General features: G+C 41.7%; 1 protein-coding gene across 1 annotated transcript; it reads left to right on the top strand.

Annotated features, from left to right (window-relative positions):
* The first annotated feature begins 60,957 nt into the window (after positions 1 to 60,957).
* Positions 60,958 to 121,924, top strand: SLC7A11 (solute carrier family 7 member 11). The gene is made up of 12 exons (XM_054392455.1): positions 60,958 to 61,234; positions 64,204 to 64,330; positions 69,401 to 69,516; positions 76,813 to 76,938; positions 78,883 to 78,982; positions 82,423 to 82,467; positions 108,377 to 108,500; positions 109,674 to 109,777; positions 110,277 to 110,373; positions 113,444 to 113,593; positions 115,181 to 115,358; positions 121,857 to 121,924. The coding sequence occupies exons 1-12, from the start codon at positions 60,958 to 60,960 to the stop codon at positions 121,922 to 121,924; spliced, it is 1,512 nt and encodes a 503-aa protein (XP_054248430.1).
* Positions 121,925 to 144,179: the final 22,255 nt, after the last annotated feature.

Raw genomic sequence — 144,179 nt, 5'->3', positions numbered from 1 at the left:
TGAAGTAGTGATACTCACCAGGAGACCATTGTATGTCAGGAGCTGGTGACCCACGTAACTGCTGCCTTCAGGCTGTGCAGGGTCACCTCAGCCTGCTTGTGACACCAGAGTGGTCTGTGGGCAGCCTCCTGTCCAGCCTTGCCTTTATCTAATTGTGCAGGAACCAATTCCCAAGCCAACATCCTTTTCTTTTTGACAGCTGAAATGATGAAGAGCCTTGTTTCCTTCTAAGAAACAATACAGTAGCTCAAATGACCAACAAGGAGGAATGTCTCCTCATGGATGGCATCTGTGCTATGAGAAAACCCACCCAGGGTCTTTCTGATGCCACACCAACACAGTTCCCAGCATCTGAAGGCTCAGAAGGTATACTTGTTATCTGTGTTGCTCTCTTTGTTCAGTCTTATGAAACCAGCTATTTTATGAAGGCATTTCTTGCCAGGCTTTCTTGCTAAGATCCAGAAGGAGCTGTGCACTCCTTCTCTCCCTCCTCACCCCCAGTGCAGAAGTCCTGGGCAGCGTAGTTTGAGCTCATGACACTGTGGAAGTGTGAGTGTTGTGGGATTAAGCTTCAACATGCACAAAAAAGAGCTTATAGCTGAAGCATGGGGCCAGAGTATTGTTTCCAAACACCTACACCTTGACTGTGTTCTCCTCCCTGTGCCATGGTTTCCTTGGGTATGAAACATGGGCCAGGGGGTGGGCGGAGTCCTGGCACACTCCAGTTGCTCCAGTGACCAGCAGAGCAGGACTGCAGAGCCTGCTGCGGATGTCATGTGGTACAGAGCACAGACAAGCAGCTATGACTGTGCCAAGGTTTTGGTGACAGTCAACTGCGGGCTTGTGGCTTTTAATGAGATAATATTGCTGGTGAAAGAAGAAAAAGGAGTTTTGCTGGCTTGCTCTGAAGTCATGAGTGTTCACGTATAAATCGCTGGTGATAAAACCTGGGTTATGGCAACAAAGCTTCACAAACTTAGTGAGGGCTGAAATGTTCTAAAGGGGTATGCTGTGACCTTTATCAATCATAACAATGAATCATTTTTTAAGTGCCATCCACTGAAGGGCTTGGTCTGCTTTTCCATGGGTGTTGATGAAGTGCACACAGCCATTTTTTTGGTTCTATTTCCAGCTATTAGTAGGATAAAAAATTGGCGAAGTGCTGTTATCCTAATGGGCTCTTATTTCATCTTCTTTCACACCCCATCTATTCACATAAATATTTCCTGGTTTGTAAAACACATGGAGGAAACAGCTATTTTTAGATCCCTGCCTGCAACAAGGAGGTGAGGTTAGTGTAGTGTTTGTAGTGCTCCACAAAGTCACTGTGATGTTACCTATAGAGACACCGGGAGGTTTTATCCCCTTTGTGTTATTGCTTTGGGTTCAAACTTCACAACAAACACAAAATGTCCAAACTAAATGGAGAAAATGTCTTTTGAAGGCTGTGTTGCCTCATCTTGGTGTGATTTTCGCACCCAAATAATTATCCACTTAAATTATAGAATAAACAGCTTTATAAGGGCTGGTTATAAAGTAGATACTTTTTGGGTGTGGGATTCTGCTGCTTATCCTTCTAGGTACTCTTGGAAAGAGATCCAATTTTACTCCAAGGAATAATGCCAACCAAGACTCCAAATTTAGAATTTTGTTTATATTTACTTGGATTTCACTGAGGTTGTCTCAGCTCTGTTGAGATCACAGTTCTGCTGAGAAGACAGAGAGATAACTGTGGCTGGGGTTTAGATAACTTTTTCTCAGCTGTATTTTTTGCTTTTCCCATCTGGGGCCCCTTACATCTTGTGCTCAAATGCAATAGTTTGAGACCAGCTGTGGACATCCAGACCAGAAAACTGTACAAGCACCAAGAAAATGATGTCAAAAAGGCTTAGAGTAAGGATTGAGGTTATTGTGTGGTCCACTGAAGAGTTTTGAGGCGTGGCAAAACTGAAGGAGGAGCTTGGCATAGGAGACAAGCAGCAGGAGTGCAGATTAGGGGTCAGGATCTCTTTGGAGCCTATGTTGCTGCCAGGGAAGCAAAACTGCATCCTGATGGTTCCATGAATGCTGTTGTATATTTTTATGGTGTGGAATGTTGTCCTGACAAAATTATCAGGGAAATCTGTTGTGGAAATTGTTCTCTGTGTTTCACACAGGGAATAGAGGACAACAGTAGTTTTTGTCATTACGTTTCTTGTGGGATTTTCGAGGCTTCAAACCCAATCTCACAAGTAGGGGATGAAAGTGAGGCTTGGGAAGATTTAATTCTCTGTTCTCAGCTGTTGTAGGGGACTGTCCAAGTGAAATCCATCCTCTTGGGACGCACAGAATTTATGCATGTCACACAGGCTGGGAGACTGAGCCAAGGTGGTACCACCAGTGTCACTAGTTTGTATTTCAGTATTGTATTGAATTTCAGTACCTCCAGAATGCCAAATACATGTCTGGAAACAGTAAAGAAATGACATCCTATATGTATGGGAAGGATGCATGTCCCCTGACAAAAGAACTACCTTAGGAAGAAGACAATATGGGGACAAAGATCAGATGGAGCTGTCTTGAAGGAGATTTGCCTTTTCCCTCTGTTCCAATTAAAATCTTGTTGCTGTAACCCGGCTGCAAGATGTGTCAGGATATGTTGTTTTTCATTTAGAAGGGCAAAGCTAAGGAAACATAACCACAGTCACTAGCACCTGCACTGCTCTCCTCTTCAGGCCCAGTTAAATGAGGTGTTCCTAGGGCTGCAGAAAAGCTGCTGTGGAAGTAGTTTCTTCCAAGTTGCCCAATATCTGTGGGAAGGAAGGTCAAGAAAGCTTTGAAAAGTGATGGGTTTTATTATTTTCTGTAATTTATACAAGACCATATCAAGGTATATATCACTAAGACTGCCACGTGTTTCCAAGGTCTGAAATGACTTATCCATCTTCTTACCAGCTACCATTTTAACATGAGGGGTAATTAGTTGCTTTCACTTAGCAAGTTGTATTTTTTTTTTTTTTTTGGTCTAGGAGTTATAACAGCAATAATATCATTGCCCATTTGTTTTATGATAGAATCATTGAACATTCAGTGCCTGAGTTATGAGGCTGGAGAAGAAGTAGTTTATCATGAGTGAATTGGACTACTGCTTTGCAGAACACAGGGGCAATGATGTTATCACTTAATTATGTACTTCTAAGGCAATCTTCTGAGCCTTTCTTAGGTAGTCTTCTGAGGCACAGGGCCAAATGTGACCTTGGGATCTGTCACTTGAGAGCGCCACTGACTTCTGTAATGCACTTCCAGCTCCCTGAGCTTTGTTTTGCTTTCCAGAAAGGCAGCTGATCCATAGCAAATAAATGTCACTTATTTTCATACTTTCATTGCTAGGAGAACAAAAAGAAATGCTGTATGCTCCCCAAATTCTTATTCAACAGGAAAAAGAGTAAAAGTAAAATTCAGAAACATTTAAGATCTTTACAGTATTTTGAATGGGAATGATACTGAAAATTTGCTTCACTCACATTCAGAGTTAATGAGGGAAGAAAGCATGCCCTAAAAAAGAGCATAATTTTTCCTGGACTATTAACATTGTCATTTTTTAATGAAGAATGATGAACATACACACACACACACAAGCACAGACAACCCCACCCCTCCATGTAAATGAATAGGCAAATGATTATTAAAGCTAACAGCCATGGCCAGGGGTATGCAGTCACTTTCCTTTTTGGTGTCTTCCCAGAAGTTTAACTGATTTTTCCCAAGATTTCCCCCCTCTCCTGCTAATATTTGAAACGTTTTTTGTCATCTTGAAGACAAGGGTTGTTTGTTCCAGAATAAATATTTGCAGACTATAATGATGTAGATCTGAGCCTTAGAAGCCAACCCCAAATGATTCTGAGATGTGCTTATGGTGTTGGGCAGAGGCAGACTGCAGATGAGAGTGCTGGGTGGTGTGGGATGAAGATGAACCTTCCTCCAAGGAGAATCCCACTTCAATGTGCTGGGTGCTGAGAGACACAGCCCAACCTTTCTCCAGCACCTGAATGTGCTTGGAGACTGTGGCTTGCTCAGTTTCAGGCTGTGAAAATTAGGCTACTGAAAGACAACATGAAATGATATTTGCTGTTATCAAAACTAGCAAAGAAGCTTCAGTACATTACAGTCTCTCCTATGCTCCTTGTGATAATTGTGTGAGTTTTCTAACTTCTGAGAACAATTATGGTTTTTATCATCTATATCAAGATGCTAGTGCTGTCTTACAAGAACCTCTCTTTTCCTTGTTTTTAATTAGGATGAAAAACAATTCCAGTGAACAATTAGTTATTCACTAATTTAGCAGCAAAGTATTCTTTCTAGTGCTTGTTCTTAGAAGCTAGAGAGCTCGAACAGCTGAAGATGGCCATTAATATCTTCTGCTGTTTTTTTGTATTTCCCCCTCTTTCTCCTGTCTCTTTCCCACCTCCTACCCCAACTTGATCTTTTCTGTAGAACTGGATGATGATGTTTTCATGTGTTACTTTTTGGGGCGGCTGGAGTGCTGATGTTGTTCTTTGAGACTTAGCAAATAGATGTGTCGTGCTGACTGCAGCACTTCAGATCACATCCCTTCGTTTCTATGGAAAAATGTGTTTTGTGGGGGAAGATATTTTGTCTAATGCTTCCAAGGCCTCAGTCCCTTTACTGTACTGTTTAGCTATTGCTTAGTTTTTGGTGTGTGTTTGGAATCACTCATCAAAAGGATCATTGCAGGTACTAAATGGACATTTGAAAGAAGGTGAAGTGGTGGATTGTGAGTTGGGTTGTTGACTGTTTGCTTTTTCCTTAGTATTCACATTGACAAAGCTTCACATCCAGAGCCTATACTCCTCTCTGGCATCCCCTCCACGGAAGGAATGCCCTTGAATGGGTTGGTGTGACTTATCTAGTATAAACTATACTAGTCAGCTTTCTCAAAGTGAAGCAAAATGTTTATGGCAGCCTGCTGAGAGGACACTTTCAAATCCTGTTAAGATCTGATGGCACAGTATTGCTGGCCACCTAAATACAAAAGTGACAGACCAGCTCAGTTTATTATTTTCTGGGGATTATTATTGCATCCCTGGTGGTTTAATGTAAGTGATAAAGGCACTTGTGGTATTTAGAGGTGGTTGAGCTCAGCCTTTGCAAGGCTAGAATGACGTTGGTGTTATAGCTGGAGATGCTCTGATCATCAGGAGAATTTCAGGGTGGTAATTCGTGCTGTCCTAAGTTTCCCCAGCTAAACTTTCTAGTCTACACACCTGCTTTTCAACTTTTCTGTGTATTGCTTCTCTTCTGGTTTTGATAAGCTCCCCACTCTGGGTGTTGAAGAGACAAGTCAGGGATCGGAAATGGGATGAAAAAATGCATGTGGACACTTTTAGTATCAGGGGCAGATATTCGTAAAGATGGGGGATAGAGAAAAGGGTTGTTAAGATGTTACTGATTACAGGTCAGAGACAGCCAGAGCTGTGATCCTGACAAAGTGCAGCTCCAGCCTATCAGGGCTGGATCCCTGGAGGTCGCACAGTTTATGACCACACTGATTTCCCAGCTGGCTACAATCTGTGCATGTACCTAAAAGCGTTTTATTCATGTTGCTTTTTGGCAGCTTGTGTCTAATTCCTGTCTCCTTGAGAATATTGGATCTGTTTAGTTTGCTCTCTTAGGCAGATCAGACACATCAGTGAATACCCAAACCTGATAGCCTTGGATATTTTCTCCGCAGCTAAGGTGGCAGTGGGAATGCTGCCTCACCCTAGCCATGGGGGGTTAACAGTTGAAGTAATTACTGAAGATGTGGGAGAGCTGCTGGAGATGGGCTAACACTTAGTCCTTAGCACAAATTCTTACTGTGATAAAGTTAGGAAATTAGAAGGAACCTTTTGAGTATTTGACTTGGGAAAACTGTTCCAGCCATATTTTCACTAGAGAGATGAGCACAAGCAAGAGTAGGAAAAAACCTGTCACACTGCTAGCAGACCCTCCTGAGGGTCAGTGGATACCCTCAGGACTAGGTTGTACCTGTAATAAAAGTCTTAGCTGTAAGGCTAATATTCTTCCTTTCCTGCTGAGCTGCTTTGTGGTTTTGTTCTTACTCACAGACATAGGGTAGGGATGTGTAGCATGCATGTTTCCTAGAGTTCATCACTCACCTAAATGTGTTCAGGATAAGATGTCTTCATCATTCTTTCACTTGGGTGTACTCTCTATCTTTTGTGTGGAGAACCTCATTTGGTATGGAGATAAAACCTTATGAATACAACTCTGACTGCCATCAACTCATGGTGGTGGCGACTGGCATTTAGATCAGGTCACTACGATACCTGTTTGTGCCTTTCCAAATGCATTGTAAGCAAACCCTCCTTGATTAGAGCTAACCCTGCTGCTGCAGAAAAGCTATTTAGAGGTGAAAGAATGATTTGTCCTTACTCCTTGGACAGTACTGTGTACAGTCTCCCAGTTGGGCAAGGCATGTTCTGGTTGTGTGAGGTCGTTTTGCACCACTAGAGCCTTTGCCTTCTCACATTTCAACTGTGGACAGGCAAGATATTTGGCATAGTAGCTGTTATCAGTATGAAACTAACTAGCATTTAGGTTTCTTCGTTATGAAAGGCATTATACAAACCAGATTGCTGCTATTAACACCAGACGTGATCTACCTCTGGCACGTTTCAGAGAGTTGGCTCACCTAATCCATTATGTTGCATACTTCTGCATTATTCCCCAAGTGGAAGAATAAAGTGCAAGATGCACTTTGTACTATGTTTGCTTAAATGCAATGATCTTGACTGCAGTTTATCTATATAAAAATACATAGTGGGAGATACATATATAGAGGAATATATACCAAAATACAGTGGGATGCCCCAATCACTTCTATTTGCACAGCAGAGCCTCTAACAAAGATTAGGAAGTCACTCTTCTAGGTGTTGTACAAATGCAATGTGAGATTCTCCTATTCCAAGGAACTTTCCAGGAGAGTACTCTGAATGTGGGCAGTAGGGCAGTGTGCAGAGAAGGTGAATTCAGTGGTGAATTCAAAGCACTTTGCACTCTCAGAGGGAGCTGCTGGATGATTTGTGATTGTTACAAGTTGCAGTGTTCCAGTGTGTGCCAGTTTTAAAATCCCATTTCAGTTTCCCTGCTCTTCTTTATAACCCAGGACTTGATTTTTTTGCTAATGAGTAGTGTAAGTACATGTTAGATTTGATATATACTATGATTAACCATACAACCATAAGAGCTGCACTAGATTGTGTAGTTATATGGTCCTGCTCTGGCAGGGGGGTTGGACTCAGTGATCCTGCAGAGGTCCCCTCCAACCCCTAACTTCCTGTGATCCTGTGATTCTCTGGAGGAGCAGAGAAGAGGAAGAACCTTTATTGGAGCAGCTTTACTGTGTATGTTTCAAATAAAAGAGATTTTTCTAAAGAAGTGCTGTGACCAGGGCAGATCTATTTTCCTTTGGGTAAAGCTAATTATCTTGTTTAGTGGAAATGAGAGCATAACAGAACTGATTCCCCATACACTCACATATACTTTGAAGACCTTTGCTGTGCTTGCTCTTTACAAGGGTCAAAGCTCTGGAAGGAAATAGGTGATCTTAGCAAGATGAACTTGTAAGGGCAGACTTTATAGTGCTGATAAGGTGCCCCCCTGCATTTCTTCTGGTCCGTCTTGTGATGATTTCCAGAATGTTTTGGATAGGTTGAGGGAGGAAACTATTTTTGTTTTCAGCTGAAAATCTTAAGCAGACTGTTTTGTCTTAGAATAAAACATTGTCCTTTCAAACAGTATTCAAAGATAGGAATGCTTTATTTATAACTGGGACACAATTTAGGGACAAAAGGGACCATTATGATCATCTTATCTAACCTCATTAATAATTATTTGCTATTGTGGAATGAAAAGAAAAAGAAAAAAAAGAAAGAAAAATGTAAGCTGTAGTTTTTCTCTGAAAGAAGAGTGTAATCCAAACACATTATTTAAGGATGCTGAATGCTGTGTGAAATATTTCTCACAAAGCTGAAAACATGAACGGCCTCTGTCCTGGGCTTCATTATAAAAATTATTTCAGGTGAGTCTTGACTTTTTTATTTTTTTTTGAGATTTCATTAGTACTCTGTATAAGAGAATCAAAGAAAAAGTGGGAAGGCAGGAGAAGGCATTTTCAGCTCCTTTTTGCTGGTAATATTTTAGGCTTTTTGAAATATCAGGCACCATAAAAATGTAAGGATTCTGTACTCATTTGGGCCAGAAAGGGAGGAATGTGAGGTTTGTGTGATATGAACTTAAAACTGTAAGCCTGACTCAAAGCTTCTTTTAAAAGGTGTGGGTCAACAGGCTTGGGATGTGTATCCTGGAAGTGTCAGTTCAAAAACCTCGTAGTTTGGCTTACCTCCTAATTGTGAATCAATTTTAAAGCAGAGTTGTGTGTCTAGGTTTATTTACCCCAAATACAATCCATTACAATTCATACAGATACGAGGTTAAAGGATGTGACAAAACCCAAATGAAATCCAAGGTTGAAACACACTGTAAATGGATTCACACAGCCTTAATCTTGCTCTTTGGTGGCAACAGAAATAGCCACAAGGTGCTTCTTGTACAGCACCTTGTGATCCTCTACAGAACTTGCAAGCAAAGGTGCATCCTGTAATCCCTCTGCATGGGGTCTCTGTGGAGAGAGGATGACTCTGTTCACCCAAACAGCATCACCTGCCAGCATTCAGGACAATCAGCATGAACTGCTATACACAGCCCTGAGCATGTTTAAAATCTCCACACATTAAATACTGAATAGTTTTGCATATCCTGTTACCTGTGCCTCCATCTTTTTCTGTTCTCCACCTTGAAATTATTTTTCTTTTCAATACCATCACGGAGTTTATTTTGTAGCTACAAATATTTGTGTATGTGGGCACACAGTTTCAGAAAGCATTTTCCCCACTGGAAATCAGATTGTTGAATGCTTTCAAAGTGTATAGGCTAGGGTCTGCAAAGCAGAGTGACTTGGTTTCACTTATTGATTAGAGAAACTGATAAGGTGCAGCTTAAGCAGGGTTTTTATTACTGAAATCTGAACAAAGTACAACTCCTTGCACTTGAGTTCTGCATCCAGGTGTTAACTAGAATTGAAATGCCTTTTTTTTTTTTTTTTTGACATTACTGGGGGGCAGAGGGAATGGACTATTTATTTATTTATTTATTAAATCTGTTTTTCCTAAGGAGGTCTACCCAGAGGCTTTCTGACAGGCTTCACTTGTAGCAGCAATATTCTGAGGCCTTGCCATAGTATCTGAAAATATGCCTTGGTCTAAGAAATGAGTTAATATTAACTCATTGGCATCAAGTTGGTCTGGAACTAAGCTGCAAGGTACTGAGAAGCTTTAGCATCCTTGGCACATGTATTTCTAATGGCTAAAGTGTTGTAGACCAAAGAGTAAAGGAAACAGAGCAGGGTAAAAGTGGAGGAAGGAATGGAGTGGAGAGCATGGTGCACTGCCTCTACTTTCTTTGGAAAATGATTTGCATCAGGTGCAAAAGAGTTTGGTTAGATGGGAAACTAAACAGATAACAGAGATCTATACAGCAGTGAAATTCACTCATCTTGCCTAGAAAGATTGGAAACACAGGAAGAAAAAGCATCTCAAAGACCATCGAGTAAAGTTCCCTGTCATCACAGGATCTGTCACTTAATCTTTTCTAATCCCATAATTAGTTTTCTTTTGTATTTAGAGGTTTCTTTTTTTTTTTTTTTTCACTAATTTGCTTAATTCATTGTCTGTCTCCCTGCCCCTAATGCATTTATTACCAGTTTTTAAATATCCTAGAGACATTTTGGCTGTAACTGGTGCTGGGCTGCTGGGGTTTGTCTTCAAAGATGTACAGTGATTGTTTTTTTAGTTCATTTCTTTTATTTCTGTAGCATAGCAGTCATTTTAAAGAAGTATATAGAGAACTCTGGTGTCAGATGGAAAAACTGATTCAAATGGGAGGTTTTTTGTGCTTTGTAAGTTGTACGTATTGTGAAGTAATTCTGTTTATGATACCTACCTTGTAATATGCTGAATTGCTTTAGGAAAGAAGAAATTCAAATATTTTCTCTTGATACTTAGAGCTTCTATATTATGAGTTATTGCTTCATCACCATCAGAAACCTGAGTGTACTTTCCAAACCCTTTTATTCTGTTGTTTGTCATTTTAAGGCCACTTAACCACACAGCTCTAATATGTAAGACTGTATCTAGGAACTCTTCTGCTTTTCTGCTTAGCAGAAATAATTGGCTCTTGATAACAAGTGCTGCAGTCCCACCCACAGCAGCACAGGAAGGGAAGCTGCCTGCAGCAGAAAAGGAAGAAAAGCTCTCAGTTTATCCTTTTGTCATGGGTCAGGGGTGCTGCCAAGACTGGAATCACAGACACAGTTTTCCCTGCAGTAACGTCTCTGTTCCCATTACCGAGCCACTGTTGAGCAAAATTTGTGACACCATTTCCACTTCTGGTTCCTATGTGGTGAGCAAGGACAAATTTCCAGGTTTTTTTTGGTACTTGAAACCTAAAACTGCTTTCTGGCCTTGCACCAATTTTAATACTATAGCAATTTCAGAGTATGAGCAGAAAAATATCCCTGTCAAAAGCTCTTTTATCTTTCCTTTTCCTTTTTTTTTTTTCCCCCCAGTTTTCTGTTCCTCAGTCAGTGAGCAGAGAGGCACTAATTACTTGATGATAGCTGATGACTGGTAGAATGATTTTCCAAAGGAACAGAATATCACAGGAATAAGAAAAGAGAGGAAAGAAACAAACAGTGAGGCTGATGCAGGGTTCAGAAGGGTAAACCATAATCTGAACTGGCTGAGGCAAGGTCAGATGTCTCTGCTTAGCGATGTCCTAACTAGTAAAGAAATAGTGCCACTCTGATGTTAATCACATGAACCTACCTCACTTAACTGGTTTGTGTTTTGCCACTTTGCAAATCCTAATTATACAAAGAGGCTATTTAACAGCAAACATTAACTCTACAAAAGTTTTTTTTTCCCCCTCTCTGTCATCATGTTCCTTGTTAAAATAAGTCTCTCCAGAAGTATGCTTCTGTTCAAGTTAGATGGCTTAAATGACAATGGCTATTGTGATTTTTTTTTTGTAATGATTCAAGATTAAACAAAAATAATCAATATTCACTAGAAAAATCTGACCAATGGACTGTTTCTACAATGTCTAAAGATGTGAGATGTGAATGGAAGGATGTTGTCGCAACAGAAACACCAAAGCAGAGTGAAGTTACTGATTGCAAAGCAGGGAGAGCTCAATTGTATTGCACTGGTTGTAAGATGCTCTTCATTTCTGTTAGTTTGAATGAATAATATAGATTTATCCATTTGGTGATGGGGGGAGTGTGTGCAGAAGTGATTATTGCACCATTTGTATTTTCTTGGAACTGTGAAATAGATTGATTTAGATTTGTAAAGGTAGAGGACCTGAGACTTGCCATTTCCATTATGTTATGCAGTAAATTAGGCTACCTCCTCCATAAGGCTGTATTAAGGAATATATTATCTTATCTCCTTAGGTTGTATGTCTTCATGGCATTCAAAGAATGTTTAATGGACACTGCCTCTTCTGGGTTCCTGAGTTAGCTTTCTCTCTTGCTTTTGCTTTTTTTTCCCTTCTGTGTATCTTGACTTCTAGATTCTGGTCATCTCTTAGGTGACAACCAGCCCAAGGACAGGATGTGTTCTTTTCTTCCTAACGAATAAAGCAATCTTGGTGGGAGGGGGAGGTATTTCCAGTGCCTGCTGTATAGAGATTACCTTTCCTAACAGCCAACATGAAATCTCATCTTCCAGATGACTGCAATTCAAATACTCTGCCTGGTTGTTGCTTCCTGCAGGGTGGCTGAGTTGGAGCTGTCCTTTCCAACTTCTGTTTCTTTTAAAATTTTTATTTGTTCATGCTGAGAATGTTTGGTCCTAAATGTTTGTGTCTGTAGGGTGGGTTGATTAAAAGACATTTGTCTTGGAGGTGACTACCTCACGCAGTGCACCAGTGAGCAGAGTTCTCTCAAATAACGATCCCTAATGCCGAACCAGAACTAGTTTAGCTCAGCAGTGAGGAGCTCATATGATTTTAAGGAAACTTCTGTACAGCTCTTGCTGTGTCATTTGATGCACCAAGGGCTTTGGCACTTGCCTGGATGTCTGTAATGGAATAGAGTGTGAACTTGCCCCAGAGAGACAGGTTTCATTCATTTGATACCTGTTTATGTCCGGATGGAAACTGTGTTTATTCCCACAAAAAGCAAATGCCTTTTGTTTTCTTTTCCAGAAAAAAAATGAAGATGACAGCTGTCACAAACAGCAGCTCTGATAGGCTGCTGCTGTTCTCAGTACTATCCAAATCTATTTTTTTTTCATACACAAACCCCAGAATTCCTCTCTCAGATCTACAAAGAGGACTTCAGTGGATTGTGAATATTTATAAAAGGGAACCAGCAACAGTCAGAAGGCAAAGAACCACAAAATGATTTCTGTTTCATTCCTGTCTGGTCAACACACTCAGTTTCCCTCTCCCTCCTCCTCCTCCTCTCCCTCCTCCTCCTCCTCTCCCTCCTCCTCCTCCTCTCCCTCCTCCTCCTCCTCTCCCTCCTCCTCCTCCTCTCCCTCCTCCTCCTCCTCTCCCTCCTCCTCCTCCTCTCCCTCCTCCTCCTCCCCTCCCTCCTCCTCCTCCTCTCCCTCCTCCTCCTCCTCTCCCTCCTCCTCCTCCTCTCCCTCCTCCTCCTCCTCTCCCTCCTCTCTTCTTTTTTCTTTTTTACAAAAAAAAAAAAAAATTATATGAGATCAAAAGTTTCCCTTTTATTTGAAACCAAAATTGTTAAAAAATAATCTGAGGGTTTTCCCAGAGGAAGTATTAGAAGAGTTCTACATAAAACCCACTAAATTAATAAAAGGAGCAAGTAAGCAAAAAAAAAAAATAAAATCAAGATTTCCTCCATCTTCTTTATTAATTGTTTAGCTTCACTCTTTCATCATTTCTGAAGAAGGCTAAAAAGTTTTACTTGTCCATGTGGTTCTTTTTCCATAGAAAGAGTGGCACTACATACACCTGCCTGCTGTGGTCTTGGGTTCCTCTTTGGTCCTTGCTCACTGAGCTGCTTGTAATGGAATTGCTCATCCTTTTATTGCTGGAGATCTAGACACATATCTAACTGTACTCTCCAAGTACCTTAGGCTAAACCAAACCTGTAAGTAATCTAGGATTTAGCCCTTTTTCCTTATCCCCAAAGTAAGCAGTTTCTTGACAGTGATAAATAATTTATGGGCAGAGAAGGGATGTAGCTGTAGGTAACGTTTTTGCCTGGATAGTGCAAAAAAGGATAACCTCTGCATTAAGAGAAATGGGCACCCAGGTAATAGAAATAACCAATACCTCAGGAAGTGATGCAAATAGACCAGATGCCACATACTGAGCATAGGAATAGGTAGCTCAAAATTGTGGAACAGCAATAAGTATGACCCTTACCCTAGCAGGCACCTGGATGCAGGTATAACTTAACTCTTGTGAACATGGATGTGCAGAAGTACTTGCCTGGGCAGGGTCTGGGTTGACAGTGCCCTCAGGGTGAAGGAGCTGTTCTTTGTATGGCTCTTTGTGATCTTGTGTGGTGATGTCGAGGAACCACAGCCAGAGCCATGGGCTCTCTGTGGGTGGAGTAGTAAAGTAGCAGCTGTAGAAGACAGTCCGAGCTTGGAGTGCTTTGTTGTGAAGTTTTCATCTCTTAATTGAATTAGCTAAATCGTGTTGGTTTATGGAAGTGTGAAAAAGGGTTGTGAGGCACCCAGGGTCAGTTGAGTAGGGGTGGGGACAGAGCCCACAGTAGCAAACAAGAGCCACAGACAATGGCATGAAATAACAGAAACATTTATTTGGTATTATCTAAACAGAAGCACAGCTGCCTCCTAACCTTGAATGCTTCCTTCAGTTCCAGTTTCATTACAGCAGCAGGACATGGTAGAAATAGAGATGAGATTCAGAGGGCAGTGGAAATTATTAAAGGCAAAGGGGCTACCAAGCAAGAGAGATATTTATAAGGCTTGCCTGACCTAGTTAAGAAAGGAGGATGCAGTAAAAGATGTTAGTGGTGTATGAAATATGAAGTGGTATGGAAGAAGCTCAATCAAATGCTTGGCTTTTACTCATTCTCATAATAAAAGAACAAAGGAATATTGAAATTAAAAAGCAACAAATGTAAAGCAGATAAAGAGAAGTATATTTTCATGCAACGTTTATTTAATCTATAGAAATTGCTGAGGCAGGATGATGCTGTTGGCAATAGCTCAGTTAGGTAATAAAACCGATGAGACACACATGAAAAGGGGTTCAGTTACACAAGCCAGGAAGAAAGTGATGTTATATGAGCAATTAATCAGGCTTCAAGGGAAAAATAATGATCAGCTGCTGGGTGCAGGAAGAAATATCTGAGCCTTGAGTTCTTAAAGAGGCAAAACTTCTTAAATTCAGTAGGATTTGGTCTAATTAAGACCTGTGTGATTGGTGTCATCATTCTTCCCTCTCCACATGATTGTACAATTCTGAAATAGTGTATTTAAATAAATACCACTTGGTGCCTAAACACAGGATTTATAGTCCTAAAATCTCTCTCTCTAACTTCCACCCTTTGGGAAATTGTTCTGGTGGAAAAGTCAGGTAACAGTCAGCTTGATGTACCACAGTTATCCTGCTCTGTGATGTTAAAGCCAGTTGATGCTGATTGCTTTGATGGGGCCATGCTTTTAGAGAACAGTTTTGGGTAAGGATCCAGGCATCAGGTCCTGTGTAGAGTCATGTTAGTAGATGAGGCTATGCAGGAATGCAAAGCCACAGGGGTTGTATGGTAAGAGGAGAATAGTTATTAGAATATTTTTGCTCCCGGGCTGCACAAGCTCAGTCATGTTGTTACGATACCAACATTTTAGTCAGAAAATTCCAGAATGGAGGCTTTTAGCAGTTATATACTGTGGTATTAATCTTTTGTTAATATAAAAATATTGTGATGGTTTGAAACTGCATTTACAATTACCTACCCATGATGGGAAATCCAGTGAAGTTGCATTGGACAAATTTAGACCTTCCTGCCTGTGTGTTATTAACAGCCAGTATTAAAACAACTTTTAAAGGAAAGCCACATTATTCTAGCTTCTCACAATATACTTGGAATAAACCATTAAGCCAAAAAGACACCATCTCTTACTAAGAGATATGATCTCCTTTGTATTACTCTGCCTAAAATTTTTGTAAAATATAATTGCTTCATAAGGTAAGCATTTTTATAAAGCTAATCTCACATCTGTAAATCACCTTTAACCTTTTAAAGTATTTTTCTCATCAAGATATCATGCTGGCTGTTTTGTATGCAATGATGGTCAGCAGCAATTCATCTTTCTTCTTCTAAAAAGAGTTTTGGGGATGTCATTTTGCATATACTTGGAAGACGAATGGATATGAAAGTCGACTGCTTGTGTGTGATCATATCTCAAAGACAAAACAGTCAGCAGTGGATTTTCTGTTTTTAAAACAAGAGATCTCACATTTGACAGGCTGCTGCCTTGCATCTGATAGCTGAGGGTTCCTTCCCACAGCTCAGTCGTGTCCCAAAGCCTTTATTATCTTGTTATTGTCTTGTGGGTCAGAGGCTACAGAACAGATTATTGTGATAAATGTCAATAGTTAATTTAACTCCCATTAAAATTTTCTGTGTCGTAAACCTTAAATTAAAGACTAATGGCATCTCTTTTATTATTCCCCAGGGCAGTAAAACCAGTATTGCATCTGGCTTTGCCTTGCAGGGAAAAAGATGAAGCGACTTGAAAAACCTCCTGCAAAAATACAGGGACAGAGGAGCGGTGGCCTGCTGCTTTCTGTGATTGCCTGGCACCGCCCAGTGCTCTCCGTAAGAAGGCAACTGATCTGCTCAGCTGGATCCCAGCTCTGCCTGGTGACCTTGCAGCACAGCTGGTCTCCTTCGGCACAGGGACCGGTGCGAGCAGTCAGACCTCTCAGAGCTGTTTGAAGTTCGTGAAGGTGTCACTGCAAGTTGTGGTCAGCTCTAGTGAGCCCCGCGTGAAGTTTTGTCCCCCGTTGCCACACGGAGAAGGAGAAGAGAGCTGCATTTATTTATTCAACTTCAAGCGACATGCACAGGCAGAATGCATGTCCCTTTTTACGGATAACAAAAAATCCATCGATTTGTAGAAGGGTTTGGGTGGGAAGGGACCTTTGAGATTTGATTCCAACTCCCCTGGTAATGGCAGTGCGTCAGTGTGAGCTGAAATCCCCCCACACCGACAATAACAACAGGTCAAGGGAGGTGATTCTCCCCCTCTACTCAGCTCTGGTGAGACCACACCTGCAGTACTGCGTCCAGTTCTGGAGCCCTTATTACAAGAGGGATCTGGACATGCTGGAAGGTGTCCAGACAAGGGCCACCAGAATGATCAGACGGCTGGAGCACCTCTCCTATTAGGAGAGACTGAAAGAGTTGGGGCTGTTCAGTCTGGAGAGGAGAAGGCTCCCAGGTGACCTTATTGTGGCCTTTCAGTATCTGAAGGGGGCCTGCAAGAAAGCTGGGGAGGGACTTTTTAGGCTATCAGGTAGTTACAGGACTAGGGGGAATGGAATAAAGCTGGAAGTGGGGAGATTCAGGCTGGATGTGAGGAAGAAGTTCTTCCCCATGAGAGTGGTGAGAGCCTGGAATGGGTTGCCCAGGGAGGTGGTTGAGGCCCCATCCCTGGAGGTGTTTAAGGCCAGGCTGGATGAGGCTCTGGCCAGCCTGATGTAGTGTGAGGTGTCCCTGCCCATGGCAGGGGGGTTGGAACTGGATGATCCTTGTGGTCCCTTCCAACCCTGACTGATTCTATGATTCTATTCTATAACCAGGCTAGCTCAGTCTGGAAGCGAATGAAAGCTGTATTTACAAGCAGATCTACAATCTATGATGAAATGCAACGAATATGTACAAATACACAAAAATCACAACATCTATGACTATATACAATCAACAGAAAAGCACAACCAAGTTCCCTTTGCTTCCCCTTAAAGGGGACCTCTCTCCCAGGGGCCTCCCCCCCAGACCCCCTGGCAGAAAGCAGTGTTAGCTAAAGCAGAAAGCTGTTAACTTAGCTCGCCAAGGTCAGTGTTATCTTCAGCCAGAAGAGAAGAAGAAACAGCAACCAGACACCCCAGCAACTGCCCCCACTGCAGACTCCCCACTTTGTTTTGAGTAGTAGTTCTTAAACATTTCTATCTACCCAATGGAAGTGTTTAGAACAATCATTATGTTGCTTTCTTATACCCAATAGTGACTTATTTACACTCTTTTGCTTTCTCTGCTTGAACTTTGCAAGGAAAAGTTAAAGAGACAGTTTCAAACCATCACAGGCAGGGATACCTTTCGCTAGCCCAGGTTGCTCAAGGCCTCGTCCAGCCTGGCCTTGAACACTTCCAGGGAGGAGGCAGCCATGACCTCCCTGGGCAACTTGTTCCAGTGTCTCACCACCCTCACTGGAAAGAATATCTTTCTAATATCCAATCTAAATCTACTCTCCTCAAGCTTCAATCCATTCCCTCTCATCCCTTGTAAAACGTCCCTTCGTGGTTTCTCGTAGGCCCCTTTCAGCTACAGGAGGCTGCTAAAAAGCTGTCCCTGAAGCCTTCTTTTCAAAAGCTCAAATTCATGCTGGAATTACTGAATTCCTTGTGAAATGCTTATTCCATTCACTAAAGCCAGGCTGGAATTTGTGCTTAAAATCTTTCTTGGCCATTGCATTTGTGCAGTATCTGCCTCTGTTTTGAATTAAGTGTATTTTGAAGCTCTTTCCTTCTTACAAGGAAATTTGCTCTTAAGGAATGATCCCCAAACCCTGTGTAGAATATGGGCTAGAATGCTTGTGTGGTGAGAAGCAACCTAGGGGATTGGGAAAAGTGCTGAAATTTAGGAGAAAATGGACAGGGAACCCATTTTCCTTTTGGCACCTCTCACCCATTGGTCTGGCATTGGAACTGACTGCCTGAGGAGGTGGTGGAGTCACCGTCCCTGGAGGTGCTCAAAAAGCATTTAGACAGGGCTCTGTGAGACATGGTTTAATGGCTGTGGTCAATGGCTGTGCTTGATGATCTTAGAAACAAATCCATGATTTTATTATCTCCCTGTAACTATAGCAAATCAGGAGTTTCCGACAGAATGGCAGGGGCTTTTCTCAGTTTAGTAGGTAATGTTTTAAACCTTAATGTTAGGGTCTGTCTGGTTTTGTTGTTGATCACTTAGAAAATATTAAGTCTAAGTGTGTGAGCAAGATGTTGTCTAATAACATTTGGGTTTTTTTTGTTTGTTTCACAAACAGGTTCACCTACAGGAAGTACTGTGGCAGAGTCAGGAGTTCGTGATTCAGACTGAAGTCATGAGGTATGATCACAGATTTCTTTCATTGATTAGAAAAGTGCTATATGCTACTGGGAATGCAAACATATAGCATTGGATGTTTGCATGCATAAAGTTTGTGGGAGGGCAGGTCAAATAGGCTGACAGTGCAGTTAGCAACTACAGTCAGGTCTTAATGTTCTCAATCAGAAACATGTGAAAAAACAGCCAAGAAAAGCGCCAAAAAATAAAATAATGAAAATTAAATATTTGTGAAAAAGCAGCATGGACATTCCCTTTCTTTGCAGATTACAAAACTCTGACCTGGCATTAGCAATGGGATTGTGCTACATGTCCCTATGTAGCCTTGCACTTGTGCTGTTCAAGTATCTTCTGTTACATGAGTAGTCCACAAAATAAACCACAATATGTGTATTTCTCTTCCACACTGGAGAAATAAATATTTGGCATAGCTGAAATCATCTTGAGCTTTCTGTGGTTAATGTCAGGCATTACTAAAAATTCTGAGGATACTTTATTGATTATTTTTTTTCAGAGTATAATAATTAAAAAACAAACACTAGAAAACTAAGCAATGTTCTGCGTTTACCCCTCTGTCATATTAGCCTTTAAAGTGAGTTTTAGTTTTTCACCAGGAAGATAATTTTGGTAGAACTGCCACTCTGTACTAATAGTCTGTGAACAGTTCTTACAAAGTCTGATTATCTCCTGGAGGAAATTATAAATATTTGATGTTGCTAGGTTTAACCCAATGCATACAATCTTGAATTTTCTTCTCTGTGGAGACAGCACATGAGTTCAGAGATAAGGTTAAGCAAAAAGGAAGGAATACTGTTGTGAATGTTTTTAATGCCCCAACTCTGACTTCATGCCGTTTTCCAAATATTTCTGCAAGTGCTGTTTGATGATGCAAGGCTTCCTTTTTCTGTTCTCCAAGCCCCCACACTGTGGTGGTGTTTTTTTTTTTTTTTTTTTGTCTTAATGCACCACATTTGTGAAATGAGGATGAAGATCTCAGTGGAGTGTTGGAGTAAATTTGTTTTGTGAGTCTGAAGGATCTGTAAGAGAGAAGCTTTATTTGTCTGCCTCCAATGTGTCTCTACTGAGTTGCCAGCAGGTCCTCAGTCAGTGTTTTTCCATGTCTTTTTCCACCTTCAGTCTGTTCAGAGGTTCAGGGTAACCAGAGTGCTCTACTTGTGTAATTGATTCATTGTAGAGTCCAGGAAGAGCTGGGGAAAATACGAGCAAATATCCTTCCAAGAAAAATAATTACAGGATTTGGAGGAGACAGGTAGGGGACCTTGATTCCTGTATGTGTTGCATCCCTTTAACACCTCTGCTCTCTGTATTTTCCCAGCTCTGAGTGGAGGACCTCATCAGCTGAGGCTCTTTAACCTTTTGGAAAGTTTGAGTTCTCCAGTGTGTTATCTGTGTAGCCCCTGTGTCATATAGCAGAACAGATCTCAAACTAGTAACCCAGTCAGCTGTCTATGGTTTGGATTTACTTTTTTTTCATTTTTTTTTTTATGAGCATACAGGAAAAATTCTCACAAGGTGGGAAAAAAAATCAGTGTATTTAATAACTTTTTTATCTTTTTTTTTTTTAGTTTGTTTTCTTGTTTTAAAATTCAGTGTTAAGGTGGTATTAAATTTTCAGGGTGCTTTGGATATTTGATCTGAAAATGAGAAAACCTCATAGGCTTTGGAATGAAAGTAACTAATACTGTAAGGGGATGAAAAAAATACATACTGCAGAAATTTAGAAAAATATTTTATTCTTGTGGATGAAGTATTTTTGTACAGAACAAGTAGGAGTTAGGGTTCTCTTGGAGTTTGAACCTTTCATTTCTGATGTATCAATTCTTCCTTCTTTTGAAATATACAGGGAAAATGCTAAGGTAGCTGCCTTACTCCACAATCTATTATTTGAAACCAGGCAATTAGGAGAGCAAATAATTTAATATTAGTTGACAGATCATTAGCCTTTAATACCAAAAGTAAGAAAGGGCAGGAGCCTCAGGATGCAGTAGCTATATTTGGAGTTGAGGGAGGAAAAAAGATCTTAATAGCGAAGCACAGTAATAGCTAGAGGATAGGTACAAGAAAGCAGAAAATTGCTGGTACACAAAAATTTGGGACAGTCTCGCCACTGAAGCTGAGTCAGCTTGAATCTGAACACTAATTGGCACTCCTAGGCTGCTCTCTGTACTTCTCCTTCGTGACCTGGACATGTCTCAGGTGATGGTTTGTGCTGAGTTACCTGAGTAAATGACAGCTGTGATGGGCAAACTTTCCTGAGGGCTGGGTCTTCATTAGGAAAAGTCTATTTTGAATGACTGGAAATAGAGTCAAGTCCTGGTGAAGATAAAATAGCTGTAAGATTTCATGTGCTAAGATTAGGTTTATAGGTCTTCTCATTTCAGGAAGGAGAAAATGGGAGGATGTGTTGTTGTGAAGGGGGGACAGCCTGGAGCAGGAGAGTGAAACAGCAATTTCATGAGATTGAAATAGGAAGCTGGACAGTCCCATGAGTAGCTTTTAAAAATAGATATATTCTTTTGCAGTGTGATTTAGGGCCACCCCAAACCTATAGTCAAACTTTTTGGCTTTCTAGATTGTGTATTTTGTACTATGGGAACAAACCTTATGGCAGATAGCAGAGGTGTGGGAAGTACCTACCCTACACATCAACCTGCTGCCAGACCTGTGTGCAAGGTACCAGCAGTACCACCAGTCTGGAAGCCGTTCCAGTAGGTACCAGCAACAGGAGGTGAATTCTCTAAGACAAGAGAGAGCTCATTCAGCAGGAAAAAAAAAAGGTATATATTTTTCTTTCAGGACTTGATAATGAGATCACAGCAAACACTGGGCTGGCACTGACAACTAATCTTTCATAATGCATTCTATTGTTAATTTTATGTTAATTTTGTGTGATACATTTCCACCACCTAAAATGCAGTTTGCTATAATACCACATTGTGACTTTTGAATGGCTTTTAATTATGCTTCAATGAATTTAATTTAAGGAATTTAGTTATTAATGCTAATTGTAAATGCCATTTCCAATGATACTCTTGTGTCAAAATAAGCTCCACCACTGATTTCTTTCTACCATGTTAGAGAAGCACATGAGCTGTTGACAGACACCAAGCATCAGAGACCTCTGCAATTATCTTTGGTAGGGGGAAACCTAATTTTGTCTTAGAAACGGAGAAGAATGTGTTTCAAATCTCTTGGCTCAGCTGTTTTGCAGGGAAAAGTCTGAAAATATGACCTTAATTCCTTCTCAGTGTCCAGACACCAGAAGACAAAGAAGATCCATCATGAGAAAGATATTTTTAAAAGGCATTTGAGGAAGGGGATTGTTCCAGGAGGGGTAAAGGCTGACTAATGAATTTATAATGCCAAGAATTGGCAAGGCTGGCTGTGTTCTGAAACTGAATTCAGCCTGTGCAACTGGAGTCACAGAAATTATTTCTCCCTTTTATCTTGTGTGTGACAGCTAACAATTTAATCTACTCTGTTTGTTGTGCAGGTTGGATGCTCTTCCTGGTTAGTGGATTAGAGGAACAAAAAACTGCCTGTGCTTGTGAAACAATTACTCTGATCCCCAGATTGTTTGTGTGTTATAAAGCAAGATAATCATTCAGATATTAAACAGATGCATTCAGCCTCTGAATAATTTGACACTCAGCAGTGTGCTGGGTGTTCTGATCAGCTAGTTGTGGGCCCACATGTCATTAGAGGTCACCTTAACTAAGGGAGGTGTCATGAACAATAACTCGCCGTGCCTCTTTGATCGGTCGCTTATGTAAAGTTATTTCTCTTTCGAAGAGAATTCTTGCTGAGGGACAAGAGGTGAAGTTTGCAGGAGTCTTGGCTGACTCAGGCTTGCCTACTGTGCCAAACAGTGTTGGGCATGCCCACAACCTATTCTGTTCCTTACATCTCTCATACCAGTTAGCTACTTTTAGTGAACAACATTCATATTCCCATTAAGTCTTCATTTCAGTAGCCTGCAATCAGGAGTGGCTGAAACACAAGACTGAGATCAGAATTTAGGATATTATGAAACCCAAACTTGTATCTCCCTCCCTGATGCAGAGCTCACAAGGGAAGGATACCATGCTAAGGCTGTTTTTCCTACCTACCTCAGCAAAAGCAGTTCTGAAATAATTTCTGTTGTCTTGCAAGTGAAGACAGTGATTGAAAACCTCTTTGCAAACATATTTTGTTGAGCTGGCAAAAGACAACACAAGGACACTCTAAAAATGCTTTACATTTTGCCATTGGTAGGAGATGGGGTTGTTTAGGAATAAAGATTACTCAACAGGCAACTAACTTACATGCTGTCTCTACTCACTACAATTGCATACTCTGCCACATACACCATCTTGTCCAGAACAACTGTCTGCATACAAATAAACTGCAAACCCATTTCCAAAGCTATTGTGAGAAAGGAAAACAATGCCCACGTTTAATGTTGTAATTCCTTCCTATCAATCACTGGCTTGCACCTCATGTTTATTATTCCTAGAAGCGGTCATAGGATGGACCATCTTTCCTCTTTTATGCAGGACAGGTTAGTTTTCTGGTCACAGGTTATGGCAATGACAGGTTTTTGTTTATAAACCCATTATGTAAACTCTTTGTAGTTTGAGGACAGCAAGATTCTCTTCCCATTTACATAAAGCTTAGACTGTTGTAACACAGCAAGTCATTTAAGTCATTCCTGGTTTGCAGTGCTGTAAGAGAAGAGCCAGTATATATCTATCATTAAGAAAACAGAGCAGGTTTGCAGCTCATTTATAACCTGACATTATGGTTTCCTGGAACCTTAAAATTGTGTCCTGGAAGAAGGCATTTTCTTCTCAAAGTGCTGTTTATGGAGTTGGGTGTTTTTTTGGTGTGGGTGTTGTTTTTTTTTTTTTTTTGGGTTGTTTTTTTTTTTTTCATTTGGAAATCAGGGAACTCCACTATTCACATGGTAAGCTGCCAAGCCCCTGCCACGTTGGATTTGAGTTGTACTGATGTCTGGAGAAGGGTGCATTTATATTTTCATCCTGTGTTGCCTGCATTTGGAGATGTTGGTTTTCCATTACCAAGGTTTACACCCCAGTGTTTGTAGATGCCTGGGTGGCTATATCCAAATTAGATGCAAAATTATTAAGTGCCAGTACTGCTTATAAGAATGCTGCTGTGAAATTGTATGTGTTTTGTACAGGACTCAGTTCTTAATAGGTCTAGAAATGGCAGAATATGGAATCTTAGCTATTTCTGAAGTGGGCTTGGTTAGTGGCCATTAGCTTCCAAAAGAAAACTGTCATGAATCTTTTCTTGCAATGTCAGTATCTATTAGACTAAAGACTCAGCTGGTGTGTAGGTGGGCGATCTATTAGGGATGAGTGCATGGGGGACAGGTGACATCATCTGACTGACCTGCTGCTACTTGTGTATTTGCTGCCACACACAGGGACACCTCTACTCCAGATCTGCCTGAAGGGCACCATTCATGTACTCCTTTTCCTTTTTATTTTTCTTGAGTTGTTTTTTGTGACTGTTCAAGTCAGAGGTCCTCAAGTAAAGCCACCTAGAAAGATCATCAAAGCAGTGACTTAAGCTAATAGCAAAGCAAGTACTTTAATAAGCCTGTATTTTCCACCTCTGAAGAAAATACATAGGGAGCAGAAGTTACTGAATGCTTGCATGGATGTTTAGCAGACCACATTGCATCCTCTTCAGAAAATCACTTCTCTGACTAGTGTCTAGTCATTTCCTGCATGACCCCCATATCCTACTGGTCATTTTGGTATGTTTTTCCTACATTACTTGTTCACACAGTGATCTTTTGTTGCATTATTGATGGTAACCTTTTCCCTGCCTGCTGTCTTGTTAGTCAGCCATTGTTTTGACCTCCTGGCCTGTGTTATCCAGGAGGAAAATGTCAGTGGACAAACTCGTAGCTTGTTCGGTGCCCCTTCAAGAATGCTGCTGTTGTTTTGTGAGGGTTTTTTTCCTACCTGCGGTAATTTATAGCAACTGCCACCCTGGAAAGTGCAGAGCACAAAGGTGAGCTTATAATTACGGCTAAAGGCAGAGCCCTGAAATGTTGAGCTTTGCCTTAGTGTTGTGGTTTGCATCAGAATTTCAAATGAGGAGAGTATGGGATCTAGGAGAAAAAAACCAAACAGCTGCAGGAGCCCATAACTAACTAACTAACCCACCTTCCTGACCCAACACATGCTCAGAGAAATGAAAAGATGAAAGCTTTCTCTGGAGGAATGTTTGTGGAGGGATGGCACTTAGCATTTGTCTTGTTCCATCATATCTAAACGCAGATGTTTGATTGAGGTTTGCTTTTTTTTTTTCCCATAGTGAGTGTGTGATTGCCTGATGCTCACCAGTGTTCCTTGTGAAGCAGCTGTCAATCTGCTAGGAATTCCAGATCAGAATAATAATTGCAAGATTAGCCTAGCTCTGCTGGATGATGTTACTTTCCTAATGCTTCCCTTGAGCTTTCTTTGAAGGCTTTTTTGTGAGTACTTTTCTTAGATAAGGAAATGTAAACAAATACTTGTTTTGCTCTTCTAGCAATCCTTGAATAGGAGAAGGGCTAGAAATATTAAATTTTCTATCTGGATGTATTTCCACTCATTTACAGTTGCCATTTTCCAATAAGCACTTTATTGTAATGAATATTGCCAAAGGCTCTGGTGCATGATCACTAGAATTGGCAGTAAATATTTGGAGCTGGTCTAACTGTGCTTCTGGTTGACTCCAGTAATTCTGGATCATGCTCAAAGTGCTCTCTCAAGTCTTTCAGTGTCTGCTCCTCTTTCCAATGAAATCTGATCTTGGTGTAAGTGAGATGCTGAGGGCTGTTTGAAGAGTGAGGATAAAAGGAGGAACTGAGTTATTTGACAGTAGATCTGATAGAGAAGGAAGAGAATAATATTGTAGGAAAGAAGATGTAATCTTAAATATTTACTGCTCTGTCATCGATGTCTCTGGACTGATTTAATATGGCATTATAAAAAAAAATAGTAAATTGTACCCAACACACTTTCATTTTATATGAAAAAATAAATTTAGCTGCAATCCAGTAAATGTTTAGGAAAGTAACAGATATTGTCTTGTATAAAGAACCTGAGATCAATATCACTAACTTTTTAAAAGGACCTAAAGTTGTGCTTTTATTGTATGTTATAAATAATATTGTCCTTAGGATTGTGTCCTCAGGCAAACAGATCAGGAACTCTTTAAGGAGCAGTATTTGAGTTCAGTGTGTTCAGGATTTTGCAGCCTGTGCCTGAGCTCCACATACTTCCATAGCCTGATTGTGTCTGGGGTTTATTTCCTAAAAAGAATTACCTCCTTTTTTTGGGGTGAGAGGGTGATGTCTTTTCTAAGATTACTTCTTTGATCCTGGTTCAGAGAAAAATAGTTAAAGAATAAAAGAATACTGCCTTCAGAATATTCCTTTTCGAGCTAATCAGGGATATAGTGCCTGGGGTAGCCTCAGAGCTGTAGTTTTCCCATTGTTTTGGTGGAAGAACAAAGTGTACAGCACCACTTGTGATTTTGTGTGCAAATGACATTTTGTGAGTGAAGTCACTTGGAAGCCAGAGCTTTCCTGCTAAGCACAGAGAGATTGGTGTGAATGGGTAGGTTGTAGTTTCTGTACTGCTCGTGTGCATTTTGAAAGCACGTCTGTGTGCCAGCACGCTCTGTAACTCGGTACAAGATTTGTATGGAGGCAGAAATGAGTCCTGAGTGATTTTATAGCCACCATGCCCAGTGTTTTTCTTCTGTAAGCAAGTGGTGAGAAACCTACAGCTCTTACCACCTTCTTGGACCTGGGATCAGAAATTCCAGGCAGAGGGTACCAGCATGGGCAGTTTTCAGGCAGGGCAGAAGTGAAGAAGTTGTGATTTGTTCCCATGTAAGCCCTGTTTCAGGTGTAGCAATGTTTCAGCAGGCAGTGATCAGCCTAAGCCAGGGTAGTGTCCCAAGAGCTACCATTGTTAAAAGACTGAGAAAAAGTGGCAAAACCCAGCTTGGATAACTTCCAGAGATGAAGCACAGCTTCTCATTAGCTGTTTTCTGTTATCTGTTTGGTATATGCTGACATTGGTGTAAGGACCTGTTTGGGATTAGTGTGGACACTTTTGCATCCACGTTCCCCAAATCTTTGTTTTTGTGTTTTTAGTTTGTCAATTAGATTCACATACAAAATGCCCAGATCCCATTTGGTTACTGACTATATTTTCAGCAGTGTCCTGTCTCTAACTGTCCAGGCTGGCTTCTGAAGGGAACTAATTAGAAACATAGCTCTAGGGGCAAGGATTAGAGAGAAAAGACTCTGAATTGAAGGGTCTGTGCTGAAGCAGGAGATAGTGGTCAGTAAAGGAAAAATCAAAGTAATATATTTTCCCCTGACTTTTGTTTCTGTTGTCTTCCAAGGAGTATTACCATGGAAAATTGGTCCAAACTTTTGTTTATCTAAGATATCATGTGTACATAAATGCAAATGCAAAGTGAAAAAAACCCAGAACCCTACTGAATGGTTATTATAAAGATGTTATTTATTTATTTTAAACCCTAATAATAATTTAAATGACCTGGAAACTTATAGTGGAAATATATAAATATATGCATCTCTAGAAGATGTTTATGTGTCCTCAGTCATTGTGTGGATACAGATCAGTGAGCATTAGATTCATTATTTCTGGTTAGTCTTAGAAATCCACCAAACCCATGAATTATAGCATGAAAAGACCCAAGCCTAGGGTTTAGTTTGTGCTTAAAGCAAGGGCTCAGCATCTGTGTAGGGCTTAAATTTTCCTGCCTCTATGAATACTTCCCCAAATTGCTGTCTTTTTTGAAGCCTGGAGCAGATTTGCTGATAAGGCCCAAGTCAGTACTTTGGCAGAGAGAGCTGAACCACCTGTCTCTGCTGGAGCTTGCTTCTAGGAGGGACCACCACCATCCTGGTCCTCCAGCACAATTGGCTGCTCAGGAATGCAGCAGTGAATTATATTTCACATAATCAGAATCATTCAGGTTGAAAAAGACCCTTGAGATCATCAGGTTCAACCATTAACCCTACTCTGCCAAGTTCACCACTAAACCGTATCCCTAAGTGCCACATCTAACCAACCTTTAAATGCATCCAGGGATGGTGACTCAACCACCTCCCTGGCCAGCCTGTTTCAGTGCTTGACCACTCTTTCAGTAAACATTTTTTCCTAATGTCTAGCCTAAATCTCCTCTGGTGCAGCTCGAGGCTGTGCCCTCTTGTTCTATCACTAATCACTCATGGGAAGAGACCTACCACTCTATATTGTCCTCTCAGGTAGTGGTAGAGGACAACAAGGTCTCCCCTCAGCCTTCTCTTCCTCAAACTAAACTGATTTGCTCATCTTCATGAATACGTATGTGAGAGATATACATGTGCTTACAGTGTATATACATGTGTCCAGACTTGTATATAAGCACATTTATGTATCTATGCTTTAAAAAGTCTAGTGCTCATGTACTTCCACAGCAATGTGTATGTACCTAAGAAATGGTGCTGCCAGAAAACTGCCCAATACATTGTCTTTTGAATTCTTCAGATTCTAAAAACCATTTGTGCCCAGTAAACCTGTTACCTAGCTTCCTCCAACAGAGCCAAGAGGGAATTCAGGCCTTATCCTTCACCTCTGTCACTTGTGAGGCCTTTATGTTGAATGGGAGGTGAATCACTCCATCTGTGACAGACACGTGGGAGAAAGCACCAGGGGACTGAAGGTGTTGCTGCCCATAGCTGTCTGCTCCACCCCAGTGGTGGTAAACAGGCTTTGATGTCAGGTTATCTTAAAATGTAGTGCTGAAAAGTGGGGTGGAGTTTAGGAGTTGATTCATGAGTGGATCAGACATCCCTGCCTCGGGGGCAGCAACATCTACTAGGCAGGTGGGGAGGAAGGCAGGGAGTGGTAGCAGCCTCAGCTGTCCAATTTTCATCCGCTGCTGCATGTCTATCAGTGCCCTGTGGTCACAGGTTGCCTTTGATTTTAGTGTCCTTCCCAGGCTGAGTGTTGCTGCTTGTTGTTCTCATGGGGACAGAGGCTTACAGGATCAAAGTTCTGGCTTTGCTCAGCATACAGCCACAGGCCTATTGGAAAAGCAAACTCTTCCTACTACTGGGCTGTGTGATGCCTTCTGCAGCCCTCAGCACAAGGAGAGGGAAGACTGCAATTTGAAACTCCAACAGCTGCCTTTTCTTCTGCTTTTGCTGGTTTGCTGGCATCATCTTCACCTCACTGGATGTGTCAATATCCACACTTAACTTTACAAAGTCCACTCTTTTTCTCTGCTTTCATTGCACTGTGGTTTTCTAATGTGATTCAGGAAACCTTTTCCCTGTTCAGACCTGCAAGGTGGTGCTCCTTCAGCTGCAGGCAGCAGTTGGCCATCCAAACAACACAGGTAGCCTGGTCGACAGTGCACTTTCTTCTGGGATATCCCAGTTGTGAATCAAAGAACTTCATATGTCACGGACAAAAATCCATGGGCAGCCTCTCAAATTCAAGTAAGGAAGAAGTTGATTTGCCTGATGAAATTTCCTCTTCCTTTTGCAGACCCCCTGAATGAATGTGGGATTGTTTGGTTTTGGTTAAACAAAACTATTAACTAGATTGTTTCATCATCCTAAATTTATTGAATCACCATGCAGTGCAAGAAAGATTTGATCATGCATAGCTCAGGACAGTATCTGTTTAATGTGGGAGCTGGCATAGGTTTGTGCCAATGTTATTTTGGATTTAATTAGGTTTGTTTTGGTGTTTTGTTTTTTTTTTAGTACAAAAGGCAAGATATGAATAAAGGTCATCAGATATTTAATCTGTTTCTCTATCTCTCTGAAGTAAATGTTAGCATTGTATTAGTCAGATACAGTGGTGGGTGTGTTCTTACTTGATCTATGGCTTTCCTTACTCATTCCCTTCCAATCAGGGTCTCTCTTTTATTCTTCATCAGATTAGTAGATGAAGGTAACTAAAACAGATCATAGAATCATAGAATTGTCAGGGTCGGAAGGGACCTCAAGCATCACCCAGTTGCAAGCCCCTGCCATGGGGGGGAACATCTAATGTGAGGGACACCTCACATTAGATCAGGTTGCTCAGAGCCCCATCCAGCCTGGCCTTTAAAAGCCTCCAGGGATGGGGCTTCTACCACCACCTTGGGCAACCTGTTCCAGTGTCTCATCACCCTGGTGAAGAACTTCTTCCTAACATCCAAGATGGTATCTCCTGTGTGCTTGCATGCAGTTTAGGGTGGAGAAGGCTCCACAGCCATGGACAGACTTACACTAGACCCCTAGTAGACTCCCCTGAACCTCTTTTCCACTTGGACCTAGCTACACAGCATGTCCCAGCATACTGTAGTGTGGATCCACAACTATTATCTGTCTTGGAAGGAGAATGGGGAAGAACAAAATCATTGCCAGTCCCATGTCCCTGGATTTCTGACTTGTTTCTTCCTAGCTGGTCTTCCCTGGCTGCTGTTTTCATATGTTGAGCTTTATTTTTTTTCAGCTTCTGCTGTAAGAAGTGTTACTGAGGGGATGTAAGTGAAATTGTCAACCAAATGTTTTCATTTCATCACTTTTGAAGCTTCACTATTTCTTATGTGCCATTGTTTTCTCTCTCTCTTTTTTTTTTTTTTTTTTTCATTTGGATCTGTTATTCTGAGCTTGTGCCTCAGGGAGGTGTTGACTTCTGGAATTCCCATCTCTCTTCTTTCTCTAATGAGCACATACACAAGTTTGATAGCCAGGCAGGGTGGATGGAGCTGTCAGACTGTTGGCTGTAGATCTGAGTTCCCCTCTTTGACTTTTAACCATATCTGTTGGAGACTGTGCTTGGATTCTGCCTTGCTGCTGCCCAGAGTACAGGCAGTGCTGGATGGCTGCCCCCCACACCACAGCCTCACCTCCAGTCTTGGGCTGTTTTTCCATCATGTTCTCAATTTCCTTGCTAATAATTCCTGGTTTCAAACAGTCTCTCTATCTTGTGATGCTAAGCCAACACTTTCTCCAGTGACTTCAGGATTTCCAACTAGTACTACCTAGTTCAGAGTCACAACAGTGCAGGTGTTCAGGGTGACTGTTTCCATGTGTATCAAGGGGGAATTGCCCACGAGGCACTTAGTTAGCAACAGGTTTATAATATGCTAACATGCAGCTCTCTTGCAATCCTTTGTAACTAACTCAGGTTTGATTCACCTGAATGGTTTTCTCACAGACAGTGTTTGGCACTTCACTGTCTTCTCAAATAACTGATTTAATGCAGACACCAGGGATGCAGAAGTTAACTGGAAATTCATGTTTAATTGAGGACAGAATGTAAAATGTTGATCTCAAAAAAAGGGCCATAAAAATGAGCAGAGGGCTGGAGCACCTCTCCCATGAAGAAGGGCTGAGTGTTGGGGTTGTTCAGCCTGGAGAAGGCTCCAGGGAGATCTTATTGTGGCCTTTCAATATTTAAAGGGAAAGAGAGATGGGAACAATCTTTTAGCAGAGCCTGTTGCAACAGAGCAAGAATGATGGTTTTAAATTAAAAGGAGGAATGCTCAGACTAGAGATAAGGAAGAAGTTTTTAAGAATGAGGGTGGTGAAACACTGGCACAAGTTGCCCAGAGAGGTGGTATATGCCTCAACCCTGGAAACATTCAAGGTCAGATGGGTTGATGGGGCTCAGAGCAACCTGCACTAGTTGAAGATGTCCCTGCAGACTGTAGAGTAGTTAAAGTAGATGACCTTTAAAGGTGCCTTCCAACCCAAACCATTGTATGACTGTAAGCTACATAAGCAGGAGGAATATGGATTATGTTTATCTTTTATTCTTCAGGAAGGTAGTGGTGGAGTAGATTTTTCAAAAATTATGAAGGAGCACAATGCTATCCCATGCAGGCAGAAAAATATACATCCTGTGGATGGTTCAGGCTTTGTTGTGGTGCCTTGGAAATAGTATGGGTATTTCTGCTAAGCTCTCTCTGTCATTAAATACCGTAAGCTCTTTGCATTATTAATTGTTCTCACATTCTGTGAGGCAGGAAAACAGCCAGAGGTGCATAATCTTAATTCCCAGGCCCCTTATATAATTTAACTAGTGTTCAGTGACCTTTAACTGGGGAATGATTTTTCAAAAGCCTTTTCAAAATCTATTTTTTTTATATGATATCCATACTTTCAGTTATGCCAAGCTTAGGGGAAGGTCAAAGCATTATATGGAACAGATCACCTTGCTTCTAGCCACACTCAGAGAAATAAAATAGATCAATAAAGAATGTCAAAGCCATTACAATCCAGATTTTGGAAATTCTTATTGTAGGTATTAACAGAAAATGTTTTCTTGAGCATGAGTGGCTGCAACAGCTGCTGTCACACAGTGCCTGAGAGCTTTCGCTGCTTGCTGATATCATGCTTAGTTCAAAAATGTGTGGTGCAGGTGGAAGTCTTAATATGTGTCTTCTTATGGTCAGTTTGGTAAAAGGAGAAGTGAGTCTAAACTCTGATCACCTTTCAATCTCAGCTAACCATTTTTGGGATGCTTAGTAATTTTTCACTGAGATGTATTCCTGTAGTCCTGAGTGGACAATCACCTCTTCCCTGCCCTGCTTCTGTTAATGTAAAATGTCAAATTATATAAACTCTGTTAGTTTGAAGATACCAGTGGACAAATAGCAGATAGCATAAATAACCACAAAATCATTAAACTTGCTAAAATGTCATCACTGATCCAAGGATCAGAATTCATTGCTCTTTTTAGACAAAAGCAACACCAAATCTTTTGTGTATTCCAGAGTAAGACATTCCCCAGGGAAAAAAAGAGAATTCAGACAGTGCTTAATGCTTGACTTATTGTGGCATATTTCCTATTATAATAATGAAAATTTCCTACTGTCACCTGTTGTATTTTCTAGCTATTCACCTTTTATCTACATAATTCTTCAAGGATAAGTTCAGGAAATCAAGATGGAACAAAAAAGGAACAATCTTTTCTGCCTTTTTATGAAAATTAAGTTTACTTGGTTTGAGTGGAGCCTGTTATAAAATGTGGGCCATATGCCATACATTTTGAACTACTTCCTAGACTGATCATATGTCCAAGAAATTGAGAGGAGAACAGAAATGTGGGCAAGTGTGGTTGATTAAAGTTTAGAAAAACTATTCCATCCTACCTTGTTCATGTAAGAAAGAAAATCAGCAGCGTGAAATATTTGCAACATAGTGAAACTTACCTACTTCCCCCCTCCCCCAGTTTTTAAATGAATTGAATTTTTCTACAGATGATATTCTTCCAGTTCCTCTCCTTGAGATACTCATAGCACTTTTGGAGGTCCCTTCCAAGCCAGACCTTTCTATGATTCTATGAAATGTAGGCAAGTCTGAATTACTGTCCTGAGAAGACCAGGACTGAGCAAAACAAATTACTAATATCTGAATGACTCTAAAATAGCTGAGATAAAGCTGCTATAGGGCTGTGTGTTTGTTTATGGTGTTCCTAGCCTAAAGTGTTTTGCTGAGCACTGACATGTTGGCTGTCTTGTGTTGTAGGTCATGTGCTAGTTTCCTACAGCTCTAGTAATTAAAAGTGCAAGAGGTCGGTAAAGCAGTGAGGTTACTCCTGACAGGTGAGGATTGCTTTCCAGGGCAGTTGCTACAGTTAGTTATGGTATTTAATATCTTAAGATTTCAAGCTTCCAAAGAGTATGTGAGTCTGTAACTATTGTCTACCCCAACTTCTTTGTGAGAGCACAAGAAACTCAACAAAATGGAAAAGTCAAGCAGGCCCCTTGAGCATGTGGGCTGCGTGCAGGAAGTTTAATGCATTTTCCTGTTCTCCATTTCATCCCATTAATCTCAGTCTTATTTCTCATTACTTCTTGACATTTAGTCCTTACCCATACAAGTATTTAATCCTAATGGGTGCCCAAAGGGTGAAGCATTATATGCCAACGTAGTGGTGTCAGACCTTGAGGGTATAAAAAGGGAGCATGGTTCTGTCCTGCCTCAGCAGACAAAGAGCACATGCAGTCTTTGTGTGTGTGTGTGTGTGTGTTGTGCTGGGAACAAAACCCACCACTTTTATATTTGAGTTTTAATGCCCCCAGGCTAAACTTGCAGTACTGACAGTTGCTATAGATGTAGTACTGTTTGTGATCTGACTTGTTCTGGGACCTGCTGACACGGATCTCTAGCTGAAGTTTCTGAAGTTAATTTTCTGAGTAAATTCTTGCCATAGCTGCTAGAGCCATACTGTAACTTCCACAGAGGTTTGAACTTGCAATCAATTGGTCACATTTTGGTGACATTCCTTAAATAAATGCCATCTAGATTTTACATGATGTCACATTCAAATCAGATCCCTGAACTAGATCCCTTCAACTAGAGGAAACAAATACAGAGAAATGACTTGTTCACCAGTTAGTAATAAATTGAACTGCAAAACTTGAGTACTTTTGAAAAAAAGAAGACCCCCTTTTCTTTTCATTATTGCTGCTCCACTGAAAATCTTCAAGTAAGTCCTTCTTAATAACTCTTGTTTCCACCCTTATTAGCACCTACAGCAGACAGAAATGAAGCTGTTAGGTGCTGGAAAGAGAAAATCAACAAAACCTTTTCTGTTGAAGTCACCACTTAGAGAATGTTTCCCTTTTAAAACACATCCAAGCATAACTGCAGTCTCTTTCTCAACAGATTAAGTAATCTTTTTTTTAAATTTTTGTTTTAATTTTAAAGACTCCATTTAATTGTGTGCTATTAGAGGGTGATTTGCTGTTTTCCAGTGTTTAGAGGGACTTTTACTGCGGTAAAAGTTTGTAGTGGTGTTTGTTTTGGTTTCATCCAGAAATCTTTAAATGTGAGGTCTTGTAAACTAACCTGCGTTTTTATAAAGTGAGATGTAGCATTGCAGGCCTCTGTCTTAGAAGTGAGGTATAATGATCTCTAATCTGTGAAGTCAAGCTGCCAAGCATTAGGCATTAAAAAAAAAAAGAAACTTGTTTAACCATAACTACTGCAGGCTTTGCACTAACTGTTTAAAAGGCTACTTCCACAGTACAGGGTGCATTTATTTATATTTTCTTGAGTATTCTTTAATATTATAAATAATCTCATTTTCCCCCCAAACATCTAAAATACAGCTGAACCTCTGACATGTGCCTGAAAGCATAGTGTATTAGTGGGTCTCACTTGAAGCTGAATAGTGCTTGATGGTTTGTGTTCAACAACCAGGAGTAATATACTATTTCCTGATACTGAGGAGGTCTCCTTGTGAAGGCATCTTTGCAGGTAGAGCTGTCTGGAGAGCAGAACTTGCTGTCCTGGATGAAGTGCTCTGCCACTCCTGGTCCCAGACTGATTTTGCTGTGTGTCTATATACCAACTGGTTAGTGGGAGTTTGCCTTTTTGCCTCTTTGGCTGGGATTCATTTGCCCAAATGTAGACCTCTCTGATGTGTCTCCACCTGAGGAAACTGCTAGACTCTGTTTGCAGATGATGAAAAAAGATAAAGGATGAACATCAAGGGCACAACTGATCTCATTCTGAAAGTAGGTATGTGAAAAAAGTCAGGTGACCATGGCCCTAAATGTTTCTTGTTCTCAGCTGCCTATTAACAGAGCCTATGGTGCAACCTACAGTTGAATGTTATAAAGCCTACCTTACATTACCTGCCAGAGCTTAATGACCTAAAACTAAATGTTGCAATTAAAAATATATTTTGATGACATTCAGAATGGTTGCAACCTCAGAAGTAGTAACCTGAGAAGCAGAAAGGTATGAATATGAATATTCATTTAGTTCAAGTCAAGACTTGCTTGAAAACTTTGGTCTTTCTCACTTTACTATTTTGTAAAGTAGAATAATATTGCTTGTTTGTCACAAAAGGTCTTGTGCTCTCCACGAGGTAAACCAGGCCTACAGACAAAGTCACATAAGCAGTAAACCATCAAGGTATGGCAAGTCTTACTCTCTTTGCACTGGCCATGAAGGATAACTTGACACCTGACATATTAATTCTGTTTTTCATGGGTGTCACTATTTATACCTACAGGAAAATAAGATATTAATTAGTGCAGTAGCTTTTTCTGAATGTACCCTTTTTCTGTCAAAAGAATATTTGGTGCTTCTTCCCCGTCCTTTTCTCTGAAAGTGTGTGTATGGAACTGGGCATAAATAGCTCCACCTAAAGAAAAAGGCTGAGGAGTACTCACTGTTTCAGGATGTCTGTAGAGCAAGATCTGCATCTCTGTTATTTTTGTTGCAATGCAGCTTTTACATGTTGACTTTTTGACTCTGGGCAATGTTAAAAAGCTGAATTGTGCAAAAGTGCTGAAAGGTGCAAAACAGCAGCAGTGTCTCAAACAGAAGCCAAAAACGTATCACTGATAAACAATCGAGTGCTCTCTGTTAACAGAAGCAGTCTGAAACCCTTCATCCAATTTAAGTGATACCTGTAATAGAAGTTCTCAGTGTGGCCATTGGAGTCTGAATCACACAGGATGAGAGTGCCTTAAAATGGTGAACTAATAGAGCTGCTTGGGACTGCAAGAAGGAAAAATTAATAAGAGACCATGGGATCAAGGCTGGCTAGCTGTGATTGAAAATTAAGAGTGTTGAGCACTGTGTGATTTCTCTTCTGTAAATGGAATGAAAGCAATTTTGAAAGCTTAACAAGTCTGTCTCCCTGTTGCTCTTTGTAATTCAAAGCAAGTGTCTTTGCTGGTAATTTCTGCTGGAGTCTCCTGAAACCCCAATAGTTAGAGAGAATAATTCTTTTTGTTTTCTAAATGAGAATATTTCTTTCTTATTATTCCTTCTTAACGTGGGAGTCAGGGTTAATTTTAGAGAGGAAATGCAATTTGAATGGTATAAGCAGTGGCATCTAGGTAACCTGGCATCTAGAAACTCTGCAGAATGCCTTGGAGGTCTCCTTTTGAGATGCCTGGGGGAACATGGCACAGTTTCTGACTAGTCTGTGTACTGGATTTCCTTTTGGTGGAGTTGGGATGCAGTTGGCGAATGGGCATGGAACGTGCAATTGAATTCTTCAAATTATGCCTTGTTCTGAAGTGCATTGCAATGTGCTCTGCCACTTACCTGTGTGATACATAAATTTGAGAAGTAAGTATCTCAGGGGTGGCCTAACTTCTGTCTTCTTGAATGCTGCATGCCTTTTTGGTCTGTTGCATTCTACAAGAGCAAGAAGAGGAAACCTAACCTTTTCCCAAGATGATATATTGCATGTCCTAGTGCCAAAGGCCTGAAGGATGGTGTAGTATCAGAAGTAGTACTGCTATGAGGCAGGTTTTCACAAACTTACAGTTTGCAGGCATTGAAAGACAGGCAAAAGAGAAGTGATTCAGGTACTTAACTGCTGTATCTGCTGGTACAACCTCTATATGGTTGATAGATGTGATACAGCATCTATGTGATACCCATGGCCAGCTGGAACATCAGCTGAGAGAGAAAGATACCTGAAAGCATTGAAAGCAGACCAGACCCCAGTGTCTAGGTGCATGAATTCCTCTTAAAGTGGTGAGAACTTGACAGTGACCTCCTGACCCTTTTGCTTTGCTAAGCTCCTTACAATGACAGGTTCTGCTCTACTCTTCCCTTACTGGTAGCATTGTCTGCTAGTACTTGTTTTAAAAAAGTCATCAAGGCCAAAGCTGGGGGTAATATTTTACTTATCACCAGGGAAGGATATCTAGGCTGACCCATTTTTAACATATGCATAATTCATACTCAGAACTCTAATTTCTGTAACAGAAGATTTTCATGATGCATTGGTTTACAGGTCACAAAGAGGAGCTATACACTCTATAAATTATCCTGTTGCTTTTCTGAACATGAGTGTAAGTGAACAAATAGGAAAACACCAGGCTGGCAACAGTAAGGTTGCCAGAAGTTGTTGAAACTAATGCCTTTTTGGTTCCATGGTATGTAAAATCTACCTTAGAAAATGACAGCTACTACAGCTGATAAAAATGTAAAAATTATGGTACAGAAAAAAGGTCTTAAGTTACCTTAGTACTTATGCAGTAGTTACCTACTGGCCAAGAACCCCTGGCTGCCACAAAGGGGTAGTAGATTTTGAGTGCATGGACAACCAGTAATTTACACTTTTGTGTAGCCAAAGCAAATCATCCCATTTTATTTTCAAAGAAAACCTCTATAAATGGATGCCTATTATCAAATTAATGATTTTATACTGAAATAAACCCAGCAAATATATTGCTTCACTAGACACAATAGCATTTACCTCCTTATGTCAAGATGAATGTACAGCAGTGAATGGGAGATGTGAGCTGCTAATGCATCACTTCGTTTCCAGCAGTGCCTTAAGTGATAAGGACTTAGTCTTGCAAGACTCAGTGAAAATGGAGGAAAGGCATTTTAGCTGTGACAAAAAATAATTCCTGGGTTTGGACAAACTCTTATTGTAAGGACTCCTGTAAGGCACAATAGGCACAATGCAGCCTAAAGTCATCATGCAGGAAATTTAGATATGCCAGGGCCCCAATAAAATTCAGACAGAAGCTTACTTCCAGACCTAGGTGAGGCTGAACTACTCAGATAAGAGAACACTACTTGGAATAGTACCTCAATAATTCTGCTTGTTGATTAGGTGTGCATTTATAGGCAATTGTTGGTGTTCTGCTTCCTCCAAATTCCTCTCCCCTGAACCTTCTCTGTACTTTGAAGTTTTTCTTTTTAATTAGTTCTCTTCTTTGGTTCTAACATGTAGGAGAATTAAACAAGGCTCTCCAGGCTGCTAGTAAGATCAAAATCTGTAAAATGAAATGGAGGATGGTAATGAAACTTTGTTTGAACACTAAACAAAGAAAAATAATTATGATGAAGATCATAATAATGAGTCTTCAATTACCACAGCAATCTGGCCACAAAACTATAAAAAGGGGGAAAAAAATTAAAAAATCCACCCTACCATTTCTCAATTTAATGATTTTAATTAAACTGTGTCATTTTTAAGTGCTGCCATAAATTTTACCACTAGGTTTATAAATCCTCACTTTGGACCTAAATCTCATTTCATATCAGGAGATGCTATGTCCACACAGGTTTCTGTGGATTTACTTCAGAATACCTTTGATGTAGGAAAGGTCTTTTGCCTCTTGTGTAGTCCAAAACAAATATAATACAAAGAAAGCAGCTGCAAAACAACAGAGTTATCAGTGAGCCTGGATTTTAGGTGCTACAATTAAACTTTTCCACTTTCTGTACCTTTCCTTAGTGTGTCTGTGGTGATTGTTTGAAGTGTGTAGACATTAGTAATGTGTGAAGCTCAATGGAACTGGGTTGTGTTAGAAGCTCCTGAATTCTGCCTGGAATCCAGGAAGAGTTATTTGCAAAACAAAATAAACAATATTAAGAAAAAACAGAGTAACCTTTGATGCAAGTTATCCTGCTGGGATTTTTTATTTCTTATTGGAAAGTTTTGAATTCAGGAAGAGAAAAGTTGTCCTCAGGACAGCCATGAAGATGATAAACTCATTCCTTTAAGTCTTTATTGTGTGTTTTAAGACAAAGGTCACATGTTGGTTTGCTTGTTTTCACTTATTGAGTGTCCACAGCATATAGAAAGACCAAGCTGTACCAAGTTAACTTTGACCAGCCCTGAACAGTCATCTCTTCAGAGTGTGTGACTGTAGTGACAGGTTTCACAAAGGAAATGGAAGAGGCAGGAAGAGAGGGAAGCAGAAGGCTCACAGGAGCTGCTGGTCATTGAACCACAATTACCTGTGTAGAAATTTAATTAGGGTGCTGTCACTGCCACAGTTGATTGTGTAAAGTTGCTACCCAATCTTTATTGATCGAACCTGACTCTGGACTTGCTGGTCCTTGGAAGACCAGCTGTGTTATGCAATGCTTGAGATGTGCTTTCTGGGGTAATCCTAAGTGGTAACTTTGGGGTGGGGAAATGCTCTTAATGCATACAATGGTCTTGAATCATTTGTATGGACAATAGGACATCCTTAGTTTTCTCTTTTAATAAGACACTGTCCCTTCTCTTATTTTCATGGTAGAAAACTGCTTCTGTGGTAGTGAGGAGATGCTGTTGGTAGCTCTACAACAAGTTGGAGGAGCGCAGGAAGGTTCTCTTTTGGCTCACCACATCTCTCAGCTATGCAGGCAGTAGTTTCTCAAAAAATTGCTCCTGTGCTGCAATCAGTGTTTGTGACCTTGCAAAATGAAAGAGGGCATGCATGCTTGTTCATCTTCAGCAGGCTTTCATTTCTGTGGTAGGAACAGCAGTCTTGCTGGCTCCAAATTGCCATCTCTGGGCACCATGAAAACTCTAGGGGATTCGCTTGTTAAATCAACCCTTCAATGAATATAAATGGAGGATGCCTGCCTTTTTTTAAACTATTATTTATTTATTTACTTATTTCTGCAGGGATGAGACTAGCATATCCGTTTAGACAAGGGAAACTTCTGGTTTAGGAAAATTCTTATTCTCTGCAGGGGGTTTTGTTATACTTGTGTAATATTTTTTTTTCTCTCACATAAAGCTGCATTTAATTTTATGCCTCTTATTTTTATCTTGTCTTACAAGCTTGCTAATGGAAACTTCAGACCTACACAGCCTCCTCTATCTATTTTTGTGCATTTTGGAATAACTGGAACTTTTCCATCTTTCTCTGTAGGAGTTTAAAAGTGACACCATCTTTCCCTTGCATCAGTGCTGAAGAAGCACGTTCTGACTGAGGTGCAACTGCAGACTTGAGTAATGACTTAATACCCACCCTCATCTCCTGTTGTATTACCAGAAGAATAATGTAATTGAACTATAACATCATTTTGGAAACTTATCAGTGGGATTAAAGGGAGACCAGACACATTTTGGCTGGTGTGTGACTTTCAGAGATACTTCACACATTGCAGAAAGTTATTAACAGGTTAGAGCAGCTATGGAATGTATTTTAAAGGAAAGCTAACTGTATAATTATTTGGCTTTGAAGCTGCTGCTGGTGTCAACCGTGTAGCATTAATCTCAACATTGCATTGAAGCAGAATGTAGGTGGCTTTACAGTCTTCCTTTGTCCTACAGCTAGAAGTACTGATGCCAGTATTGTGTGATAACACACACATACACACACAAAAATCTCTGCCTGCCATAGGAAAAATAATAATTAGGGAAAAAAAAAAAAAGAAAAGGCACAGCCAAGCTTATGAGAGAATTCATTGTCAAAAGATATCCACAGGAAAGGAGATTAGAAGTACTTACTGCCGTGTCCTCATCACAAAGGTTGTGCTTTAACACTTCCCTATTCAGCAAAAAAACCCAGCACTGGCATCCTATGCAATAGCAGCAAGGTGACCACACAGCTTAGCCTTTTGCTCTGGTCATTCGTATTTGGCTACAGTTCCCTTGCATGATAGATATTTCCATATCTTTTCTTACTGTAATTACTACAATTTTAGAGTTGCTGAATGTTTTGACCTCAGTTGCAATGAAGTTAATCCTCTTTCTTTTTGTTCTATACTGATATAATTTCCCTCCTCTTTTGGCATGCTGCTGGGTTTGGAGAGACAATCTCAAGCACCAAATAATCAAGAGCTGGGAATGTGATCACAACAACTAAATGTTCTTCCTGCTATGCCATAAATTATGGAAGAGGATTCTACAAAGAAGAAAATATTAATCATAACATGAAGTGGAGGTAAAACTAAAAGAAACCCAACATGTACAGCATTGCATGATTGCCTATAAAGATAATGAATAATTCTGTAACCTCTTCAATTTGATTTTAAGTATGCTTCAATCTGTGATGGACAAAGAGCTGCTAACAGCAAAGTCAAAACAGGTGGAAATGCTTCCTCGTGGACCTCAAACTTTTTTGACCTGACATTGGTGATGTGCAGTTTACAGAAAGAAGACTTGAGTGTCAGGCACCTATCAGTGGATGGTGAGGAATGCAGGCATGTTTTGTGTTATGCTTATATTGTTATATGGGCCCCATAGAATGTCAGTCTCCCACTCTTAATCACATAGAGAAGCAGTTCAGAAGCTATACATTGATTAGTACACTTGAAATGGAAAACATTGTCCACTGGCCTGCTTCATATGTTGTTGTTAAAGCAGGCTTAGGGAGAACCAAGCAAAAGATCAGTTCTGCAAAATAATGTTGGAAGATACTAGGTTTTAGAGCTGACCTGTTCTAGTGTCTCACCACCCTCACTTTAAAGAATTTCTTCCTAATATCCAGTCTAATCTATGCACTGTTGTGAAACTCATTAGAAAGCTGGACTAGTTTTCAAGCCTAGCTACTGCTTGGCTTGGCTGAGAGGCATGAAGCAATAAATTGTTTCTTCTGAAATTCCTCATATGTTCCCAGGGTCTTCTAGTCTCGAGTATGAGCAACTTGTACCTAACCATGTTTGTATGGATAATGACTGATATTTTTATTATTTTTTTTGCCATCCAAGGGAAGCTTCTTGAGCTCTTCTTCCTTAAACAAGATTTTCTGTCAAATTCTGTCCATCACTATGTCATAATAATAAATAGTGTAAATTTTCTGTAGCTAGAGAGAAGCTCGCCATAGATAAGATCTAGCTAACATCACTAGAGTACACACAATTGCTTCAGCTCGTAGTTAACATCCATAGGAAATGCTTCTTCTAGAGAGATGAAGCTGAAAAATAACCAGTGACCTCTGACTCTTCATCTGGCTGCACTTAGTTTAAAGCTGGGCTGTGAAATGCCAGATAAGCAGAGGAACTACAGCACCTTTTGTTGTGAGAGCCTTTTATTGCCCGGAAGGATTATGTGGATGAGTCTGAAAAGCAGAGAAGCTCAGGACAGGCTGGAAAGACAAGTACAAGAGGGGGAAATAATGCAATTTTTCGTTCTTTCAAACCCTCTTTTACACTTTTCCTAGTGTTGTTTCCTTGGTTATCAACGTTTTCTCTGCCCAAAGATATGTCTGTACCAGTATATTTGGCAGACCACAGGTTTTACTTCAATGCTAGATGTTACATGGATGGATGATCCTGTTTCTTGTTTCTGTTACACTGCCATTACCTGACCCTGGGTAGTGGTAAGGTGACCTCGTAGCAGATATCTTCGGCTGTAAGTTTACCCTCACCTAGATGACTCCTTTTCCCCTCCTTGGGGTAGTTCATCTGCTAAAAGCCTCATTCTGCCACCACCTCTTCTGGAGGAGCTTGCAATTTATCCCTCATTGACGTGTGTTGCACATCTTAAATGGGTTGGTAGGTAATCATTATCTTGAAGTGGCAGGTGGTAATTGCTGTATTAAAATTCTGTGTAGCTTATTCGCCGTGCAGGACTGCAGCAGAATTGTGTGTACCTTGCCAGCAAGTTGATTAGAGATGCCTTAGGCATCATCTTTTTCCAATTTTTAAGAAATTAATCATGCATAGTTTTCATATTAACTTAGAATAGGGCAAGGGGTCAAAATGAGATGGTTCTTGCCACACGCCCTGCATGTCCTGTGTCATTTTATGAGCCCAGTCTAACCTTCATCTGCTTCTGAAAGAAGAAAAGGAGAAGTACTGTAACAGATCCACTTTCTCCAGGCAGGGTTTCTTTTCCTTGTGGAAAAGATGTAAATGAAAGAAGCTGCTGGAGTCGACCTTGGCAGTGCTGCAATGGTGATGGGAACATAGGTTAGCACATGTCATGGTGTTAAGATGGACAAAGTTGAAATGCTGGCTAGCAGAAGTGCAGAGTGTTTGCATAGCACAAAAAATGACAAATGACATAACCTAGGATTGCAAAAGTACTCAGCTCTTAGTGAATGTGTTTCTACAGCAGGGATTTTTGCTATCTTTATTTGATTTGACAAAGGGATCTATTCTCCTCCTCACTACCGATGGGTGTAGACAGTGTCCTCCCAAAAGAACAGGAATTCTTCTCAGAAGTATAGGAACTATAAGACGGTAGATGGAGATTAGAGATAGTGAAGAAATTCTTTATGAGGGTGGTGAAACACAGGAACATGTTTCCTAGACAGATAGTAGATGATCCACCCCTTGGAAACATTCAAGGTCAGGCTGGAGGGGACTCTGAGCAGCCTGCTTGAGTTGAAGATGTCCCAGCTCACTGCAAGGAGGTTGGTCTCGATGACTTTAAAGGTCCTTTCCAACCCAAACCATTCTATGATTGTAGCATCCTCAAGATCTACTTTTGAATCACTAACAGTATTTGGAGGAAGAGACAGAGACCAACATAGGCTATAATAGTCACCCACCTTTACACAGCTGATGGCAACAGTTTTAGTGAAGCAGTGATGATCTTGCTCAGCCTCTCATGTTACGAGGAAGACTTTGGTTCTGATCCATCAGTAGAGTTGCATGAGGAAGCATGTTGATTTATTTTTCCATAGCATTGGGTCCAGCTGGGTTTCAAGAACTGACCAAGCCTTGTTGATGTGTTTAAACTACAGATGGGAGAGACACCTGCCACATCAGTGAACTGGTGTAGATGGACAGTGACACTGGAGTAACCACAGCAATGTGAATACCCAGGGTGAGGAGGTACCAGGCTGTACAGAATGGTCTGAGGAGTTTCTGTTGTGTAAGTTGGTTTACATTTGTAAGTTAAAGACCAAATCCCTGCCTTTAAGTCTTTTCAGCCTAAATCCTCCTGAGGTACATGGAACCACAGAGCAGATTAAAGTTAAGCGTGAGAGGGACTGGGCAGGCTGTGGGACTTACAGTGTTAGCTGTGAATACAGGAAAGGAGAAGTGGCAGGTGGTAAAAATAGAACTCCCAGGATCCTCCCATGGTCCACAGTGATTTGGAAGCTATAAATTGGTTTCTTAATTTTAAAAACAGAGTGAAAAATTCCCTCATGTTTGTTACTCACAAGGGGGAAGTTTTAAGACAACTACCAAACTTTTACACGAGAAAACCTGACATGTACTCAAAAATAAGCCCATTTTGCTGTTTAGAATTCACTAGCCTCTAATGATTTTCACAGCACACAGTGATGTCACAAGCACAAGACTATGATGAGAGTTAGGAAATAAGCATGTGAAGTAAATTGCATATTACCAATGAGTATACTGAACTCAACAAAGAAGGGTGGACTGGTTCCTGTTTAAAACAAAACAAAGTGCTTGATAACCATAAATAAAAATAAATAAAGTGATGGGTACCACCAGCATTTCTGCAGTTGCATGCTGAGATCAGTCAGTGGTTCTCTCATTGGGTGAGGTTCTGGAAGGAGTGTAGTTAACTCACAAAGACCTGGCCATGCATTTTTTTCTGCACTACTGTGCAGAAAGCAAATGGCGCGATTGCTTCCCTCTTTCTTTCATGCAGCTGGTATGATATAATAAATAAATTTACTGTGTTCCTGATTGCTACTGCAGGCTGGTAGAGTTGCTTTTGCACTGGAGGTGGTTTATATTATAAGGTTCAGCATTTTCGTGATGGCTCATGACAGAGGTTGTCGTCCAGCCAACGCATATTTCTTTGAACGACTGGATACGAGAAGCTGCTTATGGACCTTCATCCCTGTCTCCTCCCAAGAAACCATGAAGCTTTGTTTTTCTTCCTTTTAATCTGGTTTCTCCATTTTTTCACCTATAACTTATGTGCTGGGAGTAAGAGCAGAGTTACCAATTTCACTGTACAAATGTTACTTGTTTCGCAAAGAGCATCTGGCAAACTTAGACTGATCCATGAAATCTGTCTGAATGCTTCTTTGGTTTTTGTTTGTTTTTTTTTTTTTTTCTCCCTTTTTTAGAAGTTGATGTTGGATGTATATTGAAAAAGTTCATGGCTGATAAACTCTTGAAGCTTTTTATGCCTGGCAAACTCGAATAAGCAGGAATTTAAGATCTCTATGAGAACTGAACAGCATTTAAATAGTGCCTTAAACACAGCAAAAAGGTATCTCTTGAAGGGTATTACCTGCTCTTTATAGAGTCTCTGGTGTAAAGTAATTGAACAGAGAACATATGAATTATAAGAAAATGGTGTGAGGAAAAAAAAAAATCCTAATTTTCTGTTCTGACATCCAAATTGCCCCATTTTTAGAACCATATCTAAGAGCAGAGTTGGCTCAGATCAAGTTCCCTCACAAAAGGGTATGAGCAGAAGATAACTACACTGAAGTACTTGTCTGTGGTTTATAAGTGTAGTGTGAGATCAGTCTCTCACTCAATGTGCCACTTCTTCCTAGCTACAGCTCAGACAGTTTTGTACTTCAAGAGAGTTTTACTTAAAAAAAAAAAAAAAAAAAAAAAAAACACTACTTATTTGAGGTTTTGCTGAGGGAATTGGTTTGAAATATTTAAGCACTACAAAGGTTTCTGACCTAAATGAACAGTGGAAGAGACCCAGGGGTTTCCTTTACCTTTGGCTTTTCTTTTTTTTTTTTTTTCCCCAACCTGGAGAAAACTTAATGTAATCGTTACAATGTGCTATAATCTGTGTCTCAGAGGTCCCATTCAGAAATTTCTCTTCCTCATCTTTGGCATTTAAACCTGGCCACTACTTCCTGAGGAGTTTAAAAGGGAAATGTTGAGACATTCATAGTTTTGAGTGTGTACAGACATGAAATTGTTTTGTGAATGACATTCAACATTAATAGGAAAAATAAAATTGTATGATCAAGGTTTGTTTGGTTTGGTTTGAGGTTTTTTTGTGGGTGTGGATTTGTTGGTTGGTTGGTTGTTTTTTGAGGGGTTTTGGGAAGTTTTTTGTTTGTTTGTTTGTTTTTTCTTGGAGTTGGTGAAAAATACATCTTAGAAAACTCCCCTCTAAACTGAAACCAAGGAATTTCAAGAGCACAATGTTGGTGTTTTTTTAAAAGATGAGTGGATGGTCAAGAATGAAAGAAAAAATCAAGCAAAAATAAAACTTTTTTTTCTTTTTTTTTTTTCCTTTCCCCTCTAGACCTGAAGTGTGTTTGAAAATGACTTATGCAAATTCACAGTGGAGATGTATTCTGGCAATTAAAATAGTGACAGTTCAGATGCAACTTTGCATCTTGGTGATCTTGGAACTGCAGCTGCAGGCAAATGGCTTGTGTAGAGGAATCCAGCCTGCCAGGCCTTGAAGAACTGCTGTGGTGGTGGCACTGAGATGGTAAGCAAACAGCAGAGGTAAGCAAAACTTACATCTTTGCTGTGAAAAGAAATGCTTCTAGAACAGAAGGGTGACTAACACTGGCTGAGAATTAACCACAGACCTTTAGTCTCACTGTTTTCCACTAGAAAAAAAACCTTTTGTGTTTTAACTATCCCTTAACTTCTAGCTGAAAGTGCACCAAGGGGACACATCAAGTTGTCATGGAAAGGCTGCAACACAAAGGAGCATGCAACTAACTGATTAAATTATTCAACCTGGAAAAATGGTGAGATCCTTTAGTTACAATGTTTGTTTCTCCAATTTTCAGCCTCCCTACTGTGTGTGAATACTAATTTCAGAACTGGGCCAAACCATGATGTCATTAATGTGTTGGAGATGTAGATGAAGGTAAAAGCTGGCCAGCTGATGGGATGAGACTGCAAAATGTCCAAAAGCAGTGGTGCTGCATTCTGCCTTGGTGGAGGAGTCACTCTGCAGGTTGCTTTTTACTGTGAAACCAGTTCTGATTGTTTTTCTGTCTGCACTGTCTTTGGATGCTAACCCAAAGGTGTTTTTCTGTCTGAAGAGGCTTTGTTGGTGTACACACTGGGGACAGGAGAGAATGCAGAGATAAACATGCAACCATTGAATTGTGTAAATGAGTGATTGTGACTCTGAGTTGTTCCAGTGGTTCTGTGATTTAGTATTCCTTGCTTCAAGTGAGTTTACTACACAGTCTGTGTCCTCAGAGTCTGAAGCATAGAATTTTGTTGTGCTTGATGTGTTAAATATCTCCCATCTCCCTTTATGTGTTATTCCAAAAGGGAGAAAATATACAGAAAAGGAAGGGAAAAAAATAAAGAAAAAGTTTTATTGAAGGATAGAAAGAAAGGAGGATTAAAAAAATGGAAAGAAAGGAACTGGCATTTGCTACTTGGCTGTTCGTGTTAATCCTCTTTAACACACACGTGACTTCTGCTGGAAAGCCTCTCACATATTTCAATCTGTTGTGGAGCAGTGAGCTTAGTGACAGTCATAAGAACCTCTAAAAATCTCTAAGCAGTTTCTAGTCCCTCTCAGTGTCACTCTCTGACTCTGTAGGCTGGCAGAGAAGCCCTGCTCAGAGACCTAGGATGAAATTATAAGTACTAACCCTACTTCTCTATATTTCAAATATTCTGTTGTGGTTCAAAATGGTGTGCCAGAAATTGATCTGTATGCCAGTTTTTAAGGAGAATGTTTCCTTTCAAAGTGGAATTTAATGATTTGCAGCATGTACCACAAAACCAAACCCCAGGAATTCCCTGATTTCAGTTGTTGAGGTATTTTACAACAACTACTACAAGTCTTGAAAGGGCAAAGTAGAGCATAATTATGAAGCCTCTCCCACTTGAGTGACCATAGAGGTAATAATTAAAACAAAACAAAACCAAAGCAGAGACGTAGTACAATAGATCATTTTGTCTCTTGCATTGCCAAGGTTGGAGGAGGTTCATACATTGTCACTTGTTGTAAGTACCAGATTAATTTTAGATGCCTCAAGGAGCTGGGTTTTACTGCCATATATGCCCACAGCTACAGGCACAGGGTTATTGAAGTTGTTTTTTCCTTTAGTGAAATGTATCTTTAATGGTTTATGAGGGCTGATGGAGAACTCCTTCACAAATAATTATGGTTTGTGTGGCCTGATAGTATGGAGAAACTATATGGCAATTGTTTTAGACCTTAAAATTAAACTCTTGCCTTTGGCAATTGAGAAGACCAAAAGCTAGAAAAGAAAGGAAATGGTCAAGGTTGGTTGTGTTGTTTTTTTTTCCCCATTGATTTTGCTGTATTATCTAAGTATCAGAACTGAAAAGAAAGAACAGCTGATTGCTTGAAGTGCTGAGCTGTAGTGGAATTTATTTTTACCTCTTTGGTAGTATCATAGCCTCTTTATTTTTGCTTAAATTTTTAACATAGTGATACTAACAAACTTTACTGATGATTGATTTCACATTGTAAGAAATGAGATATACAACTGTCTGGAAACACTAAAGTAATTTACCACTTCACAGATCTCAGAATCATCAGAGAATACATCTGGTTGGAAGAGACCTCAAAGTTCCTCCAGTCCAACCCTTGACCCAGCACTGAAGGGTCAATACTAAACCATGTCCCTAAGGGCCAGGTCCACACTCCACTTGAATACCCCCATGGGTGCTAACTCCACCCTTGTCCTGGGCAGACCATTCCAATGTTTCAGAACCCTTCCAGTGAAGAAGTATCTCCTAATATCTAGCCTATACCTCCACTGGCACAGCTTGTAACCGTTTTTTCAGTCCTGTCACCTGTTATGAAAGAGAAGAGGCTGGCTCCCATCTTGCTCCAACCTCCCTTCAGGTAGTCATCAACTGTGAGAGCTTGGATTTTGCTGTGTAGAAACACTTCAGTTAAACTGGTTGCTAATAAACTTTGTAAACCTGTAGAAACTGAATGAGGGGAAACACAGAAAAAAATAGATCTGAAAAAAGAAAATCTGTTTTTTTGAGATGAGTGTGGGATGAGTTGTCATGAATGTGTATGAGGATGTGTTTTGTCATGCCAAGGTATCAAGGTATCATCCTTAAATCAAATTTTGATTAATTGATCCAACAGAATCTTCTTCCTACCTGATTTTCAGGTTCTAGCTAGTGTTAATGAGTGCAATGGCAACTTTAATACTCTGTTTTCAAAAATATAAGAGTATTAGTTATGGTTTCATGCACAACTTCTCTGTTAACTGAAAAGGTCATCTGTAAAATTCACACACGTGTGTAGAGTTAAAGGGAATTTATTTTTGCTTTGTGAAATGATGCAGTGAGAATGATTTAAAAAGCATAAACAGAGGGAAAAGTCCCTTGGGAATGTGACCCTGAAAAGTCCTAGTCCTACTACTACTAAGATTCTGATGGCAGATAGTAAAACTCAGTGTGAATGTTGAATTGTATTTGAAAAAAAAAAAAAAAGAAGTATCAGGAAAGCAGTTTATGGCTGCATCTAGATAAACCTTCTGCCAGGTGATATTTGAAAGATAAATCTTATAAAGGGACAATATATGAATGGAAGCATGCAAGCAGGCTGGGGGAGTGGCCATCAGTTTATGCACACAACTGCATTTTCAACATAATTAGCTGTCTAATTGAGCATTATAATTTAACTGACACATTTACACATGTAATTTATTTGAATGTGCACTGCTTGTAAGCTGTTTGTAATGTTTTGCTCTTCAGGAGAGCCTCAGACTCTCCAAGATGAAAATATCCCCTTGGTTAACAGAAAAAGAACCAAAAATAACATATAGTGGAGCCCTCAGTACCAATAAATGTCCATATTCTCAGATCAGAAGAGGAGTGTGGAAGCAAAAAAGTGATGTAAGTAAAGCTCAGTGCTGAGCAGAACCATTCAGCAGCATCTTAGTTTTAAATATCAGTGATGTACTGCACTTACAAGATTGTTGTCATCAGATTGTTGTGCAAAGCTGACTAGTTTAGCTGGCAGCTAGCTAGGAAGGAAATTTTGGTAACCAAGAGGTTTAAACTACACCTCTGTCTTCTCTGGAGGAAAGAAGTATTCCTCTCTGTGTGACAGACATTGTCAATAGGTCGATGTTTATGCAGGAGCTGTATTCTGAACTGATAAACCACACTGAGGTGATCAGTGAAATAGAACTGGTTGTTTTTTGCATTCACACTGATCATGCTGGAGTGATACTGGTGCCATTTTGGCTGCTGTTTTTGTCTTGCACTCCTCATAACAATGCCTCAGGTATGGCAGGCTGTTTTCATAACTGAAGAGGGACATGGGCATAAATCCCTAGCTCTGTCAAAGCACACACAGATTGTAGTTTGTCAACTGATTGCAGAGGAAAGAGCCAAAATTCCCCTCATTTATGCTTTCATACACCAATGCATGTTTTGTTTTGTTTTATTTTTATTCTATTCTATTCTATTCTATTCTATTCTATTCTATTCTATTCTATTCTATTCTATTCTATTCTATTCTATTCTATTCTATTCTATTCTATTCTATTCTATTCTATTCTATTCTATTCTATTTCATTCTATTCTATTTCATTCTATTCTATTTCTTTCTATTCTATTTCTTTCTATTCTATTTCTATTCTATTCTATTTCTTTCTATTCTATTTCTTTCTATTCTATTTCATTCTATTCTATTTCATTCTATTCTATTTCATTCTATTCTATTTCTTTCTATTCTATTTCTTTCTATTCTATTTCTTTCTATTCTATTTCTTTCTATTCTATTTCTTTCTATTCTATTTCTTTCTATTCTATTTCTATTCTATTTCTTTCTATTCTATTTCTTTCTATTCTATTTCTATTCTATTTCTTTCTATTCTATTTCTTTCTATTCTATTTCTTTCTATTCTATTTCTTTCTATTATATTCTATTTTATTTTTATTTTTTTAAATTTTTTTTTAATTTTTAATTTCAGGCTGCATGTGCCACATAAAATAATTGCAAGTTTCCTTTTAACCCAGTAAACTTTTGTATTGTTACATCTCATGATATATTTTGTAGTGCTGAGTTTCAAATCTGCTGCTTCAATTACAGAAGCTGCCAACTGACATACGGAAATCCAGGATATAAAAGCTGAGGCATTCCTGCTTTTTAGCTTTGGAATTACTTTTGCATACTCTGACAGTTCTCCTTATAAACTAAGTTGGTGATAACTGCAGTTATGGAATGCAAGACAACTAATGCAAAATGCTACTGCCAAAACAGAGAAGAAAACAACTTCAAACCAGAGGTATGGCTTTTCTCCCTACCTTTCCCTCTGCTCTCCACCCTCCCAAGTCAGAGATCATCAGAAGAGGAGAAGAAGCAAATGTAAGGCCATGCAAGAGGAGATAGAAATGTGTCTTTCACCTCAAGGAGCTGCAGCTTTCTTTCTGACAAGACATATTGTGATTTCATGTCATATGGGTTCATTATGCTCCATGTAGCATAAGAGGTGATGGAGGAAGTTCTGCCCCTGGTGTACATGAGGCAAGGAGTTTTAGCTTCAATCTTTACCCTAGCTGATTGAAAATTGCACTTGTATTGTTTGTTTAAGTCAAAGGAAGATGTACTGACTAAGCAGGTGATACACTGCACTGCTTGGAGTGGGAAAGTTACTTCATTTTCAGACTGAACAAGATGAATTCACTTAGAAGGAGATCTTGAAGCTTATAGAGGTGGATTTTGTATATGTGGATAGATAAGGCTGGGGTAGAATAAGCTCACAAAATTAAACCAGGGTATGTAAAACGCTCTCAAAAATCTTGAGACTCATTTGTCACTGTGGCTCCACTGTGTTGGTTCATAGGTTCCCAAATACATGGTTGCCTGTGCATGTAAAGGCAACTCTTCCAGGAAAACTGGATCTTGTACTCTTCTTTGGGAGATGGAGGGATAGGAAGAAGAACAGTAGCTCAGAGTATTGTTTCTCCTTTCCAGCTCTCTGACAGAGAACTTGTGAGGAGGTTGAATTCATATTTTGTCTCCCAGTGTGTTCACAACAGCTTTTATCAGGAGAAGCACTGTTAGAAATGGAATGCAAAATACATTCAATATTATAAAATTCTTCACTACTTTGACCTTTCAGTCATTTGCGCTGTACTTCATAGGGGTACCCTCCATTCTGTGAAGATAAGCAAGGTAAGGAGACCCATCAAAAAACTCTCTGCTCTGGCTACAGGGTCTGCTGGCACCTTTTGGTATTTTGACTCTTGGTGCCTCTTCTGTTCTTCCTTGGTGATAAAACAGTAAGAAAGCCTTTCCCATTAGGAAAGAGAGGACCAGTGGAAGGGGCAAATCAGTGCAATTACTCCCAAATTAGTAGTAGTTCCTAATTTAATTGCTCTTTCTTGCTGTGTTGTCTAGAGAAAACCAGAAATTCCTGTCTTTTCACCCTGAGTTCAGTTGGCTCTGCATTGGAGGGAAGCAGATGTGGCAGCCCCCAGTCTAGGTTACAAAACAACACCATTGCAAAAGGTATCTGGTAACTGCTGCTTCCTCTCTGAGGCTTCTGCTTGGTTGTGCACTACTGTGGACACCCAAAGATCACTCAGCTGGCTGGCCAAGTCCTCGAATGGCATAGCCTGAGGGGCTGGCAGGCAGACAAAAAGCTCTGAATTAAATTGCTTTGCTTGATGCAGGCTTACCAGAGCTGTCTGGGATAACAATGGGTACCTGGATCAAAAAATGAATTCATGGAGATTCTCTATGACTTGGGCATTCACTTCCCCTGGAAAGGGGTGTGGAAAATATGAGGAATTTCTGAATGGCTCATATGTTAGCTCAGAATTTAGAGTGTACTTTATGTGGGAGATAAAGTGAGAAATAAAGATGAACAATCCAAATAAAGCAACAAACAATAGCAAAATATCCCTCATGTACCAAACTCATTACTGTCCTGTCTGAGGAGGTGCCTTTAAGTCTATATTGTTTTCAGTGAAGGGAATGTGGCTCTTCTCCCTAGTTTCTCTGAAAGGGTTTAATGCATTGAAGTTAATTATTGCTAAAAAATATACTCAAGATGATGAGCATGATCTCTCTGCTTAGACAATTCTCCTGTCCAGTTAAACAAACATTCCATTTTATTTATTTATTTGGGGGGTTCAGTGAATAACTAAATGAAAGCCTGCATTGTGCAACCTGAATAGAAATTGACATAGGAGCAGGTTAAGTTTTCAACTTAAATTCCTATGATAGTGTGACCCGTTCTCTGGTAAGTGTTCACAGAACTTACAGTGCAGCATCTTTCTGTACTCCCTCTTCAAGCCTTCTGTATGCAGAAGGAGTACCTTCTACAAGGAGGTGGTGTGCTACTAGGAAACGACCGTCGTTAACTTCATGTACTGTTTTTACCCAAGTGCCATTTGGACTTTGACTCATAAGCTGGTGGTGTAGCCTGTAGTGAAGAGATCTATATACTCAGGATTGTATACTTAAGGGGAAGGTCTCTTCTGTGTGTGAGAGGTTAGGCAGTGTCCAGAATTTGCTTTTCCTGTGGAGACAGCTGACTGTATGTGCTTTCTATGTATCGACTCCAAATTTCAGCAGTGTGTGTGAGAGAGGAGTAGGACTCTCATTCCATTGAACCCCTCTCTGCCACTCTCCTTGCAGTGAGGGACCTGGCCCCTCTGGAAAAGTGTCAGCAATACTGATTATAAAATTTTATTTGAAGGCAGGACTCCTCAAACTGTGCTTTTATAGAGTCCTCTCAACTCTCTCCCTTGAAGTGCAAGCAAGATACCAACAAGGAAGAATAAAGAATAAAATAAACGGTTACAAGTTAATTTACTTGTAAAAGAGCCTATGATAAAAGTGAAAGCAATTGGTAGAAGAGCTTTCTTAATCTTTGGGCTAGATTAAATGGGGGAGGGATGGAAAAGGACTGGAATTGGTGGATTACACACAGAAGAATAAAGACTAAAATAAACTATTACAAGTTAATTTACTTGTAAAAGAGCCTATGATAAAAGTGAAGGCAATTGGTAGAAGAGCTTTCTTAATCTTTGGGCTAGATTAAATGGGGGAGGGATGGAAAAAGACTGGAACTGGTGGATTACACACAGAGGGGGTTGAGCTGGTGAGTGTATGTAAGCTTAGATGTGACGCGTGAATTTGAAATGCACTTTAAAAAACATCTCACTACTTTCTGTTGTCCTGGGGACTTGACTTCTGAGGCACTGGATAACCTGTTCCTCCCTGCATATGTGGTGGTGGGGAAGAGGGCAGATTTCTGACATGGTAGCTGTTTTGCACAAAACTGTAAAGTCTATGGCAGACAAGGCAGAGACACCCTCATTGTGCCCACACACCACACGTGTCTGCTGTACACTGTCTTCTTACCAATGTCACAAAACATGACAAATTACTATGCTTGAATAGGCAGTGTCTCTGAAGAATATATTGTGAATGTGGAAAAGAGGAACTTCACTTTCAAAGAAAAAACTGTGCCTGACCTCAGCACTGAGATGCTTTTCTCTATTGAAATGTGGGAGTAATATATGGAGCTGCACCAGGAGGAATTGCTGAAGTGCCTTTGCAGTGCTCTGAAAGAGTGCCCTTTCTGATGGAGTTTTTAATACTTCAAGAAGACACAGTATGCACGTTTAGATGCCAATAAAATGATTCCCTGTAGGATCCATAGGCTGCATTTCAATCCTAAATTATGATGGCAGTGTGAATGATTGACCACCAGCCACGACTGAAGCATTCCTGCCCACAGGTGCTTTTGCTTTTCTGCACTTGAAGCTCTTCTTGTGGTAGAATCTGTCACCACTTCAACCCTTGGTTGAGCTGCTTCTATCTGCCTCTCTCAGTGCATATATTGTGCCATCACTTTTGATGCTAAAGGACCCCTTAAACACCTGGCAGTTTATTTGCTGGAGCATGACCTTATTGTGTTCATGACCTGCAAGAGGCCGCAGCCAAGACTTGTTTGGTCTCCAGACAAAAAAAAACTACATTAAATGAACCAAAAGAGAAATCTATAGATGCACCTATTACTGCATCTGGCAATTGAGGGAGGAATGAGAAGGGAACTAAAAATCCCATTACAATTATTCTTGGATAAGAATGTAGTTTTCTGTTTCAGAAAACCCAAATAACTCAGAATGTATTCTCCATCTAGCCTAAGTTGTATGCAACAGAGTGGGGAATGAGCTTGTTAAACCTAACAGGAAAGAAGGGTGACCTTCTGCTTAGGGTGAGAATAAGGAACTGAAGCTCAGACTGAGACAAGGGAGCTGAAAGATTGGCCCATAGAGTTGTTAGTAAATTAAAACTTTGCTTAAGTTCTTGAAATTTCCCTTTCCAAGGTTTTGAAGAGATGGTTTTGGTAACAACAACAGTAGCTGAATCTGTCACACCTGGGAACTGGGATATAAGTATCATTAACTCTTTTTAGAAAAGAAATACTCGATTCATAGTGGAAAAATGTGACTCTCATCACTACCTGGCCAGACACAGGGATAAGAGAAATGCTCTAGGACCTTGTTTCTTGTGTGCATGACACTGTATAAATTGTATGAATAATACAACAAAAGCTAACTGAGAATTATTAAATAGCCAAGCCCAAATTTTGATAATCTAGGCAGCTATAGTTTGATTTTTTTTTTTTAAATATATTATGAACTTTTTATCTAGTGTGAGGAGTTCTCATCAGGATCAGAGAAGTGAGCTAGGAAAGAAAACGTTCTTGGTGCTAATTCTATCTCTGGCTTGATTTTCTAAAGAAATCTTAATTTTTATTTATTTATTTTTATTTTAACAAGTGCTGGATTAATTCTGTTCACATCCCCAGCCTACCCTGAGACACCCCAAGTAAAATTCTGCCACCATGAAGCCAACAGCAGTCTGGCTATTGTACCAGGTATCTGGAACAGGCAATTTGGATGGAAATTTACCCTGAGGTCTTGATTTCTTGAAAGCTGTGAGGTACCTCCAAGTTTGCATCCAAAAGCCTAAGGAACAACAACATAGTGACTCTGAAAAGGGTTGTCTCATTCTGCTGCTGAGCAATGCAAACACAGAAAACTCAAGAATAATATTTATGTACAGCATTGCTTTGGTTATAACTGCATATATCTTGAATATGAAAAATGAGGTGGTGTAAAACACAACCATGTTTTCACACACACAGGGCTTCAGTAAGAACTGGCTTTGTCTCACGTGGAGCTTGCTTTCTTGGTACCAGGTGCCAATGATTCTTGTCCACTTTAAAAAAACAACAACAAACTAACTAAAATAATACAATGTGAAAATATTCGACTGAAATCATCATGCCTTTGAAAACAAAGCTTTAATTGTGGGGCGAAAAAAATAGGAGGGATTTCTGGGATTTTATTTGTTGTTTTCTTTCTTCAGATGAAAATTGACAGGCAGCAAACTGGAGACAGAGAAACTTTCAGAAATATTTGTCTTCTAAACTGCTATCACTGTCTGCAGTCTTCTTGGAACCAGGTTTTCATCTGTATTTTCTTGGAAGCTTTTTTATTGAAAGTACAAACAATATCATTTGAATTGGTTTTGGATTTCTTATTGGTTCTTGTCTTATTTTTAAAGCCTCTGAGCTGGATGTCTATTTCACTCCTTCTCAACTTTTGTTTTTCTTCTAAATATCTTCTTTGTATCCAGCACAAAGTGGAATGCAAAATAACTGAGCAATTTGTGAATCTCTGACTACAAAATAACACTCCCCCCAACATTCTGGCCAGTTCCACTTTTAACTAAAGCTCTGACCTGCAGTAGAGACAATAGCAAACTGCTTTATTCTTCTCACACTTTATAACTTAAAGACCTATCCCAAGCTGCTGAGGTTGTTGTATGCTTCATGGTTATACAATTCTCACTTCCAATATTCTTAAATTGCTTACAGGTTAGTTTATCCCCACCCCCCCACCCCCCCCCCAACTCCTTAAACTATTTCTCCATACCACAAAAGGAGCAGAAAATCCCCAGCCAAGACTTTTCAATGCTAGATTATCTACATGAAACAAACACTTTTAGGTATTTTGCTCTCCTTTGACATTTGAAACCAGACTCCTGCCTTCCTACGGGGCTGCTTTCTGAGGCTCACAAACAGCTTGGCATTATACAGAGAAGACTCAGCTCAGTTTTCTAAACAACTTTTTCATGCCATGCCACCCACACAAAGCAGTTTGGGGCTTTCCTCGCCTCTTCAGTCTTGATATACTTCCTTTTTTTATTCCCATGTCTCCAGTCAGCGTGGCAATGTGTGGCCTGGAGGCTTGGCTTGTGACTCCTTGGATTTGCTCGATGCAATAAGCTGATACACAATGCCTGGAAGGATTGTCAAGGTATGCTCACTACACTTAGAAATTAAGGATAGTTTGTGGGCTTGAGAAGTGGAAGCTCGAGTCCAGGCTTGAATTTTAAGTCCTTCAATTTGCTGTGTGCGTTGTAGTGTTCCCATAAAGGGGAATGTTCTGAGTGTGTGCCTGTTTAGTAGCATTCCCTAAGGGAAATATCAGAACTGTAGCTTTTTTGGAATTGGAGATATAACTGTGTCTAGGTATTTAGCACAAGCACTGCTAGTGTGGAAAAAAAGACACTGCTGTATCGTTATTCCCTGTCAGTATTTTATTTGTTGGAGTATTGTGGTGCAGCTGGCAGGAAGGTTGTGTTGAAGACACCTTTAAAATGTCCCAGCAGCCCAGCTGGTCCTGGTTGCCAGAGCCTATGATGGTGACAGGCAACCAGTATGAGGGGCTGACTCCTGAAGTTATCTCTTTGCAGGGTGTACATGTAGGAGGACTTGAGGGGTTGCTGATGAGGGTTTCCCTTAGAAAGAAGCAGTAGATAGGTAATTCAAGGCTGATGGTGGGATTCAGAAGGAAACCATTTCACAGTGATGATCTTGGTGATGCTTGAAAATGTTTGTTCAGAGGAAAAGGTCTATGAACTGGGGAGGGGGGAACCAACCAGAGAGAAAGAATAAAAGGCTGTGCACAATGCCAGCTGCCATTAGAGGGTGAAAGTTTGTTTTCAGAGCAGCATTTTTAGAAACATTGCTTCAAATAATTTCATCAGTCTGAAGAAGAATGCACCTTCTACCTTTTGTTCTGTTTTCAGAGTGGATTTTTATGGAAGAACAGGGCAGTTCTGAGTGTTGGACAGGGTAAGCCTTCTGTGCTTTCAGAAGAGCTCTCTGAGAAGACACTGAGCACTGAGTGTTGTGGTGGCATAGTGATACCGTGCTCCTTGCTCTGTGCTGAATAATTCAAAGGAAAGTGCCTGATGGGCTACAAACACTCAGAACAGGTTTTGTAAGTATGCTGTGTAAAGGTGGGCAGCAGAGAGCACTGGGCCTTCTCCAGCTTTGTGCCCTCCTGGGAGCTAGGCTCAGGTGATAAAGAATACTTATGAAATCTTCACTATAGAACAAATAATACCCCAACACCAAATAAGTGTTCCCTATCCTGAATGGAAGGGATAATTGGACCCACAAAAGAGGCAAGCACCCTTTTCCCTGCATGGGAGAGCATTAATAGCTATGTCCAACGGGCAAATACACATTTTTCTGGCTAGTGGTCAAAAGAAATTTGAAAGCCATTATACTGTCCAGGGTTTTTACTGAATAGCTGATGGAGACAGCTGGATTGCTGGGAGCTGCCTCAGGATTGTCTGGGAGGTTACAGAGCTTTTGATTTGATCTTGGAACCATCTTCTTATGTAAGTAAAGGGTAAGCATTAGTTAGGAATGATAATCCTAAATTGTCAGATGCTTTAAGATGTCATGAGCTTCTTCATTATACAGCCCTTGAAAATTAAAGATCATCAGCCCAACCCAGTTCTGTGGTTAATGCTTTTTCCTGGTTTAATTTCACCTAGGTACTTATTTCAGGTTTTTATTGTCGTATTGAAATGTACATCGGGGAAAACAGTTCTGTGGGGCACACCACTTACTCATGAAACTGGTGCCATGAAAACTGGCTTGTTTTGGATTCTGAGACCACAGGAGGTCCTGCCTGCAGGCCATCTGTGCAGTCACCTCTGGCATGCACTGGAGGGGGAAGTCACTTCCCTGAAAGGCTGGGCACAAGGTGCAGTGGCAACAGGAGTGTGAGCTGTGCGGAGAAGTGAGGAAGAAGATGGAGGGAAAAGTAGGATGTCTTCAGAAATTAGGCAAACACTACCAGCCTGTAGTCAAAAGCTGCAATCACCTTGGATTTTGCCTGTGTGCATTTAAAGCAGATAAGCTGTTTTCATACCTTTTATCTCAGTGCAAATTATTATAGGTGAATTATAACTGCAAAGATGAGGCTTTAAAAACACTGAAGGTTTGCAGCCACCATGTGCTAATACTCCAGGATCTCCTCTTTCTCACATAAATTTGAAAGCTCAACAGTGCTCTGAGCTCAGTCATTCCTTTTCAAATGATAAAATGTGTTACCTTTTATCTTTTCACCCCTTCAATCCTAGGTTCTAATTAAGCAGTAAGTGTAAGAGCAGTAACTGCAGTCATCATTTCTCTTTGCACTGATCTAATCTGAAGCCACGAGCAGCTGCAATAGTTATGCTAGGAAGGACTTTCCCCCTTCGGCATCTGTTGCACAGGCTGCCCCTCAATTAGGTTACAAGTGCTTGAAGGCTTTTGATTTGTGCTCTGTTTTAGGAGAACGCTTCTCTTTTTAGCCGTTTAATTTCTCAGGTTCGAATTTGAATGGTCAGGTTGTGAAGCAAAAGTATTTATGCATCTGATCACCTCTTTATCTGGTCAGAGGAGCTCCGCAGAAAGCACAACCCCCTCTTTCTGATTCCTGAGTCACTGGAGATCCCGTGCTCTGGGGTGCTGTCCTCCTCCTGCACACGAGGTGGCTGCAAATCTTAGCAGCAGGTTTTAAGGGGAAGTGTGGTTGGCACATTGCTTACCAACATCCCAGAAAACACGCTGCATGTGTGGGAAAGACTGTGCCGTGGAAACAACCCCGGGGTTTTCCTTAGGCTGATTTGGGTGAGTTGCTAGGCAACTCGGGGTGACAAGGGGGCTGTATGTATCCTATAGGTCCCTGTAGAGACTTCCAGGAAAGTAACATAGGCATGAAAGAGGCTGATCAGCTGCAACACAAGAAGTTAAGCCTCGGAAACTTCACTTTCGTTAAGAGGAGTTAGTGGAGAAAGAAATTGGATTAGACCCAGGGATGACGTATCCTGTTTGATTTCTTTCCCCCTTGCTCTCTGAGGAGCTTTGTGTTCAGGCAGGCTTTTGTTTCTGGCTCTGAGTCGCTTTAAAAAAATTTGGGAGTGTGTCTCAGGGGTGTCAAGGATGATGTGCTTAGGTTGATTGGCTGGGCTTTGTTCTTCCTACCACCCTCAGGTCGGTTGTGCAACATGCCCCTACTGTTAAAAACAAAGGAGGAAAAAAAAAAAAAAAAGGAGGGGGAAGAAAAAAAAAAAAAAAGAAGTGCTGAGTAATACCAGAGGTTTCTCAAATGGCTGATGCAAACCTGGAGAATTTGCATCATCATTCAGCTGGAGTAACTTGGTATGACAAGAGCTTAAATACAAGTCCACGCGGAAGCTGAGCTGGTTTCCAAAGCTAGGGCAGTACCAGCTGGCAGTGTGAAAGCGCAGGTGTGCTCCTGAGCTGGGCTCACATCACAGTGAAGCCCCAGATACGTTTCAGGAGCTTGCTACCTGTGTGTAGGAACAGCTGGAAAGATAAGAAAGCAGGAGACAAATAGTTGGTGACACAGAGGAGGGGGGGGAGGGGAGAGGGTGGAAATAAAAAAAAAGAAAAAAAAAGAAAGAAAATCCTTGAGTTTCTGCTGCAAACTTTTTTTTTTCTTTTTTTTTTTTTTTTGCCTGTGCTTGCCGGTGGTGTGCTGGTGGCACTGTAGCATGCTCAGGAAAGCTGCTGTAACCACGGTCTCTAATGGAAGCTACTTGCAGGGGCAAGCTAATGGCAGGTTGCCCTCTATGGACAGCGGACAGCCAGCCCAGGAGGGAAAAGTTGTGCTGAAGAAGAAAGTGACACTTTTGAGGGGGATATCCATCATAATTGGCACTATCATTGGAGCTGGCATCTTCATCTCTCCCAAAGGCATTCTGAAGAACACAGGCAGTGTGGGCATGTCCTTGACTGTCTGGACAGTGTGTGGTATCCTCTCGCTCTTTGGTAAGTCCCTTAAGAGTTTCTAATTGGTCCAGAGGGGTGGCCAGTGGATTATTGCTGTTATTTGTCTGATTTTGCTATTGGATAGCAAGGCAGAGTGTGGAGCTTGAGGACCAATAGGGCTACAGAAGTTTTGCTCTGCGTGATAGGTTGCGTGGAGGGCACAGATGTTTGCAATCCCTGTGTCCCCAGAGCCTGCTCTGTGAGGATTGGAAGCATGAATTATTGTTTCTTATGGCTCCCTGAAACAATCAGGAAAAGCAGCTGTCCATTTTATGGTGTATGGTGTGCTGTATGTAAAAGGCTTTTCTTCTGGCTGTAAGAAGCAGTTCAAGGTTTGCTTGCAAGGCCCCTGGCAACTTGAGGTGCTGGTCAGTCCACTCAAACACCATCAAAATGTTCAGACAGCTTGACCTAGTTCCCTAGAGGCTAGAGCAAGGTCTGAGAGGAATAATTCCCACTGGACATAAGCTGTATTGGCATGAAAGGGAGAAAAATAATAATACAAATAAACCGTCTTCCTGTTCGTGTTACTGCTCTTTACTTTGTTCCTTGCTCATAATGTTGCTTTAGAAGATTGAACTGCAAAAAAACTATGTGATGGAAGCAAATTTGTAATGCAGGTTTCATTGCTGGCATGCCTATTGTGACAGTTTTTACTCATTTTGTGTATTTTGAAGAGTACTGAATTCTGGAGAGTGCCAGTTTATTTTTTTTCTGCGCACAAAGCCCCAATTCAGACTGGAGAACCCCAGCCTGGCCTCTGCAGGACAGAGGGCCCACTGACCTCCTTAATGAGTTAATCTCATAGAAGCTGAAGAGCTAACATGAAATATTGGCTTGATTTAAACCAGAAGTGACTTGTTTTCTGGCAGGAGGGAAAGAGGACAAACACGTGTCTGCTTAATAGGTGGAACATGCAAATGTCACCCTGTGTAAATTGGCTCTGAGCTTAAAAGAAACACAAACTGTTTGCGGACTGAGCCCACCCAAGCGAAACAGGCAGCACAGGCAAGTTAGGATCCGTTTTGGTCAGATGTTAAATGCCTTGGTACAGTGTGCAGCATAATCTCTTGTACAAACCTGGAAGTCCTGCCTCTAATCAAAAGTGCCCTATAAAGAAAGACACAGTCTGTAACCCTGTCAGAAGATCTTGGTCTTTACATTTAATGAAACCAAATTTTTTTTCTAAAGCATAGCAATTCGGATTTTTAACTTTAAATGTAGTAGTTTTCTGGCTGTGTAGCGAAGTCTGCATGAAAATAATTAAAATCTGGCTCATTAGATAGGATTTCTAGGTCATTTTTCAGATCTCAGTTTATGAAGAAGTATGTAATATGGCCCAGAAAAAGATGATATCTCTCTGAATGGACCTGCTATGATTATTTTCATTCCCTGTGTGACTTAATTACAGCAAAATCACATGCAAAGTTCACTCAAGGTCTTGCTGAAGCCGTGTGTAACATGTATCAAAACACAATTTAATTTCATCCTGAACCTCAGCAGAAGGGGCTGGCAGAAGAAAACCCATCAATAGTTTAAGAAAATCCATCAATAGTTTGTGTTCAGGGTTTTTTGGTTTTTTTTCAGTGTGACTGTAAGAATTCCTTTAAGTACATGCCCAGGTAAAGTGAGGGATAGTAGATACAAGCTGCTATACTTTTGCAAAGCCTCAAGCAAAGCATGTGAAGAAGGATGGAGTTTGTCATAACGAGGTACAACTTTAATGGGCTTGCACATGTTATGTGGTTCTGATAATTATGGGCTGCAAGGACCGGAGCTGAAAGGAATTTGTAGATGTTGCTGGTCGTAACTCTACGTGATGCAGCATTCACAAACTTTATTACTATTTCAGTCTGGCTTCTCAGGCTCTTCTAAAAGACCTACCTGCATTTATTAGATGTGGTACATGTTTCTATTTCTGCAGTCCACCCATGAAGCTGAGAATCCACTGACAGTGTGACTGGGTGATGGCTTGTGAAGCAACAGCAGCAGATAGAACATGGGTGTAGAAGGTTTCATGCAGGTCCTCATAGTTGCACTGTGCTATTGCCTGCTCTGTAATGGCAGAGGCCATGCATTTTGGCAGCCTCAGCCTCAGGCAGCTCTGTAAGAGCTGCTTTTTGCTGAGAATGCCACTAGCACTTGCTTCAGCAGGGCCTGACCCACTTCTGCATGAACTGATGCAGCAGTGTGATGAAGATTTGGGGTTTATCTCAGTCAGGGAAAATGATGAGCCTTGTGCCGTGAAAATGTGAAATGATCTGTATTTAAGGCTGTGCAGAAATGAATTGAGCTTTCACTGCATTAGCAGTGCACACAACACTACACCTGTGTTGAAAAGCCAGGGCCAAGAGGGTTGTTGAAAAGCCAGGGCAAGAGGATTGTTGAAAAACCAGGGCTAAGAGGGTCATTGAAAAACCAGCGCTAAACCATTCCCTGACTTTTATATGTAAGATACTGCTGAGGGAAATTCCTCATCTGCAGTTCCTGCTTCTGACTTTTGACCCCATGGCTGAGGAGAGGTGATACAGGTTTTGGGCTTTTCTTCAGAGGCTGAGCCAGGCACCTCTAAGGCTGGAAGGAGCTGATCATCACTTGATAAGAAATAAATGTGACAGAAAGCTTTCACTCAGCAGTGCATCCAGGCTGGCTGGGAAGCCAGGGTAGCTGGCGTGACACAGCATTGTGTTGTCCCTCCTCACAAGACTCAGATGAGTAATGAAACATGTTGACAGCAAACAGCTTGTTCAGTGCCTTCCCATACAGATGTAAGGGCTTTTTTTTTTGTACAGGTTGGTTAACTACAAGTCTAGCCGAATGAATTAAAATCTACAAAACTGCTTGCAGAAAATGATTAACATATATCAAAAGTAGTTGTCATACGACGACAGCTCCAGTGGTTAGCTTATAAAGGCATTGAAAGGTACTTCTGGATATCTCTTCTGATTGCCACAGTTTAATTCTCACAGGTGCCCTCTGCTACGCTGAACTAGGAACATGCATCAAGAAATCTGGTGGTCACTACACCTATATCCTGGAGGCCTTTGGCCCATTACCTGCCTTTGTGAGAGTCTGGGTTGAATTACTCATCATTCGGTAAGTGGATTGTGGCTTCTCAGTGTTTTGTTTCTGATAGCATTACACTTTGCAGTCATTAAGGAAAAATCTCCAATACATGATGAGCAAAAAAAAAAAAAAAAAACCACAAACAACAAAACTATATCTTGATCAATGAGCTGAATTCTTTTAGCATGGTTGCTTCAGAGAATTTAAAATGCTATTTTGCCTGTCGCTGCAACATTCAAGAAGACATATGGGCATGTATGGGGGGGAAAAGTGATTCTAAGGAAACTCTCACATAAATTCAGCTATTTGGTTTAATTTTGCTAGCTTACTATTCTCCATTAATGTCACTAATAATGGTAATACCTGTGCCTATAATGGAAAAGGAAAGTCACCTTTATATTACCTCAGCCTTGACATGCAGTTGGAGTGGCTGCTGTTATCTGTGGATACAGGAATAACTCCTGGTGAAGCTGTTGCCCAGTAGTTTCTAGAGATGATGGCATTGTGTTCTTTATAGGTCATTTCAGCTCCCCGTTTGTTTTATATAGGGTGTTGGAGAACTTAACTCTTGATTACTACAAAAAGCATTAACTGGCCCCAGAAAATAAACATTGTGTACTTAGATATCAAAAATGTCTGAAGTAGTGGTTTGGTGTGTAAGCCTGTGATTCGTGCAGGAGAATCACAATATGATGAATCATCAAACCACATCAAAGAAATATTCATACGACTCTGAATTCTTAACTGGTTGTTTTCTACAACATTGCTGAGGCTGGGGAGCTTGCTAGGTGTAGAACAGGGCAACCCACTTTTGCAGAGTGACTTGGGGAATGCTGCATTCCTGCCTCAGGCTAGCTAGCACTCCTTTCTCCTCTCTTCCACAATCAGCAAATTAGTCACAAGCCTCATTTCCAATCAGAGCCATGTTTACATAATGGTGGCAAGTTCTAGCATAGACCATTGAGTGTAAAAACACTGACAGTGCTGAGTCATAATGAATCCATAAATCTTTATCTCGTTTCCTGTGGAAATCGTTGTGTACCTCCTCCCCACCTTTGAATTAAGCGCAGAATTGCTGTCAGACGTGGTGAAAGAGCAGATGTCTTAACTGTTAGCTTTTTGCCAAAGAAAGGGAAACCAGGCAGAGGAAACAGACTTGTATTTTCAGTGTGAGAAGCACCATGTTGTGAACATAGCTAAATTATTGCACATCACAGAATCAACCAGAGAGCAGTGTTAGAAATCGCCCTCTTAAACTGCACCTTACTAGGCAGTGGGCCCTTACTGACCTAGACAAACACCCACAATAAACCAGGCTTTGTACATTCCTCTCCTTGCAAAATTATTGTATTTTTACATATGACAGTGTTCCAGGAGCGTCATAAAAGCCCTCTTAGTCATCAGCATCTGCCCCACACCCAGAAAATAATCACCTAGCATGGCAAGGAGCATCAGTGGATTCTTTAATCATCCAATGTGAGAGGCAGCAAGGGAGGTGTACTTGTTATAACTTGTGGTGATCAGAGCAGTGCTGCCAAAATTCTGCCTAGAGTTTTATATGTGACTCCTGAACTGGTAAACTAATTGGCTGCTGCTATCAAAGAATTTGAGACCTAGTATGTATCTTTTTTTGTTTTGTTTTGGGTTTTTTTCAGTAGACGAAGTTGCACAAGCACTTCTCATCCAAGCTGTTTTTATTTCTGAAAGACTGCAGGATCATCACACCCACAGGCTGGTGCAGCAGCAGCAATCAAATAAACATTTCCTGCTCTTGTATACCTTTTCAGCCCCTGTTTTACAGCCTAAGACACACTTAAGCTCTGCCCACATCCTGATTAAACTGTGCCAGCATCACCTGCTGTTTAGCTGTGCCTTACACTGAGCTGCTCCTCATCCCATACAAGTAGGAACTTGTTTTTTCCCCAGAAGTCACGTTGTGAGTATATTGCATAGCATGATTGAAACACAAACACAAAGACATGAAGATGTCTCTGTCAATGCATTGTCTGTGCTGCTTCACTGTGAGGGTTGCTAAACACAGGCTAGGTGAGAGTGTGCTGCCAAGTGACTCACTCACCTGTGGTATATGCTGGGGCACAGGTAGCTACTCCTTTCCCAGTGGAATTTTGTGCTCCCTGTCCTTCCGTGAAAGCTGCCAATGCTCTTTGTGTCTGTGCCTGAACATACAACTGTTAGGGGGCTGCCAGCCTGTCTTTTGGGTTGCAGTTAAAAGGAAAATGCCACATTCCTTCAACTTCCACCTCCACTGATCAGCTACCCTTCCAAGCAACACCTTTCCCCAAACATGGGAATACAAGAGGCACAGCTATTTAGTAGAGATATAATTTAGGAGCTATGTTTTTAGCAGCCACTGCCTCCTTAAAAAGATCCTACTTAAAATGAGAGGGGAAAATCCAAGTTCTGGAAAAGAGGTGGTCAAAACCCAACCCAAACCCAAACAGCTGGGAAAGCTCCAAAGATCTGATCTTTCATCTGATATCTGGGACACTTCAAACTCCTTTTGGCAGGCTGTGGTGTTTTAAAGCCAGAAGCCAGGTTATCTTCTTATGTAAATTAGAAACACCACACCAAGGTAAAGTCAGTAAATGCCTGTGCAAATCCACTGCAGAGGACATTTCCCTGACTGAAGGTAAAATTTTCAAAGCCAACAGATGGCCAGTGAGAGAAAGAATCCTTGTGTGTGTGTGGGAGGGTATGTACTAGCAGCAGCCCCTGCATGTCCATGCAGAAACTTTGTGAGGAAGAAACTTCTCTTCCTTGCTGCTCTGCAGTTTGGTCCAGTGCAGTGTGTGGCATTTTGGTTGAGTCATAACACTAAGAAAGTAGGTTTTGTTTGAAGGGAAAAACTCTTTTGTGGAAAATTCCTTTATCATTTGATGGATATAATCTACAGCACAGGAGGTTCCACCTCAACATGAGGAGGAACTTCACTGTGAGCACTTGACCAGGCTGCCCAGGGAGGTTGTGGAGTGTCCTTCTCTGGAGACTTTCAAGCCCCATCTGGATGTGTTCCTGTGTGCCCTGTGCTAGATTCTATGGTCCTGCTCTGGCAGGGGGGGTTAGACTTGATGATCTTCAAAGGTCCCTTCCAACCCCTAACATCCTGTGATCCCATGAGAATAACGACTTTTCTGCAGAATTTTTGTGCTGTTCCATAGCATTTTTTTACCAACTGCATGTTTCTTAAAATCCTGTCTTCATTTTATTAAATGATCCTGGCATCATTTTATTAAATGATGCAGATTTTTTTTTTTTTCCACAAGAAATTTGCATGGGCTCTTGTTTAACTCAAAACCCCTTTGAGGCAGAACTGTGTGACCTTTTGTCCTTATTGTGTGGGATGAAGCACAAATGCCACCAGCTGCCCTAAGTAGGGTGAAGTGTCCTCTCAAACCAAACATGAACTGACCGCTGGACCTCTTCAGGTGCAGACAGTGTCTGATCTGAGGTGCAGTTTAATTTGCTGTTAACATGTGTCAGTGCCAAGGCTTCTGGCAAACATGCAGCATGTCTCAGGCTGTGTGACTATGAGGAGCATTTCAGATTTGTAAATGTAGTGACTACATGCCTACCTGTCCTCACATTTCTCTGTTTCATGCTAGGTGGTGTCTTTGCTTCCAGGATTTCTGCTTTCACTTGCAGTGCTAGGAAGCTGTTAGTCAATAAAAACAACAAGTTCCATTTGCATTTTAGGAAATCCCATTTTCATTCTTTTTGGTTTTCTGGTGGGTGTGGTTTTGTTTGTTTTTTGGGTGTGGATTTTTGTGGTTTTTGTTTGTGTTTGGTTTGGTTTGGTTTTTTTTGCATTGTCTCAGGTTTTGCTAAACTTGGATAGGTTTTTGGGTACTTGGTAAAGAGGAATTCTTAGCTTCATTGAAATGAATTTGCTTATGTCTCTGAGGGTTAAGATATACCTGGCCATTCAAATTCAATCTTTTATTCAGAGTTGTGCCCATGTAATCTAATCCTGGCCATGTTCACTTCAAGTGATTGAATGAAGAGTTCTGTTCATACCTTTCCTTTCTGTGACTGCCTCACAACATTAAAGTTCACAGTCTCACAGTATATCAGAGGTTGAAAGGGACCTCAAGAGATCATCAGGCCCAAGCCCCCTGCCAGAGCAGGATCACTTAGGGGAGTCTGCACAGGAATGCATCCAGGTGGGTTTTGAAAGTCTCCAGAGAAGGAGACTCCACAACCCATCTGAGCAGCCTGCTCCAGGGCTCTGTCACCCTCACTGTAAAGAAGTTTCTCCTCATGTTGAGGTGAAATCTTCTATCTTCTAGTTTGAACCCATTGTTCCTTGGCTTATCACTGGGAACCACCCAAAAGAGCCTGGCCCCCTCCACTTGACACCCACCCCTCACATATTTGTCGACATTGATCAAATCCCCTCTCAGTCTTCTCTTCTCCAGACTAAACAGCCCCAGGGCTCTCAGTCTCTCTTCCCAGGGGAGATGCTCAAGTCCCCAAATCATCCTTGTGGCTCTCCCTTGGATTCTCTCCAGCAGGTCTCTGTCTCTTGAACTGGGGGGCACAAAACTGGACACAGTATTGCAGGTGTGGTCTCACCAGGGTAGAGCAGAGAGGTAGAAGAACTTCCCTAGCCCTGCAGGACACCTTTCTTGATGCATCCCAGGATCCCATTGGCTCTCTTGGCCACAAGGGCACATTGTTGTTCCATGGAGAACTTGCTGTCCACCAGCACTCCAAGGTCTTTCTCTGTAGAGCTACTTTCCAGCAGGGCAGCCTCTAACCTGTACTGGTGCCTGTTGTTATTCCTCCCCAGATGCAGGACCCTGCACTTGTGGTTCTTTTGGCCACAAGAGCACATTGTTACTCCACGGAGAACTTGCTGTCCGCCAGTTGTAAGAGCTGCTGCTGTCAGGAGCAGAACCACTGAGGAAAGCTGAACTGCTCATGGTTTTCAGCAACATCCAGAAATCATGGTGCATGGCAGCAGAGTTACAAGCAGGCACTGTAATTAAGCACGGTTCTCAGCTCCCTTACAGAATGATCCCATGAGAATGTGATCTATTGCAGATGAATTTTGTGACTTTGTTGTTGTTTTCCCTCCAGCCCTGCTGCCACAGCAGTGATATCGTTGGCATTTGGACGTTACATCTTGGAGCCTTTCTTTATGCAGTGCGAAATCCCAGAACTTGCCATTAAACTGATTACAGCTGTTGGCATCAGTAAGTACCCAACCTTAGGTTGCAGAGAAGGGTAAAAATGATGTCATTTGGAGGAAAAAAAAAAAAAAAACACCAACAAACAAAACCACCCATACCTGATGTAATTGCATCTTGAAGAGGTAGTTGTTTGGTGTGAATCATTACAAAATGACTGTGCCTCCAACGCCAGGGGTATCAGAGTGACTTTTTTTTTGTCTGGGTTTGTGTGTTTGAGAACATACAGTGTAGTAAAAGGAATGGCAGACTTTATTAATGGCAGAGAAAAATCTATAGCCAAGGCTGGTTCTGTTGCCGCTTGAATTAATGGCACGACTCTCATTACTTTTGTGGAAGCAATTTCAGTCCCTAGGAGATGGTGAGCCAGTACCAGAGATACGGAAGAATGATTACCTGATTTTTAAATGCTTTGCTCTACCCCTGTTTTAGGAGGCAATTGAGTGCCAAGTATGATGCCATGATGAAATGTAGTTCTTCTGAGTAGAGCACAGGCAACATGAGATCATCTTCCTTAGTCTCACTCCATCCTTCATAGCAATAAAACCTTCTGAGGCATTTGCAGTTCAGAAAGCAGGAACCCAACTGGTCACGCTGGGAGCAGGGTGTACAACTTGGGGAAAATGCCTGACTGTTACCAGCAGCTTCTCCTACTCTTCTTAATTTTACATTTTGGGCTCCAAAAAACAATAATTGCTAGTGGAAGGAGGCTACCTTGACACCAGGAGCTTCACAGTGTGCCTAGCCTGGTGTGGGAGGCTGAATGAAATCACAGGTTCACAGAATGGTAAAGGTTAGAAGGGATCTCCAGAGATATCCAACCTCCCTCCCAAGGCAGGATTACCTAGGGCAAGTCACACAGGAAAGCATCCAGGCAGGTCTGGAAAGTTTGGGAAGGCACAAATCATGGTGCTCTGGAGCCATGTGCTTCTAGGCACTAGAGGTTGTTGCCAGTTCTGTCTGGTGATGATGCTCCTTGTGCACACATTCACATTCAGCTGTGCTGGAAAGAGAGTAAAGAGCAGACCTGAGTAATTAGGAACAGATTTTTCCTTTCAGTTTGGTCAGTGCACCTAAAAAGGACTGGGAAAAAAGGAATTAAGGCATGCAAAATGATCAAAGGCACACAGGAGTTCCCTTTGGTTTTGCACAATAATGGATTAGAAGATTTTTTTCTTTCTTTGGGTTGCGAAGTTCAATTGACATTGAAATGTCTAGTCTCCAGGTTACTGTGGCTCTTTGGGGTTTTTGGGGTGTTTATTTTGGTGGTGTTTTGGGTTTTTTTGGGTTTTTTTTTTTTTTTGGTAGGAGCTCTCTTGTTAAGAGTTTCCTTCTGCCAGGTGTGTTAAAAAAAATCAGTATGTGACCACATTTCCTTCTAACTCAATTATGCACAAACTATAGGTTTCATAGGAATAATTGAATTAAGGGCTTGCATTTTGAGGTCAATGATTTTTTTATAGCTACATCTGTCTAAAATATTTCAGTGCAGGATAGGGGTGAAACAGATGTTCAGTAACTTCAAGGTCACTCAGACAGAAGGAATGTTAAGTGAAGACTCCATCAAAGTATTTTGTTAAGCACATCTGATTCCAGCTCAAAAAGTGAACCAAGTGAAATAGTTTTTTATTGCTTTTCATGTAATTGAAATTCTGCATGATAAGCTGGGGCTTCACAAAGTAATTAAACCAAGAAGTAACAGTTGTGGGGTGGGTGGAGCTATGCTGAAATAATTACAGCCTCAAGGGAGAGAGGAGTTCACAGCAGACTGCTCCTATGGTGAGCACAGGTCTGGACAGAGCAGGCAGCATGAGTTGTTATTTCACCAAAAGAAGGGGTTCTTGTAGAAAGTTTGTAATGGTGAATGGGATGATGCTGAGCAAAACAGTGACATGTCAGCTTGAGGCTTTATCTTTGCTCTTTGCAGTACACTCTACAGTGAAGTTTCATTTGTAGCAGTTTTGGATTATATATTTCACTTAAGCTCCAGGATCCCTGAGTGTCTGACTGTAATTATTAGAATTATACAATCATGGAAAAATTTTTGTTGGAAAAGACCTTTAAGATCATTGAGTCAAACCATTCTCTAACTCTATGTCCTTTAGCAACACATCTCTGTGTCTTTTGAACGCCTCCAGGGATGGGGATTCAACCACCTCCCTGGGCAGCCTATTCCAGTGTTTAATAACTCTTTCAGTGAAGAATTTTCTTCTAATATCCAATCTAAACCTCCCTTGGTGCAACTTGAATCCATTTCCTCTCCTCCTTGCATGGTAAGAATTAGCTGTTGTGGTGCTAATTGTTCTGAATGTTTTGTACTGTGTGTGTAGGCAGTGGTAGGTAAGATTAAAGTGTGTTGAGCTGAACAGACACACTGGAGCCCTGATGATCTTATAATCCAATTTAATGGTGTCAAAGGTAGTGTTTGCTTCCAGTCAAAATTTTAAGTGAATCAGAAAGACTTCTGTCTTACCCACTCTTGGTGCTTTCTCCCTCCTGTGCCTGGTAACAGAGTGCTCACTGGGTCTCTGTACTGCACTGGGGGAAAGTGGTGGGAAGCACCATTCAACTCTGTCCTTGACTGAGACTTTGTCCTGTACTTTCACCTCATTCTTTCTGATCATAGTAGAAAGGGTAGGAAGAGATATTGAAAACTCTTTAGGTCATCCCCTGCCCTAAAACACCATCAGTGTATCTAAACAATTTCTTGCAGATGTTTGTCTAAATTGTACTTAACACCTCCAGTGAGAGTTTCCAAAGCCTCACCTGCTATTGTAGCCCATTTTTTCCCCTATCCTTGTCACAAGATGGCTTTTCTAATTTTTTTTTTTCCCACCTAAACCTTTCTTCGATTTAAGCCTATTAACAAAAGCCTGAGATGGATACAACCAGAGTCATAATGGGGAACTGAAAACACTCTTGCTCCTCTACCAGCTGAAAACAAATGCTTCTCCTAGAGGGGCTGCAGCCCATTCTACTCCCCACCATTCCACCTTACTGCCTCTGTAGTGAAAAAGGAACAACTGTGCTGCAGAGATGAGAGCTAAAGTGGAGCTACTGAAGGTGGTGACCTTTAAAAAACCCCTAATTCTTGGTTTAGTGTCTACAGGAAGAAACCATGTGCTGGGCACAAAATTCCCCTCCAAATCACAGCTGTCCTGAGGGATTCTGAGCAATCTGTCAAAGCAAATTTTCTGTTCCACCATATGGAATTTTAAATAAAAATAACCAACCAAAAAGTCCAAATCACAACGTTGCTGTTAGAGACAATCCTATCCCTGAAAACCAAGATCAACAGAACAGATCTGTCAGTGCTTTGCTGGCAAATACTCAAGCCCAAAGCTTTAGTGGTATGCTTGGTGTGTATGTGAGTCTGTGGTAAGGTCCTTTTCATTTTTTCTTTCCCCCATCATAGCAGATGTTACAGATGTTGCTCCTTACCACTGACTATTTTCATACAAGCACTTCGAATTAAGACATCTCTTGGCTTGCAGTGGCAGCAAAAACTGCTCTGATGGGTGCTTTTGTGCCTCCTGTGACTTTGTTTTAATTGACTCATTAGAATCTGCAAGTTGAGGGTATTTTTTTGCTTTGTGTGAATGCCCTGACCCTAAAAGCCTGACAAGTTAAGGGAGGGCAGTTTCCTTGGTTTCCTGCTGAGGAAAAGTAAGCCAGGATGTAATGTTTGCTGCTGCTTCTCCCATTAGATTTCCTCATCCACCTGTAGCTGTGGCTGTGTGAAGGAAAGCCTGACAAGCAATCTGATTGGTGTTACCATTGTGTTGGGTTGTTCATGAACCCCATTTTGGTCTCGTTCCACACTCCCCCCAGTTAGGATTCATCTCACTTTTAGTTAGGTGTTCAGTTTAAGGTATTTGTCTATGCTCCCAACAGGGTTAGTGGAGAAAAAGGGGAAGAGACATTTACTGAAGGCAACTCATCTCATGAGTTAGGTATCTTAAAGAGTTGTTATTAGTCATCCTTAGGAGGTAAGTGTCTCTTCCTTGAGGCTGCAACTGGGCTAGGTGCTTGGCTTTTAGTTAGCAAAGTTAAAAAGGAGTCCTCCTTTCACTGTTCTTTTGTTTGGGGCATTGCTGCTTCTTTCTGAGCTGTATCAAGGCATCAGAAATCAGTTTCTTGAAGTATCTCCATTCATAGAAGAGAGTTACTGAATAATGATTCTAGCTTCAAGATATCCTTTCCTTCTTGGACCCTGGCACAGGTGTCATATTCTTTTCCTGCTCTTTAGTAGTTTTCTTCATGACTCCTCTGTTGCCTTTCACTCTCCAGTTGTTAACACAACCAGTATGGTGCTGCTATGTGAGAGCAGTGCAAGCCCCACATCCCACTATGTCTGTTAGTCACATAGAACTGCTAAGACTGAATCATATGAGACTGTAAATTTTTATAGCCTATTTATAGCCTAAGTCCAATGAAACTGACTTAATGCAAATCCATCAAATAGAATTAAAAAAAAAGCCTCAAACCACCAGACTGGTCTCAAATCTTCTAACAACTGAAGTCTCAGCCCTGCAACCTAGACTACTATATTTGTGCAGTTGTCCAACTCTGAAAGAGTTTGGAGGCCTCAGATGAAATGTTTGGCTGGCTTGAACTCACAGTTGGGGGTGGAGAAGGTTTTGCCACATCCTGCTCACAAGCAGGTTGTCCTCATGAAAATACTATCTTGCCTTTTTTTTTTTTTCTTTTATTCTTTCAAGCCAGTGTAGCTCTTATACAGATCTGGGGCTTGTAATTGTATCTGTCTGGCCAGCAAGGAAAGGGGATGAGTTTCCATGTGAGCTGATGTTAGCGTTTGGACTGGTTTGCTGTTCAGTGACATTCTCATACATATATCAGGAAGGTGAAACCAATCATTAGAACACCTGGAGGAGAGTTGTCTGCAGGGAGGATGCTCATGTTACCTGTTCTGACCTGTGTAAAGTAACAGACAGATTGCTGCAGTCAGCTTGAACTCTGAACAAGCTGGATGTCAAATTCCAGATACTTTGCTTAGACATAAAATTCTTCCTTGACATTTTTTTTTTGTGGCCTGGTTTCTGCCTGGGCTTCATCTCCTGCAAAAAACCCCCAATATCCTGAAATTTCTTGGATGTCTGGAATAAACAAGCACTGGGTTTTCTTCATAACTTAATGCTGTTGGTCAAATGAATATTTTAACTATATGTTCCTTAAATGACAGTTCTTAACTTCCCTGGTAATCAAGCCCTAGGAAAAGAGGGGGAGCCTCAATTAGTGCTGATCTTCAGCAGCAACCTAAAGGGATCTTTAAAGATTTAAATGAGTAAAACTATGTCAGGGTAGTATTGGGGTAGCAGAGGAATGAATCAGGCCCCTGGGATTTTCTGCCAAGCATAGGTATCCATAGATAGCAAAAATAAGTATGTGGATCTCAAGTGACACTTTGCAGAAGTCCAAGTGATTTCTTGGGAAATAATCCCTCAGTTCTGAAATATGGAAAAATTTCTAGACTTTTCTAGACTTTTTTTTTTTTTGGGTGAAAAATTAACATTAAGTGAGTTTCTGCATTGTTAAACCAATCATTTGAGAGTGGGGTTCTCTCTTTTCCAAATAAAAATTCCAGAAAATACTTTTTTTTAAAATTCATCTTTTTTTTTTCCTCCTGAAATTTTTATTTTGTTAAAAATACCTGGAAATTCAGATTACTTAGAATTTTCTCCTTTTTCCATGAAACGAAAGCCACTTTTGGATTAAACTGAGAAGAATTGTTTTATGATATAATTTTTTGGCCTTGCCAGTGAACACAATCTGTGTAAAGAACTTGGGATCGATCAGTGGCTTTTGCTGCCAGCAAGCTTGTGCCATGCCAGATTCACAATGCTATCTCATGCAAACTAGCTTCCAGACTCTGGCAGGAGATAGCAACTCGTGATTTTTTTATATGTCCCAAGATGTGTGATATGGCTGATGGTAGAGACAACCTGGAGCCCTTCAGAGAATTTGAAATACTGGAGGACTGTGAGGAAGAGCTAATGAATTAGCAGGAAAGAGGAGTTAGCATTTGCCTTTCCCTGCAGCAGAGAGGAAAAGGGACTTCTCATCTAGTGAAATGATTCACATTTGCCATTCTTTACATTGAATCATAGAATTATTAGGGTTGGAAGGGACCTCAAGGATCACCTAGTTCCAACTCCCCTGCCATGGGCAGGGACACCTCACGCTAAACCAGATTGCTCAGAGCCACATTTTTGTGGTTGGTTTGGGGTTTTGTTTGTTTGTTTTTGTTTTAGGCTTGTTTGTTTTCTTTCCTTCTTTGTTGTTGTTTGGTTCTTCTGCTTGTGGTTGTTTGATTTGGTTTTTGGGTTTTTCTGTTGTTTCTGGTTTGCTTGGTTGGCTGGTTTATCTGTGGCTTTGTTTTTATGTTATGTTATTTATTTATTTATTTATTTAAACTCCTATTTTGATTTTATTTTATCAGGGTAGTTGCTTAAATAGGCTAGAAAAACTGGCAGCCAAACTGTAAGACCTCCCACTCTCCTGTCAGTCAGTGCTTTAGTAAAGGCCAGAAGATACCCTTCCTGAAGCAGAATGAGATGTGAGCTGAGCAGAAAGGACATAAAAAACCCCAAAACAACCAACCTTCTCACTTATCTCTCTATATGTTGGTGAGGCACAGACCTGGGCTTTAGTTTTGAAAAACGAAATGTCTTTTTTTCTTCCCAAATTCCCAGTGTGGACAAGCACTCTGGTGTTCCTGTATCTCTGGTGGTACAGCAATAAGGGGGGAAAAAGACTGGGAGAGAGAAGTGAGGTAAATAACATAATGAGTGATACATTTCTGGAGGGCTTAAATTGGAATCAAAGAATTTAATGTGATTATTAACTTGTTATTGTTTTATGGGAATGCAAATCTCTACTCGATCTCTACTCAAACCAGCAGTGATGCAGAAATCTGGAATGGCAGGAATGGGACAATTAACTTCTTTCATCCAAGGCAAGGCCCTACCAGCCAGTCATCTACCAAGAGCTAACAGTTCTGGTTAAACAAAGCTGTAATTTGGTGTGGAGAGAGCCAGGCAGAGAACAAAAAGATGGATGGGCTGCACAGTGGGTGGGATTGAGTGGCTCAGCTTCAGCCTTTCATGCAGCATATGGAAGAGGAATGTGAGAAGTGTGAGCTGGGGAAGGTTATTGGGGTGTATTTCCTTCGATGTATCAGGATCTATTGTATATGTAGCCTCTCTGCTGGCAAAGAGGGTTTGTTTTTTTTTTTGTGGTAATTTGAGTGTTCCTTTCTGACTTTTCTTTTCCCCCTTGCAGCACTGGTGATGGTCCTGAACAGCACGAGTGTCAGCTGGAGTGCCCGCATTCAGATTTTCCTTACCTTTTGCAAGCTTGTAGCAATTCTGATAATTATAGTCCCTGGAGTTATCCAGCTAATTAAAGGTATGAAATGAAAAGTAAATGCTTTTAAAGTGCTTTTATCTTTACCCTCCCCAGTCTTTCTCCACCTGCCTCTACCAAATAATGCTTATAGTGGCAAAATCTCTTAATTAGTCTGTGCTTGCTTAACTCAAGCCCTGTACTCTCATGTAATTGATTAGCAGTGGAACTACACTGGGATGAACTGGTATTTCTTTCAGCATGCCAATGAGTCTTTTCAGATCAGACTTGGTTTGCAAATGAGCAACACAATTGCTCCTCTCTGTACTTTGCCTTTACCATGAACTTTGTAAAAGGGACTGGATGGAGTTTAGGGACAGGTGAGCATACCCTCCTGAAAGCACATGCCCAGTCCAGGCAGAATATGTCTCCTTTGACTGGGCTAATGCCTAGTCCTGTTTGGTACACAGGGTATGTGGTGGCAAAGTGGGCTCAGAATTGGGGAATATGTGAAAGAAAATATTATGGATGCTCTTCTGCCACTTTGTGAAGTTAAAGGTGCTGTACTGGCAAGAGAAACTATAGTCAGCTGTTGCTTTCACGAGCTTCCTGCCTGCAAGTAGCGAATGCTCATGCTTTGCTTTCAAGGAAAACACCTAAAGCATACAGATACCTGAGCCCTATCAGCAGTGGGTGTGAGGGCTGACAAGCCCCAGCTCCCTCTCTTTACAACAGCCCCAGACAATAACTACACAAAGTAACCAGCAGCCATGCAGCACAGAGGGTCAGAACAGGGAGCTCTTCATAATGAATCGGTGGCAGATTTTATCTAACACAAATTATCACAGTTGTTTGCTCTGTCCCTGGGGATGCTCTTTTATGATGCTTTACAAAGCCTCCTGTCTGAGTCAGCAGCACAAGTGTTGGGCTCTCTGGTGAGCTCAGTTTCTCAGGGACAAGCAGCTCTCTGTGGTTAGCAATGGACTCTGAAATAAAAGTTTTCCTGTATAGCACTCTGCTGATTCACTACTTCTGTTTTCATGTTTTTCACTTCCTTTCTGGTAATTGCAATACCTCTTCCGTCACCTCACTTCATGTCCAAAATTTCTTTCTGGTCTCATCTGCCCCATTTTTCTTAGACCTTTGGAGCTGGCCAGAACCAGGTTTGGATGGAGTTTGCTGCCCTTTAGTATGTCAGATAAGGTCCTTGATCCCCACCGGAACCTTCCTCTACCCACAGCTTTTCTCTTACGTAAAAGGACTCTGTTTCAGAGGAAATTTTGATTGAGAGTTCAGTGAAAACTATGTAAAGGATGACAGATTTTACCCATTGCTACTTTAAGTCTGAATGAATTCTGCTTCTTCCTGCTCTTTCTGTGCAGAATCATTGCTACTCAGGAAATTTGGGGTATTGTAGGGAGGTCTTGCACACCATGAAACAACTTGTAAATGAATAAGAGCATACTATGATTCCTAGATGCTTGCATTTATAGCTGTGTAATTCTTACTCAGTGTAAGGGTAATACAGCACTGTGGCAGGGAGTTACTAAATTTTTCTGTGGTAGAATGTTTAAGATACTGGGTTCCTTGACCTTAAGGCTGCTGCTTGTGAGTGAAATGCCAGCAGTGTTCCTTTTGATTAAAATGTTAAACAAGTGAAATTTTCCACAGCAAAAACTACAGAGCTCATTCTGCTCTTTCATGTTGATGTAAGTCACTGCAGGAGATGACAGTTCCATGAGTGTCATCAAGCTCAGAAAGCTTTGAAAAAAAACCTGAATAGGTCAAATTCTGCCACTGCATGACTAGGGACACCATGAAACCTTTCGCAATTGCTGGCAGATTACAGCTGCAAGGGCTGGGTCAGAAATTAAGGTCAAGGGCAGAACGTGAAGTCAGTGAACTGTTGGGTGATTAAATGTTCCATGGTGCGATATATTTATTTGTTTTAAGGTAGTAGATGACCAAAGAGCTTATTTTTCACTGTTGCTTTTGTTGATGTTGCAGGAGAAACACAGCACTTTAAAAATGCCTTTGCAGGGAATGATGCCAGTGTTATGGGATTACCACTTGCTTTCTATTCAGGAATGTATGCCTATTCAGGCTGGTAAGTTGTTGAACCCTTTAAGTATTAGTCCTGAAAAACCAAACCAAAACAAACACAAAACTACTATGTTCCAACACAGATTTTTATTTTTATGAAGAAATTAGCAAGAATTTTTTTTTTCCAAACTACATCATGTAGTAAAAGAGTAGAACTCAACAGTGTTGCATGTACTCAGCAGTTACTCTGCAAGCAGCTGTGCAAAGGGTTTTCCTTCTCCAGTGTACAATAGGTAAACACACTAAACACTAAAAAAAAAACAACCAAGCAAAAAAACAAAACAAAACAAACAAACAAAAAAACCAACAAAACAAACAAACAAAAACAAAAAAAAATCCCAGGCTTTTATTTCTGCTCTTAAGGCTAGAAACAAGAAAGAAATGTTCCTAGTTTTTCATTAAGTATTTTGATAAAAGGGATAATGAAGCTTTAATTTCTGTTGAACAAGTCAGGAGGTGGCATGAACAACAAATCTATGACTTGTTATAAAGTTGTGTGGAAGTCAGCCTTCCCTTTGTAAAAGCAGTCTTTGTAGAATAAGAAGCTAATCACATCAACATCGTGTAGACCACAAAGCAAGATAAAAGCTTAGGCCTCTTGCACTGAAAGAATTGGACCCCACCTAACAAGAAATGCAACTGGCTTCCACAGAAGTCAAATGCTATCGACTGTGAGCAAAGATAAGAGAAGCTGCCTTCCAGTATCCTGCTCAGAGCCTGCTTTCAAGTCCTTCCCTGCTCCCCCACCAAAGTGCAAGGAGCAGCTGGTTTGAAAAGTGTTGCCACTCTTCAAATCTGCCTCACAATTGATTCATGCTTAGCACGGGCTCCCTGTTGCACAGTGCCAGCGTGCTTTTGCAGCAGCAGTGTTGGGGGGAGAAAAAAAGACTACTATGCACAGAGTGGGCTTATTTTGAGGTAGCTTTGTCTGCAGGTCTTCCCATTCCTTTCCATAGCCTCACGGACAGCCAAGTTCTTTACCTCGCACAAAAGGCGAGGGCTGAGAGATAAGGATTTTATTTATTTAATTCAGAGGGACAATAGGCCAAGCAGTTGAGTTCTCTGCCTGCCTGTAACTCCCTGGTTGCAGGAGCATTATAAACATGAACACTGAAGTACTGAACAGAACTTTTATATGAAATGGTGGTGTGGGAAACCCAAGAGAGTTCAAGGCCTTTATCTGTGATAGATATATAAGAAAAGAGCCTGGCATTTTGAAGTCTCAAAGAAACTGGACACATTATTCAGGCAGTCTCTGACTTCCCTCTCTTTCACAGAACTGCCTCTGTCTCTCACATCCAAATATGTGATGGTTTCTCCCTTTTAAAATAACCTAATTGTATGGTTTTACATGAAGGCAATTTTAAAGGCTCTTGATATTTTTCATCACCAAAGAAGAATGTTTACTGTGAAGCGTTGCATCAAAAATGCTGTTATCTGTTGCCTTTCCCCCATTTTTTCCATTTCCCACCTAAAATTCCACACCCCTACAGTAAAAACCCTCTCTGTTTTTCCTTTACACCTTCTAACTGTTATTTCAAGGTCCTTATTTGCCACTTATAAATGAAATCATCAGGAAAAGACCTAATCTGGCTGGTGGTTCTTCTCAGCTGCCTATTTGTCTTTGTCACCAGTTCAAATTGATTGCCTCAGAGCACAGAAGAGCAGACCATTAAGTGGAGTGTCAATACCTTTGCACTATCAGTTTCATGGGCTAAATCAATCCAATAAGCTGAATGTGAAGGAGTGTTCCAAGTGTTGATGTTGTATCCTAGGATGCATGCAGAATTTTATGCGTAGCCTATGAGACTATTGACTCATAAAGATGCAGCTTTAAAGAACAAAACAAGAGTAGTATCTCTTACATGTGTGGGTTCACCCTGCAAAAGAGCTAGTGTAGACTATTTGGTATATATTATATATATATATATATATATATATATATATATATATATATATATATATAAAAGATGCTGGGTGAGAAAGGGCAAGTAGAGAAAAGAATTCAAGGAAGTATGTTTTTGAATCAAAATTATCAAATTATTGTCAAATTATTTCTATCTAAAAGGAGGACTAAGACCAGAAGGAATCATAGAATGTGTTGGGTTGGAAGCTTCCTTTAGAGGCCAGGGATAACTTCAGCTAGATCAGGTTGCTCAGCATCCCATCAAGCCTTGACCCTGAACCAGGATTGGGGCCTCCATCACCTTTCTGGGCAACCTATTCCAGTATTCCACCATCCTTATAGCAAAGAACTTCTTCCTTATGTCCAGTCTACATCTACCCTTCTCTAATTTAAAACCATATAACAAAACCAAGAAACAGTTGAATATCTTACCTGTAAGAAGCCATTTCTCCTTTGAACTATCCCAGCTTCTGCTTTTGTTCTCTCTGCCCTAGGGAGCTTAGGAACAAGATCTCAGGTTGTAGCAGAAGATGGCCAATCCAGTTTTATGGAGTTTCATGCTGGGTCACAAACCCACATTTTGTAAACTGTGAGCCAGCACTAACTTGCTCTACTAACCTAGATCTGGCCCAAGACTTGTGGTGGAGGAAAGTTCCCAGACTTCCTGCCAAATCAGGTGCCCTCTGTCTCTCACTGTAGCAGTGTTGGGTCAGATATCATTTGTCTTCCTGTATAAAAGCAGAAAGCCAGCATAAGCACTGTGTTGACTGCTGTGTGCAATTAGCCAGGATGTGACTTTGTGCCCATACCTGAGCCAGGCACATCTGTGTGATCCCAGGATGCACAGACCTAGCTTTAATGAATGCAGAACAGAGGGGTCAGTGACCTTGAGGCTCCTGGTTGCTTTGTACGCAGGGCTGTGCCTGGTGAGCAGCTCCTATGAATTCCCACACCCAGCTGTCCCTACATGCTGCTGGAATGCCACCAGAGTGCAACTTCTGCTGGAGGTTGTGCAAGAGCACACAGGATTAGCAGCCTGGCTTTAGGATCATATACAGCACACTCGTGTCAGAATGGTAGTTTCAGGAGGATTTCTTTTTGAGGCTTCATTTATTTTTGTTGTTAAGAAGTCCTTGCTGTGTATCCTGAAGAGATGTTTTGCCAGTATAACCTTCACTTGTGAAAGGTTACAGCCACAAACAGAACAGGAGGCTCGAGGGTGCATGTGCATAGGACCTGGGGTAAACCACAATTTGCCTAAGTAAGCTGGGGAAAAAGAAAACAAATATATCTACAACCATGCTGCATAGCTTTAACCTTTTTTTCTGCTGTGCTATCTTGTCTGAGAATGTCTCTTCCTGCGTGTGGGGGTGAAGGGAAGTTACAACTCAACTCTTCTTAATGCAAACATGGGTCTACCAAGCCTATTATAATTAAGAGCAGTGCTTAACGAAAAGCATCTTCTTGATTCTTTAGGAAAGAAATAGAGAATCAAAATCTACCAGGCTCTTATAATACATTTTCTAACTCTTTTCTAGGTTTTACCTCAATTTTGTAACTGAAGAAGTGGAAAACCCTGAAAAGTATGTACCTATTTTTAAAACCAATTTTTAGTAACGTTTTTGATTTTTGAAACGTGGTTGTAAAATCTAAAATGCTACACAAGCAGTGATCTTCAGAAATTCTGCATGCTGGTCAAGTTGCTTGCTGCTTTCCAGCAGATCTGGTATCTATTTGAATTGCAACTGCTTGAAGATTTGCTATTTTTGGCCTGTCGTGACCTTGTTATGTATTCTGCTTTTATGTGCAGAGAAAGCAGAAAACTAAGGAGACCTCCAGGGCTCTGATTCTGCCCCTCAGGATACAAGCAACTATCAGTGGCGCTTTTCAGTGGAAGTTACTAGTGTCCTGTCAGGGAAATCTTGCCCAAGAAACTTATCTGCTGCAATATTTGGCTGTTTTGCTGTGTTTAAATATTAATCAAATACTTGGTTCTACTTAAGGTGTCTCAGAGTTGCAGGATCTTGAGTACAGGCAGCGCAGCTTCCCATCCAATTAAGCCGAACTGGGGGTATTGGTAGGAGTCTGTTATGAACCAGTGACAAATACTCACAGCACCTGTCAGTAAAATAGGGAAAGAAAAGCTGTCCTGTTAGGGAGAATGAGATTTGGCACATCTATTTTTGGTAAATATGTTTTGGTATGTGTAGCCAGTAAGAAAACAAAGTTAACCTCTTCGAAGAATTCAAGCAAATAAGCCTGGTCAAGTCAAAATGTGAATTAATGAGCAGATCATACTTTTCTTAGGTTTTCAAAATAAAATACCCGGCTGGGTATCAAATAACTTACTGTTTAAAAAGACCCTCAGCACTATACACTCAGAGAGTATGAAGTTACATATCTGAGACACGTAGAGAAAGGAAAGAAAAACAAGGCCAGCCACACAGAAAGTGTTGAGTGGGTTTCTTACAAAACTAAAGCAAGCCTGGTGCTGTTTGGTGTTTTCTTCAGAAACCTGAAAACAGTTATAAGAAAATGATGATGAAACATGAGGATGGCAGAAAGACTGGCAGATATCCATCATTTTGGTGCTTTCAAAGGGTCTTGGGTGTTACTGGGCTTTTTAATGTGATCAGGATATGCACATGGAGGAATGTGTGACTGGAGACTGAAATGAGACAAATGCTAGTAGAAAATAGATCAGGAATATTTAACAAGGTGGTTGACTGATTATTAACACAGATACCAATGTGCCACTGGGTTTTTCATTGGTAGTTCTCAGTTCAGACAGGTCACCTTTCTAGATGCCATGCTTTGGTAAGACACAAGTCAGTCGCCTCAGTGGGGAGCTTCCCTGGTGGGGAACATACCGGAACTCAAGCTAGAAAATCTAGCAGCAAATCTGGGTGTTTTATAAAGTCAGGAGAGGCATAAAACACTTAAACAAAATACACATTTATGTATGTATGTATTTGTTACTTTTGAAAAATCATTGTATGGCGGGCTGACTGGAAAAGAAATAGGAGACTGAAAAGAGTAAAGTGATTCTCTCTGGTCCAAGACTTCTACTGCTTCAGGGAGTTTTGGGGAAGATGGGTTAGGAGCTGGAGTCTTGGTGATGTATCAAAAGCCTTTGCTGGAGGCAATGTAATTTGTAAAGTATCATGTGGTTCCCATCCACACTGTGTGATGCACAGTAAACCTGCACATGCTACCATCCTTTGGGACTCCTCATACACTTATGTCTCTGCAGTTCTCTTGACTGTACAGTGAGTAACTGAAATTATTTGGAATGTTCTTTACAGGTATTCAGCTATTTTGGGTTGTGTTGGCCATTGTTCTTGTGGTTTAGGTTGGAGGAATTAATATTTTTGAATGTGCTGTCCTCTGCTGTGTAGGACAGAAAGGTGTAGGCCCTTTATTTATTTAGTTATTTTTTTATTTATTTAAACTAAGCACTCATTGAAGCGTGTTGTCTCACAATTAAGAAAAGAGATGTGGGCTAGATTTCGAGGGTTTCCTCATTGCAGCTGTGATGTGAGGGATGAAAACACCCTCTTTTCTCCCCCTCATCTTGGGAGAGCATCTCTGTTCTCCAGGTTGCCCTTGGGGAGTTGCTGAGGTGAATTGTGCTGGTAGTGGGGATGCAGGACCATAGCCTGGCTTGGTTCAGTGTATTCCAGGATGGCTCTGGCTCAATGTTGAGCATGCAGTGTTGGCACGAAGCTGTTCAAGCTTTCCTTTAGCCCTCTTTTTCTGGGGGTTGCAGTTTCAGAGCATGAGAAGTGAAGGTGCCCAGTGTTTATAGCAGGGTGCTGGGATCTCAACCTCCACACAAAGTTACAAACATACAGAAGAGACTGGGATTTAAAACATTGCTAAGTAAGTGGCAGGTCATGGCATGGAAGTGGATTGCTACCAACTGTGCTGTACAAGAGACTCTGTACCACCTGTAAATGGGGAGTCTGGACTCTCTTAACCTGAATCATGCAATTAAATGAAATGGAATATTTTTTTAATCCAGTTGCCACCTGTGAATGGCTTTGTTGGAAAGATCCTACTGAACAGGGCCCTGTTCCAGCACTGTTCCCAAAGATACAGGGCAAAGGAATAGTGTGGACTTATGCCAGGGGCAACTGTCTTGGCTTCCACCATACAGTGCAGGCATCAGGTGAGCCACTAATTGCCCTGCTGTTGGAGGCATTTGCTAGAACTCAGTTGCTTTTTTTTATTACATTTTTCACTCACGTGCTGTCTTCTCTTTCATTCTTGTTGTATGCCTTATGTTAAAGGTTGCACACAGTGCTGCAGGGGTATTATCCAGCTGGTTTTAGTAGGGAAGGTGGAAGTATAGGCTTGAACCCCTTAGAGCCTCTAACAGCTCCAGCTGTGCAGTTTGTAGTGTTTGTCAGTAGCTGGGGATGCAAATTACTTACAGCAAGAGAGGTGAGCACGGTGATACCTTCTGCACTGTGCATGCCAAGGTAAATGTTTGTCTGGGAATCAGTCACAGTTGCACATTTCCAGGTGTGCAGCAGCTTTTAAAGTACCTGTGACAGCTGGTGCTGAGAGGAACGATCAACACTGTCCCCACAATAAGCAGCCCCCTGCAAACCCACAGTGAGGGGTACCAGGAGAGCTGGGCAGGGTAGAACAGAAATACTCTGACAAAGAGAGGAGTTGCAGCATAGCTGCCCAGGGCCCACATTTGCATAGACCTGGCTTTGAGCCTGTGTTTAAATGGTCATGCTTGTGGAGACCTGGCTATGGGCTCCTATTTATGTGGTGGGTCCTGGACTCCCTCCCCACTCTTGTGGTATTGTGGAGGGTGAGAAGGCTCAGGGCCTTAGAACGTATCCTGAAATGCACAGGAAGGTGGAAATATCTACTTTTAGACAGGAAAGTTTTCCAGATAGGGGTTGCTTTTCTTGCTGTGGTGTGTGTGGCACCAGGAAAGCTTGCTGGAATCCAGCAAGTGCCGCTGGAAATGTAGGGGAGGGGGGGATGCTCATGACCTTGTCCAGCTGAAAGCCTTCTTTGTGCTCCCATGCAGCGGCTGTTTGAACAGGCAGACAGAGCTCCCAAGGGCTGTGGGAGCATGTGTAGGGGCAGCAGTCTGCCCGGGCACAATAAACTGCAGATTTAGGCCTATAAATAGGATAAATACTGTGGGCCTGAGGCACTGAGATACCTAGGTGATATGAAATCCTAGATGGAGCAAGCTGACACAGCCACAATGGAAATGAGCCAAGCGGAGAGCAAATGCCCTTTATGCTGCAGAAGGGGGAATGGAAAAAGGGGAAGAAATAATAATTTGAAAGTGAATGCCACTACTTTTCAAACGGACTTCTGGAAGTAGTGCTGAATTCTCACTTTGGAAATGCCCCAGTTCCTTCTTTTGTATAAGAAAAAGGACATTGTTGTAGCCCAAATTACCATAAGATGTCAAAGTAGCTGTTTCTGTGTCCTGCTAAAACCTCCTTTTGATGTTTCATTTTTAAGCCTGGACTCATTTCTTTATTTGTCCTTGTTCCCTCATACAGCATTAGCAGGACCTGAAGCAGCATAAAGTTGATGTTTGTTTTACAAGGATCTGTGGCTGCAGCGTTCAGCTGCTTTTAATGTACTTTTCCTTTAGAAGAGCCTAAAATAATTTTATTATCAAGGATACATGGAAAAACGTTGAAGTGGAACAACAAATTTCTTTTTATTCTTGAAAACTGTTTTTCGTGTGTGTGCTGGGTCAGTAGTGATGACTGTTTGCAAAGAAATATCTGAATTATCCTTGAAGCAGAGCTTCCCCCAAATAACCTCACACAGCCATGTCACATGCAGCTTTGATCTCTTTGATTTTTCTTACATTCTAAGGAGCAGCCCTCCTCAAACTGAGGTCATATTGTATTGTCTAAATAATAAGTGAATGAAGGAAGAGCTGGGTCTCTGAGAGAGAATTTGTCACCTGAGAATTGACAGGAGCTGTGTTGCCTGGAGCAGTAAATTTAGAGGGCTGGAAATCAAGCATGTTGAACTTTCAATCTCATTTCTTATACACAGTCTTTGAGCTCATCTGTATTCTTGAGCCTCCACTCTGTGCTCTCAAGAAACAGACCCTAAAAGCAGCTCATGCCCAAATGGCACTTTCCTCCTCCCTTCCCAGGCAGAGCAGAGTCCAGGATCTGTGCTCACATTTGTCAGGAGTTTTGACAGGCTCCAGATGAGAAAAAATAACACAGGAGTATTTTAACATTATAGCAGTGTCTTTAGAGCCTCATCTAAGTCAGGGCCAGGTTGTGTGAGATGCTGGCCAAAGAATCCTGCCTTAAAAAATTATCTGGATGAACTCGAATGCTTCATATTATAATAATTAGGCTCTTGCTGGAAGAGACAGAAAAGATTATTTCACTTTAAAAGAAGGGAAAGTAAGACTTGAATTCCTTAATGACTTCAAGGAAGTTTGTGATCAAGTGGGCAAGCAGAGGTATTGATTCACAGTCCTCCTTAAACTCAAAATCATATCCTTTTTTTGGCAGTGGAAGCTTTTGTTGCTATTGTTGAACTCAGGAAATATTTTTGCTTTAGTGGTCTCCAGTGTCAGTTGTATAAAATGCCAGATTTATAAAAGATGTGGATTCTGAAAATATTTTACAGCAAAATCTTAGATTCCTTTGCAATTGCAGTTCAGTATAGCTGCTACTTGGCAGCTTCTTTTCTTTTTCTTTTCTTATTCTTTTTTTTTTTTTTCCCCCACCCCTCTTCCCTTCCCTTATTGGGCCATTTAATTTGCAAATATTCTGTTTCTGTTTGTAAAATAACTTTGGTCCAGCCCAGGCAATCTATCATAGTTTAAAAAGTTACACAGTGCAAAGAACGTGTTATTGAGATGTATAGTGTTTATAAGCCTGGTCTCAGATTGATAAATCATGTCTTGTGCTGTTGAAAAGCCAAGAAATGAATTGCTTTACTATGACCTTGGGGTCTGAGATTAGTCAGTTTGTCTATTAGATTTTTCCAGTGTTCTTCTCACTTCATTTATTTCTGCTTTTCTAAGGAACCAAGAGGCAGTAGATGCATAGCAAGTCAGCAAGGCTCGATGTCATCAGGCATTTTCTAAAGTCAGGATCTCAAAATGTTTCACATACTCTCATTTTATATTGGGTTTGAATAATGTGTGTGTCATGTTTAATTAATCAAATGTGTACCACTCATTTGTATTAATTAAACTTTAAAGTCACACTTTGCATCTATGAAGACTGAGAGAAATGTGGTACTAGAGGATTTTTTTTTCAGGGTGTCTAAGCATTAAAGAGATGCAGATGGATGGGAGGGGAATGGTGACTAAGACACTAAAACTCCTCCAACTTCCCAGGTGTTTGTAGCCATCTTATTTTTGGTACTTGATATTAGGATGTACCCCTCCTCCAACTCCCCTCCCCACTTCCAAAATCAGTCAGAAACTTGAATTGCACTGTTGCTCACTACTAGTTTAGAGCCCAATTACTTCCAGTAATCATAACAATGAAAAATATTTTTAGTGTTGAGAGGATTCAAGCCTTTACCATTTACACCTCTGCTTCTTTGTTAATTTTGTTATTTGTTAATTTAATGACAGGCTGTACTCTGAAGAGGAATATTAATATTGATATTGATTATGTTAGACACCAGAAAAGGAATAAAGGTGTAAGTTTATCTCCCTGCAGCTATGCTGTCTATCATTTCAAACACATTTCATCACTGCTTGTTATTCAGGAGAGACAGGTGATGTAGCTGAAGCACTGAACTGGGACTCAGGAGAACTGTCTCATGCACAAGCTTGCTGTGACAGTGGAGAGTGGCTTACTTATCTTTCTTCCTCCTGTTTCATTCTTTTCCCTCCTCATCTTTCTTTTTTTTCTTTATCCACTTAATGGAATGAGAGATACCACCTCCTGCTTCATTTTCAGAATATTTATGTCCTTCCAAGGTCAGAGATAAGCCATGAGCTAGAAGAAACAAAAAAGAGTTCATTTGGATTTAAAAGTCTGTGTGCCTGCTCTTTGAACTGAGTGGTTTAGCAGATTTATTAAACCCTGGGTGTAGCTTCTGTAGCTCCTAGTGTTGTAAGGTCTCACATGGTATCAGTGGAACAAAGAAGTGTACAGAGGTCCCTACACAAGTAACTAGCACCTGAGAACATTCCCCATGGGGATGCAATCTTATTTTTTCAAGAAGCTTTGGACAAGCCTTTCTCACAAAGGAGCTGAGCATAAATGCAGTTCATTCCTTTTAAGTGTGACAGTGGATGCAGGTATCCTGCCTAGATAGAAGGTGGATAACTTCAGTACCTGGGGTTTGAAATCTTTCTTGTGTTAGTCTGTTCCACCCTCTGACTCCAATTCGTTTCCTTCATGTCAGGTTACAGTGACAAATATTCAGTGCAGAAGTTATAGGATTACATTGTGATATTTCACAGGAAGATAATCAAAAGAGACAAATCCTAATCTCTCAAACATTTTGTAAAGCCCATTTGCTCATGTGGATTCATCAGATTACCTTAAAGGGAAAGCCAGGTCAGTTAAGTCAGCATTTGCAATTTTATTTATTTTTTTAAATCTCTTCAGTATTTTATTTATTGTGAGTTATTTTCCATTTGAATGCTTATTCTTCCTTATAGAATGAGGATGTTCTAATTAGCCTCCCCCCCGCTACTTTTGTCTGTCACTTCAATGGTAATCTTGTTTCTAACAGCATTAACTGTTTTCTGCTAAGCATCTCAAAGTCTGAGATCATAGAATGTCCAAACTCTGTGGAATCCCACATCCATCCTCACTTTGCCCTGTGTCAGGGGTAAAATGATAGGTTAACAATCACATATTCAGACCTTTCAAGTCCTTTCATGGGGAGCTGGCTCTGCCAAATAAAGACAACATACTAATGAACTAGATCAAACATACTTAAACAAAGCCAAGTATGGGTTTTGCCAGTTGTAGATTGTATGAAAACCCAGTTACCTAAGATGTAATTCAGTTGTATTTTTGTGGATTTGAGAGGGAGGGATAGACAATTACTAGCTCAGAGGGGAGCATGGAACCGCTCTTAAGAAAATGAACTTTCCTCTACTTTTGCTGTCTCACCAACCTCTTTAACTACTTACTGCTTACATGCCTCACATCAACTCATTCATTATATATATATATATATATATATATTTAAATATATATGACTCATAATTAATTTCTGAAACCATGTATTTTACTCTTGGGTGATGTTTTTTGGTGGGTTCAAATTTCTGAAATCTCAGTATAGGAGCTTATTTCTCCTACTTCATGAAACAAAATAAAGGATGCTGCTCCTTCTCTTGCTGCAGGCTGGAAATTCTCTTACGAGTGGGATCCAAATGTTCTGAGTTCCTTTCCTCTTATTTATATATATATTTAATTTCACTTCAACTAGTGTGGGAGAATTCAATTACCCTGCATTTTTTTACACTGGGGCTTCTCACGCTGTGTCACTTGAAGACTGTGGGTATGATGTCAGGGTGAGAATTCTTTGACAAAATATTATGTGGAAGGCAATATATGCATCAGCTGTGGAATGATATGCTTCATAAATACAATTTGTCAGTAGGAAGGAGTAATTATTACTTAATTTTGCACCTGATCTTAGCTAATTTTTTTTGGTGATAGTTTGAGGCAGCTTGGGTTCAAAACCAATTACAAAGTTAGGCTGAGAGAAGTATAGAAAATACTCTTTGGCCAGGTGTATCTCAGCTTAGACATGATAGTATTGCAGTCAGATTTTCTTACAGTGCCTCTTAGTTCCTACTGGGGATGCCAGCACCTCAATCAGGAACAATAAGGTTTTATAAAATACTCCCCAACTTCCTTCAGGACAGATTGCTTTTGCTGCTGCACTCTCCTGCTTGACAATGAGTAGAACTTCTGGAGTAGCAAGTAAAAGGATCTTGAAGGAAAAAGCCATGCTGGAGCAGCAGATACTGTGGCAGGTTTGGCTGAGTCCTGGCTCCAGCTTAGTTCTGTCTCCAGCTTCTCCTTCTCTCTCTTCTCCCCATCCCACCTTCCCATCATGAGATGTGCTGTATATTCCCTAATCGTCACAATCTGTTTTTCCTGTTGAGCTTGGATACAACTAAGTGAGCTACATGCAAGACATGCAAATGTTTCAGGGGCTGCCATTTGCTTCTGAGCCATACTTGGGGCCTGTCTGTGATAGATCTGGTGAAAGTCACTGAATATACAAAATGTTTCGAACCAGGTGGAGTAAATGAGGGAAGCTGTGATTTCACCTGTGTTAGCAGACTTGAGTTAAAAAAGGAAAATGGTCAGGATGGAATGGAAATTGGTAACCCAAATTACAATCTCAAGTAGCTTGATTAGTTTTTTAAAAATTCAATTACATTAAATTGGATTTTTGGATTTGATAATGTGGATTATTCTGTACTTCTGTCGAGCAGGTTTTTCTTCAGCTTTGCAATTTTCAAGAGTTCCAGCACACTAGCTACTGTATATGGTATCTCATAATTAAGTGAAGATGTGGGTTCCATTTTGAGCTCTCATTTTCTCCGTTCTGTGCTGTTGAACACAAATTCCTCCTACCTCACCTGGGTGTCCTTTGGCCCACAGGTGCAGCGGATCCTCCTCAGCAGCAGTGCAATGTCACATAAGAGAGAGCAAACACAGAGCACAGCTGGAAAATATGGTGTGTTGTGCAGTTTGAGTCTGGAGTGATCCAGATGCATGCAGAAAAAAACTCTGCAAACCTGAATCCCCTGCCTTGTCTTTGACACACGCTCTCTGTGTCTCTGCAGTGCTTTGAATTCAGCAGAGCAAAATATGCAGACAGCAGAGGGGCTGGGAAGATGACTCACTGCATGAATTCGCCTGTCAGCTGGAAATGGGATCACAAGGAGGGAAGTTTCAGCAGCAGGGACAACATAGGGGCTGCAGATTTCACTGGGCACTGTTCCTTAACCTCTGCAGAGTCAGAGGCAGCTGCTGGGTGTGCTTACAGATTCCAAGAGGCTGCATGTTCTCCTTAGGCCTTTGGTTAGGGACTGACCTAATAGGTACTGCTACAATCTGTAGCTTTCATGAATCTGTACATGACAGGCTCCATATATGTTGCTATTTCTCTTTCATTTTCTCTTGTGTTGGTTGTTGTTGTTCGTTTTTTTTTTTTTTCCTCATCCCATGCTTTTCGATGCTTGTATCAGTGCTGAGTACTGCAGTGCAATTCCACACCATAAGAGGGATGATCCATTGTCTTTGTCCTTGGCATCTGCTTTGTAAACACCAATTTAGCATTTGAAATGGTTCAGCTGACTTCCAGTCTTTCTGTCTCCTACTTCCACTTTATTATAGTTCTATTTTCATGTAAAAAAAACCAAACCAAACCAAAAAATGGTCTGTTCAGAAGGTGACTGCAGTGAAGAGCTGCCTTGTGACAGGGTGTAAACAGGGTATGCCAGTCAATATGTGTAAATTAGAAAAGAGAGTGATGTAATCTATAGCTCCTGTAAAGGTTTCAAAGATGTACCTCGATCATTAATTAAGACACTAAGGATGTCTCATAAAATTTCAGTTGAGGAGACTAATAATTCACTATCAAATGAAGAAAGGCAAGGTCACTTGTATAATTACCTGCTCTAACATTTATATTCCTCACATAAAATGCTCCTTCCCACACAAAAGTTGAGCTGACAGACTGAGAGAGTTGGGAGTATTCAGTCTGAAGAAGAGAAGGCTCTGAGGAGCAATTTGGATAGTAATTCTGGGACTGCAGCAAGAGAAGTGTGGCCAGCAGGTCGAGGGAGGTGATTCTCCCCCTCTGCTCCACTCTGGTGAGACCACACCTGCAGTACTGCATCCAGTTCTGGAGCCTCTATTACAAGACAGATCTGGAGGTGCTGGAGTGTGTCCAGAGAAGGGCCACAAGAATGATCAGAGGGCTGGAGCTCCTCTCCTATGAGGACAGACTGAGAGAGTTGAGGCTGTTCAGTCTGGAGAAGAGAAGGCTCCCAGGAGACCTTCTTGTGGGCTTCTAGTATCTGAAGGGGGCTACAAAAAAGCTGGGGAGGGACATTTTAGGGTGTCAGGAAATGATAGGACTAAGGGAATGGAACAGAACTAGAAATGGGTAGATTCAGATTGGATGTTAGGAAGAAGTTCTTCACCATGAGTGTGGTGAGACACTGGAACAGGTTGCCCAGGGAGGTGGTAGAAGCCTCATCTCTGGAGGCCAGGCTGGATGTGGCTCTGAGAAGCCTGATGTAGCGTGAGGTGTCCCTGCCCATGGCAGGGGAGTTGGAACTTGGATGATCCTTGAGGTCTCTTCCAACCTTAACAATTCTATGATGGCTGTGGAAATGTTCAGGACTAGGGAGTGCAGGTTTCATACCTAAGCTTTGAGGGCATCCTGAAAAAAATTAAATGTAGTTTTTCATGGAATCATTTCTTTTGGATCATTTCTATTTGTGCTGTTTGCCTTTTGTAACATGAGTCGTTATTTTATACAGTCAAAGTTAACATCTAGCACATGCCTGGCATGGCTATTTCAGGAAAAGTGGAAAAATGGAAGAACAGAAATGGATGCTGGAGATGCAGGGTCAGATCAGTATTGCTGTGCTGTGGTTCAGCTGTAGTTACATGTATTGAAATTAATTGCATGAATGTTATTTTTCTTCTAATTCACGTATGATTTGGTTCCAGTTCCTTTTATGTCTAAAGGATGTAATAAAGATAATGGAAAAATATTAGTAAGGAGCTCAGGAAGGTAATCAGATACCTGAAAATTGAGAGATATTTGGAAAACAGCAGAGTGGTGCAAGGAAAAAGAGAGGGTACAAGACAAATTACAAAGGCAATAATACCACACTGATATAAGCCAGAACACTGGGTTAGTAGTGGTTCTGTTCCTGTGTGTGCTGTTAGGAGGAAGAAGAATGAGGCAAAATGGGAGAGCAACCTACCTTAGTGATCTTCTCCCCTCCCCTCCCAACAACGCAGGACTTGAGAAGTCAGCACTTGGAGGTGTTTATTTGTGTTTACATAGGCTCAATAGTTTAAGGTAAAAGGGCAAACTTGAAATGAAGATGTCTGAATGAACACTTTCCGAATTCTGGAAACACTCAGAACCTTGGGGAGATTACTCATGGCTCTAAAATGCACCATTTGGGCAGGCTCCTGCTGAAGGAGAGGTGTTGGCTGGAGGGCAGTGTTCCTGCGGGGCGTGACTGGTGGGATGAGGGGACAAGTAGGTGTGTGTAAGGCTGCAGCAATGCATAGCCTGATGGTTTTTCTGAGACAAGAGTAGGGGAGAAAAGGGTTCTGGGCTTATCTCCTGCGTAGGGCATGAGGACAGCTCATTAGTTTGATTTTTACAAGTACCTGCCTTTGTCAAGTTAATGCTGCTGATAAAAGGTGTGACTAGGCACAGGCGAAGGTATTGCTTGGAGCATACATGGAAGAGCAAACATCTACATAGAAATAGACACTTAAGAGGCAAACCCTCAATGAGGTTTCTTATCCTCTGCTAAATCTGTGGCACCTCTTTTGAGGAAGCAAAGTTCAGGGATCTCAGCTGGAGCCTCCTGCCCTCCCTCCTACTGCACAGCGGTGGAGGTGTCTCTCTGGGGTGCCAAGAGTCTCACAGGTTTGCAGCAGCTGGCTGGCTGTCGCAGAGAGTCAATGTTCAGCAGAGTCAGGATGTGATAAGGCTATGTGCTGGCTGCAGTTAGGGCCGGTGGCTGCCCTGGCTGTCTCTGCAGTGGCTGTTCAGTTTGTGTCACACCGAGCCCCATCAAAGGTCACTTTTTATCCGGCCCTTATGGCTTGATCTGCTTGCTGATGTGATAACCTGCTGAGTGCAAGGTGTGTTTGCTTCCCTTTTTCTTTCTTTCTTTTGTTCCTCCTTTTTTTTTTTTTTTTTTTGTTGTTGGTTTGATAGTCTGAATCATTGTTACTATGAATCAGCCCTGCTAAGGACGTAAAACAAATGTTTGTTCACAGTCTCCCCAGGTACTTGGCAAAATCCTAATCTGCTTTACCAGCAGGCTAGTGTAATGTTAACAACAGAGCAATGGAACCTTCAAAGTTCCCATTGCTCTATGTTTTCCTTCATTTTCACCACTTGAAATGCATGCAAGACCATTTTTACATCTATTTCTCTTGCACTGAGGGACATGGCAGTACCTGTACAGAAGAGTGACAGTACTCTCTTTATGGGAACCCTGAGCTGCTCAGCAGAATGTTCATTGCAGGAATAAAAATCTCTTGCAAGACTGATGGACTGCTAAAGGTCCAGAGCTGTAAAACACTGTATTTTACTGGAGAGATCATGGGTCTCTCAGGGCTAAGCCAGCTCTTCTCTTGGCTGCAGTGAAGGTTCCAGGCTCTCATTCAACATTTTCATTCTTTTTTTTTTTGGTGGTTCATAAGCAGGTGGCCTGGCTGAATTTACTGGAAGAGAGGTGAGACAGCAGTGTATTAATGGCAGATAAAAAGTGAGCAAAGTCACCAGATCAGTTATAACCAGATGGAGCAAAAAACCCAATTGTCCAAGCAGGGATCAGATAAAGCTGTGTCTATACACAGATACTGTCAGCCATGGTGCTGAATCTTTGGAGCCAAACACACCAGGCCAAATCAGCAAACATTTGGTCTGTGTAAGAATTATTGGCTTGAGAAGCATTGTCTCCCTGAAGGATGATGTATTGTCTCTCTGCATGCTAACACAGGGCCTGAAAACCCTGATTGTCCTTGGCTGATAACTGCTATCAGACCACGCTTTGGGCTAAGAGCTGGATAAGGTGACAAGGTGTGTGCCCACCTGAGGTGGTTCAGAGTCTGCAGACTGATAGAGAGCACAGGCATTGTGGCTCCCTCCTTGGCCTCCACATTGATAACCCTGGCCCCTATGGGGTTTATACTCCTTGTGAAAGAAAACAAGTGTGGTTTATGCAACTTAGGGTCTTGATGCTGCTCTCCAGTGTGGGCAAACCTCTCCTGGGTTTTCCCCTTTCCACTTTGTCCTGGTTTCAGTTGTAAGAGAGTTAATTTTCTTCCTAGTAACTGGTGAAAGTGCTCTGTTTTGAATTTAGTGTGAGAATAATGCTGATAACACACTGATGCTTTAGTTGTTACGTAAACAGTGCTTATCCTAAGTTAAGGATTTTTCATTTTCCAATGCTTTGCCAGCAAGCATGTGCACAAGAAGCTGTGAGGGGGCATGGTCAGGACAGCTAACCCAAAGAAGCCAAAGGCACATTTCATACCCCAGGACATCCTGCTCAGTATACAAGCTGGGGGGAGCAGCCTGGGAGAGGCTGATCTCTGTTAGGGTCAGCAAATGGTGAGCGATTGCACTGGGTACTGCTTGTCTTTCTTGGGTTTTATTTCTCTTTATCTTCATTTTCCTCACAGCCATTTATATTCTATCATTAGTATTGTTATTATATTTTAGCTCTTAAACTGTTCTCACCTCAACCCACAAGCTTTGCCTTTTTTTCTGATATTCCTCCCCTTTGCACTGGGAGGAAGTAGGAGCAAGTGAGCGGCTGCGTGGTGCTCAGTTGCAGGCTGGGGTTAAACCACAGCACCCTTTTACCAGGAGCCTGGTTTCTTCTGACACTGGTGCTTTTATTTCCTTATTTACCAATGGCATTAGCCAAGGGGGAGGCAATTCTGAGCACTTGCCTTAATGCTTCGGTCTGAAGTTTAAATCTGGGTATCAAATAGCACAGAAATCTCCCTGTAAAACCCAACAGAAGCCAAGAATTGCATGGGTGGAAAGCAGTCTTTGCTCATGGATACTGTCAGTGTTAGTTACATCCTGTGCATGGAGAAAATGTGAGCCTCTCAGCCATTTTTCTTGTTACTTGTGAAAGCAAGCCCACACCCACTACCTATAGAGGGTTGCATATGGCACAGACTACTATTTTAGTTCACAGTGGGGTGTTCTGATCTGTAATGTGCCTGCAGGGCCTCTTTGTGCCCCTTTTGTTTCCTTTCCCCTTTAATGCTGAGCCTCAGAAGTGCAGGGTGCTTAGGCAGTGTTAGGTAAAGCACAGTGTTATCCCATAAGCTGTAACAGCATCTTGCTTGCCATTATCAGTACCCCTTTGTCAGAGCACCATCTGAAACCTTGCTAGGCTGGTGCTGGCAACTAACAGAAAGCGAGTACTTTTCACTGGTATAAAATACAGAGTACTTTTTACTGGTATAAAATACAAGACTGGAGAATAAAACACAAATGAAGGAAAGCAAAGGGTGGGATGTCCTTTATTGTACATGTGCAGCAGACTGGAGGTTTAGGACTTCACAAACAGTTACTAATATGTACCATGTCTTCAAGTGTACTTATCTTTCAGGACAACATGGTCAGAACAAGAAAAGGAATATATTCTGTTTGGTTCAGCTAGCAGAACAACCTACTCAACTATCACAGTCTTTTTGGATGACAGATTCCATGGAGTTGTCTTACTGGATTGCTCAGCTTTAATAAATAGTGAAATTGCTGGCTTGCTTTTAAGACATGTAATAGTCATATCAGGACAAGAAAATCTGGCTTTGTGCAGCATTCCTGTAGATGAGCACATCCCTTTCTGTGTGACTGCAGAATTTCCATCAGAGGGCTGTAGATTCTTCCTGGCCAGGGAGCATTCAGATTCCTACTCCCTTGCACACCCTTTCTCTTCATGATAACTGATATTTGTGTGTGCTTATGGGTGTCCTGGTGTTCAGTGGGTTGCTTGCAGGGTAGCTTATACTTTGATATTTGGCTGTGAGTGTGCAGCTTATACCTTGATATTTGACTATGTGTGGCTTATACTTTGATATTTGACTGTGAGTGTGTAGCTTATACTTTGATATTTGTGAGTGTGTAGCTTATACTTTGATATTTGACTGTGAGTGTGTAGCTTATACTTTGATATTTGTGAGTGTGTAGCTTATACTTTGATATTTGACTGTGAGTGTGTAGCTTATACTTTGATATTTGGCTGTGTGTGGCTTATACTTTGACATTTGTGAGTGTGTAGCTTATACTTCGATATTTAGCAGTGAGTGTGTAGCTTATACTTTGATATTTGGCAGTGAGTGTGTAGCTTATGCTTTGATATTTAGCAGTGAGTGTGTAGCTTATGCTTTGATATTTAGCAGTGAGTGTGTAGCTTATGCTTTGATATTTAGCAGTGAGTGTGTAGCTTATACTTTGATATTTGGCTGTGAGTGTGTAGCTTATACTTTGATATTTGGCTGTGAGTGTGTAGCTTATACTTTGATATTTGGCTGTGTATAACTTATGCTTTGATATTTGACTGTGAGTGTGTAGCTTATATTTTGATATTTGACTGTGTAGCTTATGCTTTGATATTTGGCTGTGAGTGTGTAGCTTATACTTTGATATTTGGCTGTGAGTGTGTAGCTTATACTTTGATAATTGACTGTGTAGCTTATGCTTTGATATTTGGCTGTGAGTGTGTAGCTTATACTTTGATGCTTGGCTGTGAGTGTGTTGGAACCTGAAGTACACAGTGACAGTGATGTTTTATTTAAGAGAAGAGTAACGTTAACAAACAACCCATAAGGGTTTTCAATCATTTAAATTACAGTACAGCCTATATCCATGAACTGTAAACTAAGAGGATTTATATAAGATTATAATGGCTCCAGAGGAGCTGTGAAGTGAATAATCTGCATTTTACAAGTTGCACTGTTGTGGTCTATTATGTCAATCCTCATTCTCTGGTAGCACTTGTTGTTGAGCAAGTACTGTGATTTACATCTTCACCTTGTCATTATGTTTTGTTCATTGCAAAAAAAACCAAAACAAACTATGTAATAAGAGTATTTATTTTTTTGAAGTATGATGAAATGAAATGTCCCTTAAAAAGTGTCATTTTGCTACCATAATTTGAAGAGATCTAACAGCAATGGGGAGATGTCCTCCATAGATCATGAGAACAGGAGCACTCTAGCCTGACAAGAGGTTTAACTTCTGTGTGGGGTTATTTTAGAGAAAAGAAGGATTTGTTTCATCCTACAGTGTAGGAATGACAGGTGCTTCTGTTTTCTCTTGTCTGTTTATTACAGGAAAATAAAACCCAACTGCCAAGCAAAACCAGATAAAAGTAAAGATTTATCTATAAAGAGCATAGAAGAGCATGAAATCCCTTTTCCTTGGGCAAAACTTAATTAGAGGATGATTTTCTTGTGGTTCAAAGGACAAAATATTTCTATAGATGTGGAAAGATAAGAGGAATCATGTTAGGATCCTTGCTTGGTGCTCATGAAGGTTGTGAATAGAGTCTTTTTTTTCAGTTGCAGGCTATCCTAGACTCAAGTAGATCCCAGCTGTAGGTCACCTGGGGATGGTGTTGGTCATTGTCAGAGTCAGGGTGCTGTCCTGGAGTGTAGTGGATTATATTTTTTCTGTTCCTAAGACAATGATTTCCCCCACAGTGGTCCAAATCCTGCCATCTGCTTTGTGGTTCTTTTGGTTACTTGAAACAAGCCTTGCAAGCACTTTTTCTAAACAAACTAAAACCTATCCTGTTCCATAGAGCTGATGCTTTTTCTGGGCTCTCTCTGTTGTGAAGGTTGGAACTGGACAGTGTGCTGTGGAGCTACTTTTTGAAGGTTGATTCTGAGTCAGAACAAGAGACAGTGCAGTGAGTTCTGTATAAACCATCATTATCACTTTTGATTCAAGATTTTTAACAGGGAACAGTAGTGCATCATTGAACAGCATGCAATTGCAAGGACAGATCAGCCTTAAAATCACACAGAATGGCAGGGGTTGGAAAGGACATCCAGAAATCAGCTAGTCCAACCCCACTGCTTGAGCAGGTTCCCCTAGAGCAGGCTGCATAGGATCACATTCAGCTGGATTTTGAAAGTCTCCAGAGAAGGAGACTCCACAGCCTCTCTGGGCAGCCTGCTCCAGTGCTCCAGCACTCTTCTCATAGTAAAGAAGTTTTCTTTATGTTCAGATGGAAGCTTCTGTGTTCTAGCTTGTAGCTGTTGCTCCTTGTCCTATCGCTGGCCGTCACTGAAATCCTAAGTCTCATTGAACATACTGCCCAAAAGCATTGAAAAAGATTAATGATTCTGGCTATTTCATGTCATTATCCAAGCTGGAAGGAACTTGATTTGCTGAAGGGTTTCAGTACTGCCTCTCTAAGAGTTTTGTTTATGGTTTCTCAGCTTAGACAGAGGAAAAGGAAACTCCAGCCTTACTGATGATTTTGGAAATTTTGAATATTTTTCTTCCTGACATCACTTCATCAGGTCTTAAAACAAAGGGAAAAAAAAAAAAAAGGAAGAAAAATCTGCTCTTCTGGGATTGTAGTTCAAGTATTACAAAGTTTTAGCAAGAGAGGATCTCAGCTTAGTCTTAAAGCACTGAAGGTAATAAAATAGAAAAAGCTGATATGCCCATTTGAACTTCACTCAAGTCCCTCCAGATACTGCATGCTCCAAAGGCATATTTTAGCTCACTTTGAGAGACTTCTGGACTTCTCTTCTTTGTCAGACCTTAGGCATTTATTACAGAGTTATTTCAGTGTGCTGTATAGGCTGTCCCACATCTGTAGCCAGTCTGCTAGGCTATCCTTAGCAAGAGCCTCATTTCCTTGCTTTCTTCAGAGAAAACTATTTATCTTCATGGCAGTGTAGTATTGTTAGGACATCTCCTTTTAATTTCATTTAAACTCTTTCATATCTTTTAAAATGTTAATGCTTCAAGGCACCCACAGTCACCATTTTTCTCATTTTGAATTCCTTCAGTAGAGCCTTTCTTGGTAAATGAGATTTCAGTTTCCATGGTGCTCCTTATTAGGAGTAGCTGCTCTTTTCATCACCAAACGGTGCAATTTTCATTCATGCCGAAATATCAATGGCAACATCCAGCAGCAAATTGCTCCTTTATGATCCTTGGCATTGTGGAAGCTTTCCTGCTCAAAATTAAATGTCAAGGAATTTAACAAGTATGAAGAATCTGAATCTTCTTTATGCACACACACACACACACACAGAGACATGTGCTCCTCCCTCCATCCCTCTATGCACCTAAGCATTTGTCTTCCCTTGTTACCATAAAGGAGTCATTAATATGGTATCAGTGATACTTCCTAAAAAGTTCAGCAGCAGGTCTGAGGAGGCTGTGTTCCCTCCTGTACCTTCTGCTAGAGCCAAGTGAGCTGTTTTGTATTCAGGCTGCTTGTTCCCAGGCTTTGAACTTGAGCAGCTCATTTTGGGAATGATAGCAGCCTCACCAGCCTGCTCCCTTCCATTACTCAAAGCACAGCTTTGCCATTTGCTGTGCCATAAATCAGGAACATATGTCCTCAGTACAGACAATAGAAATACATATAGATCAAGGCAGGGCTCTGTTTCCATGCCAGCCCAGCTGCCTGCAAATGCTTGGGTGCTTGTGGTAGCATGGGAAGGCTGATGTGACAGGCAGCACAGATTTTAGTGGGATTCCTTTGTAACCACTATAATCTCTTTCCCTGGCCATGACATTATTGTTATGTGGTAGCTGCTGTCTGGTGGCTTAGGTTTCCCAGCTGTGAGACCTGATCCACCCATTTCCCATCTCGGGCTCTCTTGCTTATGCTGCTAAATATTTCCCCCAACTACTGCCAGTGCTCTGCCAGCTGCTGTTCTTGTGCTCCATGGGAAAGTGGCTGTGCAGGACAGCAGCTCTGCTTGCTTCAGTCTGCAGGGAATGTCAGGAGACTCTGTCTTTCCTGAGAAAAGTGATTCTACCTGGGGAAAGAGGACTCTCTTCATGAACCAGGTGCTCAGGAGATTAATAATTAAAAATTCCTAGGAGAGGCCCCTGTAATAAATAAAACTACTTTTAATGCAGAATTACATCACACCCTTCTTTCTACATTTATTTTTAAGTCTGGCAGTGAGATAAGTGTCTGTCCAGAGCATTGAAGAAGAGGTTGGACTGGTGATCCCTTTCTAGATAAGGCAGCTTGGAGGAAGGGCTTTGAATCCTACCTCTCCTCCACTTCCTCTCATTTCCATATGTGAGCTAGGCACAGGCAGGTGTTTTATTTTAAAGCCCAGTGTCAGGTTTGTGGTTATGGCTTCCCTGCCTCCAGGCAAGCACCACGATTTACTATTGCTTCTCATCATAATCTGTGCTACTGGCAGTACTGTAAGCACTTCCAGCAAATAGGTCTCAAAAGGAAATAAAATGCTGGAGCCTGTGAAAGGGCAGAAGTGCTCCCTTCATCTCCTGGTTGAGTGGGAAACAGGAGATGAAAGTCAAACCTGAGGTTTTGGATCTGTGGTGGAAAAGGACACAACCTTCCTAGAGTATATGGAAGTTCCCCACAAATGAAATAAAGAGAGGATGTCAAAATGCTGATGTTGGGCAGAAAGAAGAATGAAAGTTATTCACCAAACCCAGCAGTGACAATATATTTGTATTTGAATCTTCTGAGTTTAGACTATGCTCCTTTCAAAAGGCAAACTGTCGTGAAAGGATGTGGCAGACACCATTTTTATTACAGGTCCAGCCTAAGCCACACCTTTGTTGCAGTACTCTAGTTAAATGAGCATCTTCACCTGATCATCCTCGCTTGTCATTGCATGTTCTGAGGTGCTAAATGCAGAGCCTTTGCTGGAGATCCTGCTCAGTTGCTGGCTTCATTTCCAGGCACCTGTTCTCAAGTCTCCCAGATTCTCTGATAATGCACACAACAGGAAAGAAAAGACAGCTTAGATTCCTGGGGCTTTTAGGTCCTTGGGAGGGTCATGTTCAGTGCAAAGGCAAAGCTAAGGCTGATTATCCACATGTCTCTTGGAAACAGCTGTGTGATTTGCACAATCAGTTTGCAAATGAGGTGATGTGAAGACATCAAATACTGACACTTGATGGATATATGGAAATCCTTCATCAGTGAGCTGACTGAGAAGTCACAGAGGATGATTTCTATCTTGTTTCAAGTCTGTGTTCACTTTCTTTTCTTAGAGATATTTTAAAAAAAAGAATTTAGATAAAAAAAAAGAAAGCCCCTGTTTTGTTTGCATTTTGTATTTTTTCAGCAGATCTGTGTTCTGCCTCGTACACTCACTTTCTGGTTCCTAGCAGTGCTCACACACTTGGCATCCATGGCTAAGCAGAGTCAGCATGGCTAATATTTAGTGTTGTAGCCTCCCAAGTCCTTTGTGTGTTTAACTGTCATCTTTCATTTCTCCCGTGTTGGCTTAGTTTTCTTTGGGAGTTCCAGCAACTCTATCCACCCCAAGCAAAAAGACTCAGGATCCTGCTTGAATGTGAGATGTCTCCCTAGCTGGGAGTCCAAGTTTCAGAGGAATTCCTTCTGTTCTTCAAAGAAAGGCTTCTCATAAAAGGCATTGGCTTGACAAGTTAAGGCTTGGGCTGTGACGTAAATGAGTAAGACACTCTGGTGAGATCCAGCTTGCCAGCCTGAGCTGGTACAGTGTGTGACCACAGGCAGCTTCAAATCTCTATTCAAATTAAGCAAATTGCCCTGTGAGAAGCCCTCAGTCTCTCCAGGGCTGTTGACAGATGTGCTTCTGCCTGGGACTTCATCTGGGAAGGTTTGCCTGGTAGGAGATGTTATGGAGAACAGCATTACCTTGTGCAGTTGGTACCTTTCTAGGTCCTCAGTTTTAGCCAAGAGAGTATTTGTGCTAATTGGCTTTTTAGGAAAGCCTGCTGGAAAGGGCATTGCAAACATTCGAGAAGTTAATGAAACCTGCTGCCCTTCCCAGCACACTTGTAATGCAGTTTGACCCTTTAAAGTCAGTTGGTCATAGAAGACCCCTTTTATGAACTGTAACCAATTATAATCCAAACCAGTGACTGGGAAGAAAGCAAGCAATTAGGCACAGCAGAAGCCTTTTTCTTCTCTTGCTAGGTGATAGCAAGCAAGAAGTTTTTTAAATTACACACTGTGGCCTGATTTTTCACTCTGTTCACCCAGTGCCATGCTGCTGGCTCTGTCCAGATGTCAGAGGTACAGAACCAACACATTGAAATGGAGAAGGGAGCCCTTTAATGCTCACTCCAGCAGTAATGTCCATGGAGCATGTGGTGGTGGAAATGAGAGCACAGCTTAATAGCTGGTCTTTCCCTTTATTTATTTATTTCCTTTTCTTTTTCTTCATTTCTCTTCTGGAAAATCACAATCAAAAGAAGATGAAGAGAAGTCACAGAATTCAATAGTGTCTGAGCAGCAAGCCCACAAACAGCAGCTCTGGTCTGCAACATATGGCTGGAACATATTGGGAGGTAGTGAAGGGGGAGAGGAGGTGATCTGCTGAGGAGAACCTTCACCACAATAAACAAAATAATAATAGCTTGTTGCTAAAGCCAGTCGTTGCCAAGGCCTGTATTAACATTTACAAAGGAGTGGATTCAAGAGGTGCTGTGATGATTCCCATCTCTTTTGTCTCTCTCTTCCTGGCTTTGATCTTGTCCTGGGAGGTGGCCTGCTTTGAAGTTTTGCATCTTTCTTTTCTCCTAACAGATGGGTGAGATCATAATTTATTTTTTTTTTCCACACCTTAACATGGTGGGAAGCATTTGGTACCTCAGTGTAACAGGCTGTCTTGTAGGCTCCTTCTCCCATGAAAAACGTGCAGCAGAGAGAAGAAAGTTTACTGTTTGCTCTTAGGGTTTGCAATTGTCACAGCTCACACAATGATCACCTGGGAACAGCAAGAGGTAGATTGGACTCTCTAATGCAGCTTTGTTAAGCCAAGCTTATACATCTTTTGGCCTTGTACTGAAGTCCTGGGATTATTTAATTACCAGGATGCTCTTGTTGCCTCCTTTATTGCATCTGGTTATTTTTTTCAAGTGTTTGGTTATTTGGATCAATTTTAATTGTGGCAACTTCTGCCAAGCTTTGGCCCTATGGACAGTCCAATGAATGATTAGACTCTTGAAGAGTGCCAAAACCTGGAAACAGCTCATTTGGAAAATTGCTTAACAGATTGCAAATGGTGAATAGATTATTGCACCAGGGAACTTTTGAACAGGATCTTGAAACTCCTGTGGTAGTAGATTTTCAACTCAAGAAACACAGCATATACAGGCTCACACTCATGAAAAGTAAATCTTTGTCTGGAAGCAGTGTGAAGAAATTAGGACTTTTCTTCTCTCCTTTTCTCCTTTATCTTTCACAGTTTCCACAGTACAATAAAGATGTGGGTTATCTTAGCTAACTTTAGCTTATTTGTGTTTCTTGGATGGGTCCCACTGGTGCAGCTTTTTCCAGGACAGTTGGCTGAGACTGACCTGGCCTCTACACAACAAAAGATGTGGTGATGATGTGTTTCATTTGACAGTGTGCTGGTTGTGTCATAGACAGAACAACCTGCAGTGGTCACAGCTCTTGTGCTTGCTGTTTGTTGTTACAAAAGTTGTCATTAAGCTGGGACGTGAGCTGTAGGCTTCTGGGAATGTTCCTTGGCTGATTTAGGAACATTTTTGTTCTTTTCCCCAGGCTCTTGCCCTGACTTTCTTTCTTTTTTTCCCTTTTTACTTTTTTGTTGTTGTTTTTAAATTTTCTAGGTGGTAGCAATAGGACAAAGAGCAATGGTTTTAAACTAGAGAAGCACAGATTTAAGCTGAATGTTAGGAAGAAGTTGGTAGTGTAGTACTGGAACAGGTTGCCCAGAAAGGTGGTGGAGGCCCCATCCCTGCAGACATTCAAGGTCAGGCTTGATGGGGCTTTGAGCAACCTGATCCAGTTGAAGGTGTCCCAGATTATTGCAGAAGGGTTGGACCAGATGGCCTTAAAGGTCCCTTCCAGCCCCATGCATTCCATGGCTCTATGATTATCAGTAATGGGATTCCAGTTTTCATCCCAGTAGTATGAATTCTGTGACTGTAATTCACAGCAGAGTCTGATAATAGGATCCTGTTGGAATTTGGGGAATACCTCTTAAACTGCATGGAAAGAAGGGACACAATTAAAGCTCTCACTTAGTGTTTTAGACACGGCTTGTACCTGTCTGTGCTTTCAGAAGATTGGAGGACCAAGTGTAAATCTGACCTGAGGTGTCAGTGAGAAATGAACTGTATCGTGTTACTCAGCCCTGAGATCTTGAAACTGGCCTTTCAGTTTTGTCTAAATCTGTCACCACAAGCAGTGGCTAATAAGCAGCACTCAGAGGGGCTCTGTGCCAGTGTACAGCAGTCCTCTGAAGGTCTGCTTCTCTCAGGAGAGAGATCAAGATGCAACCTGAGTGCTGGTTTCATTCAGAAGCTGAGGACTCAGGAGCTTAGAAGTCACAGCATCCCTTGTGCTGCTCCAGGCATGAGTTATGATCTTGCAGGCTTTTAATGAGTAGTGCTTGCTGACTAGTTCTGCCTTGTTTTGGGGGTGTGTGTTATTCTTCTCTTGAGTTTTTCTTTTGTTCTTGGTATTGCTATCCAAGGGGCATAGTGCTCTGCAGCATAACAAGGCCACAAAAATTATGAAGGCACTGGAATGTCTCTTTTATGAGGAGAAGCTGAAAGACCTGGGGCTGTTTAGCCTGGGAAAGAGAAGACTGAGAGGGGATCTTATCAATGCATTTTAGTATTTAAAGTGTGGAGGTCATGAGGATGAGGCTGAGCTCTTTTCAGTGGTGGTCAGTGATAGGACAAGGGGCAATGAGCACAAACTAGAACATGGGAGGTTTCACTTGAACTTAAGGAAAAACTTTGAGAGTGTCAGAGCACTGGAACAGGCTGCCCAGAGAGGTTGTGGAGTCTCCTTCTGTGGAGACTTTCAAAACCTGCCTGTGCAACCTGACCTAGACAAATCTGCTCTAACGGGGGGGGTTGGACCAGATGATCTCCAGAGGTCTCTTCCAGCCCCTACCGTTCTGTGATTCTCTGAAGGGCAGGACCTGCAGTGCTAAGAAAATGGCCGTGTTTGGAAGCAGGATTTTTGGGTTTTACCCCTTAGCTTTTAATTGCCATTTTGTTTTGGAGGAAATTAGATCTGGATGTGAATTAGAAGCAAATACAGCAAGCAGGTGTTTGGTAAGTTTAACAGTGTGCTTTCAGTCATTCAAATGGTATGTGTGAAAATAGTTCAAATTTCCTATCTTTGACTGGAAATAGTTTTATAAGGTTGGAGTAAGTGCAGATTTATCCAATAGCTTAGTGGCTGAAGCATTCATCTGTGATGCAGAAGATTTAATTAAATTCTCTGTTCTGAGAGGCTTTGAAACTACATATCCTGACCTTGAATAAAAGATGCAGATTCAATTTTGTTTACACCCAGGTCAGGTAAGAAGCTTAACCAAACTGATTGCAAAATATCTGGCGACTGACCTACAAACCAATTTTTTGCACATATCATCAACACACACTTCTGCAGTATTCAGCCAGTAAATTAGTGGCTTTGCCAGGAACACAACACTTGTATTCTGGGCTGCTTGTTCTGGTCTTTGCTGTTGCCTTCTCCATCAACAAGCACGTTTTACAAGCTGACTGGCAGCCCTCTTGCCAGCTTCTTCACTTGCACAAGGTAGCAATAGGTTAATGAGAGGGGATCTCATCAATGTCTATAAATACCTGAGGGGTGGGTGTCAAGTGGAGGGAACCAAGCTCTTTTTGGTGGTGCTCAATAATAAGACAAGGAACAACAGGTACAAGCTTGAACATAGAAGATTTCACCTCAACATGGGGAGAAACTTCTTTACAGTGAGGGTGACAGAGCACTGGAACAGGCTGCTCAGAGAAGTTGTGGAGTCTCCTTTTCTGAAGACTTTCAGAACCCATCTGGGTGCATTCCCGTGCAGACTTAAGTGATCCTGCTTTGGCAGTGGGGTTGGACACCATGATTCTATGACCTCTGGAGGTCCCTCCAGCCTCTAATGTAATGTGATACTGTGTGATTGTGACTACCTAGATCTGGTGGTCAGATCCTTTTACACAGGTAGCTGCGCATCTGGGTTAAAGGCAATTGGCTTCTTAGGAGTGCAAGATGTGCAACAGTGATACTGTTCTGGTTTAGAGGCTCCTTTCAGCTCTATACAGACATAGCAGTGTCAAGGATTTCTCTGAGAAATAAGGACTAGTAGTGAAGAGGATCCTTTGATTCTGACCCTGCTGTGTTTAAGGAAAATATCAGAAAACATTGGATCTCTCTTGGGCTTCCTGTTGGGCTCAGCTTGAAAATCAATATGAGTAGGCAGCTGAAGTGGGCCATACTTTTTGTATGGGAAGCCTGTACAGGACTTGTATTGGAAGCATGGGGACCACAACCTCTTGGTGTCCCCAAAGGACTCCTCCTTCAAATGGTTTCTTACCTCTTCATTATCAACCCATTGGTTTGAGCGAGACGGTTTGGTTTAGCTGTGTGATTTTTTGTTTCTAATGATGATATTTTCTGGGCTCACCAAATGGGCATTCGCCATCATTAGTGGCTCCTTCTCATGTTATTTGTTTCATGTGCAGGGAATAGCAACCAGATTGCAAAATAATGAGCTGCCTTGTGTATTTCAGAAACATACCCCTCGCAATATGCATTTCAATGATTATCGTCACAGTTGGCTATGTGTTAACAAACGTGGCTTATTTCACTACAATCAGTGCTGGGGAATTGCTGCTTTCAAAAGCTGTAGCAGTGGTAAGTTACGGAAGAAAAATACCAAGCTCTATCCCTGCTGCAGTTGTGTTTGTTGCTATATTTTTATTTCCAGGGGATAAAAGTGGGGAGGCGGTGGGGGAGGGGGGCACATCCAGTCAGGCTTTCCATGGCTCCTATTTTACACCACATATTAGCATCCCAGTGAACTCGGTCTGATTTTTGACTGATGAATGGGATTGCACTTAAGGCCATCGATAGCATTGGTAATGTAATGTTAGACTGTATTTATTTACCTGATATTACAAAGTCAATAGGACTTAAGTTTTATAGCCAAGCACATGCCTGAGGAATTCTGTGCTAAACTGGAGGCTGAGCTCCTGGGGAGCAGGAAACACAGACATTGGAAGTGGGAGCTCTCAACTGATTTTTGGTTTTTTTGGTGTCATGAAGCTGTAATGCTCTGCATAATGTGCATCCTGAGTGCTTAGGAAGGGAGTTGCTGTGAATGCTGGAGTGCATTTGGGAAGGAGCTGCAAGGCAACCTGGCTTGGAAATACTGCTTTGATTGTACTTGCTGAATTGTGGTGATGACACTGATTTTTATATTTCTGGTATCTGACTCATAATGAAGAAATAAAAATTTCCATTTACTTTCCGGTAGTGACATTGCCTGTGGCTATTTCAGTGGATTTTAAAAATTACCAAATTCTGTAGCTGATGGGAGCTTTAGAAACAAAACATTTTGCAAATCTAAAGGAAATTGTACATGTCTCCTGTGGTGACCCAAACTCCAATTTAGACATTTTCTGGTAACCTAGAACAACAAAGTGTTGGTGGATGGACTCTAGTACTGGCTCGCATCAGCTAAGTAAAATGAAGGCTGTAGAAAAAAATATTAATTATGCAGATCAGATGTTGACCCATTCAGACAGGGTCTTTTATGAAGTCATAATGGTCTGAACTGACATAAATCAGGGCCTGATTCTACTTTGCCTCAGGTGATGATCTTCCACCTATAGGCAGGAGTAAGGGTGGGAGACCTCATCTGCACAACAGAAGAGGTAATGCACAGCACAACGGTTCAGTGAGGGATGCAGAAAAGGAATCTAAGTAAAACTTAGCATAGTTATGAAAAATTTGTTGATAAAGTAAAATAACTTTCATGTTTTATATATAAAAAAAGTCACTGTGTGGTTTTCTTTCCTCTAACAGACCTTTGCTGAACGACTAATGGGAAACTTTTCTTTAGCTGTACCAGTATTTGTTGCCCTCTCCTGCTTTGGATCTATGAATGGTGGCATTTTTGCAGTCTCCAGGTGAGTATTGCTGATCTTAGTGGGGTCGAAGGGCATGGAGATTTACACTGAAAGTAAGGAAGCAAGGGGAAGGTCGAGTAGGATTCATTCCTTGAGCAGGAAATGAGAAATGACTACAGTGTTTACCAGGTGTGGGGCTCTTTCTCACTTTGTTCCTGCTGAGCTTAGTATCTCATTGTTAAAACCCTTTGAATGGTTTGGAAATTGATCCCTCTGAGCATAGCACTTAATTAATGGCTGCTTTGTTTCATGTGAAGGAGGGAAAATGGAGGGAAAACATGAACTAATTCCAAACACTGATCATAGTGCAAGGTAAGGAGGGGACACCTTCAGAGATGACTTTGATTTCTGTGTATGGGCTTCTCCTGCTAGTCTTTTCATTCAGAATACCTCAAAGAAGCCTAAGAAGTGCTTCTGTGCTGTGTGGCTTTCATGAGCTGCTTTGCCTAGTCCCAGTAATGAGCACATTTAAAGTCTGTCCACATTTATTTCCCACCAGGATGTTCTTCGTTGCATCCCGCGAGGGTCACCTTCCGGAAATTCTCTCCATGATTCATGTCCGCAAGCACACTCCTCTGCCAGCTGTCATTGTTTTGGTAAATCACACAAACAAATGTTCCTGCACAAGAATTCATATTTACAGGCTTGCTCTGGAGGATTTGAGCAGAATTTGGGCACTGCTTGAGTCTTGTTTATTAATGTGTATGTGGGCTTTGGGCAGGGCGAAGGACAGCAAAGACAGGAATGAGATTTGGGAGTTGTTCTTATTCCATCATCTCCTTCTTGCTGTCTTGTTGGTAGCACTTTGCTGCCCATCACTGCAACCTCATTCATGTCTTATTGCCCTTTATTTCTAAGGGCCTGGTGGTGATGAGCTAGTTCCCTTTCAGAGAAACAAATTCTAGTTAAACAAACACACACAAAAAGGGATTCATTTAACTGGAAGTGCAGTTAAACACCAGCATCTGGGTGCACCCTAAAGGCTCATTATACACCACCTTATAGTGAAAAATGCAAACAATTATGCACTAAGATAATGGAAGGGGAACCCTCAGAAGTGCAGTGTAGCGGTGATTAAAAAATGAGAGAATGTGTGCCTGAGCAACAGTCTGTGAATTGTCTAAGGAAAACCACCAGTATTAGAATGGAAATTCTATTACTGGCTGCTGAAATAGCTGCAGAGCTAGACGTTGGCCATGTGGCTGCATTGCAGACTCATTTGGGTGGCAAAAACGTTAGGACAAAGTGGCAAAACTTTAGGACAAAGTGGCAAAACTTTAGGACAAAATGGCAAAACTTTAGGACAAAATGGCAAAACACCGACCTCAAACCTCAGTTTGCATAGGGCCAGGAAGATTTTTACTTACCTTGAAGCCATCATAACTGTGGGTATTCAGCCCTTTTTTCTGGGATCAAGGACTGTAATGTGTCTGGACAGATCTCAGGTAGCCACAGCAGAAGATGCATGTGCATGAGTCTGTGCTAGTGAGATGCCTGTGCTGCTGGTGCCTCAGTTTAAATCAGTGCAGTTTAAATCACCATCCCTGAAGATGTTCAAGAGAAGACTGGATGAGGCACTTAGTGCCGTGATCTAGTTGATTAGATAGGGCTGGGTGATAGATTGGACTTGGATGATCCTGGGGGTCTTTTCCAACCTGGTTGATTCTGTGATTCTATGACTTTTTGCTATAGATGCCTCTAAGCTCATTTCTGGAGTGCCAGCTGAAGCATTGGGTGTTACAAGTGTGCAAACAACCACAGGCTTCCAAATTGCAGAAGTTAGGAAACGTGATTACAGTGAAAAGTTCAGATGGCATTCATTTTACATACTCGTTTGCTTTGCATTTCATTACTCTGGCCTACAGCAGTGATACCTTTTGAGTGAGTTGCACTGGCTGTTTCCTGCAGAGATCTATTGAGAGATAATTTTTTTTCCTGGAAGATGTTTTCTGCCATTGCATCTGATCCTGTCACATGAGTGCATTGATTTCCTTTGCAAAAGTCAGAAAGATGGCTTTCCTTCAATGACTGTCATTCCCCTCCACATTATTGCAACTAGAGCAGTTGCAGGATAAATTCTGCATTGATAAGCCTGCATTTTATCATTTCCCTATCTTATTTCTCCTCCAAAGTTCTGCAGACTGTAAGCAAGGAAAGAGCTCTTGAGGAGAAAGTGAGAAAATGATCATGGTCAGTGTTTGAGACTTGTTAAATAGAAAAGCATTGTTGGAAATTAAGAAACTTGTTTATGTCTCAGTGTGTATGTCCTGGTAGTTGACAGATGCTTGTGTAGCAAGTCCAAGAAATTATGCAATTTTATTGTAACCATACTGATTTATTTTTCTTGATAGCTCTCTTTCACTGTCTATGCCCTTCCTTGCATTCCCATGGTTATAACTGCAGTTTTAAACTTCCAGGGGCTGAGTCTATACAGCAGAAATCTTGCCCTCTGTAATTCACTGATAAAACTTCCTTTGACCTTTACAGAGAAGGAGTTTGTTTGGTATCTGTGTGTAAAGAACCATGCACTTTGCAAGTCATTAGAGGTTGGAAGCCAGAGACCCATATTTGAAATATTGATCCTCCTGGTTCAAATCCGTGCTGTCTTCACTGCTTTAAAACAAACAAAACAAAATAAAAAAGAGAGAGAGGGGGGCTGTGGGCCTAGATAACTAACACAAGTTAGTTTTCCTTACCCCAATTTTTAGCTTGGGATTTTTATTACATCTGCAGTTCATTTGACCTGTTGCCTCCTTGTAAACCTAGAGGGGCTGTTGCTGCCAGGACCTTCCCTCCTGCTGAACAATAAGGACTGTGGTTAAGCTGACTCATTCCTTCACCCCCATCTGCAAGGACTGTGTCTCTGCCAACACAGGGTGTCTCAGCAGATTTCATCCAAGCAGCAAATGTATTGCTTCTGTCCAGAGATTACCCTGGAACAGATCCCTGTAGCCTATGCTAATCATCTGACCCAAGGTGCAACACTCTAGTTGATACATAAGCCTTTACCTGCCTCACAGAAGCCTTGTAGCTCAGAGCAGCCTTTTAATGAGGCAATGTATTTATTCTAGGGTCCCTTCTTCTCCTTAACATTCAGTAGCCACCTGAGTGACAGCTTCTCTCTGCTAAGAAATGTTTGCGTTTCTGATGTGTGCTAAGTCTACAAGCTGCGAGCCTGAAGGACAAACTGCAGATACAAGCTGGTATCACCCTGGTGTGCCCAGCTGGCATCCCATGGTGTGTAGCTCCTCCTGACCATGCCCTCTTTGCTGAGGCCTCCTGTTGCAGCCTGGGGGGGGACTATAAGTCTTTTTTTCTTCCACTACACACTTAGAAACCTCCACTTTTCATATGATCAGATGTGAGCAAAATTTAACTGCTCTTATCATTTGCATCAGTGGTGAGCGAGGGCAACTGCAGTAGTTTGTGCTTGTGTTACCTTATTTGTCCTATATTGATTGAATTTATCTCAGGGGACAGCTAGGTATCAGTCACACACCTGACTGCATGCCAAAGGCAGACCTGAAGTCTGTGGCCCTCAGATGTTTCTGTGAAAGGCTGTGCTGCTTGTCTCTGTGGGAGGGAAAAAAAAAAAAAGCATTGCTGCTGTAAAATAATAGAGATCACTCCACTAAATCCCTCTTATGCTCTGAATTTCTTTTGCAGCATCCTCTCACCATGATAATGTTATTCAATGGGGATCTCTACAGCCTCCTGAATTTCCTCAGTTTTGCCAGGTGGCTTTTTATTGGACTGGTGGTTGCTGGGTTGATTTATCTCAGATATAAACGTCCTGATATGCCTCGTCCTTTCAAGGTAACCTCTGCTCCTCTCCTGTTTTACATGAATCCTTCTCCCTTCTATCTATCATGTAGCCAGACAGTAACAATGAGCATTTTCTAATGCCAGCTTCTTTGGGTTTTTTGAGAAAAACAGGGTAAATAGAGAATGGTCTTTTACACTCAAGGGTCTCCCTGTGTTCTTCTTCATGCTTCCCAGCTGGGTTTCCTTCTGAAAGAGAACTCTTGCCTATTCCCTGGAGCTTGGGGGGAGCATCCATTGAAGCTGCTATGCCAAAGTGAAGGAGTTTGCTCAGTTTTGCCTGCCAGCTTGAGGCAGCATGATGCAAATTTGGTGAATACCTCTAGTCCTGTATAGGCAAACTGCAGATATTGGGCTCTGTGTGCCAACCTGATTTTTCAACCAGTCCTCTGTTTAACAACTCCTGAACAATTTTGCCACCAGGTTTTGTGTCAAGCATTAATATTAATAATTAATTTCATTGCCTATCCAACATGGAATATGCCAAATAAGTTATTGCTGTTATTGTGCCTGGCCCATTAAACAGCAGCTGTTTTGGCCTTGGTTCTACCATTCTTCTTGCTTGTTGTAAGTAACTTCTTACAGAGTAAGCTGTCCCATTGTGTATCCCGAAAGATAACGTCCATCATGAAAGAAATGGAGGATTCAATCCCTATTTATATATTGCCAAGAAGCCTATTTTGTGAAAAAACTAAGAATGTGCTGTTCTGTTCTTGTGGGTGTATCTGTAAGCAAGAAGGTCAACAGCACAACCTCTTTTGCTTTGATTAGAAAAAGAAAAGAAGAAGAATTCTTTGACAGTGCACAAAAGAGGAACAGTAATGCTTCGAGGCATTAAAAGAAGGGAATAATCTCCAAGGAATTCTCCATTACACTGAACATCTCACAAGCCATGCCTGTAGGCATTTCCTTCAGAGAGATGCTACTGTGGTGATTGTGATGGTGTGTTGGTCAAAATTTGTGAGAATTAATTTGATAATTGGTTTTTTTTTTTTTTTTGTTGTTCAACAATGACACTGATAATGCTATCAGCCACAGAGGCAAGAAAGTGCTTTTTCAGTAGCTATCAGCTACACAACCCTATCAAATATCTTTATCACTAGTCAAATTGGTGCTTAATTTGCTCCCTTCCTGCTAGATTTTGATTTTTACCTTAGGAAGGAAATCAATAGGTTCTTAATAGTTTTAAAAGGTGACTTGAGCTCTTGGTTGTGTTTTAAAATGTTTTCTAATAGGTAATTATCAAAGAGGAAATCTTTACTGCACTGAGAGCTGCCTGCTTATTTACTTGGGGATTAGAGCAAAGACTTTTTGCAATGTAACTTATTTACAGCCCTTATGTTTGAAAGGATGTAAAGCACTGTAGTGTTTTAGTGTATAATTAAAAGACTTCTGTGGAGCTCACCACACAGCACTCTGCAGTTTCTGTAGTCACTGACATTTTGTCTGTGTTCTAGATGCACATATTTCTCCAGAACTATCCTGTACTGCTGGGTTTTGCCCAATTTACAAGACATGTCATAAGCATTCAACAGCAGAGGTCAAAGTAAAGTAATAGCTCTTTGTGTGGTTATATTTCAGGTGCCTCTTTTTATCCCAGCATTGTTTTCCTTCACCTGCCTCTTCATGGTTGCACTGTCACTTTACTCTGATCCAGTGAACACAGGGATTGGATTTGCAATAACCTTGACTGGAGTTCCTGCTTACTACCTCTTCATTGTATGGGACAAGAAGCCAAAGTGGTTTAGAAAGCTCCTAGGTAAGTCCTGGTGGGACTCTTCTCCTTTATGCTGATTCTGGGTATTTCTCAGGACTCCCCATGCTGTGAAATCCTTCCAATTGATCCTCTCAGCTGCTCTGAGCTGGGGGTGACAATGCAAGTTTCTTCTCAGTGCATGTGACAGCATTGCTCTGCTGGTTACAATCAACATCTGCTACCTAATGAGGTATGTGTACAGCAAGCCTGTTCTTCAGCTAGTGATTGACTTTATTGACTGGATGCTTTTCCCCTTCTCCCTTCCTTCCCCTACAAACATCTGATTCCTTTTAAATCACCCATATCCCTCCCCTGGCTGTTGCCCTGTGTCAGTAGAGACAGCATTACACTTCCAGGAGAATTGGTTTAGAACATAAACATCACAGTCGTGATGACAGGAAGGGCTTGGTGCTCCCACCTTAAGCTTCACACTTGTGATGACAAGATGGGCTTGGTGCTCCCACGTGTCTGTGGACCACAGAGGAGTGTTTGGAATGGGACAGGTTCAGGAAGGCTTGCTATGGGGATGTTGTCCTTGGCAGTGGCTCCCAATAAAGTGGTAGTAAGATACATTGTGCCTGATACACCTCTGTGAAAACTCACCTCTGTGAAAATTGTTTCTCTGCTTCATGATAAACAGCTTCTGTGTGATTCATCTGTAGTATTTCACTCCTGAAATACACTAAAAAATAATTTTTATACCATTTCTGAAGGTTCTTTAAAGCATTTCTTGAAATTCTAATGTGTTGGTGAAGGGTTATTTGGAGTATTTTATATATAAATCAGTGTCATTTATTACAGCTCCCCAGTTTCTCTTTTTAGTTACTCAGCATGACAGGTTTCCAGAGAGAGATAATTTTCAAAACACGAAACACAAGCACAGACAAAATATTTGAGGCATGGAGGATAGTTTATTAAACAACATTGAAAGAAAATGCTTTCTGTTGCAAAAGGAAAACCTCAGCCCATGAAAGTTTTCAGGGACAAATAGCTCACTTGCAGAGGTGCTGAATCCAAAATGCCTTTTGTGCTTCATTTTGAAGGGATGATTTTAAATGAGCTGCTGACAATATTACACTGGTTGTGGTTTATGTGTGTGCTATTGCACTACAACCCTTACCTATGTATTTTTCTTTATATTAATGTAGGTTCTATAGTTAGATCCTATCTGTTGTAGGATCTAAGAATCTCCCTCTCAATTCATGCTGGGAAATCCACAGACAATAGGAGAGAGCCACAGACAATAGGAGAGAGAGGGTTTACAGAGCACATCTTCTTCTATTTTTTTTTTTTTTTGTAGTGGATATGGATTTTATATCCAGAAAGTTATAAATTACTTACAGTGTCCTGCTCCAGTGCAAATGAAAACAGTCATATGCAAAAGGACATTCTATGAAATACTTGGGGTTTTGTCTATTTATAATTTCTCAGCCTTGACATTTAGGGCCCAGGAACATTTCCTTTATCAAACCCAGGAGATTTTTGGTCCTTTCAGTGAAGCCTCAGAGGTTTTGATTTTTTTGGTACTTTCAGTGAAGCCTCAGAGGTTTTGAAATTCAGTTACTTGAATCTCTGGCCACAGGATGCCAGTGTTGAACTACCTTACTTGGGTGAGAGAAAAAAAGATTCTCTTTAAGGTAGACTGGTTAGATGTGAAGCTTTTTTCTGCCAGCTGTAACAATGAAGGTGAATCTTCCAGCTTTTCAGATAACACAAAATTCTCCTTCTAAACAGAAGGTCTGGTGCCTGTATAATATCTATGGATGGACACAGTGTACTGGCTCAGAGGAGAGCAGTGGATGCCAGTCAGTGGACAAAACAGCTTGTTTGCTTGCAATTATTATTCCCAAAATAACAACAGTAATGAAGGAAAAGTGATGCTGACAGTTTGGAGGTGGAGCAGAGTAGAGATTTACTTGTTAAATAAATAGATTTTTTTTTTTCCTTTCTTCACAGTAGAACCAATAAACCTTCTGTGTGGAGACATTAAACTGGCATTATTTTGTGACTGTTAGGGGAGTTCTACTGCATAGCCTGAGAGCATTTTTCAAAGGTACTGAATGAGGATAAATTCACTTAAGGTACCTCTGTGAGATATAGTAAAGAGAAGCCATTGGGCAGCTGCAAGCTTGCTATTCTAACCTTGAAACAATATGCATTAGGTGTACACAGGCATGAAAGAGTGATTCCAGACACGAGGTAAAGGACAAGAGGAAAAAGTGAGATTGTTATTTAAGAGGTAGATTTTTACCAGGGCAACTTTCTTTTGGAAGATAACTGATTTTTTTCTAGACAAAGGAGAATGTGCTTCTAGATCCAGTCTACTTAGACTTCAACAAAGCATTTCCTGTAGTAGCACAGCAGGAGTGGAAGCCTGTTAGTGAGAACACAGCACTGTGCTAACAAGGTTATTCCCTGGCTGCTTCGTCTGCACGGCTCAGAGCATCAGCAGGGTGGTGCAGGGCTCTCTACCCATTTGCAAAAATCACCTGGTTGGGGAACTGGACTTGTTTAGCTATCCAGCATGCTTTGGAGGTGAGAGATGACTGCTGCTCAGAAACCCTATGTGGAATGCTTAAGTAAAGGGCAGCGCTGCTGCAGACACAGACCACGGAATCAGAGAATGGGTTGGGTTGGAAGTGACCTTTAAAGGTCATCTAGTCCAATCCTCCTGCAGTCAGGAGGGGTATCTTCAACACAGTCAGGTTGCTCAGATCCCCACCCAACCTGACCTGGACTGTTTCCAAGAATGGGTCTTCCACCACCTACCTGGGCAAGCAGTTCCAGTGTTCAACACCCTCATGGGAAAAAATGTCTTCCTTATATCTACTCTAAATCTACCTTGTCCTGTTGCAACAGGTCCTGCTGAAAAATGTGTCCCCATCTTTCTTGTAGGCTTCCTTTAAGTATTGAAAGGCTGCAGTTAGGTTTCCTTGGAGCCTTCTCTTTTCCAGACTCAACAACTCTAACTCTTTCAGACTGGCCTCATAAAGGAGGTTCCATCCCTCTGACCATTTCTGCAGCCTCCTCTGGATCCACTCCAACAGATTACTTTTTAGGATGTCAGGTAGTGATAGGACTAGGGGGGGAATGGAGCAAAACTAGAAGTGGGTAGATTCAGATTGGATGTTAGGAAAAAGTTTTTCACTGTGAGGGTGGTGAGATGCTGAAACAAGTTGCCAAGTGAGGTGGTAATAGCTTTATCCCTGGAGGTTTTGAAGGCCAGGCTGGATGTGGTTCTGAGCAACCTGATGTAGTGTGAGGTGTCCCTGCCCGTGGCAGGGGGTTTGGATCCTTGAGGTCCCTTCCAATCCTAACAATTCTGTGATTCTATGATTTTATGAATTCATGTCTTGTGCTGACTCCAGAGCTTGGATACTGCAGGGGGGAGTAGAGCCTCACATAAGATTAGACTGGAAATTGGGAATGGGTTTTGTAGGAATCAGGGGAAGGATGTTGAGCAGCCAGAATGAGTAGCAGGATAAAAGATGCAGCCTGAAAATGAACACATTTATGAAAGGGATTTCAGGATGGAGCAAACCCCTTGAATGGTTTACTCAAGAAATACTCTCCAAGGCTGGACATCTTTCTTCTGTGCATTTTGACTGCTTTCAGTGGCATTTACATTGTCCCTTCCCCTTACCAAACTGCTGTATTGAACAACAGGTAACTGCACAGTTGGTGTGGTTAATAGGGTCTGGGTGGCATTTTGTAGTGAGAATAACATTTTGTTCTCTTCTTTTCCAAAGAAGCTTTGCTGTAGCACCAGATGTGCTGGGACAAATCCTTTTTAGCCAGCACAGGCTTCATTTGGCCTCTGCTTTCTGGCTTTTGGTAGAGCTAATGTGAAAACAAAAAAAAGTCAAGCCTAGCAAATCCTACAAAGCAGATCAACGTGTAAAAGGCACTGACATGAGAGAGCACTTCCAATTGGGCTTCCTTAGCTGAAAACCCAACCTCAGATTCATATTTTAAACTCCTATTTCTTTACAGTGGATTGCATTGTGAAGAGTTTAAAACTCGAGTGCTGCTTTCTTCATTCCAGGCCGTGCTGGACAAGAGATCTGTTTATATAACAAAATGACTCTCTCAGGGTTATTTACAAACACCAGAGGATGCCACTTGCTTGCTCAGGACATGGTGTTATATGCTCAGTTTGCTTCTCTTTGTCAAGTTTGTGATGTTGAGATCTGCAGGAGATCATCTCAGCATTTTGCTGATGCACATTTTGTGTCCAGTCTTATACACACAGTAATTGCTGCTTGTAATTTCTGTCTGGAGCAGGCTGCCCAGAGAGGTTGTGGAGTCTCCTTCTCTGGAGACTTTCAAAACCTGCCTGGATGCATTCCTGTGCTGGATGCCCTGGCTGATCCTGCTTTTGGCAGGTTGATTGGACTTGATGATCTCTGGAAGTCCCTTCCAACCTCTAACATTCTATCCTGTCCTGAGTATATTGCAACCAAATAAACCAAAGCAGCAACCCAACCCCCCCAGTTCATCTAATTGCTCCTCCATGGCTGCATCTCCACACAGAGCAAAATGACTGCATGGACATGGAAGAATGGCAGCCCCTGGCTCCTGCCACAGTGAGAGCAAGGTCTCAAACAGGATATTAAAAATCACAGCCAGCTCTCAAGGTGTCCAGGCTGTCCCCCTGCTGCCGTGCCCCTTTCCAAGAGCTTTTGCTCCATAGCTCAGCTTGACAGAAATTCTATTTCTTCTTCCTTTGCACATCCTCAAACCTAGAAGGGGGAGGATGGCAGGGGTGAAACCCTGCTGGCTTCTTGCTGCTGGCTTTCATCCTGCCCTTCACCCTGGCAAAGTTCAGCCCAGCTCTGAGTTCCCTGCTGCTGGTAGGGGAGGGAAATGGGAGGAAAATGCAGTCCCTGAGGACTGTCAGACTCTCTGACCCCATCAGTATATAGTCTAAGGGCAATCTGGCTTTGCACTGAGCTGGTGACCTCCAGAGAGAGGAGCAAATGATGGTAGAGTCTGCAGGTTTAGGTTCATATCTTCTGTGAGTGGCAGTGTTTCACCCTTTTGGCTTTACACTGGTGTAAATGCTGATGTGTTGTGCTAGACAAGGCAAACCAGAACTTTATCTTACAACAACTCCTGCTTCTTTAGAGTGGGTTACCAAAAAGAAAAAAAATAAAATAGTGACCAGCTAAAGGAGTGGAGAGAGAATTCTCTTTCACTGCTCTATATGTAAATTAACTGTCATATTCAGCAATCAGTAACCTAAACCCCACCCAAAACACTAGAGAGGAATAAATGTCTAGAGTGACAAAGAAGCAGCATGAAGCTGCTTTGGATGTGTGACATTCTTAGACTTCATGTGAACTTTGCAATCATTGTTTTCTCTTTTTCTTGTTCTTCCCTTTCCCTTTTCCTTCTTCTCTTTTTCTCCTTCTCTTTTTCTCCTTCTCTTTTTCTCCTTCTCTTTTTCTCCTTCTCTTTTTCTCCTTCTCTTTTTCTCCTTCTCTTTTTCTCCTTCTCTTTTTCTCCTTCTCTTTTTCTCCTTCTCTTTTTCTCCTTCTCTTTTTCTCCTTCTCTTTTTCTCCTTTTTCTCCTTCTCTTTTTCTCCTTTTTCTCCTTCTCTTTTTCTCCTTTTTCTCCTTCTCTTTTTCTCCTTTTTCTCCTTCTCTTTTTCTCCTTCCCTTTTTCTCCTTCCCTTTTTCTCCTTCCCTTTTTCTCCTTCCCTTTTTCTCCTTCTCTTTTTCTCCTTCTCTTTTTCTCCTTCTCTTTTTCTCCTTCTCTTTTTCTCCTTCTCTTTTTCTCCTTCTCTTTTTCTCCTTCTCTTTTTCTCCTTCTCTTTTTCTCCTCTTTTTCTCCTTTTTCTCCTTCTCTTTTTCTCCTTCTCTTTTTCTCCTTCTCCTTTTCTCCTCTTTCTCCTTCTCTTTTTCTCCTTCTCTTTTTCTCCTTCTCTTTTTCTCCATCTCTTTTTCTCCTTCCCTTTTTCTCCTTCCCTTTTTCTCCTTCCCTTTTTCTCCTTCCCTTTTTCTCCTTCTCTTTTTCGCCTTCCGTTTTTCGCCTTCCCTTTTTCGCCTTCCCTTTTTCGCCTTCCCTTTTTCGCCTTCCCCTTTTCGCCTTCCCCTTTTCGCCTTCCCCTTTTCGCCTTCCCTTTTTCTCCTTCCCTTTTTCTCCTTCTCTTTTTCGCCTTTTTCTCCTTCTCTTTTTCTCCTTCTCTTTTTCTCCTTCTCTTTTTCTCCTTCTCTTTTTCTCCTTCTCTTTTTCTCCTTCTCTTTTTCTCCGTCTCTCCTCCGTCTCTCCTTCCATTACTACTGTACATGGCCTTGGATCAGAGGCAAAGACACACACACTCCACCCCTACCCTCCCCAAACTGAATCAGACATTTAAATGATGTATGCACCTAGTACATATGACTGCTCTGAGCTTTGCAGTAGGTTCTATAGGAGCAAAGAGAATTTTCCTGGCTCTTTCTGCCCTCTCCTTTCCCCCAGCCCCTAATTTCCCATGTGCATGTTTTGTCTTTGCAGACAGGGTAACCCTAACGTTGCAAATCCTCTTGGAAGTTGTCCCATCAGAGGAAGACCAGAAATCATGATCTTCATGTACAGCTTTTGGCTTGGTGTTTCATTTCAACCTGAGGAAGAGGGTAGGAAGATTTCTCCCCCTTCCTAATGTTCTACAAACTGGATGAACAAGTCACAGCTGAGATGGACACTGAGCAAGTCAGCTACCAGAACTGTATTTTATGATGTTGCAAATTTTTTGTTTATGTAGTTGGTTTATGTGTAGAAGACAAGAATTTGTGCTGTGAGGGAACTCCTCTCTCCACTATTTCTTTTGTTCCAGTGTCATATTTTAACAAACCATAGGTTCATCAGACTAGGATTGTGGTTGCAATGCGACTGAAAATAGGTTTCAGCAAAGTGCAAGCAGCAGTCAAGTGTACTGTGAAGAATGTGTCCTGCTTGCTGTCCCTGAAGAGCCCACCTCTCACCAGGGAAAGGGTGAGATAAAGCTCTGCTGAGTTTCAGTTACCAAGGTTCTTCTTCTCACTCCATTTGGCAGCTCAGTTTGACTTCTCTTGGCTCACTGGGAGCACCAGCACGATAAGACAGAAGCACAGCTGGTTTCCACCACACCTTTGTGGTGACAAGTTCAAAGTTTCTTCATTCCAGAGTTGTTATACTATAGCTGAAGGCAAGAACCTTCAGAGAATTAATATTTTTATCAGTGGGGCAGGAAGAGTTTAAGCCCAGGGTCAATAATTTCATAGACATTAATATTTCTACCAGTCTGGAACTGATGCCTGTTTTTACCAATGTTTCTTTGTGTTCCCATGTAAAGGAAATACAGCAACTGAATACTCACCTTCAAAGGAGTCAAACCATTTGAATGTGACCTCTGTTGCTGAGTATTTTTCTATCTGGAAGCATACAGACCTGCAGTTTTCAGTCAGGCCAACCTGATTTTAAAGTTTCCTGTCAGTGTCGGTGGGCAGAAGTGAATAATAGTCACTGGCTGGAATACTGTGTAGACAGGGCAATAAATGCAGTAGCTTTTTATCAATAAGGTATAAGGCAAGCTACAACAGATTTGTTGATTTGAGTAGGATATGCACCTAATCTGAGGGCTTTTCATTCAAGCACACTCCAATTAGCTGGGCTTTGAAACACCAAGGAACAGGTGCTGTGCCAATGCCTTCTTCCTGGTTTATCTCAGCAGAAACAGAGAAAGGCCATCAAAACTAATAAAAACAAACTCATTTCATCTTCAGAATGATGTTTGAGCCGAGATTTGGCTCAAACAGGAGCTGAAGTTTCACCCTTTTTCTAAAGGTAGTTGTAGATAATGACATTTTTTTAATGCTTAGAAATGGAGTTTTCTATTGTTAGTTGAAGACTACTCAACCTTAAGATTAAGGTTTTTTTATCACTCTGTTAAGAATATAATGCTTAAATATTGAATGCACTACTTTTTGAGCTGTTTCATGTTTCATGAAAACTTTTGTGGAACTGAGTAACATTAAACTTCCTGAACTGGGAGGAAAGCACAACTAGTAGCCAGACCACTACAGTAAAGGGAGACTGTATTGTGTATGTGTTGGATATATCCAGGCTTGGAAGGTGTATGGTAAAATGTCTTCAATTTGTACTTGTTTTTCCTTTCTCCTGTTTCTATGGTGGGAATTTCATAGAAGCAGGGAAAAGAGAGGAACTGTTGATGTGGGAACACAGCAAGGTAAGGCACAGAAAGCGTTCTGCAGCGTTTTACAGTCAGCGTTTTCTGTTCACAGTAGCAAAGTGTTCTTTGAAACTGCTCTAGGCAAACATTTGGAGTGTGCTTATGATGACAATGAGTGTGTGTGTCTGTGGGGGGGTGTTATTTTGTATTCACATGTGGCTCACAGTTCTGCTTTTGAGGCCACCTCCTGCCATCTCAGTTGGGTCAGGTTTGGCCTTTGTCATGGTGGAGTATCTTCAGAGCACACAAACTGCATTTGAGAATCAACTGCCTGACACCCTCCAGGAGCACACCTCCCGCACTCCTTTGCTAACGGATGTTACCTGCGTGGGATCCCACCAGAGGCAGTCCAAAGCAAGACATCCTCACCACTGGTAGTTGGGATGCCAGGTTTCCAGCACTGTTTCCTCCCACGTGTTCACTCCTGTTGTGCCACATGACTTGAAAGTTTAAATGTGGGCAGTGTTAACCTCTAGAAATAAATGAGCTGTGTGAACAGAACTGAACGTTGCTTTATTTGCCCGTCGCGGACTTTTAAAGCTCAAAAATGTTTCTGAAGCCAGATTCAATGACCACATTTTGCCAGGTTTCTTTCATGTAAGGGCCTAATTTTTCCCAAGGGAAATCCTATGACTCATTGATTGTGAAGTTCTGTATTTTAGGAAAGGAAAAAAAAAAAAAACAAACCCAAACAACCCCAAACTCCTGCAAAATGAAAACCTTTCTTTTTTTTCTCTTTTTTTGAAAATACACAGAGATTCTAATTTCAGGTTTAGTTTCTTTAGCACATACAATCACAATAGAAAATATTGAAATTGGGTTCCCACTGTGTTATAAAAGTCAACATTAAAGACTTTTATTACATCTGGAAGTGAAGAACATCCTCGCAAAGGGAGGAAAAACGGGTCACAAAAATTTTTTATAGCACGGAGTTATTTTTTTCAGCCTCTTTAAAAGGTATTTTCCTGGGAGTCATAAAGGAAATTCTTCTGGAATAAAGTATGAACTTAGAAATTTTCTTATTAGGGCCAATGGTCCCTGACCAAGTGAAACTACTTCTGTAGGGAACTTCAATTATCCTTTATTTGTATTTTTTCTTTCTCCCTTTGCTTCCTTTTACCAACTAGACTGTCAAAGAACTTCTTTCTTTTTGTTTAGGTGGGTGCTGCTGTTTATCTTCTCTGAATATGCTGCTATTCTAGGGCAGAAGTGTCACCAAAGACAACAGAAATGAGCATTTTCATGTGAGCAGCTAACACTGACAAGGTTCAGTACAGCACCTCATAGAGATGCTGAGCTGTTGTTTGCCATCTGAAGCCTCTGAAGATGCTGAGCTATCTTTGCACCTCCTGATCTGGACTGCTATGTGGCCTAAGGCATACATTATTTTTTCAAAGGGACATGTTTTGATTTCTGAAGCCTGCTCCTATCTCTGCAAGGGCAGAGTGTGGCTGAAATTTTCTCTAGTGCTAAATGCTGTAGGTCTGCCACCCCCTCCCAGCCTAGGACTCTGCCACAGCTTTTGGGGGGCTATTGGAGGGTTCTATCCTCTTTCCCTACACTGGCAACCCATGCCTTGTCTGGACCTAGAGGTTTCACAATTCATTGCTGCTACTGCAGCTAAACCTCTTTTATACACAGGAATCAAAGGTGGGGGAGAGAAGATTTAATTTTTTTAATCAGGTGCCTGTGAGCTGATAAAATCTGGATTGTGTATGTTGTGTGAAATACTCCCAGAGCCACCAGCAGAGCTTTTCCTGGGTATTGTGCCCTTTTTGCACTGTTGTAGGTGGCCATTTTTGGTACAGGAGAGAATTCACTGCAGCGTTTTCAGGATGCTTTTTACCGTGATGGTATGGGGTTCATGAAGCAGTAGTGCTGATGGGCAACACCTTCCCAGGGATGCTGTGGTCTCTGGCTGTGCCTGAAGAGCAAAGATGCTTTAGCACATGGCCTGTCCCCAGCTCCTTGCCTTGTCAGTCAGCTCCCAGGCTGCAGCAGTTCCCTGTGTAGTGCTTTAAGCTAACCAGTGTTGATTTTGGTCTGCCTTAAAATACTTCACCATCAATCATGCTGTTTTAGGAGCTGGCTCTGGAGCTTCTTCACAGTGGAGAGAGAGGTAGGTAGCTCAGAGCTGGGGCTTCAGCAGCTGAACAGCCAGTATCTCCCAGGAATGTCTGTATTTATATATTTGAATACATTGCCATAATAGAAGTCCCACTTTATTATTACTATTATCATCATCATCATCATCTTCATCATTTATTTTGGGGAGAGAACTTTTAAGCACTTTTGGAAAAACACATTAAACCTGAAGCCACTATCATAATTTTTATGTTTTCAAATGTTTGATGCATCTCTCACTTTATACAGAAATTGTTGCTTATTTTTACTCTCAGTTGTGCCTTTCAAAAGTTGTCATTTCAAAAGTGGATGACTTTGGTGGGTGTTGAGTCCCAGTATCCCTTTGTGGGAGAGTTTATCCATGTTCCTTGCTGTGAAAACTGGCTAAATAAAGCCAAGAAAGCCCTGGAACAGGCTGCCCAGGGCAGTGGTTGAATCATCATTCCTGGAGGGATTGAAAAGCTGTTTGGATGTGGTGCTGAGGGACACAGCTTAGCAGCGGACTCGTGGGGTTAATGGTTGGATGCAATCTTAAAGATCTTTTCCAGCCTAAATGAAAATGATTCTATTCTACAGTAACAAAGCCATTTAATCTGATATGATATAAATATGGATGTGATTGACATCAGCTGGCTTAGAGAAAGAGAGGCCTGAGAAAACTGAGGGTGCATCCCATGGTAAGACAGGTATTTAAGGTAGGGGAGACAAACTGATCTCTGGAATTCCTCATAGCTCTTTTTTTCTTGAAGGAGGGGATGGGATAACTAGTTTAGGTGTGCTTAACTTGTCAGATACCTGAGCAGCAGTGAAATGAGCCCTGGGTTCTTTCAGCCAGTATAATAAAATTACTAAAAGCCCTTTATGGTCTAAAGATTGAGGATCCACAATCACCCCATAAGAATTACTTCTTTTCAATCCAACTTGCAATACAGATTTCATGTGACTGGAACTCCCTACATGTGTTCAGATTTTCCTATCTGAATGAAAATCAACCCCCCAAAAAATGTTACTCACAAGAAGTTTTCTGCCTTGGGTTATGTCTATATAAATATTTCTCTTGGCTGAATTTGTATGCTTCTGCTTTTTACTTTTCAGGGGAAAATCAGTCTTTAATTGAAGAATATTTTTCAATCATTGTTCTACAGCAAAGCAGAAGTTATCTGTGTCCACAAGGTAGGTAGCCAATTGTGTTGATGAAATGAGATGAAAAGGATTTTTCTATAATATTCAGTAGCTCCACAATTTTTGGTTCAAGCATTAGGCACATATCAGGAGCCAGACAGATTTTAATCAGCATAAATATCAGAAAAAGCAGGTGTTGATCTTTCTTCAGGAGGAAGTAGGTATTTTGACCTCATTGTTGTCTACAACTACCTGAAGGGAGGTTGTAGCCAGGAGGGGTTTGGTCTCTTCTCCCAGGCAACCAGCACCAGAACAAGAGGACACAGTCTCAAGCTGTGCCAGGAAGAGTTTAGGCTCAAGGTGAGAAGAAAGTTCTTCATGGAGAGAGTTGTTAGACGTTGGAATGTGCTGCCCAGGGAGGTGGTGGAGTCACCATCCCAGGAGGTGTTCAAGAGGGGATTGGACGTGGCACGTGATGACATGGTTTAGTGGTCATGAGGTCTTGGGTGACAGGTTGGACTTTGATGATCCTTGAGGTCTTTTCCAACCTTCTTGATTCTGTGATTTCATTTTCCCAACATATACCTGTCAAACATCATGCTTAATGACCAGCAGAGCACAGAAGGGTTGTGTAGCAAAGCCTGTAGAAGGGAACACACTGAAATCCAGTGCAAAAACTGTATTTGTGTCTAGGAAAGATGCTAAAGACCAGGTCTAGCATTTCGAACCCAGGAAGAAATGGTCAGGGAGACATGCAGGACCAAGTATGGTAACCCCTGTGTGATTATAGGGCTGCTTCCTGAGACTGGAGCCTTTTCTCCAGTGACTGCAGTGTCTGTGTGGCTGCTGGTACAGATAAGTAACAAATGCCAGTTCAGGAACACCACTGGACCTTTGGACATTTGTAGAATCATAGAATTTTTATGTTGGAAAAGACTTTTGAGATTGAGTCCAACCCTTAAAGAGGCACTGCCATGTCCACCACTAAACCATGCCACTAAGCACAGCATCTACAGGTCTTTTACATAGCTCCAGGGGTGGAGACTCACCCACTTCCCTGTGCACTTTAACTGGCTTACACTCTGAAACTTAGCTTACATATAGTCTGCAAAGGTGCTTTTTTTTTTTTTGTGCAGGTGTCACAACAGCAGTGAGAAGAAACGTCCTAAGATGGTATGCTTGTACCCATGCCAGCTATGGACTCCCCCTCAGCTTGGCTTGCCCTGCTGACAGGGTAAGTCCCTACAGAGGGCTGGTCCTGGCAGAGGGAGGTGGCAGGGTTGAGATATCTCTGAGCCCAGACAGGAGCTCTTGTCCTCAGAAGATGGCAGTTGTTACTTTTTTCCCTTTGGATGTCCTCCCCCTGCACTCTTTTATCCAGTTCTCAGTGGTGATGAGTTGGGAATAACTCAGAGAAGTCTCCTTGCACTGAACACCCCTTGGTGACTTGCTGAGAGTTGGCAAACTGATGTTGAGTTTCCTGCTTGCCCTCAGAAGCTAGTGGATTTTTCCTGAGTGTTAACCCATGCTTGATTTGATTTCTGCTATTGCCTTTTCTGCCAAGGGACTGCTGGGGAGTATGTCTACAAGTGACACACCAATTCTGTTTACATTTGCTTTCTTGTTTGGTTTTTATTGAAAGAAACTTTTGAAATAGTTGTTGTTTTGCTTTGGGTTTTTTTTTTTTTCCCTTAAAATGCAAAGACCCAAATGGATAAAACAATTTTTCCAACTAAAGTTTGGCTTTATCAAGAGGTAGTTTGCATTCTCTTTGCATTCCTTGTAACAGGAATGCCTACAATGTTGTGATCTAACCCTGAGCTTTGAGATCTTCTAAATATTATAATGATGCTAATCCAACATGGTTGCAAAAGCACTGTGGTTACAGTCACTCGTGTGCTTCTGTAGCTCATCCTCTTCTTACAACTCAGGCTACAAAACTTTCCCCTGCTAAGCTTTTCTGCAATGTTTCTGCTCCCAGGAATTCAGCTAGATCTCCTTTGAAAGGGAAATACCCTCCCTTCCTTTGGGGTGCATCTCACCATCAAGAGTCAGTGCTTTGAATGTTAACAAGTGACCATAGCTGCAGGCAGCTGCCGTGCTGAGCCCAGACCTTGTTCTCTTCAAGGGGAGCTGAGTCCTGGGCTTTGTAAAGTAGCCAGGCTAGCTTTTGCCATCACCTCTCTTACTTGTACTTACAAGGCTTTATAATATTGTTACCTAGGAATCTTGGTGGCTTCTCTTCCCCCTCCTTCACAGTCTCACAGTATATCAGAGGTTGTAAAGGATCTCAAGAGATCATCAGGTCCAAGCCCCCTGCCAGAGCAGGATCACTTAGGGGAGTCTGCACAGGAATGCATCCAGGTGGGTTTTGAAAGTCTCCAGAGAAGGAGACTCCACAACCCCCCTGGGCAGCCTGTTCTGGGGCTCTGTCACCCTCACTGTAGAGAAGTTTCTCCTCATGTTGAGGTGAAATCTTCTATGTTCAAGTTTGAACCCATTGTTCCTTGTCTTGTCACTGTGAACCACTGAAAAGAGCCTGGCTCCCTCCACTTGACACCCACCCCTCAGATATTTATAGACATTGAGGAGATTCCCTCTCAGTCTTCTCTTCTCCAGACTAAACAGCCCCAGGGCTCTCAGTCTCTCTTCATAGGGGAGATGCTCATCCTCATGGCTCCTTGTTATGAGAAGTTTAAATGTTATTGGACCTTTTTTTTTTTTTTCCTTTCTGATTCTACCCTGTACTGTTGGCTCTGCCTCAAGTAAGCCATTTGATGCAGGTTTAGCTGCCAATATCTCTTTGCCACTCAGTCATTACACTGTAATTGGATCTAAAGTACGTGTATAATTTGCTGCTAGCAATTCTGGCTTGTCTTAATTATGACAGCCAGCTGATTTCTAAGGATACTAATCAATGAACATGCATAGCACAGGAGGCAGATGAATGAGGAAGTCTTCAGGAGAACTTGAGCTTTCATGGTATGTATATATCAAGCTGTTTAAAAGCATCAAGTCAGGCTCTCTGGCTTACAGTGGATGGGGGCTATCAAAAGGGCAGGTGAGACAGCCCAGGACATGGTGTGTGCCAGGCCTGAGGTGTTTTAGGCTGTGTATATGTGTGCATTCTGCTGCACTTGGCAAAATTTTGGGGAGACAGTGAGGAAAATGTTAGAGGTGTAAATACAAACTCTTCAGCAGATGATAATCCTTACTTTTTCTCCTACATTCACCCTGACTGAAGGTTATAAATAACTTTTCACTGAAAACATTTCCTTTCAGTGTCTCCTCTGCAAGCCAGCTCTTTGAGACATCTGTATTCAGTTTTAAGCAAGGTGCTATTCTTGCCCCTCTGCTTCCAATTCATTTTTTTTTAAGCCTTATGTTTTCCCTCATCTGTAAACTGCCATGCCATAGCAAACCAGTTTCCCAGGCTAGAACAGTGCTTTTAAAAAGCAACATGATCACAAGTTATGGCCACAGAAGGATCTCAAGCCTTTCCAAGCAGCTCCTCCCTTAGAGGCTTGTAGAGTTTTGTTTGCAGATGGCAACTGGAGGATCTTGAAGCTTGTCCCATCAAATACTCTGCTCCCCTGGGGAGGCATCTTGGATGTGCAGAATCCACACACCCAACACCCCATTAGAGGGCCTCCTGATGCAGCCAACTTGTGTCAGGACATTTGGACACATGATGAATCCTGCTAGAAGCTATTAAAGCTCTGTGGGGGTATTGCTAGATTTGGACCAACTGAAAGACTATCTGCACAGCAGTGAATGTATGATTAGGAATCCATGTATGCCTAATTACTTGCATATTTCCAATTACCAACAGCTTCATTAAAAAATGTGTTAGCCATTTCTAGGGGGACATTTCAGTTTTCCTGGGATGGTTTTTTTCCTTATTTTCCCTCTTTTTTTTTTTTTTTTGGTGAGATTTAGAGCATCACATTCAGCCCAACTCTCTCAGGTATTCTGATCACCAGTAAGCTTGGGACAGGCAAAGAAGCTTTTAAGGGAGCGCTTGCTGTGGTTTTGCTTTGACATACTGCACGGTGCAATTCAATATTCATAAATTACTTTTGGCTGCTGTTAGTATTTCACAGCTCTGTTTGCTAATTCATCTGCCAGATATGTTTAAACTGAACCATTAAATGCCAGGAGATTCAATGCTTGTTCTGCATGCAACAGCTCACTGCTGAACAAAACTCCAGCACTTTGTACTGATGCTCGGCCTTAGCTACCTTTGATTTTATAATAAATGTGTGAGTCAGAGGCAGGATAAATCAGGTCCTGTACTGTCAGCTTGGCAGAGATGACTGATCACACCTTTCTGACAGCACTGCATTTGACTGCAAGTCTCATGCAGCTCTATTTTAGATCATACAAAGGCATCTGGATGATGAAAAGCACACTAGCTGAGGAGGTAGCATACAGTGCTGCACCAGTGTCATATTTATCCACTGGGATGTAGACTTTAAATGCTTCAGGCTGTAGCTCATGCTTATAATTATCTCTTGTGTTGAATACACCTTGACCCATTTTTATTTCTTCACCCATATTTTAAACAAAAATTGTTTTTACAATCCTTTCCAAAATGGATATGTAAAGCCTTTATCTAAGGCAGACACATGTGGATAATAAAATACTCTGCCTCCAGGCTCACTTAGGACTGCTACTTGTGGAAATGAGATCATTCTACATTAGTCAAAGTGTTAGGTGGTCACCGAAACACTCCCCTTATTCACTGCTTCAGAAAAAAAAAACCAAAAAACCAGCTGTCTAGCTGGGTATCAGAAACAAACCAGCCCTACAGACCCAGGTTTGATTTGCTGCTGTTTGGCTCCTCATGATGTATGTCTGCAGCAAAACTCTGTGCTTGAAGCAGTCTGAAACCAAGTGACCTCCCTGGGCAGAGGGGATGCAGCCTGTGACCATCTCCCCTTTCTGGGCTTGTAGGTGTGGAGTTTGTGTAGCCACTCTAACAAGGTGGCTCATTTGGAAGCTGTGCTGGTGGAGAAGTTGTATTTCATCCCTTTTATGAATGTGCCTGCACACAAATCAGACTGGTGCAGTACAGTGTGTGTGTGTGGGGTTGGTTCTTTTTCTTCTTCTATTTTTTTTTAATCACAGGTTTTCCAAGATGCCATTTGAGATGCATTTATGTTCAACTTGTATGGCTTTCATCTGCTTTTTCTCTTATATTGTGCCTACCATTTTCTCTCTATGCATGCACATGTATGGGTGGTTTAGGGCTAGCAATACAGAGATGCATTCCTGTGTTGCAAGTTTAAGAGAAATCAATAAAGTATTATTTAATGCATGTCAACTTCATTTTTAATACTATTTCTAAAGCAAATTGCAGAAAGCACATAACCATCCACCATGGAATAATAAATTGATATAGAATGTGTGGGGGGAAAGGCAATAAGCCAGAATCATTAGAAAGCTCAGTGCACCACTCCAGCAACACAAAGCAGTCATAAACCCAAGGCTGGAATTGCACACAGCAAATGGTGTACACCAAGTAAATCTGGCCCTAGGAATTTTACTGCAAATGACATACAAGCCAGAAAAACATTTAGATAATTGAAATTAACACTTTTAACAATGATCTATAAAGCAGTGAATAATAATTAGGAGGTGCTTTCAAGCTCTCTGCAATAAATCTGCAGTACTCCAGAATCTATTTTTTTTCTTTTTTCTTTTTTTTTTTTCCCCAGTGTAAAAGAGACCAAGTAAGATGGATCCTCTTTTCCTTATGCATGGAATCCCTTTTGTTGGTAATGTATCAAACCACCCCAGCCCCCCTCCCCCCCATTTGCCAAACACCACAGTTCTGCATGAAGAGAGGGCTTGTCATTTTGAACTTGGAACAAAGCTGAATGGAAATGGAAAAGACAATAAAAGGGAGCTACAGGAAAAAATAACATAGATTTATTCCTTTCCTTCCTTTTTCCTGTTTCCTTTTTCCTTTTTCCTGTTTCCTGTTTCCTTTTTCCTTTTTCCTTTTTCCTTTTTCCTTTTTCCTTTTCCTTTTCCTTTTCCTTTTCCTTTTCCTTTTCCTTTTCCTTTTCCTTTTCCTTTTCCTTTTCCTTTTCCCCTTTTGGACTGATGTGAATCTGCACCTGTGTTTGCTTGCATCAAAGTGGCTGTGCACATTGGGGCATGCAAACACAGCTCTTGGAGAGATACAAAAGCTGCTGCAAACTTTGAAGTCCTTTGGAGGATGTAACCACTAGCAGAAGGCTTTGGTTAGTCTTTTCTGATAGTCTAAGAATGAAAACGTTTTCTGTTTTCTGTTTCATCCATACCATATCTTTTCAACAGTGCTCTTAAGAGATAACCATTGCCTTTCTTTCTAACTAAAGTGGTGAAGGAGAAGACTGAATCTGTCAGGTAACAAATCAGCTTTTTGATGTTGGATCAGTGGTTTGAAGACTGTTTGGCCGCACTGTTGGTCACTACCTGTCATTATGCTGCCTCCCAAAGGCACCTAATGCAGAGCCTTCCATCCAACAGAGCCCAGTGCAGGTGAGCAGCCTTTGTAGTGAGCCTGGGAAGAAGTCTGGGTGTCAGTGGGAACACTGCCCTGAGGGGTGTTGTGCACATGGGTGAACTGTGTCTCTGTGGATTGGAACCAAAACCCTAGCTGAGCCCTTTTAAAAACTGAGCTGCTTCAAGCAGTCATTGCAGTGGGTCTGAAATCAGTTTTACTGCCTGGGTTCTGCGCTTTCCAAGCTATCAATCTGAGCTCCTTCATGAATACCAAATTCATTGCAGGGAAAAAAAAAATAAAATCAGATTCAATAAAACAATTTCTGTAGGGGAAGCAGCAGTGTTGGGAGAGTGATTGAAATATGGGTTTGCATTAAATTCCCTTTTTTGCTAGATGATAGGGATGCTTCAGAAGTACTACTGCAAACATTTAAAAAATAACCCCCAATCCTCCAGACTTATATAAAACCTTTTCAATCTAATAAAAGTAGGTAGGTGTGTGTGTGAGAGAGAGGGCATAAAGCATTATGGGTCAAAGCATCACTTAAGAGCAATGCTCTGTGTGCCAACAGTGAGCTGTTGGCCACTGGCTATGAGTAAGGAGAGAGTGCTGCAGGGGGGGAGTTGGGCTGCCACAATTTTGAGATGCTGCTCTGAGAGTCACATCTCTCTTCCTGAGCATCTCCAACATCAGCCTTCCAGGGGGTGACACCGTGGAGAAATTATCTAAAAGAAATCCATGGTTAAACTGTCTTCTATCTCAGGTAGCCATAATTCAAACTGGAAGGTGTATTTAATGGGTTTGGACTGTATCAGACAAGGGAAAGCCATAGGGCTGATATCATTAAAGGCAGCACATCCACCCTAGTAAAGACCACGGATTTGAGCTGGTTCTGATGTTTTTGATTAGCTTCTCCTTGTGAACACTTTGGTTGTTTTAGCTGAAGTGTTTCTTTTTTTCCCCTGGCTGGGTGGAGACAATGGAAGGCACAAGCTGCAGAGCATCAACAGAATCCAAGCTATCATCAGCCCCTGAGGAGATGCAGCCTGTGACCTGCTCTGCTGGGTCCCTGCTCTCACCATACCTGGTGGGGGGGGGGATTGATGAATTTAATGAGAGAAAAGTCTGGGGAAAAACAGGTGGCTCTTGAGAGCCTCCTCAGAAACCAGTGTTTGCAACAAATGTAAGCTCCTGGAAACTTGCAAGCCATCAAGTCTTTTATACCAAGCTACAATAAGCCATCTAAATAAGAGAAATAGGTCCCCAAACCAAAGGTATCAGTGTGGTCTGTATGCCTGTGCTCCTGTCTCCAGGGGTGGGTAATTAATTCAGCTCCCTGGAGAGGCAAGCACAGCTCAGAATAACAGTTCCTTACAAAGCCTCATTTCCTGAGGGCAGTTGCAAAAGTTGGCTTATTTTAGAAGGCTGGAGAAAAGAGTTAACAGGAAGGAGACAGGCTAAACTGGGGATCAGGGCAACAGAGTCATGGCCTCTGAGAAAGAATGGGCAGAGGCTTGTCCCCATGAATTGCAAGTCATGGTGACGTGAAGAGGCAACTACAGGGCTTAAAGTCCTCCTGAAGGAGGATGCCAGAGAGGCAAGGTCTGTCTCTCCTTGCCAGAAAAAACCAATGGCTGACTGATGAAACCTGAGGGCAGGTAAGAGATGCCTGGGGCAAGTTATATTGACAAAGACTGAGTTGAAAAAGGGGTCAAAGCTGCTGTGGCATTCATTTGTACTAATACAGCATGAATATTCACATAAACCTTTTGACTCTCTGATTTGCCTTTTGTATTTTTGCCCTATTTGTGTTCAGGAAAAGAAAACCCAAGAATTAGTTTGGGTAACTTCCCCTACAAAACCTGGTTTGGCTCTATTTGTGTGTTCCAAGAGCCTCCAGCCACCAGATGGGACCAAAACAAGGAAGAAATTGACAACCAGAAGTTTCTTTGTATTCTGTGCAATCTAACTTCCTTTTTTTTTTTTTTGTTGTTGTTTTTGGTTGGTTGTTTTTTTGTTTTCTTTTTGTGTGTTTGGTTGGTTGGTTTGTTTTGGTTTGGGTTTTTTGGTTTGGTTAGTTTTGTGGTTGGAATTCTTTTCTTGCTTGTTTCTTTTGCTTGTGTTCTTTGTTTTTCTTTGATGTTATTATATTTTTTTTTTTATATAATGTCAATGGGTGATGCAGTTCTATGAAGACAGAAGTTGTTGTATTGGCTAAGAGCAAAGGTCTGTGTAATTTGGTGTCCTGTCCCTGCCTGTGGCTTTTTGAGTACAAAAAAATAGTATCAGAAAGAGGCATAGAGACTCCTTCCCTGACTTACCTCCCAGTGATCCAGGGTGGAAGGACTCCCCAAGCTAATGACTGCATCTGCACTCTGGTGTATAACAGCTGTGAGGAGCATGGTCTCAGAAGATGCACTCTCCCTCCTTTCTGAACCTCTCTAGGATAGTTAGATAGCCACTTTTGTGCTCTTTCTGTGTAGTTGAAAGAATAATATTTCAAGCTTTGAGTTGTTATTGGTGTTTTTTTTTTTTTTTCCACTCCCTTCTGTTTTGGTTTCTCGAATTTCCTTCCAGGTCAGAACTAATCATTAGGACAAACTCCTTCCATTCCAGGATTCAGGAGGGGCAGCAATGCTTTTAATGAGTCGTGTGACAGGTGCTGTTTTGGCCCTGGCTAAGGGAAAGGCACACACCTGTGCCGTATAAAAAGCACTTTAAAGGAATAACTGAGTGTTGTTGAGTTCCCATCAGAATGTTCCCAGCAAAATGTTCCTCTTCAGGCTCTGCAGTGGCTGAGATGAACTTTGCAAAATGCCTGTCTGTAACAGGTCCAAGTCCCTCTGCTCAGCTGTGACCAGAGTCACTTCATCTGTGGAACTTTCAGGTAAGAGGTGGAGAATGAAGCAGCAACCTCACAGGTAGACCACAGGGTGGACATGGACCTTCATCAGGCACTCATACAAATGGTGCTGAGTTCAGATGACAAAGGCAGCACATGGCCTGAGACAGGCTCTTTGTTGGTCAAGCAAAGCATTTTTATAAAATGCTTTTACAAAAAGCATTTTTATAAATATATTAATGCTAAAAAGAGGGGCAAGAGGAGCCTCCACTCTTTATTGGACGTGGAGGGTAACATTGTAACTAAGGGTGAGGAGAAGGCTGAGATTCTAAATACCTTCTTTGCCTCCATTTTCAACAGTAAGGCAGGAGGACTTCAGGATAACTGGCCTCCTGAGCTGGTCGATGGGGTCAAGGAGCAGTGTTGTACTCCTGAAATCCATGTGGAATTAGATCGAGACTTGTTGAGTCACTTGGATATTCACAAGTCCATGGGACCTGATGGGATTCATCCTAGGGTGCTGAAAGAGCTGGCAGATGAGCTGGCCAAGCCTCTCTCCATCATTTTCCACCAGTCCTGGCTCACTGGAGAGGTCCCAGAAGACTGGAAACTGGCCAATGTGACACCCATCCACAAGAAGGGACGGACAGAAGAACCTGGGAACTACAGGCCTGTCAGCCTGACCTCAGTGCCAGGGAAAATCATGGAGCAGATTGTCTTGGGGGCAATCACTGCGCACCTGAAGGATGGCCAAGGAATCAGGCCCAGCCAACATGGATTTAGGAAGGGCAGGTCCTGCCTCACCAACCTGATCTCCTTCTATGATCAGGTGACCTGCCTGGTGGGTGTGGGGCAGGCTGTGGATGAAGTCTACCTGGACTTCAGCAAGGCCTTTGACACCGTCCCCCACAGCAAACTCTTGGCCAAGCTGTCAGCCTGTGCCTTGGACAGCAGCACTGTGCTGGGTTAGGAACTGGCTGGAGGGCCGAGCCCAGAGAGTGGTGGTGAATGGTGCCACATCCAGCTGGCAGCCTGTCACTAGTGGTGTCCCCCAGGGATCAGTGCTGGGCCCCATCCTGTTCAATATCTTTATTGATGATCTGGATGAGGGGATTGAGTCCATCATCAGTAAATTTGCAGATGACACCAAGCTGGGAGCAGGTGTTGATCTGTTAGAAGGCAGAAGGGCTCTGCAGAGGGACCTTGACAGGCTGGACAGATGGGCAGAGTCCAACAGGATGGCATTCAACAAGTCCAAGTGCCAGGTGCTGCACTTTGGCCACAACAACCCCATGCAGAGCTACAGGCTGGGGTCAGAGTGGCTGGAGAGCAGCCAGGTGGAAAGGGACCTGGGGGTACTGGTTGACAGCAGCTGAACATGAGCCAGCAGTGTGCCCAGGTGGCCAAGAGAGCCAATGGCATCCTGGCCTGCATCAGGCATAGTGTGGCCAGCAGGAGCAGGGAGGTCATTGTACCCCTGTACACAGCTCTGGTTAGGCCACACCTTGAGTACTGTGTCCAGTTCTGGGCCCCTCAGTTTAGGAAAGATGTTGAATTGCTGGAGCATGTCCAGAGAAGGGCAACGAGGCTGGGGAGAGGCCTTGAGCACAAGCCCTGTTAGGAGAGGCTGAGGCAGCTGGGACTGTTTAGCCTGGAGAAGAGGAGGCTCAGGGCAGACCTCATTGCTGTCTACAACTACCTGAAGGGAGGTTGTAGCCAGGAGGGGGTTGGTCTCTTCTCCCAGGCAACCAGCACCAGAACAAGAGGACACAGTCTCAAGCTGTGCCAGGGAGGTTTAGGCTAGAGGTGAGGAGAAAGTTCTTCACAGAGAGAGTGGTTGGCCATTGGAATGGGCTGCCCAGGGAGGTGGTGGAGTCACCATCCCTGGAGGTGTTCAAGGGGGGATTGGACGTGGCACTTTGTGACATGGTTTAGATAGGCATGAGGTGTAGGGTGACAGGTTGGACTCGATGATCCTTGAGGTCTCTTCCAACCTTCTTGATTCTATGATTCTAAGCAGGCACTGTATTGCTCTGCAGGTGCATCTGAAATGCACACAAACCACCTCTCTCTTCACTTGTGAATGGACACTGTCATCCCTGGGAGTGGGGCAGGTAAAGGTCCCTACAGCACTGCTCTTTTGAAGACACTTCTGTCCTGCCATTCTTCACCATGGAAGTTTAGTGCAGTAGACTCTGCAAGAGTCTGTTTCTCCCCACTGACCATGGAGAACAGCCTTAGGCTGTGGAAGAACATAAGTTGCACTCTGGACTTCAGGGCAGCTGAAAAATAGATGAGGTAAATCCCACTCTTTGAAGTAGTAGTGATAAACCCAACAAGACTAGCCACCCAACTAGCAGTGTGTGTGCTGGGGTAAGCAGCAGGGATAATGTGCTGAGTGAGGGAGAAAAGCATCTTGCTAGCCAGGGGCGCTTCAGCCCTGCTCCAAAGGGTGGGTTGGTGCCTGTCACTGGGGCAGAGGCAGTGACCCTCCTTTCACTGGTTCCATAGTGAGTGAGCCAGGGAACCAGCATTTTTTTTTGTCTTGCAGCCAACATCAGACCCAACAATGTAAAGGAGAAGATGCCAAATGTCCAGTGATCAGAGCCAGCAAAGGGAGCCTCCAGTGCAGATCTTCCTCCTTCTTCAGTGCTGCTGGAGTCTTTCTCTGTCCCTTCCCTTGAGGCTGCTCCACTTCATCCAGCCCCTTCATGTGGTCACTGCAGGGAGAGGTAACAACCTGTGCTCCAACAGGAATGCTTTGACATTCCTGGCCATAAGTGGGGTTTATTGCCACATTCATTGTCTCAGGTATAACTCAGTGCAAAATAGTGCAGACAATAAACCAATAGTTTGTTTTCTGAACTAAATAAGCACTTCAGAGAGAAACCTACTCCTTTGTGTAGAAGAGAGGCAGCATTAAAAACATGCAATCAGTAAGGATGAGAGGAAAATTTACTGCTCATATAGAAAAAGAATGCTTTTCAGCTCTACCCCAGTTACTAAGGGTTCCCATTCATCCTTAGCCATGAGATCAATTTGTGCTGAAAATTCAGTCCTGTATAGGCGTGGATTGGAAGTGATCTTATTAGTGCTTTACTACATCAGGTCTGATAAACTCCCCTATCTATTTCAGTTAAGCTTCTATTGATCCACTTAGGGGGTCAATTTGGCTTTCATTATTTTCTGAGGGGTGATTTCATTTGTCTCAGACTGAAGTTATGAAAGAAAGTGTAATTGAGCAAGTGTGGGGAGGGTGGTGGTGGTGTGCATGCTCTCTCTCACATGCACACACACACACACATGTTCATGTGGCAGTGCTGCCTGGATCAGGTTTGGAATTTACCATCTTATTTCTTCAGGGGAGGGGGTGACCTGCTGGAGAGCAGTGAAGGGGAAAAGGATCTGGGGGTCCTAGTAGATGGAAGGTTGACCAGCAGTGTGCTTTTGTGGCCAAGAAGGCCAATGGTATCCTGGGTTGTGTTAGAAGGGCTGTGGCTAGTAGGTCGAGAGAGGTTCTCCTCCCTTTCTACTCTGCCCTGGTGAGGCCACATCTGGAGTATTGTGTCCAGTTCTGGGCCCCTCAGTTCAGGAAGGACCTCAGGGAACTGCTTGAAAGAGTTCAGCGCAGAGCCACAAAAATGATTAGGGGAGTAGAACATCTTCCTTACAAGGAGAGACTGAGGGAGCTGAGGCTCTTTAGCTTGGAGAAAAGGAGATTAAAGGGTGACATCTTTAATGTTTATGAATATGTAAAAGGTGAGTGCCAAGAGGATGGAGCCAGGCTCTGCTTGGTGATGCTCAATGACAGGACAAGGAGCAATGGTGGAAGCTGAGGCATAGGAAGTTCCATGGAAACAGGAGGAAGAATTTTTTCACTGTAAAGGAGACAGAACACTGGGACAGGCTACCCAGGGGGGTTGTGGAGTCTCCTCCTTCAAGACCCACCTGGATGTGTTCCTATGTGACCTGGTATAGGTGATCCTGCTCTGGCAGGAGGGTTGGACTGGATGATCTCTCGAGGTCCCTTCCAACCCCTAACATTCTGTGATCCTGTGATTCAGTTCCTGGTGCTGTAGTTGGATCAGACTTTGCTGGCTGCACTGCAATACAGCTATGGAAAGGAAAAGTCCATGGGGAACAGAGGCTTTTCTAAGTTCAGCTGCAGTCAAAGCCCCATCTGCCAGTCAGAGAGGGTAGTACAAGTGAAAACTTTCATGCTTCCAAAAGACAATGGAGTGTGGCTGAAGAAGGCAAAAGATAGGTGTGATGTCTACACACTGGATAAATGTCAACTGCAAATGAAGTCATTGCTGTCAGGAAGAAGGGTGCTTTCTTCTTTTCTATACAAAAATGATCAGAAGGATGGAGCAATTATTCTACTAGGCCAGGCTGGGAGGGTCAGGTTTGTGCAGCACGGAGAAGAGGAGGCTCCAAGGAGACCTAATTGTAGCCTTTCAGTACTTAAAGAGGACTTATAAGGAAGCTGAGGATAGACTTTTTAGCAGGACCTGTAGCAACAGAACAAGGGTTAATGGTTTTAAATGAAAGAAGGGGAGGTTCAGACTAGATATGAGAAAAAGGAGTTCTTAGATGAGTGGTGGAACACAAAACCAGAGAGGTGGTAGGTGTCCCACCCCAGAAATAGCCAAGGTTGGTCAGGCTTCTGAGTGACCTGATCTAGTGGAAGATGTCCCTGCTTATTGCAGGACTAGATGCCCATTAGAGATCCCTTTCAAACCATTCCATGTTGCTATGATTCTATGATTTTTACCAGGTGAGTTAGCCAATGACCACAAATGGCGGATAAGAGGGAGGGAAGTGCTGTGAGAAAAGTCTCTTTTTCTGTAGAATCTGCCAGTGATTTTCAGTTTGCCTTATACCAGTGGGACAGAAATGGTTCCTAGAGGTGTGGAACAGAGACCAGACCTTGGTGTATGTGAGAGTTCACATCTTGCACTCCTATGGGATGAATACCCCCCTACTTCTCATGGGTACTGGATGGATCAGGACCATGCCTCTCATGGCTGCCAACATGAGGAGAGAAAGAATTGTACAGGTAAGAGACTCCACTCATGGTGAATTTAAAACAGTTTCTCAGCACTGCCATGGCAACTAGGCGTTGCTGCACTGCTTCTCTGAAGTGCATGAAGTTGAAGTCATTGAATAATCACAAAAAGAGGTGTCAGAAAGGCTCTAAGAAGTTCCCCTGCTGTGCTATTTTTTTCTCTGTAGAGGTGTCACAGGCTAGTTCCTTTTATTTATAGGTATGTTGGCATAAATTCATAATTTTTTTCACAGGCTGTTTTGCTGCAAGGCTACTCTGTGGTTTGCATTCCATAGTTAGAAGAAGTTATTAGCAGAAGACCTATGAATTCAATTCATCTCTCATTCAACCAAAAGTAACTAAGAAGGTGGAACCATCAAATACCCTTTTGGATTGAGAGATAGACTTCTTGACTAGAGATTTGAGGACTCTAGGTCACCTAGCAAAGGCAGTTGGCACTCTCCATGCAGTGTCCTGCTTTGTGAAGTAACTACTGTGAACACATTTGTTGTAGGTTAAAGGAAATCAAGAATTGGTATAACCATAAAGAAAAGTCCTCCAGAGGCTAGAGAGTTCTAAAGGATGGGCAGTTCATCCCAGGATATTGTAAAAAGGAAAGAGAGGAAAGGGACCAGGGAGTGGAATTCCTCAGCTCTCTCAAGGCTGGCTGTCCCTCTGAAAGATGTCATCAAAAATCCAAGCACATTTTGTGAGGTGGGGGGGAAGGGTGTTGTTCTGGAAGACTTCTTTCAATGTCACTGCAGTTTATAAATGGGCCTGAGGAGCTGGACATTTTCCTAGCTCTGTTTATGAAACAAGTTACCATCTCAAATGGCATTGGGAGCCAGCTCAGGATTCAAAGTGCCCTGCTTTCCTCCCTCTGCTTGTACCTCAGCCATTTGATTCTCACATAGCTCCATTTTTTTAGGGCTTTTAGATTTGCAGAGCAGGACCACAGAAAATACTGAATTGGAAGGGACCTCTGCAGATTGTTTGGTCCAGCCTCCTAATCTGGGTGACTTCTACACTGGTCTAGGCTGTGAAGGGCCATGTCCTTTGAACTTTGAAATGCCTTCATGGAAGGAGGATGGACACAGCCTTTCTGGGCAGCCTGCTCCAGTGTTTGAGCACCCTCGTGGTGAAATTCTGCTCCTGGACTCATCTGGCATCTTTTGCATCCCTTCCTTTCATCTTCTTTCAGGAAGCACCTGGCTTTCTCTTCCATAAAACCACTCACTGCACAGCTGAGGACTTCTTGCCTTCTCCACAGTGAGTAGCTCTCTTGGCCTCTCCTCACAGACCCCCAGCCATCTTTTCTGGACTCATTCCAGTATGTCCATGTCCTGATGGTGTTGGGGAGCTGGTACTATGCACACTACTCCAGATGTGGTCTCAGAAGTCCAAAAAAGGAGAAGAATGTGACCACTTTCTTGAGTTGCTTGGGATATTTGCAACCCTGGAGCTGAATCAGTGCTTCTGGGCTCTGTCCTTCATTATAGTTACAGACAAAACAAAGGTAACTTCTGCTGGTGGAGTTCAATGTAGGATTCACCATCCCCATCTGCACCCTCAGATAGCTGACCTGAAGCTGGGTATGTGCTGTCTTCAAGTGTGTGTTTGGATTGTCACTCCAAGGTACTAGAATGTTTCCTCCAAGGTGTTACAGACCTTTCTGCTGCAGGGTAGATATTGATGAGCAATGGTAAATTTAGCCTTAAATCAGATAACTTCCAGATATTTTTCTGTCTTGAAAGCCTAACTCTATAAATGACATTTTAAGACAAAAAAAAAAAAAAAAAGAAAAAAAAAGAAAAACAAAGGTGAGGAAGGGGCAGGATGCATTTAACATTTGCTGAGATGTTTTAGATCTGATCACTATCACAGACAGCTGTACTATTGATGTCTGGGTTTAGAAGAGCCTACAAAACCTCTGTGCAACTTGTCAGCATCCTCCACAGGTCACAAATCACTCTGATACCCACTAATCAACATAAGACTTATGGCAGGTGAATCAAGGGCAAAAATAATCATCACAGAAGCAGCAATGGAAAGAAGATAAGAGAAGAGAAAGGTTGAGATTGAGTCCTGTGTGTGGTCTCTTCTCCCAGGTAACCAGCAACAGAACAAAGAGGACACAGTCTCAAGCTGTGCCAGGGGAGGTTTAGGCTGGATGTTAAGAAGACATTCTTCCCAGAAAGAGAGATTGGCCATTGGAATGGGCTGCCCAGGGAGGTGGTGGAGTCACTGTCCCTGGAAGTGTTTAAAATCAGACTTGATGAGGCACTTAGTGCCATGGTTTAGTTGACTAGATGGTGGTGGGTGACAGGTTGGGCTTGATGATCTTGAAGGTTCTTTCCAACCTGGTTAATTCTGTGATTCTGTGATAAGCATCAGTGTCCTGTGTCCCCATGGCACATCATTTTGCCAGGTAGAACACCCACCTGACTCCAGGGATCACTTTGTACCCCTATCTTTTAGTCCTTGCCAAGCCAACAGGGTATCAAACCTGTCTAGACATGAAATCTGGCTTACAGCTTGATACCAAGTGTGTGAGTAGGACAGGGAACTGATTACAGATAATGAGCATTAAGAGTCTGTGGATCTTTTGCAGTGTGTGTGTAGCACTCCAGGGGCAAAAAAAGCAAACCTCTCCCACTGCATGGCATGGCACCACAAGTGCCAGCAAAATGTGGCCAGAAAATTTAAATGGCAGAAATAACAACCCAGACCCCTATCGGCCTCAGGATAGTAGTAAAGGAAAAATCACACTGTAAGGATTTGGTGTGTATAAAAAGCTTTTTTTTTATAAACTCCAGGTTCTGCTGCTGCTGGAATAACTACGGCAAGTTTGGATCTTACAATCAAAAGAGCTTAATGTGATTTGTAAATATGGTTGTAAAGCAAAACCCCTGCCCCCAGCTATGAAGAAAATTTTTCCATCTCTTGAATTTTTGGCTCAAGGGCTTCCCCCCCCTTCC

Source organism: Indicator indicator, chromosome 25, assembly GCF_027791375.1.
Source record: "Indicator indicator isolate 239-I01 chromosome 25, UM_Iind_1.1, whole genome shotgun sequence".
Taxonomy (NCBI): domain Eukaryota; kingdom Metazoa; phylum Chordata; class Aves; order Piciformes; family Indicatoridae; genus Indicator; species Indicator indicator.
The sequence above is the reverse complement of the archived record's forward strand: the minus strand, read 5'-3'. Positions and strand labels throughout refer to the sequence as shown.

Coding starts and splice junctions, on each gene's coding strand:
- SLC7A11 (XM_054392455.1), top strand. CDS start 60,958: ATGCTCAGGAAAGCTGCTGTAACCACGGTCTCTAATGGAAGCTACTTG. Junction 61,235..64,203: donor TGGTATCCTCTCGCTCTTTG/GTAAGTCCCTTA, acceptor TAATTCTCACAG/GTGCCCTCTGCTACGCTGAA. Junction 115,359..121,856: donor GTGGTTTAGAAAGCTCCTAG/GTAAGTCCTGGT, acceptor TTGTCTTTGCAG/ACAGGGTAACCCTAACGTTG.